General features: G+C 35.1%; 4 protein-coding genes and 1 pseudogene across 12 annotated transcripts; 1 reads left to right on the top strand and 4 right to left on the bottom strand.

The window, feature by feature from the left end:
• The window catches only part of LOC100240961 (cell division cycle 20.2, cofactor of APC complex-like), a 6,641-nt pseudogene extending 5,978 nt beyond the window's left edge, over positions 1–663 (bottom strand).
• A 13,956-nt stretch (positions 664–14,619) lies between these two features.
• On the top strand, positions 14,620–17,902 carry LOC100256179 (uncharacterized). 3 transcript variants are annotated; one of them, XM_002278446.5, is made up of 3 exons: positions 14,620–14,730; positions 16,728–17,011; positions 17,609–17,902. In XM_002278446.5, the coding sequence occupies exons 2-3, from the start codon at positions 16,759–16,761 to the stop codon at positions 17,641–17,643; spliced, it is 288 nt and encodes a 95-aa protein (XP_002278482.1). In that variant the 5' UTR covers positions 14,620–14,730; positions 16,728–16,758; the 3' UTR covers positions 17,644–17,902. The 3 variants fall into 3 exon arrangements, with proteins under 3 accessions (XP_002278482.1, XP_010662152.1, XP_019081401.1); XM_010663850.3 differs by having other exon boundaries at positions 14,645–14,735; XM_019225856.2 differs by having other exon boundaries at positions 14,672–14,916.
• A 3,003-nt stretch (positions 17,903–20,905) lies between these two features.
• On the bottom strand, positions 20,906–39,914 carry LOC100263222 (5'-3' exoribonuclease 3). Of its 2 annotated transcripts, none has more exons than XM_059733835.1 (23): positions 39,570–39,914; positions 38,520–38,622; positions 36,146–36,222; positions 35,808–35,999; positions 35,600–35,719; positions 35,447–35,509; positions 35,185–35,325; positions 33,926–34,090; positions 33,310–33,387; positions 32,168–32,245; positions 31,673–31,831; positions 31,485–31,553; positions 31,292–31,387; positions 30,842–30,912; positions 30,438–30,566; positions 30,225–30,301; positions 30,096–30,136; positions 26,416–26,490; positions 26,149–26,306; positions 23,222–23,326; positions 23,039–23,114; positions 22,189–22,271; positions 20,906–21,651 (listed from the first exon to the last, which is right to left on the bottom strand). In XM_059733835.1, the coding sequence occupies exons 1-23, from the start codon at positions 39,771–39,773 to the stop codon at positions 21,297–21,299; spliced, it is 2,715 nt and encodes a 904-aa protein (XP_059589818.1). In that variant the 5' UTR covers positions 39,774–39,914; the 3' UTR covers positions 20,906–21,296. The 2 variants fall into 2 exon arrangements, with proteins under 2 accessions (XP_059589818.1, XP_002275560.2); XM_002275524.5 differs by having other exon boundaries at positions 20,906–21,441; positions 39,570–39,913.
• A 734-nt stretch (positions 39,915–40,648) lies between these two features.
• Positions 40,649–69,282, bottom strand: LOC100258083 (SWR1 complex subunit 2). 6 transcript variants are annotated; one of them, XR_009464507.1, is made up of 13 exons: positions 69,125–69,282; positions 67,780–67,961; positions 67,543–67,612; positions 67,124–67,195; positions 66,858–66,901; positions 66,526–66,778; positions 56,442–56,517; positions 56,207–56,326; positions 55,977–56,045; positions 52,815–52,857; positions 50,001–50,066; positions 41,251–41,376; positions 40,649–41,149 (listed from the first exon to the last, which is right to left on the bottom strand). XR_009464507.1 is itself a non-coding variant. In XM_059733837.1 (13 exons), the coding sequence occupies exons 2-12, from the start codon at positions 67,845–67,847 to the stop codon at positions 42,861–42,863; spliced, it is 1,071 nt and encodes a 356-aa protein (XP_059589820.1). In that variant the 5' UTR covers positions 67,848–67,961; positions 69,125–69,282; the 3' UTR covers positions 41,262–41,376; positions 42,853–42,860. The 6 variants fall into 6 exon arrangements, 4 of the variants coding, with proteins under 4 accessions (XP_059589821.1, XP_059589820.1, XP_059589819.1 ...); XM_059733837.1 differs by lacking the exon at positions 40,649–41,149 and adding an exon at positions 42,853–43,050 and having other exon boundaries at positions 41,262–41,376; XR_009464508.1 differs by lacking the exons at positions 40,649–41,149; positions 41,251–41,376 and adding exons at positions 42,934–43,050; positions 49,745–49,841.
• A 12,095-nt stretch (positions 69,283–81,377) lies between these two features.
• On the bottom strand, positions 81,378–102,974 carry LOC100247606 (uncharacterized). Its single transcript, XM_002278668.5, has 4 exons — positions 102,488–102,974; positions 91,716–91,769; positions 83,753–83,878; positions 81,378–81,776 (listed from the first exon to the last, which is right to left on the bottom strand). Exons 1-4 carry the CDS (start codon positions 102,863–102,865, stop codon positions 81,600–81,602), a joined length of 735 nt encoding a protein of 244 aa, XP_002278704.1. The 5' UTR covers positions 102,866–102,974; the 3' UTR covers positions 81,378–81,599.
• Positions 102,975–105,368: the final 2,394 nt, after the last annotated feature.

Consider the following 105,368-nt stretch of genomic DNA (forward strand, 5'->3'; position numbering starts at 1 on the left):
AATTTTAACAGCAATCTTTTGTAGATGTGAACCTTCGTCACCATAGTTGTTCCACCATTCAACTATAATAAAGAAAATGCATACTTATTAATCACTATGATATATTTTTTAAAAAAATGATGATAATTTCTTATTTTTAATAGACTTATGTATTGAGTACCTGGAAGAGATTGATTTATTGCTTTCTTTGTAAGTGCACTTCCAAATTCTCCTTAGTCGTCAACAAATAATTTCACCTACATCATTAACATTTTATTTTTATTTTTATTTTTTTGTTAATGCAAATTACATATACAAAATGTATTATATAAAGGTCACAAACTATTATTATACCTCGTTAATAGTTTTTCCTTGTCTATCCAAATTTGACTCTAATATCTTGATAACCTTCTTTAATCCAATTTTAATTTCCAAATGGTTGGAGAAATACTTTGAATATTAGAACATTGGATTTTAAAAAATATGCTACCATAAGTTAAATAATGATCAGTTTATAATAATTTGTACTTGAAAAAAATAATAAAAAAATATATATAAAAAAAAATTATTACCTACGGCATGCAAATGGCTGTGCAATTGACTTTCCCACCTTCTATCAATGACTTCCCAATACTTTTCCCATTGCTTGACCGATGCCTTGATAGCCAATTTAGCTCTATCCATTGCTTCATAAATGATTAATAGTGTGGCCTTTTTATCTTGACCAACCAATTTCAATACTTTGACGAAAGGTTCCATGATGGTTTGAACTTCCCCTGTCTTCTTCCAAAATCGATCAGTTAAGATAAGGCTGGATACCTTATCTCTTAGACTTTTTTTACTCCTATCTTTATTGAATTCACGCCACTCATTTGTTGTGCACATTCTCTTCAAATCAACCTCATAACGTATAAGACTCTCAAGTGAAATGAATTTAATGGCAAAACGGGTTATTCTTGGCCTTAACAGATCTCTATCCTTGGTGAACACTTTCATCAAATTCACTACTTTCAAGCTATTATAAATAAATCATGTGATCATCTTAGCTTGATCTAATATCTCTTTAATCTGCTTCATGCTTGCAATATCTTCAAGCATTAAATCAATACAGTGGGCTACACAAGGAGACCAAAACAAATGTTTTCGCTTCTCCATCAACAACATACCGGCTGCTTTAAAACTTGCCTCATTATTAGTTACTACTTGAACAACATTTTCCTCCCCAACGTCCTCTACAACTTTATCCATAAGGGAAAAGATGTAGTTTGTTGTCTTAGGTATGTTGATAGTGTCAACTGAAGAATGGTATATCATACTTCTATCACAATAATTCATGAAATTGATGATAGGCTTTCTAGTCCTAGAACTCCAACCATCACACATGCTTGTGCACCCATATATAAGCCATTTAGCCTTCAATGTCGATATATATAGCTCAACCTCTTGCACTTCCTCTTCCAAATATGTATTTCCAATTTGGTATCTCGTGGGACCCTTAATGCATGGACCTGCTTCTACTATGGTATCAATCATTGATTGATAGTAAGGCCTACTGTCAACTACATTAAAGAGTATTACATTAAAGAGAAAGAATTTTAGAAATAGCTTTACCCACTTTCTTCACACCTTTAGTAGAAAACAAACTTTTTATTGATTTCCGCTTTAATGGGAACATGTAGGGATCAATTCCTTTTGGAGGTATGCTAGCTCCTTCTCTTACATTGAAGCTATGTGTCAGTTCGCATTTAATCCTAGCATTAGAAGGTTGTGAGGAACTAGCACCCTTCTGATGCTCTTGTCCACCTTCTTCAAATATTTGATGACTTTCTCTCATTGCTTGTTTCATTTGTCTTCTTTCAAAATCAGCCATAGCAACTTCCTCAATTTCATCATCAGAATCACCCTCATCAATTTCATATAAATTTTCTTTATTTAAGGAACTCAAAAGTCGTTCATTTTTTTTCTTTAACTGTATTTTTTCTTTTGAAGTATCAAACATATGTTGTCTAACACTATGTGACACTTCTACTGGTACACGTGGACATCCTTCCACATGTCCGGATATATGTGCGATGTGTTGCTTTAATCTTGTTATACTGTCATATATAACCTTCCCATAATATTTACACTTCCTGGTTTTTCTACTACCACCAAGTTATGCATGCTCCCAACCAATATCATGTTTTGAAGCCATTTTGAAATTTTAACCTAACCATGTATAAAAGGAAAACAACTTACTTTTCAAATTAAATATATCTAAACACATTTATATAAGAATTATAATAGACAATTTTCCACTCACTTATATGTTTCATATTGTTACCATATAAAAATAAATTCTACTAAAAAAACAATAAACACGATCTCACCTAAGTTCACCATCTTTTATTTTCCACTTATTTTTATGTTTTTTTAATTAAAATAAATAATAGTTAAATAAATGAATATTTTTATATTTAAAAAAAACTTCTAAAAATGTTTGTTTTGATAATTATTGATTTCTTGTCATTTAATTGTAGAATATTATAAAATAAAAATTCTACATGATATAATGAAATAAAATTGATTCAAATATAAATATAATTTCTCTATACCATGTAAATGCATACCCTTCAATCCGTACTATTAAATCATTACTTTTATAGTTATGATTATTTGAAAAAAAAATTGTTTTAAATAATTATTAATTTTCTAATGTAATTTAATTTTGAAATATTATAAGATAAAAACATAAATTAAAAATACAATATATCTATATATATATATATATATATCATATAAAGTTTACCATATTAAGAAATATATTGCATTTTATATTAAGAAATATAATTTCTATACCATACAAAAATAATTTAGTGAACCAATTTATTGTTTTGATAATTATTGATTTCCTATTGTAATTCAATTGTAGAATATTATAAAATAAAAAATCTACATGATATAATGAAGTAAAATTGATTCAAATATAAATATAATTTCTCTATACCATGTAAATGCATACCCTTCAATCCGTATTATTAAATCATTACTTTTATAGTTATGATTATTTGAAAAAAAAATTGTTTTAAATAATTATTAATTTTCTAATGTAATTTAATTTTATAATATTATAAGATAAAAACATAAATTAAAAATACAATGTATATATATATATATATATATATATATCATATAAAGTTTATCATATAAATGTATTTTATATTAAGGAATATAATTCCTATACCACACAAAAATAATTTAGTGAACCAATTTATTGTTTTGATTATTATTGATTTCCTATTGTGATTTAATTGTAGAATATTATAAAATAAAAAATCTACATGATACAATGAAGTAAAATTTATTCAAATATAAATGTAATTTCTCTATACCATGTAAATTCATATCATTCAATCTGTATTATTAAATCATTACTTTTATAGTTATGATTATTTGAAAAAAAAATTGTTTTAAATAATTATTAATTTTCTAATGTAATTTAATTTTGCAATATTATAAGATAAAACATAAATTAAAAATACAATATCTATATCATATAAAGTTTGCCATATAAATGTATTTTATATTAAGAAATATAATTCCTATACCATACAAAAATAATTTAGTGAACCAATTTATTGTTTTGATAATTATTGATTTCCTATTGTAATTTAATTGTAGAATATTATAAAATAAAAAATGTACATGATATAATGAAGTAAAATTGATTCAAATATAAATGTAATTTCTTTATACCATATAAATGCATACCCTGTAATTCGTATTATTAAATCATTACTTTTATGGTTATGATTATTTGAAAAAAAAAATTGTTTTAAATAATTATTTATTTTCTAATGTAATTTAATTTTGCAATATTATAAGATAAAAATACAATATCTATACCATATAAAGTTTACCATATAAATGTATTTTATATTAAGAAATATAATTTCTATACCATACAAAATAATTTAATGAACTAATTTAATATTATAAGATAAAAAAATCACATAATTTAATAAATTTAAAATATAATCTCTATATAAAATAAAAGCATTACATATAAATATATTTAATATCATCATAATATTATCATTATGAATTCTCCAATTTCATATAAACATTACTTTCCAATTCTTCAATTTCATAACATTACATTTAAACATTACTTTACACTGCATACATGAATTTCCTAATTTTATCAATTTAAATACATGTAAATCAATTTAATATTATAAAATAAAAAAATTACATAATTTAATAAATTAAAAATATAATCTCAACATAATAAGGTAAATCAAATTTTAAATATATTTTTAATTGATTCAAATTATGTAATTTTTTTAATCTAATCTCAAATTATGAATCAAATTAGCCAACAAAATATAATTTGATTCAATAAATTAAAAATATAATATGGTGTGACTATGGTGGTGTAGGTGTGTTGATCTAAATAAGGTAAATCAAATTTTACCTTTATTTGTTAACTTGTCTTCCCCAAGAACCCAACACACCATGATTTGTCCATTATCTTCCCCAACACATCACGACGACCACGTTCTACAGACTGTCGAACCTTCCCCAACACTTTGATTGCTACCACACAACCACAATCGGAGGGAAGAGGGTTTCCTTGCCAGCATCCAATCAGCGTTGCGACATTGGCAACGCACCAAAGATGAAATATCTACACTCCGACAATGGTAGATTTAGGGTCAAGTAAATCTTCAATTGTGTCTCATCCTTTGTTGATTTTTCTCCTTTTAAAGGCTTTTGAAAGGGTCGTGAGTTTGTTTCAAACTTGTTTCTTTTCTTATTCTCGTTTGATGTTGTGGTTGAAAGATTGGGTTTGTGAATCACAGATTCACAGGTGTTTTCTTTTGCAAAGGAATCTCTTATTTCTCTGAAAATTTTGATTTTTGTTGTGATGGGAAAGGAGAGGGAATCTCTCAATTGGGTTTTTTTTTTATTGAGTCAATTGAGTTAACTCGGAATATCAGTCAAGTCATCCAAGTCCAACCGATTCAAGGTCAAGTCTGGGTATAAATCTATATTTGGTATCGGACTTATCGCGGTTGACGTCGAGGTGGATACAACTCGGTCGATTTTTTGAACCCTGGTTTAGACAGGCTACTATGGTTCAAAGAATTCAGAGACCCTACATCCATAACGATAAAAGAAAAGCGAAAAAACGCAAGAATGAAAAAACAAAGAAAAACCCTGCAAAAAACAGAGAATTGTCTAACTGCAAAAAACTAAGTTAACAAACAAATCAACGGAAAATCAAAGAAAATTCTAAACAAAGAAATTGCAGATATAGAGAGGGCTTTGGATCCGAACGCCTTGTAAGAACACAAGATGAGAATGCAAGAATGCAGGGATTTTGTGGAACTCTCTGAATGATAATAAATGGTCCAATTTTGAAACTATCTACTAAATAATAATGATAAACGGTCAAATTTCGAAACTCTTTACTAAATAATAATAGTAATATCCAATTTAAATAATAATAATAATAATAATAATACAAAATAATAAAAAATAAATAAAGATAATAAAAAAAAAGCCTGCAAAAAATCAAGAATTATTTGACTACAAAAAAACTAAATTTAAACAAGACTTCCATCAACAAAACATATTTTTGCATATCCAAATATTATTAGACAACTTTGACAAAAGAATGTTGACAGGACATTGAGAAGATCTAGAAGAACAAGGAAACTTGCAATTCCTTCTATTATGCTAGTTTTAAGGGTAACCTATTATGTTTTCTTGGGTCATGAGTGGAAATAAATCCACATTATAATACAATGCTATGAAGGATAACATGGATTCTATGACTAATAACCAAGGGATATTATTGAATTGCCTAAGGGAGCAACTACCATTGGTTGTAAATGGGTCTTTAAAACTAAAATAGATTCATCATGTAACGACCTACACCCAACCATGTAGATATTGTCCGTTTTGGGCCCAAGGGGGCCCTCACAGCTTTAAAACACGTCTACTTGGTTAAGATGAGCCTCTACATATATAGCGTCAGGAATTTTCTCCCCTATCCGATGTGGGATGTCACAAACACCCCCCATGCAGACACAACGTCCTCATTGTGTCCCACAAGATTGTGGGACCAAACAGACAAACACCCTTTACAAGGCCAAACAAACCCCCATACCGGGGGTCAGGGATCGGCTTTGATACTATTTGTAACGACCCGCTCCCAACTGTATAGATATTGTCCGCTTTGAACCTAAAGGGGTTTTCATGGCTTCAAAATGCGTCTACAGAGTTAAGAGGAGTTCATACTTATATAACTTCATAAACTTCCCCTTTATCCAATGTGGGATGTCACAAACACCCTTCCATGCAAACACAACGTCCTCATTATTTCCCACCGGATTGTGGGGCCAAACAGACAAATACCCTTATGGGGTCAAACATGTTGTGCCAGCGGAAGCTTTGATGCCAACGATGTTAGTTCAAGAACACAAAGATAAAACAATCACACATACGATACACGAGGTTTTAACGTGGTTCGGCCAACCATGCCTACGTCCACGGATGAGAGAGAATAATTCCACTATACAATAGAGAATATTACAGAGGATAGAACCACATACAATTATTGGGTTCCCGAAACATCCCATGTTTCCCCACTCCTTGTATCCATACCTTACTACGAGCCCTCTCGCTCCACCAGGTACCTCCCGTTCTTCCTCACATCTCCATCCACCTCGTATAGTCTCTATAGGCCCATCTCCATCTCATAACTTTTTTCCCCTCATGACCTAAAATATTTATAGAGATATTTCTAATAATCTTCCTTATTCTATAAGGAAGTCTAATATTACAATAATATATCAACCTAGAAATATTCTATACAATATTCTTTACAAAAAAGGAATATTTACTAATTAGGAATTTGGGACAATTCCCAAAGCTTTCACTGGCACTACAATTGGTATCAGAGCTTGGGTTGAAGATTTCTGGAAGAGTAAAAAATCACAAAGCACACAAGATGAAAACAAAAGGAATTTTCACTGAAGGTGGAGTCAATTGCTCTTTCGTGGTGATATGATACAAAAAGGTTTGTGTCATGGAGAGATTGAAGATTAACTTCATGTAATTTGGTCCAAGGTGGAGATTGTTGGGAATTGTCCCAAATTCCTAATTAGTAAATATTCTTTTTTGTAAAGAATATTGTATAGAATATTTCTAGGTTGATATATTATTGTAATATTAGACTTCCTTATAGAATAAGGAAGGTTGTTGGAAATATCTCTATAAATATTCTAGGTCATGAGGGGAAAAAGTTATGAGATGGAGATGGGCCTATAGAGACTATACGAGGTGGATAGAGATGTGAGGAAGAACGAGAGGTACCTGGTGGAGCGAGAAGGCTCGTAGTAAGGTATGGATACAAGGAGTGGGGAAACATGGGATGTTTCGGGAACCCAATAGTTGTATCTGGTTCTATCCTCTGTAATATTCTCTATTGTATAGTGGAATTATTCTCTCTCATCCGTGGACGTAGGCATGGTTGGCCGAACCACGTTAAAACCTCGTGTACCGTATGTGTGATTGTTTTATCTTTGTGTTCTTGAACTAACATTGTTGGCATCAAAGCTTCCGCTGGCACAACAACTGGTATCAGAGCTTGGGTTGAAGATTTCTGGAAGAGTAAAAGATCACAAAGCACACAAGATGAAAACAAAAGGAATTTTCACTGAAGGTGGAGTCGATTGCTCTTTTGGGGTGATATGATACAAAAAGGTTTGTGTCATGGAGAGATTGAAGATTAACTTCATGTAATTTGGTCCAAGGTGGAGATTGTTGGGAATTGTCCCAAATTCCTAATTAGTAAATATTCCTTGTATTCATACCTTACTACGAGCCTTCTCGCTCCACCAGGTACCTCTCGTTCTTCCTCACATCTCTATCCACCTCGTATAGTCTCTATAGGCCCATCTCCATCTCATAACTTTTTCCCCTCATGACCTAGAATATTTATAGAGATATTTCCAACAACCTTCCTTATTCTATAAGGAAGTCTAATATTACAATAATATATCAACCTAGAAATATTCTATACAATATTCTTTACAAAAAGGAATATTTACTAATTAGGAATTTGGGACAATTCCCAACAAAACAAACCCCACACCGAGGTCGGGGATCAGCTCTGATACCATTTGTAACGACCCGCTCCCAACCATGTAGATATTGTTTGCTTTGGACCCAAAGAGGTCCTCACGGCTTTAAAACGCATCTACAGAATTAAGAAGAGTTCGTACTAATATAGTTTTGAGGAACTTTCCCCCCTATCCGATGTGGGATGTCACAAACACCTCCCTATGCAGACACAACGTCCTCGTTGTGTCCCACGAGATTGTGGGGCCAAACAAACAAATACCCTTATGGGGCCAAACAAACCTCACACCGAGGTTAAGGATCGGCTTTGATACCTTTTCTAACAACCTGCTCCCAATCATGTAGATATTGTCCGCTTTGGGCCTAAGGGGGCCCTCACGATTTTAAAACGCATCTACAAGGTTACGAGGAGTCCATACTTATATAGTGTCAGAAACTTTCCCCGCTATTCGATGTGGAATGTCACAAACACCCCCCTTCCCCTCCCCCCTCCTCATGTAGACACAATGTCATCGTTGTGTCCCATGGGATTGCGGGGTCAAACAGACAAACACCCCTTATGGGATTAAACAAACCCCCACACCAAGGTCGAGGATCGACTCTGATACCATTTGTAATGACCCGTTCCCAACTGTGTAGATATTGCCCTCTTTGAACCTAAAGGGGTCCTCACGGCTTTAAAACGCGTCTATAGAGTTAGGAAGAGTCCATACTTATATAGCTTCAGGAACTTTCCCCCATATCCGATGTGGGATGTGACAAACACCCCCTCCCTCCCCCATGCAGACATAATGTCCTCATTGTGTCTCACGGGATTGCAGGGCCAAACAAACCTCACACCGAGGTCAGGGATCGGCTTTGATACCATTTGTAATGACCTATTTCCAACCGTGTAGATATTGTTCGCTTTGGACCCAAATGGGTCTTCACGGCTTTAAAACGCGTCTACAAGGTTGAGAGGAGTTCATACTTATATAGTGTCAGGAACTTTTCCCCCTATCCGATGTGGGATGTCACACATTAAGATGTCAAAAGATATAACGCAAGAATTGTAGCTAAAAGATTCAATTAAAAAGAAAGAATGGATTATCAATTGATATTTTCTCTCTAGTTTCTAAGAGGGATTCACTTTGAATAAGCCTTCAGTGCTAATTTTGAAATGGAATTATATCAAGTGAATGTGAGAAGGACCTTCCTCACGGGAGATAAAGGAAGAGATAAAATAAATCTATATATGAGTTAAAATAAATCTCCCTCGAATGGTATTTAAAGTTCCATAATTTGATTACTTCATTTAGATTTATAGAGAATATTACGAATCATGAAATGAAATAATTTCTCTCAAAGTATTTTGCTATTAAAGATATTGGTAAAACATCTTATGTCATTGGCATAAAGATTTTGAAAGACAATCTTAAGAGATGTTAGAATTGTCTCAAGAAACCTTTATCAATTATGTTCTTGAGAGATTCCATATGAAATATTATTTATCCAAGTACTTTTTTTTTCTCTAAAATCTTAATGAAATTGAATTTGACTTAAATCTAAATAAAGCTTTTATATCAATAAGTGCTTAGGCTATTTATTTCTTTTATTAATGTTTGAATTTTGTTACATATTAAGTTGTTTGCTTCTCGAATGTTGAAGTGTGCTTAAATGTTAAATCTATTTGTTTTTAGATGTTAAAAATATTTATAAAATTAATTATTATATTTCTTATTATTTAAATTTTAAAAAAAAAAAGTAATTTAACATATAAAAAATATCCTAAAATATCATAATTTATTATTACAATAAAAATTTTGTAATGATTGATTATATAGTCAATAGAAAATTAGTTATTGAATAATAATTAGGATTTTTAATGGGCTTGACTACTAAAAAAGTGTTACAAATTTTCAAAGTTAACATTTATTTTCTGTGGTATATCTTTGAATTAATGGATTTGTGATCAAAATATGTGTTCCATTCTTGATGTTAATGCATTAATTTTTAGATTTTTAATTTGGGAAAAATTATCAAATTCTAACTTTTTATTTTTCAAAATTAATTGGAATTGTTAATTCTAGTGGACATTTAGGTGAACATACATAATTATATCTTGGAGCTTAAATTAAAAAAATTTTAAATTTTAAAAAATTAAAGAAAAAAAAAAAAAAAAGATCATTGAAATCGATGGTAAGAAGTTGAATTTTGAACATTTGTAATAAATTCATTTCTATTCTAAATTTTATGATTTTTCATATTATTTATTTTATTTTTTAATGAGGAATAAAAAAATTATAGAATTTAATTTCATTGAAAATTAAATGAATTATGAGATAAAAATAGTAGTTGTATGTGGTAAAATTTTGGTTTTGATATAAGAATTTTGTATTATTTTCTCATCCAAATTAAGTGAATTTTGTATTGTTGGTTCGTATTTAAGTAACAATTCATGCAAAAAAAAATTAGATTTAAATTTTGTTGAGAAACAAGAGAAAAAAAAATAGACTAGAATAATATTTTAGTCGTACTTGATTTTTTTTTCTAGATGAAATTTTTTTCTAATTTAAAATGAATTTATTTTTTATTCAAATTGTATAAAATAAGGAAGTTTAATTAGGTTTTATTAAAAATGGATTTGGTTTTATTTTGTGTGAAAAATTGGATTTGAGTAGTGTAACAAAGTTAAAGTTTGAAAAGAGAAAAGGGGAAGAGTGAATTTTTCTATTAAAATAAAAAGTAAAAAATTCACTTTCCTATGAAAGTGCGTTTGGTAGTGATTTTAGGAAGTATTTCTAACATTTTTTATACTTGAAAGATAAAAAATTTGAAGTGTTAAAAAGACTAAAAACTTTTTCTAAGATCACTATCAAACGCACTCTAAGACAAAAATGACTGAAACTAAAAAGCTAAAAAACAAACGACTCTAAAAATGACTTAAGTCTTAAAACAATTTGCTTTAAGACTTAAACAAATAACACCTTGTGTGGCTCCCATTGTTAAAAATGACTAAGAATGTTTTTGGTAATGATTTTAGAAAGCACTTTTAACATTTTTAATGCTTAAAAAAAATTATTTTTCAAGTATTAAAAATACTAGAAATACTTCTAAGAATCACTGTCAAACACACTCTAAGTCTATTTGAAGCAAACCTAAGAAAATACCTTGATATGGAACAAATAAAGAACATTTCGTACTTTTCTACTATTTATAGTTTAATTTATACTCATCAAGTCAGTATAAAGTAAACATTTTAAACATAGTGGAAACGTTAGGTAGATACCATACAAACTTAGGTTTAGAACACAAGAGAGATGCAAAAAAGGCAATACGATATCTCAAAGGAACCAAGGACTACATGCTTACATACAACAATCTTATCAATTCAAGTTGATGGATATTTTGCACTAGCATTAGGAAGTCGACATCAAGATGTCTTCATATTGACTAGAGGAGAAGTGCAAAACATACATAAAATGGTAGATCAACTATGAATGTGAGAGTTTGTTTCTTGTTTTGAAGCAATATAATCACAAGCTATTTAGCTAAGAAGATTTCTTTCGAGATTTGGAATATTTTATTCTATTTCCAAGTAATTGAATATATATTTTGATAATTATACTGCACTCTTTTGGATAAAAACAACAAGAGTAGGACTCAATCGAAGTAAACACATCAACATAATGTATTTAGCCATTAGAAACCACGTTAAGTCAAATAAGGTGACTATCAAACAAAACACTGAGTCGGTGTTTGGTAAAATTTTATACTTACTGTTTAATGACTCAAGTTAACTTTAAGTTAAACTATTCTTAAGTTGTCAACTTAAAACTTATTACTTATTTTATACTTCAAGTATTAAGGTCTTATTAATAAAGTTAACTTAAAATTTATTATAAATCATGAAATTAACACATTTACCCTAATTAATTTTAATTATTATTTATCTTCATTGATTTTAACTTATATTTGTTTTCATTAATTTTAAGTAATAATTTTATTTATAAAACATCTATATTTAAAGTATTGTAAATACTTAAGATAACCATAAAATATTTATTATAAAAAATAAATCATCAATGTAGAATCATAATTCTCAAATATAAAAAAGGGTATTTGGTAAAAATTAATACTTAATAACTTAAGTTCACTTTATGTTAAATTATTCTTAAGTTGTTAATTTAAAACTTATTACTTATTCTTTAATTTAAATATTATAGTTGTTTGATATAGTCAACTTAAAATTTGTTTTATATTATCAAATTTACATATTTACCTTCATTGATTTTAATTAATATTTATTTTCATTAATCTTAAATAATAAATTTGTTTGTTAAACATCCATATTTAAAATATTATAAATACATAAAATAACTACAAAATTTTTACAATAAAAATAAATCATGAATATGGAATCATAGTTGTAAAATATACTCTTACTAATGTGAATAAATGTGTTAAAAAATATTTGAGATTAAGAATAAGTTAATTGTTTTGACTTAATACTTAAAGTTATTTTTAACTTTAACTTGTAAATTAAGTTATTTTATCAAATATAATTAATCTATTTAATAACTTAAATTAAATTATTACGTCATTACATTGGTCTATTAAACACCTTCTAAGTTGATGATCGCAGATCCTATGGCTAAAGATTAGTCACCTAATTATACAAAGAACATTTTAAGCAAGCTATTTTATTAAATATACTTAATCTATTGAATGACTTAAATTAAGTTATTAAGTCATTAAGTTGATTTATTAAACACCTTCTAAGTTGATGATTGCAAATCATATGGCTAAGGGTTTGCCACCTAATTGTACAAAGAACATGTTAAGCATATGAGACTTTGTTCTGTTACGTAAATTCTTTGTAATCGTTTCAAATTTTATCTTCTCATATTTGTTTGTAGATATGAAGTTTAGATAATGGCACTATGAACATTTGAATGAATTGAAGCCCCAAAATAAGCATTTGAAAGTTCATTTGTAATGTAATATGTCACATATGACGCTATAGATTACATTGTAATACATGAAAACAATACTCGATTTAAATAGATTATACTCTAATAAATGAAAGTAATACTTGATTTAAACGACTTATTACCATGATTCATGTTTTGACTCTGAAAAATCACTTATAGTGTTTTATGGAGAAACACTTATAAGCGCTTCTCTTAAAAACACTTTTAGAAAAAAGACTTCTATCAAAAACATTTTATGTAGAAACATTATTAAAGACACTTTAAGAGTGCACTTGATAGTGTTTTTACTCGAAGTATTTTTAGTGGAAGTATATGACACCTATAAAGTGTTTCTCCAAGAAACATTACAAGTGATTTTCTAATACCACGAGTAATTTTTTAGATTTTTAAAAGTGTTTCCTAATTATTTTTTGCCAAATACCTACTTTTTTTTTCTTCTTTTTTTTTGTAGAAACATTTTTTAAGTTAAAAACGCTTCTTAAAATCACTATCAAACAAGTTCTAAATCTAATAGTTGCAACTCAAGGTAAGTTTCATAAGGCCTTGTTTGGTAACTGTTTTTTAAAATAGTTCTAAAAAATAGTTTTTGAAAACTGTTCTCTAATGTTTAGTAAAACAAAAGTCTGTTTAACAACCTAAAATATTTTTAACCTATTTTTAGTATTTTTTTAAATATATTTTAAAAATAATTTTATGTCTATAGCTTTATTTTTAATCATTATATATGTTTGTATAATTATTTTTTTAAATGACTCTAAAAAAACAACTGAAAACAACTAAATAATATTATCTAAAAACACCATATTTTCTGTTTTCCAATAACAGAAAATAGAAAATAGTTTTTGGTTGCCAAATGTGTTTTCTAATTTTTTTGTTCTAGAAAACATAAAATTGTTTTTGAAAACAGTTTCCAAACAATCCCTAAGATTTCATTTTTCTATGGAAATATACTAAGGCTATATTTGGTTCTTGAAAATTTTGAGGAAAAATATACCGGAAAGAAAATAAAGAGAACAAGTAGAAGGAAATAAAAACCAAAAAAAAAAAATATAAAAAAAAATAAAGTTAATAAATTATTTTTATATTTTACTTTAAATTTATTTCATTTATTTTTATCTTCATATATAAAGATTAAATCATTTGAAAACTATAATTTTCTAACCAATTTTAATTATATTTAATTTTATTTTCATTTTTTTATAATAGAACCGTATGAGAAAATCATTTTTCTTACATTTTTTTTTTCTTTTCTTGATATTTTTCAAGAAACAGAAGAAAGGGTAGCGTAAAGTTTTCATGTGATAAGAATTGTTAGAATATTAAACAAAATTGAATTTGATGAGTAAGAGTTGTGTTGAAATATATTTGGATTTGACCAATTTAAAACCATATTATTTAAATATTTATGTTAATTGTGATAATATTAGACAAGAAATTATAATTATAATATAATGAAAAGAGAAAAATTAAAGGGTCTGAGTTTATTGGGCCTGGAATTTGGGCCTAGCCTACAATCGGCCCACACAATATGGCCCGGCTCAGAACAGGAATAATTCAAAGTTCATGAAACAAGGTTCATGAAAATTCACTCAAAACGGCGACCAGGACGGCGGCGACGGCATAGGTGGCGATCTCTACTGGCAATGTAAGGTCTCTAACCTTTATACTTGCGGTGTTCTTTTTGAGTATCTTTTCGAGATTTTTCTTTGCTTGCTGCGTTTGGCCGCCGAGAAAATGTAGGAAAATGAAGGAAAATTTTACATTTGATTCTTTGATTTGGGACACCCGGGAAAGTTTTGAGTCTTCTGTTCAATTATATGGCTTTCTTCAGGTGGGTTTGTGATTTCTCGTTAGATTGAAAGTCCCATTCGGTTTCTTTTCTTCTTTTTTTCTTTTAATTTTTTTTCCCCTCTTTTTCTCGGCAACCAAACGGAGGTTTAGTGAAATATGTTCGCTAATCATGAAATATGTTTGGCTAATCAGTTATTTAGTTCCCTAGGCTTTTCGGAGTGTTTTCGATTTCACTGTCTGTTTGGTTGCAGAAAAAAAAATGAGAAAAAGAAATTGGGTTTTGGGTATTCTCCTTTGTTGCGTGCTCTCTAAGAAAATACAAACTTCAATTCAGCTCAACCAAGAAATTAAATAAATTTATTTTATTTTATTTTAGTTTTTGGTTGGTTGTCTTTTTCCTTTTTGTTCTTCCTTAGCCTCTAGTTTTTCTGTAATTAATCTATGTACAAGCTTTTAAGGGCTTTAACTATTGAATTGTTTGGAATAGAAAGTAACAGAGTGAGATTGACAGCAACTCAAATCTTCGGTTTTCATACTGACTAGTTTTGCTTCTTGCAAAGATGGGTGGTTTTAATTATAGTGATGAGAGTGAAAACCGTGCATCGATGTTGGCTTAGTCTTCTAGTAGAGCATTATCATCCATGTTTCAGGATATCAATAGACGAGTTGAGTTCTCTGTGACCATATGTTTACTATAATTAGATTCCTTGCTTCAGCATTAGTTAGTAAGAAGGGTTACCCAAATGGCATCAGAGTGGTCTAACTGATTTTTATGGGTTGAAAGAACGTGAGTTGTCTTCACCACAAGGGTTGCATGTATGTATGTATGTATGTACATGTATATGTTTGTTTGTTTGTTTGTTTGTGTTGTTGGGTGAAGGTAATCTTGAAATTTCTTCTCTCAATACCAAGCTTCCCTTTTGGAGTCTTGTTGGAGGTTATTTAGCCACCTATCATCAGCCTATTTTCACCATAGTAATCCCCACCCATATTATATCATTAGATCTGATTGAGAGGCCAAAAGAGTAGGGGCACGACTCCTCTTCATCACACCTTTTCTTATTGAGTGTCCTGTCATGTCAAAGCAATTGAGATCCACGGTTAACATAAATCCCCTGATCCGAGAATCAATGATTCCTCACTTGATTTTCTATGTAGTTTGTGCAAGTAGTTGTAGGTGGAGCTTATGGTTCTCTCTTTCTTTGTCTTGGTGCACCTTATTACCTCCTGTGTTAGGGTTGTGCTTCTTTTTGTTAGGTGCCTTTTAATACATATTATTTCCTTCCCATTAAAAGAAATGCAACCCATCCTCTTTAATAACAACCATGGATTTTAGAATTGTCTTGTAGTGCATGAATCTAAGACCCTGTGTAGGACATTGAGGGAAAGGGTGTAATAGACAAGAGCTAAACCCAAAGATGGATGGTATAGCTGGATAAATATAGAGCAGTTGTTGAATTGGACTGTGAAATAAGCAGGCTAGTGAGTTGCGTTCAACCATGTGTCTGACTCTAACCCAATTGCAAGTGGATGTAGTACTGAATGCTTTGCAACCCAATTGTAATGGTTTAAAGTCATGAGTGTGGTTGACTTTTATACTTAATTCAAACCAGATTAAGTAATGAAATAATGAAAAAATTTGTTGCGCTTTTTCCAGTTACAAGTTTGCATTTGGCCCCGCCTTTGGAAACTGACACTGATGCTAGCCTTTAGAATTAATTGAGGCTACTTATAGAATAAGTTTGGGTTTTGCCTCACTATCAAGATTTGTGGTTCAGCTTTTCTGTTTAAGTAAAGCTTCTTGAATTATGATGGCAATTAATAGCTCTTTCTTTCCCGCTCTTTTTTCAGAGCGAGCATTAAAGCAATATAACAATCGGTCATGGGGACTGAAGAGCCAAAAAAGTCATTGAAAGGGATGGAGTGGATTGCTATGGATGATTCTGTACAAAAAGAGGCCAGTGGTAAACCAGTTATCAAGAAGCGGCTTCCCAAAAGGGTAAGGCAAATTCCAGAATTCTATTTTCTTCCTCGAAGATCCTTACCCGCTAACATTGCCCTCTATGGGTCAATTATTGCTGCTGGAGTTGGTGCTGGGATGTTGGTGGAGATATGGATAAAGAAGAAAATTGCGGGTATGCCCTTCTTATCCTAGAATTCTTTTCTTGGCAGAAGGCAGCATCACTTTGCTCCACAGTAGTCATAAGTTGCTTTCTTGCTAAGAAAATGGTTGTTCTCTGCATTGCTAAAGCTAGATGTTAGAATGTTGAGCATTTGTAAGATGGCTCTCACTACTAGTATTTCAGCTCCGAAATTGCTCATACACAACATAATAACTATAGAAAAGAAATTATTGGATATTCCGATGCATTTTTGTTTCAGGACAGTTCGCAGATTGACAATACTGATATTTAGCAATGAATGGCAGACAAAGCCTGTCTTATAAGGCCTTCGATGGTCAACTATTAATTATAATATTATTGGGATGCATATCACCAGTCATATGTAGAGAAATGGCATTCAACAATTTGTTATGATGAGGCCCAACCAAAAACCGTTTCTTGTAACAAGTATCAATTTACTTGTGCTCCTAAGTAATAAAATATCGTAAATATTCTAGAACCATCCTCTGAGCATAATTTTCTGCACTAGAGACCACCTTCTGTCCTTCTTTACTTGTGCATTTATGAGATAGAGTATATTGCTAACATATATATTTGCTTTGGATGCAGAGGATGGAGATACTGTCCTTTGGGAGTTGAAATAAAGCAGCATTGTGAGGTCCTCCTGCCGTTTGTTTTTCCTTTTTCTTTTCCCTTTCTATTTTTGATGGGCCTTTGGTTGTTAGGAAATCCTAAAGGCTTTAAATGCTGATGTCAGGTTTGTTCTTGGGGGCAGAATTCCTTGCTAGCAAAATAAGCAATCAAGGGATCCCATTAGTTAATTTGAAAGGCACACTTATATTTTCTTTCCTTTTACTTTAGTAAAATAGTGCATGAGTGATGTTTTGCTCAATGCTTTTGTTACTAGCCTTCCTCACTACTCTTTTAAATTTCTACTGAAATTTGAAGAACTTGGGTATAGGTTGTCTCTATTGTTCCAAGTGGTTGTTGGACTGTTTGTGCATGAATCGAAAAGCGAATATATGCTGACTCTCTCAGTCTTCTCCCTACCAGAAAAGGGATTAGGCATCTCAGCCTTTCGTTGGTTTGGGAACTGCCTCAAATTTGGATGCCTTCATCCTCTCCAGGGCCAAACTGTTATTACAATTTACATATTTTTCTGTTTCTTCTCATGGGTAAAAGTAAAACCCCATTGTTTGAGTTCTGCCATTTATGCCATCTCTGTGAGAAGACGCTATTCCCCATAGGTTTTTGCCTTTTGTTTTCTGCAACACCACCCTCTTTGTCTACCCTTCTGGGCCAATTTCTTCTTCTCCTTAGAACAACACCATGTTCTGTGTTGCTTTTCCCAGGAACTTTCTCTGCTTTTTCTGCTGTATAGAAGACCACCCTTGAGGGGGGCCTCCTCCATCTTCCCTCTCTTCTTCTATGATGACCTTCTGCAATTGCTCTGTTGTGATTATCACTTTCTTCCATAACCCGACTGTATTTCTTTCTCTTCCAGTTTTCCTTTTCTCCAATGCATCTTTCTCTTTCTATGACCTTTATTTATTTTTTTGAGTTTATTCTGCAATAGCCTGTGGGTAAAACCTGTATTTTCATTCAACAAATATGGATTGAGGGGTAATTACTTTGGCACCCATTTGTGTTTCTTTCAAGCGTATTTAGCTATGAAAATGTTCATTGAAAATCTACTAAAAATCAAGCAAATTTTGATGAAGTTATTCATGTTTTCGCATATTTAGAGCCTATTTGAGAGTGACTCTCGTAAAAGCACTTTTATCATAAACATTTTTATGGAGAATCAATTAGAGCCCGTTTAATAGTGCTTTTAGTAGAAGTGTTTTTATTAGAAGTGTTTAGAAATTGTAGTACTTCTATGAAAAACATTTTTATTATATTTCTTTATAAAATAAAATAAAAAAATATTAGGAATATCTCTATAAATATTTTAGGTCAAGAAGGGAAAAGGCTATAAAATAAAGATGAATTTATAAAAACTATACAAGGTAGATAAAGATATGGAAAATAACGAAAACGAATGAAGATTTTCTATGATATAATATAATGATTCTCTCATTCGTAAATATTCGTAAATATATATATATATATATATGTTTGGCCAAATCATGATAAAATCTCATGTACTTTTGTGTGAATAATTTGTCTTTGTACATTCAAACTAACATTATATATTTAAAAACTAATAATATTTATGTATACGGCAAAAATTTAATTTTTGATGCCTACAATTTACTTAATAACTAGTTAGGAAATTGATGATTAGGTAGTAAGTGGAGTTTCTAATTATGTTTGGTTGCTAAGAATTTTAGAAATTGTTTAGGTTAAGCTTTATTGATTAGTCACTAATTTATTTGTGGTGTATCTTTGGATGTTCAAATGTATGTTTAATTGTTAAAATTAATTATTCATTAATTTTTAGATTTTTAATTTGGAAAATTATGAAAATCAAATCCTACCTTCTTCTTTTTTAAAATAATTAAAATTAACATCTACTCTATTTGAATTAACATTTAAAAAAAATTGATCAAATTCATTTCCAATTGTTTTTATTTTTGAATGAGAAATCTATAAAAATCTATAGGTTGTGTTTGGTTTTGAAAAGTACTAAGAAAAAAAAAATGCTAAGAAAAATTATTTTCTCATATTTAATTTCACTATAAAAAAATACAAAAGAAAATAAAATATAATTAAAAATTATCAAAAATTTATATATTTTAAAATTATTTAATCTTTATATGATGTAAAATGAGTTTAAAGAAGCATATAAAAATAATTTATTAAGTTTAAATTTATTTTTTTATTTTCCTTCACTTTTTTTTTCCTTCTACTTTTCCTCTCTCTTTTCTTTCCTTCACATTTTCCCTCGGATTTTTTGGAACCAAACATAACCATAAAGTTCAACTTTAATGAGAATTTGATAAGTTATGATAAAAAGCAATACTTTAATGGAAAATTTGTAAGTGATAAAATGTCTATTTCAGTTTTGGAAAATTTGTAGATTTATTTTATATTAGTTTCGTATTCAGATTTATCACTTCTTATGTTATTGGTTCCATTTTTGTGCAAGGTGTGGACCCTCCTCCATGCAATGGAACTACCCACTCTTTACTTTATTTTTGCTCATGTGAAAATAATTATTTATTTGGAAAATTAATTTTTATTTATTTACTTTGGAATTATAATTTTTTTTTTTAGTTTTTTAAGAGAAAAGGTAAAATAAGAAATAAAATCCTATGATTATGTTTGGTTCTCAAAAAGCATTAAGCTATGTTAGGTTCTATAAAATATGAGAGAAAATAAAACAATAAAAATAATAGGAAAAAAAATGAAGGAAAAAAAAATTAATCAACAAATTATTTTGTATGCTACTTTAAACTCATTTCACTTATTTTTACTCTTCTATATAAAGATTAAACAATTTAAAAGAAGAAAACGAATGACTAAGGACGTTTGTTAAAACATAATACTTATTAGTTAGGGACTTAAATTGACTTTTAAGTAAAAATTATATACTTATTACTTAAATATTTAAATTAAATTATATTTAAAGAGTTGACTTAATTTTTATTTAAAATATTAAGATTATTTAATAAAATTAATTTAAAATTTATTCTAAATCATCAAATTAACATATTTATACTCATAACTAAAATAAAGCAAGTCCAGCAACAGCATAAGAAATAATAGAGAACTAATACATATGAAGATAAAAAGGAAAATAAAGATATAGAGTTAAAAATAAATTAATTATTTTTATTTATTATTTAAAATTATTTTTAAATCATATCCTTAAATTATTTTACCAAACATAATTAATGTACTTAAAGGCTTAAATTAAATTATTAAGTCACTTTAAATTAAGTTGATGTACCAAACACCCCCTAACAGAAATTCTTTCTTCCTTGTTTTCGTATAAATTACAACTCAGTTTTACAAATAAAAAGTACATCAGTCGAGAGGAAAATTGAGATAAAAGCTCATTTAAAACAAAGCTAATATTACAGTGTTGCCTGGATAACCTACAAAATTCCCAGGTTAGAGTCTGAACTATTGAACAAATAAAGAACTAGGGGCATCTCTTAGGAAATCTCTACCTCTTCTACTTTTCTGGGTTTTGTCGTCAAGGGAACTCTTCTTCAGGGGCACTCTGCAAGGTTTGCTGCACTTCTTGTCAATGCCGATCCTCTATCCTGAATTTGCTATCTGGGACAGCAAAATAATGCTTGAAACCGCCATGCTGGTTGGAAAACCTGTATAGACAGAAGTATGGGGCTCAAGGAAATCTAGCTCTTCCATTTCTGGGTTCTGTGACCTTTCTCCGTTTTCCTTTTCTGAGTCGGCCATTACCCCGGTGGTTCTGGTTCTTGAACTTGTCATGTGGCCCATCCTTGTGACTGCTCCGCTTTCTTTTTCTAGATCTGCCATCAACACAGCTTTCGTTATATCCATCTATTCCTCTTGCATTACCTGTTTCTTTAGAGGGCGACTGGCGCAAAGTATCAGGACCTATGTGGTCACTGAGCTCTCCACGCCCCAAGGTCTCTTGCCTCTTTGCAAGACAGTATTCAAACACAAGTCGATGAGCCAATTTTGCCAGACAAGGGCCTGAGACAGAATTGGGTATGGGCCTGGGAAAGGTGTACAGGATAGAGCGAAGAACAAGAGAACCAATTCAAAGGTTTATTCCTTTAATCAGGAGAACAAAGACACAGACCCAGTATAATTAACAGTGACCCAAGTTGTATGGATCCTTTACCGCAACAGTGTGGAAGGGTCAAGTTCAGAGTGCCAAACATGAGCCATCCCATTAGGCCCCACTTTCTGGGACCTTATGGGATCAGACCGAAAAAATCAGGGGAGGTGAACATGAATATTTTCTTTTGCTCCTGAAACTATGGTAAAGAAAACCTGCGCTTCAATGAGCATGAGCTGCAAGCCATTGGATTAGCATTTGACTATGCTTCAATGCAAGAGGAAATGGAGAACTTAAATTCTATGAGTTCGTTCTTATATGTTATTAATGAACTATTCGTATTTCTAATCAATTGTCATATAGGTCTTAAAACTGTATTAACAAATGCACTTAATACTAGACAGCAGCTTCTGAAATGTGTGGGTTTTTCCCTGAAAAAAGTGAAAGAACAAAGTTGGATGGAAATGCTCACCTTTCGGAAAATTTGCGACCGCAGACTGCTGATGTCTCATGCCACAAAACAGGCGGACGCAACAAATGCGGCTTTATGACAGTCTGATAGAACAAACATATTATGAGACATCCAAGAAGAAACCAAAAAGCTCAGTTCAGTTGATCTCTCCACAGAATGAGAATTAATAATTAGGATAATGCAATAAGCATAAATTTGGTTTAACTGGACTCCCTAAGTTCATCCTAACTAAACTAATTCATCTACAATGATAACCAGTAGAATTAATGGAAGAAATGCTGGGTAATTTGACCTACAAACTTCTCGAAATATCTTGATCTACTGATCATGATTTTGAAAAATCATTCGCTCAGCTAGGCTGACAGGCCAAGCAACCCACCTATTTTAGGGGGAACTTACTCTATATGTTTGGTAACTGTTATCAAGAACAGTTTTCTGTTCTTGAGAACAAAAAAACATGAAAACACGTTTTAGGGTGTCAATCATTCCCAAAACAGATTTCTGATTATTCTTCTTAAAAAAGGATATTTTCTGATGACATATTTTCATTGTTTTCAAAGGACTTTTAAAAAATATTTGTACTAAGAGAATAATTGAAAATAAAACATTATAAATAAAAGTTATTTTTAAAAGTTATTTGGAAGCGTAGAAAATAGGTTGAGAATATTCCAAATTCCCAAACAAACTTTTGTTTTACAAATTATCAAAGAATTGTTTTTAAAAACTATTCTCAAACACTGTTTTTCAAGGACTGTTTTCAAAAATGTTCCCAAACAGACAGTGAGCTTTTCAAACATTCATTGACAGTTGAATTTGGAGGCAAATAAGAAAGAAGTAAATGATTGCATACTTTTCCAGGCAGAATCACGCCCTCTAGTGGCCTTGGGATGTGGGGATGAAAAGAAGGGCATTTATAAAAGATAGATCTACAATAAACAAGAGGGAAAACTGTAAGTGGACACAAGGATATCATAAATTTAACACTTGATTCAATCTCAAGTTTGAACAGAACATAACTGTACAGAAAACATACATGACTTTGTTTTGAGCTATCATCTCCATGTCCTCAATTGGTGAATAGAATTCTGCTGGCCAGACAGGTCTATCGGAAATATACATGTACCCATTCATTCCACCACTGCATGTGAAACCTTCCACTTAGCAACAAAACAGGGTAAAAAAGAATCCAACTACAAAGTGATAAAATAATTTATCTCTATCTGATAAAGAGGCGAACACTTGAGTGACTGTAGTTGAAACATCAGTCACAAAATGAAATAACCAAAGGGGGGGTTCAACCTGATTTGATAATGGAGAGTTACCAAAATGGACACCTAACCTAACCACCATTATGATTGTAAAACATACACAACAAAAAAGGGGGAAAAAGAATGGAATGAAATTGTTTAATCTTGCTATTTTTTCTAATTTAAGCAATCACCTAAAGATGTCCTTTTTTTATTCAAATACCTGCAACCTACTTTCCTCATTCTACAACTCCTCATCAAAGAGCTAGTAAGTTCACAGTTGTCTCATGTTCATACTCCTTGCCCTCAGCTAGTTCAGCATCTTCAGTCTGTTTTATCATTTTTTAACCTCAGTGGCAGTTTCAATCTAAAATTGAAACTCTTTTGCAATACACAAATGTAGTTGGAACTAAAGAGGAAACACATACTCCACCTGGCATAGCAGTAGGAGTCTTCAAATCCAGCCCTGGCTACCACAACCTACACCTAATTCATGCTCTCATGTGTTACATTGAAGACATGTTTCTATGGTACTTGTCATATATTGGATTTTGAGGACATAAATTAAGGGCCTCTTTGGTAACTGTTTTTTAAAATAGTCTTTTGTTCTTTAGGGCCTGTTTGGCTAGTGTTTTCAGGAACTGTTTTTTGTTCTTAAAAACGAAAAACACAAAAAAAAAAAAAAACACACACGCTTGGGAAGTGGGTATGCTGTTAGTTCCCATTGTTCTCCGTGCTTTCAAATCCCTCTTTTCAGAGAACAATAAAATGTTGTTTCCCTTGTTTTTCCAACTGTTCAAAGAACAAAAAAAAAAGGGTCATCTCTCCATGTTTTCAATCTGGTATTCTCATGCTTTCTCTGTGATTTTTCCTCCAGCCTGTCTTCAACCTCCGGCACGTCTACAACAAGTCTTTCCATCAATGAGGTCAGTTCTATCTCCACCAACACATCTCCAATTTCCATTATTTCCAAATATTTTGAAGTTTTTTTTTGCTAAATCTTGATAATTTTGGTAGATCGGAAAAATTACTTGGGAAAAAGTTATATCAGAGATTATTCAATAATTTTTATGAATTATTGCTCCTTGTGGGTCTGTTCTGCTCTGTTTTTAGAACATAATCCAATTATATTTTGGATTTTGTAGCCAGTTTTTTATTTTCTATATATCTATGCTTTTTATGAATTTCAACCATATTTTTTTGTTTCAAATTTGAGGAGAAAAACATGAAGCAGTTCAAGATTTGGCAGCTTACAAATGGTAGGTTGTGACTTGAACCATCTAAGCCCTCCAACGTCTGCTTGGGTTCGCTGAACCTGAGGCACATATGCATATCTACCTGCAGTGATAGAAGACAAGTTCGCTAACCCAGATCCTTAACTAAAAGTGTTAAAACGTTAGACCCTAGTTGTTAGAGAATATAAAAGGTATAGATTCCTTCCATATAAGGTAAGTGATAACCCTAATTCTCTATCCTTTTTGTCTCGCTCTTCTTTCCTCCTGTAATGACTTGGCTATCAGAGAGGTCATGCCAGTGCCACAATGTGTTTCTTGCAGGTATTTGCTGGATTCATGCCATTCAACTGTCTGCTGAGCTCAGGTTGCAGGTCCAGTCCCAACAGTTTGTGTGTGTGACCCTTTGCTTATTCTGACACACCAGCAGATACTTTACTCAGCTCATTGGAACTTATCAAAGGCAGTGCATAAGGTAGCTTGCTGGTTGTGACAGTCAGGTTCTGCAGTGCTTGAGTTTGTGGTGTTAATCTAGCATAGTTTTAGTTTGTTTTTAGGTTGGAATCATTTTGAGTGACCAATCCTTTTAATTTTTATTTTTGACAGATTTGTTTTAATCTCTCGTAAGGAGAGGACATAGAATTGTGTCTTCAAAATAGTTTTTGTCGGCAACCCTGTCGAAGGTTAAGCTGTAACTTGACTCTCTGTACTCATTGCATCCAATCCATCTATTTGAGCATGAAGAGGTTATAGTCTTTGGGCAATACAGGTGCCTTGGAATTCTTGCCCATACTGTGGTTTGGGTGTTTTTTCATGAGAAGTGATTGTTTCAATGAACTCCAATTCAAGAAAACTTCACACAAGAAACATTAGTCATGACAAAGTGGATTTACAATCAGGATGAGTAAAGATTCACAAAGATAAGAGTTGCGAACAGTAGATTTGGGTCAAATGCAACTAAAATACGTCAGTGATCCTGTACTCCTACTTCTCAAATAAAAGATAGCTTTCAGTCAGGTGTCTTACCATGGTTTCTCCCTTAAATAATTTTTTAGTGTCCATGTAAATACTATGTATTCTCTCTTGTTTACTTTTCAGCAAGTTTTGATTGCCTGAATTGTATGGTTTTTAACAGGGATGAACCCAGTCTGGATATGAACCCTAAAAGAAAAGACCTGTTGAACCGATCACAGGAAAACCAATTACAGTACCTATCAGCTAAAGACGAATCCTTCCAGCAGAAAGAAAAAGTGAATAGATGTATGAATCTGGTGTTCCATTCTCTTCATGGAATGTAACCCCAAATTAGGTTGGATAGCTAAATTGAATTTTCTTCCCCTCTATGATGCGTGGGATACAGTTAATTTGAATATGCATAGAATATAAACCATGGAATCATATGAAACTCAATAATAACAAATAACAAAAAGCAATCTTTAGCTTCTGATAAAATCTTTCCAGGGATGGTTTCAAGTACATACCTGAATTTTGGGTCAATTTTTCTCTTGACTTTAGCCATGGGCAACTTTGGATGATCTTTCTTTCGCTTATAAAAGGAAAATATCTTCACTGCTAAAGGATCAGAGATGTGAATAAATAGTGCATCCATACCCAACCTGTTTCTCAACTTCTCCTTATCCTAAACCAAGCCAAAGTTCAGTTGGAAAATTTTTAAGAAAAATGAGACCAGAAATTAAGAGATTATACATCAAAATTTTTCTATTGTATCAAAAGTATTACACTATTACCGTCAATGTGCTTTCCACTTTTGCAATCTCTGCAAGAAGACGAGACTCCTTAATAAACGGCAATTTACAGATGGCCTGCCAATCCAAAGAAATAAAATAATGACATGCATGAAGTACGTATCTTCAAACGAATGTATGTGTGGCCAACCAAGACAGTTGTGGCAAGGGATCAACAACAATACATAACAACATGATAACAACAGATGCATATGCTAATCCAAAAAAAAGGATAAGAAAGAGAAAAAAAAACAACCAAACAAACAAAAAACTGCAAAGAAGAACAGAAAATGAAAAATACTAGATTAGAAAAACAAAGTGTTAACTGAACATATTATAAAGAGTTATGTAAGATTATTGGTTGAAATTGAACATTTGACCTATGGTTTGTTCTAGGAAAATTTGACAGAAAATGTGAAAGAAAGAAAATAAAGAGAAAAAATAGAAGAAAAGGAAAAGTGAAAGAAAATACACGAGATTTAAAGTTACTAAATTATATGTACAAGCTTCTTCAAACTCATTTCACTTATTTTTCTCTTTCATATAAAGATTAAATACTGTGAAACTGTATAATTTCTAAACAAATTTAATTATATTGGATTTTCTTTCATATTTTCCATGGTAAACCAAATATGAGATAATCATTTGCTTTGCATTTTTTCCCCTTCCTTGATACTTTCCTGGAACCTAATATAGCATTAATGTAATATATATCATACACCACTACATATTTACAATCCTTGAAGCAAAAAAAAAAAAAGAAATTGAACTGAAAGAGCCAAGCATATAAATAAATAAAGTAGCACCATAAATCAAGAGACTGTTGTATTAAGCCAAAATTGCTAGTGTTTTAAAGCAGGTTTCCCCCCACTTCAGTCATACACAGAAGGAAAAATATTCAAGCCCCAAATGACAATATACAGTTAATCCACAGGAGAATGAAAATAACCATACCATCAAGGAGGCTTTTCTCTTCTTTGTTTTTTTTTTTTTTTAATCAAAAACACATTTTCTTTTTAAATGAAGGTACAAAAGAAGGATGAAAAATCCTTCCCTATAATACATTTCCATCAAGAACCCTTGACATGCCCAGCAGAAAAAAGAACATACCGGACTTGGAGTCATACTTGCATAAAAAATTTCAAGCATGGCCACCAAAATCAGGGGGATGGTGGCTCATGGGCATGGGTATTACCCCAGGGAGAAATGCAGCTTGTATTCAACAATGTATTAATGGAAACTTCACACATTTTGAAAGATTCATTTCAAAAAGGAACAAATTACAACTTCATATACACCTATACACCCACCTCCAAACCGGCCAAAAAAGTAAAAAAAAAAAGCACCCAGCTGGGTCAAAAAACAACCTTAGCAAAAGCCCAACCAATCAATAAAACTGACTAAAGTTAGAGGCAATCAGCTATAAACAACTTGGCCTCTGACCAAAGGGAAAAAACAAAAAGATATTTGAGTCTCTGGATTGATAGCACATCATCATTGAAGGCTAATCTATTTCTCGCCTTCCAAACCGTCCAAAATATGTAAAGAGGAGCTGCTCTCCGCACCTTCTTGCACTTTTTGCCCACAAATGAACCATGCCAACTAAGGAGAGTCTCTCTAACTGAGGAAGGTAGCACACATGACACCCCAAACAAAGTAAAGAGCAAATCCCATAAGACCCTTGTTTTTGTACAATGAAAAAGAAGATGGTCTATGTAAACCCTTGATATATATGTATATATATCAAGAATGAAAGAGAAAACTTGTTTTTTGGCATATAATGTTTTAGCAAACTGCAATACATAGTTTGCAAAAGCAAAAGGTTTGGTCACACTAGTGCATATAATTTGGGCACAACAAAGATATAAATGTATCATAGCAAGATATGATTGGAAAGCCATTTTATAATAGTAACCCACATACAGTCTAGAAGTACTACAGGAGTGACATACAAACAACAGCTTTTTCAGGGTGTGTGAACTCACCAGCCTCATACTCCCTCACTGCCTTTAGCAAAATAGCAAGGACAAACATCCACACAGGTTGAGCTATCATACTAGCCCGAGAGAAATCAAGGCAGGGAGTTTCACCCAGCTGTTTGTTTTGACATAGAACTAAGCCCTAATACTAATATCAAGACTTAAAGGAAATAACTCATCTGGAAAGGAGTCCCAACTTGTGAAGTACTATCCCAAAAACCTGGCACCCAGAGCAAGAGCAATAGTAACAGTACTACCACAAGATAGTTTCATTAAATGGATCAAAAAGTGCAAGAGATGCATGTCACAGCATAACAGAACGAACCCCTTTAGAAAGTTGTCTTCTCTAAATAAGGCCCTTCTCGGGAAGCGGTGTTTGAGATTTGCTTTTGAGAATGAGCCCCTTTGGAAATAGGTGATTATAGGGAAGTACGAAGAGGAAGAGGGGGAATGGTGTTCTAGAGCTTTGAGGGAAGACAATGGGGTGGGCCTTTGGAAGGCAATTCGGAGTGGGTGGAAGGGGTTCAACAACAGGGTTGGTTTTAGGGTGGGAAATGGTAGGAGGGTAAGGTTTTGGCAGAAGAGGTGGTGTGGGGAGGAGCAGCTGGCTGTGGCTTTTCCAAAGTTGTTTTCAATAGCCACAAATAAAGAAGCCTGGGCAGACCAGATGTGGGAATAGGTTGGGGAAGTGAATTGTTGTAATCCAGTGTTCACAAGATAGATAAATGATTGGGAATTGGGAGAGGTGGAAGAGCTACTTAGAAGGTTACAAGGGCAAGTGATAAGAGGAGGCATTGAGGATGTTCTGGTTTGGCGGTTTTCAAAGGGAGGGGCACCTTTACAATTAAATCCTTTTACTCCTCCTATGCAGGTTGCTTCTTGAAAGGATTCCCCACAAGCATTGTGTGGAACACCTGGGTGCCAGTGAGAATCAACTTTTTTGCTTGGGAAGCAATTTGGGAAAAAATCTCTAACTCTAGATTAGCTAAAACAGAGGGGTTGGTGTCTTCCAAGCAAATGTTACTTGTGTAAGGATGAAGGAGTACTTATCCAAAAAGGATGAAGGAGTACTTATCAAAAAAGGATGAAGAGGAGTCAACAGACCATATCCTCCTTCACTTCCCCAAGGCAATCATGTTGTGGCATCTTATTATTGTTCTTTTTGATGTATCAAGGATGCCCTCATTAGTTAGCGTGGTGTCTTTGCTGGGAAGAAAAGAGGGAAGGCTTGAAAAATAGCTCCTTTGTGTTTATTTTGGATCTTATGGAAGGGGAGAAAAAGAAGAGTCTTTAAAGATTCTGAATTGAAGAACCATGCTATTTTACACTCCTTTATGTACATGTTTTTGGAGTGGGTCAGGGTACATTTAGGGTCTAGCTCTTTGTCTATATTTGACTTTATAGATTGGTTGGGCTATAAGTGAAGAGAGAGTGTTGTTTTTTGTGTATCCCTCCCTTTTTTGGCCTTGTATACATCATGTGTGTTCTAGGCGCTTGTAATACAATTGCTTCACTTATAAAAAAAATTAAAAAAAAGTACATGTTACACCCCAAAAACCTATGCCCACAACTAGCCTACTAATCTCTCATATGACCCCTTTGCCATCAATGAAAATCAAGAGAAAATGTAAAAGTTGGAAAGAGAAAACTGTATTACAAAAATGTTTTGAAAGCCACACATCAAAGCACAGAATCAACCAGTACCTGCCAAGGATAACGTTTTCCATTCATATCAAGCTCAAAATCTGCCAGAAAATTTCATTAGTTTGATCTAATAAAAGGAATATGATTAAGTGTTCTCTTACAAATCTAAAATTACTTAAAAAGAAATACCAGCAGGATAGAAATCCAGAATAGGAGATGTCTCATCCATCATCAATTTCCTGTAGTACAAAGGAAGTGCATGTGCACTATATGTGCACCTATTGGGTCAGATCATTATCACATAAACAACTAGTAAAACACAGTGAATGGAGGGCATCACGACTTAATTCTCTTTGCCCCAAAAAACCTTAGTAAAAGAATAAAATGAATTCAGTTAGAAACCTTGCAGCAGGCAACACACCCATCAACTGATCAAATGGCTTGAAGGGTTTCCCAAGTGTGAATTGAATGTCCAACTGATCAAGACCATAAATATCCGAAGCAAATGGAGCATAATGATAAGGATAAAACCTGCCAATTAATATATTGAAATCTTAATCAAGTTTTAGAAATGCTCAAGAAGTTGGTCAAATATGTTCCTTAGTCTTAAATTTTGGAACCAATCTTCATTAAGCCAAAAAATTGAAACATATATGTGCACAAGTGTGTGCATGCTTCTGTATGTGTAAACATATGGGGTAGCAAAATTACAATCCACTCCTAGATAGCAACGCTAAGTAACCTGTAGGGGAACTGGAAGAGTGATACAAGCAAGCTGAAAATAAAAGAAGAGAAAAAACACATACCATTGCCAGGAGCATACTCCTTGATAATAATAATGCATGACCCAACAAATCCCTTCTATATATTTCAAGACCTACATTAAGTGCAACATAGTGACTATAGGAAACACCAACAAGGACAAAAATGGAGGAAACAAAACAACAAATAAGAAAGGGAGGAGGTGCCCATCAGATTTTCAAAAGGCAGTGAAAATAAGGGAAAAGAAAATTGCAACATCAGAAGCTTGTAGTTAATGTTCTTCCATGTGATTAGAAGTAAAAGATTTAATCATAAAAGTGCCTCTCTCATTGAATAACCATAAGGAAGACAAGACATGTTGTCAAAGTCATGCTGCCTCCATGAGTACAGTTGAGGTCAGTACTGTTAATGATAAAAAAGAGGAGCAAGCAAAGGGTGGAGCATTTTCAAGCCATATAGCAGGCAGAACATAAATGAAAAGAAAGTTTTTGTACCGCATGCCTTCGAACTCTCTCACGGTCATCTTCAGTTTTCGCCTCAAATTTTTCAACATAGAACCTTTCCTTCCAGCCGTCTTCCCCCAGTTTTATCTGTCAAAGAAAAGCATGGATTCAAGAAAGCAAAAACAGGAAAATTCCACAAACCAAATTAAAGTACGAGCAAAAATTCAATAAATTGGATAAGAACCTTATCAACTAGAGAATTTGCACCAGTGGATATACAGTTGGTTGAGCACTGAATCTCCTTAACTGTAGACTAGTTCAACAATAAAAACAGGGTACATAAAATCAAGACAACTAGAATTATTTTCATGACTCATGAATCTCTTATCACAACCAGAAATGCTAGTTTCTGAAAAATAATGGAAAACTCACATTTTTTGAATCTTGACAGAATGGTGTTTTTCTGGGCTCTAAAGAAGATCCAGAACTCCCAGTCATCCCCTGTGGCTCAACACACGGAGTTGTTGAATAATCAGAGACAGTCTTTTTATTTGAAGATCCTTGAAAACGGACCCCTCGTTTCTTTTGTACCTGAATGGTAAGCATTATTTTACAACTAAGAAATATATCATATCTCATTTTCTGTACACTGACTAAAATAGTGCTTCATTTCATTAGTGGTGTACTCTAGTTCTATGAATTCTTATAAAGGTTTGTGGTTTGATGGTTCTTTTAGCAGTTCAAAATAATAGTAGGTGGAATTACTCCATGAATCCAGAATATCTGAAAAAGAACCCATTAGACAAACATGAGGACCACCACTTAGAAGTTTGGAACAACTTTTACAACAAATATGGGAACCAATTAATAGAATATATAAGTTTGAAGTTTGTGCTGAATCGAAAGCATAGAGTTACAATCAAAAACCTGGCTGCGTTTCCTAAATATTGCATTCTCATGAGATCCCACAACTTGCATAAAGCGCTCCACACGTTCCAAATACACCTAAAAGTTAAACAAACAACAAAGGACCAGAAGAAAACTGAATAGTCAAAAACTGAATAGTCCTTAAAGCAGTATGCAAGGATAACTCATCTTTCTTCTGCATATCTTTGTGCAATTCAATGAAATGCATTGTTTGATTTTGAAAGATTAAAAAGGAAAAAATAAAAAATAACAAAAAAAAAACAATATAGCCAATAAAAAGAACAGTGATTTTACATGCATAAAGATAAGCTGTTCCTCCCTCCAATCTCACACAAAAATAGATAACTAAATCAATAAATACAAATGTATTTTTTCATCAGATAAATAAATACAAATGTATTTCTATTCCAGTTTCCATCAAGAGTACATTACTTAGTTTTATTACTTCGTACCTACTAAGTTGAGCAATTTCATGGCACAAAGTGTTCATTGGCTCCAAAACATATGCATAAAAAAATTAAGATTCTTACATGAGTGAGAAGTAAGCAAGGACTGAACGGAAAATGAATGCTTTATTGGCAAATATAGCAATGATGTGGGGACAAAAAGGCAACTTTAATGTGCAAAATAGAGTAACTACCAAATCAAGAAACAGATAGATTTTCCTTTACTTTCATTTTCTTTTCCCTTGCTATGAGGTGCAATAGACACAAAGAGGAGACCAACAATATAGATGGGTTAAGTTAGTGACAAAATGCAATGAAGCTTTTTTTCATCAGAAAACTATTAACCCAACAAAGTGGAATACAGAATAGAATTAATAACTTTACCCTAGGTTGGGGTCAGGCCTTGTTAAGAAGCAAATTAAGCTTAGAAATGTGAGATAACATCAGTGCATCACTGTTATAAATTAATGAAGTAACTTACCGGCTGAAACAGATTCATATCATTGAAATAATGATTGATAGCTCTAGGTGTGTAATATGAACAAACATGAAATATCAGGTTTAAGATGCTAAACTGCTTGTGTGCTTTCAAAAAGACAAACAGTTTGCATTCATGGTCTATAAGAACATGCATGAGAACTGAGTTATCAGATACTGATGGAACAGCATGAGATATAAAAGAAATTAATAATGGACCTCAGATGAATTGGTGAGGTAACCGCCAATTTGAACAAATTCCTTTTTGTAGACTGTCATAAGAAGATCAATGGCTCCCTGTCAGAGAATTAGCACCAAGTAAAAATTCAGTCATAAAACTGATAAACAAGAATATATCATATTATCTAGATGCAACGTAAGTTCTGGGATATTCAACTGCTAGCAAAATTAACCTATTAAATAAAACTAACAGATCATCAGCGAGAGATTATTTTCAGTAGTAGCTATAATATGTGGATACAGCCTGGCATATCAGATGTGGAAATTGCTCAATATCTAGAAAAAAGACAAGCCCATATATGAATTTGTACATTTACTAACATTAAATATTTAGATAAACAATACAGTTCAAAAGAGATAACTTAAGATAGATTCAATAGTAAAAATCAGATTTCGATTCTTCTTAGAATTTGAAGTAAATAAAGATACAACACTTTCGTAAATATCCAAACAGGTATCGTGTCAAGAAAGTCACAGTGCCTAACACACCAATAGTTGGTAAGGATAAGCATATTATCATAGGAAATAACCAAACTTAACCAACATTTTCAAACTATAGATTGATCGCTGAAATAAGAATCTCAAAAATCCTAACCTCAGATATTTCCAATGATGGCATGTGAGGTAAAAAGTCATTTCCGACAAACAAACACATGAAGACAAAATCATCAATCAGACGCTCAAGGTCAGTCTTCAAACTTCGATCTGGGATACTCATATCATGTGCTAAATAGTCCCTGAGCGTCCATATGTTAAGAAACTGTAACAGAAAAACAAGGGAAAATAAATATTGACTACATGCAATTTCAAATTCCGTCAAATTATGCAACATTGATTATCAACTTCATGCAGAAATTAAAGGAATTCAATATTTAGCTAACAATAAACAGGAAAGACTTTTTTTTTTAACCAGAAATAAACATCTTCATTTATCTTAAAGAGATAAATACAAGGACGAGCAATCCTTCAAGGAAGTACAAAAAGGTTATAAAGTAACCAATGAGGAAGAAAGACTCGCTACTAATCAAAAAAAAGAAAGAAAGACTCGCTCAGCAAAAATTGCAGAATCTTAAGAGTTTAACTTTTGGGAGCAAATTATACTTGGATAGTCAGCCAATGAGGAAACTAATTCATTTGCCAGAATAGGAGCTTTCTCCATGGTGCACCATGGGGATCATTTTGACCCATCTTAAAGTGTGGTTTGTATTTTCTTGATTTTATTTTTATTTCTATAGCTTTGTGCAAAAAGATTTTCAGTCCATTCTCTTTGTCCTTTTTCAATAAGTGATTTTTCTTTTCTACCAAGAAGTAAAGAACAGATAGACACTATTTCCAATAAACATGGTACTTATTTTTTAGATCTGTTTGTGAGGGAAAATACAAAATCCTTCATTCTTTATTTCGAGCTATCAACCATATAATTAAGATTTCAATTTGATTCCAATTTCAAATATTTCAGTTCAATACAGTAGTCTATGATGTTACTGTTATAAATTTCACTTATTTTATTCATCCATTCTGTTAGTATATTGTGTTGTTATTACAAATTTAACCACTTATGAGAAACCATATCCAGAAAGAATTAAAAAATAATCACATAGAACAAGGATGCTGTCTTTCATAAAATCAAAAGGAATACAAAATCCATTACCTTTTATCCACTTAAAATTGAACTTGTAAGAGAAGCGAAATCAGAAACAAGTGTCAAAGAATTCACTTAAAAATCAGAAATATGCCTACTACCATTGCTTCAACATTACATTTGGTTGGACTTTGAGTTCATCTGAAGACACAGTGTAATTGGTACAATGGATAACAATTAAAAAGGAAAAAATAGAAGAAAAGAATACCAACCTGAAATTTCTGCCTTGAGATGAAGTCTTCTATATCCTCACCACCCACTTCCCCTTGTTTTGACTTCCCTCTCTTGTTTACCAATAAAGAATCCTTCCTAGGTTTGTTATTTTTATCCTTTCGGTATGCCTTATGAACATCCTAAGAGAAAGAATGAAATTCAGTAAGTAGGGTTTTTCTTTCAAAAGTATTGCAAATTTATTTGACGCAACTACTAAAATTTCAACAAGAAAAGCCCACTTCAAGCCATAAACATACAAACCTCTCTCAAAATAGAGAAATGGATTTCATGGGTAGCCAATGCAAGCATGATAAGGTCTGCATCCTGAAACAACAAAATGAAAAACTAGAACACATTTTACAAAACCGAATACAATCAATATTAGAACTTTCATTTATAGCCAAACAAATTTACCAATCCATACAAACAATGTCGTGTGTTTGGATCAAACCCTGGCAGATTTCTTTGCAGGCGGATGTAAGACATTATCTTATGCTCCCCTTCTCCAGGCACATTGGCATCAGAAAGAATGACCTAGAAGAACACTCATGTATGCACATGCAAGTCAGAGCTAACCCTAGGGGAGACAGATTAGAGCCATTCTCAAAAGTTCAAAGTTTACCTTGATTCCCCGCCATCCGGGATCCAAATTCATCCTCAAATGTATGTAATATTTAAGAGCTGATGACAATAACGCCATGAATTCAGTACCAGGTGTGATAACATTTGAGTCCAGCTTTTTAGTTTGGTCCAAAAGAGCTAACATTTCCATTTCTGATTCAAACACAGTTTTCAGCCTCTCCGTCCCAGAGGCCTGAGAGTAATCAAATTTCAATTTCATTTTGTTCTTAACAGGAAAAAGGGTCCCAATAATAACACTAATAAAATTTGAAAAAAAAAAAAATTATTATCAACCAATGATTTGAAACATCTTCCATTTGTGGAAGTCATAAAACTCACATCATCAGCCGCCTCTTTAGCAGCTCTAAAACGCCTTGCTCGCTGTTGATTCATCTTAGCTCGTGGTGCAACACCATCTATTTGCAAACAAAAAAAAATTGAATTAACAGAATTGCATATAAAGCACACATTGCTACCAAGGATAATATTTCCAGGAAGTTGCTAAGCATCCAAGACCCCTAGGTAACCTGATGCGCCATGCTTAATTCTCAGAGTGAGTACCACTTTCCAAAAGGCTCTTAGACAGAGTTACCAGGAATGGGGACTGACAAGCTACATGCTAATGGAAACCTTTTTTCAAAGGACTATGAAAACAATAAAAGAAAACTAATAAAAAAACTCTTCAAAACAGAGTAAAGAAACGCTCTCATAGGTGTTTGGGAAAGGTATAACCCTGAAACCCTATTAAAAATCTCTAATTATAGGTCATGACTAGTAATAACTGATAAGGCAAAATGCTTCCTTTTTATTCTTTGATTCCACAATTCATTAAATAGGCTACCATCTCCTATTCTACTGATATTATGTTACTCTGTCCCACCAAAACAAAGTGACCTAAATGTGAAGAAATTTCCATAACTTCAGAAAGCCATTGGGACATATATGCCTGCAAAGTTTCAAAGCCATTTACCACATAGCAAAAAGATTATGGACATAAATTTCTCCACAGTTTCAAAACCATTTACCATGGCAAAAACATTATGTTTCACAATATTAGAAGTCATTTCCCTAGAAATTGTTTCCCACTAAATTCAGAAGTGGTTTTCCCCAGAATTCCTTTTGCATCATTTGTTCTGATGGAAATAATTTCCTTAACTACTTCTGTTGGAGAATCAATGCAGTAATAGATTATACAACTTGTATAGGCTGGAATTTAATTTTAATTTATTTCTTTTTCTTTACAGATGACTTGATTTATTTCCTGTAATTAGGGACTGATTTAGTAGCTGATTTATTTCCTATAATTAGTGGCTGATTTAGTGGATTAATTCTAAGCTGAGAATGGAGTAATTTCCTTTTCTTATTCTCATTATAAACATTATAAATATATTGTAAATATATCCAATAAATATGCAAATATTATTCAGAAACCATTCTCTACTTTCAACTTCAAAAATAAAAATAGAAAAAATTACCAATGGGCTTCAAACAGAAACAACTAGTGTGTGTGCAAGAGTGTGTGTGTCCATACTGCCCTTCAAACAGGATAATGAGGATCAAAGCAACTCCCATACAATTTCTGAGGAAGTGTTGTCCCATATGGCTATGGAAAAGATGGGACAAAAAACAACCAAAGAAATAGAAATTCATAAGTAAAAGAAAACTTATCAAAGAATGCCAAAAAGAAGGAAGTGCAATCCTGGTACATGAAAAGGAAGGGCACACCAAAGGCAATTCTCAAACTATCAACAACATCATTTTTCCCCTTTTTTTTTTTTTTTTGGTTTTTTTGGTTGGCAAACTATCAAAAAAATCTAAAAATGTTACCCTCCTTGCCTCCAGAGGATTCTTAGACTACACAAACGTTAAGAAAGTTTTTTTTTATATTCAATTCTGAATGACTGCCCCACACCTTAAACTCTATTCTTCTCCTTCATTATACACAAAATAAACAGAAAGTGATTGACTTCCACACTTTTCTTTCAATCTTTCCAAAAAAAAAAATTCATTCCAGATAGTGTATCCTTTATTAACTCAAAAAAGCACCTAAGAGATATCAGAGGTGGAGAATAAAAAGTTGTAAAGCCAATAAATTTGCTTTAGTTTTGGTTTAGAGGTTGATTAGTGAGATGGTTTAGGCCATTTTCAGAGGTTTGATGCTTTAGTCTCAGTCAGTTTAAGCAAAATTATAATTCACTAAATTAGGTCAGTTGACAGTTACAAGTACATATTATATTTTATGCTAGTCGTTTTATGGATGATTCAAATAATTAACAACAATCATGATTATCTCTTTAATGTCAATGATAGTACTTTTTATTGATTTATGAAAATCTATTTTACTACTTTAGTTTTACTGATGGGATGATGATGAATAAGTCAGTAAATTGTCCTTGAAGCTTATGGTTTTTACTTGAAGTTTATAATGGTTAAACAAAATGCACCTTTACCTTTCCTTTTTCTCTGGAAAACCCAACATGGGTAATTCATTTCAATTTTCTCAAATGACAAACAAGATAATGAAATGAAATGAAATTCCTGTGGTTCCAGACACAGTATTAAGACCAGCTTTTAATGAGGAAAACAAATAAGACTTGAAGTACCCTGCAAGGAAATGAATTCCTCTAAAACAAACTGCACCTTTAAAAAAAAAAAGGTAAATAACACAAAAAGAAGTCTTTAAAGAATTCCCATCAAATAGTAATTCACTCACCAATTGCCATGTATAGAAGTTTCCGAGGCCTGACCAATGAGAAGATTCTATCAATGTACTTGAAAACTGCTTTAAAAACATCTGTATATGTCTTCGGAGCAGGCTGCACAGAGATCATGTTATAAAATAAACAAAATATAATAAGAAAAATTATTTAAGCCATTATTGCTCCATTTGATACCTAAAAAAGTGTAGGAAGTAAAAAAGAAAATTAGGATTTTTTTTTTTTTTTCACAAAAGCAGCCCTTCGTTTTTTTTTTTATTGATTTTTTGCCTGAAAAATGTAATGTACAAGTTAAATGTAAAGAAATAAAGTTTGATCATGCATCTATTTAATTTTTTATACCCAAGATAGAAGAAAGTTTCTCAACTAAGATTAATACATTATTCATCTAAGTTGATGTGGACAGACCATTTTTCCTGAAATCAATGTTCCTCTCGTTTTCCATTTTCTGTCTTGCCAAACAAATGGAGGGTAATGCACTAAAAGGAAGTAATATGATGAACAAAGGTAAAGCAAAATTAAAGAAAGAAATGCTCCATTTGGTTCATCAGCAATGAAACAGAGTGTTCATATCAAAATCACTAGCATCAACCTAAAATGGAATTACTAAAAAACTTTGTAAGAAAAATTAGAAGTAAAGCCATTTTCTGTTCTACTTTCTTTTCAGTTTCTGTTTTTTCTCAGCAACCAAAAGGAGTTTTCATATCAAACCACGGCCCTAAATGCACAACTTTCCATTCTACTTTCTTTTCCTTTCCTTGTCTTTTCTCAGCAACCAAACAGAGTATTTGAGACTCCAGCAACCACATAAAAATTTTAAAATATATATATTCTGTTCCACTTTCTTTTCTTTTCCCGCATTTCCTCAGCAACCAAAAGGAGCATCCGAATCAAAATGAAACCCATTACCGCATTAATTTCCAAAATGTCAATCCCACTTCAATCTATTAAAAAGATTAATTCTTATTCTATTTTCTTTTATTTTCCCGTATTATATCGCCGACCAAACAGACTACAAAAACTTAAAACACAGATACGAAAATTACCAGGCCCTCAGGATGAAAACAAGGATGAATGATTCCGTTCATGTCAAGATACAGATTATCAAACTCATTCCCATTAGGGTTAGGCCTGGTGGTGTCAACGGCGACTGAGACGCCGTTAACGACGGCCGGACGGTCTTCCACAGCGTTCACTACCGCAAGTGGGTATCGATCCGCTAGCCATCTGTAGAACGCTGGTATTCCCATTTTCGCAGGGTCTCGTCAGGGCTAGGGTTCTGGCTAAACGACGCCGTTGTAGGGAAGACTGGTATTGAACTCTGTAACCGTGTAGTAGGGTTTTGCGAGAGAAACAGTGGACTTAGGGTTTTGTGATGGAGTTGGATAAACGACGTCATTTTCGCCTTTTTAGTATTCTATTTATCACTTTTGGCCTTGATAAAATTATAACAATTAATTTACTCATTTATTTAAAAATATATATATATAGTAAAAATTAAATTAGCATGCAATGGCATTAGTGGGTCGAATTTCAGAACAAATTTTAATTCAACCAACATAACCGATTTATATGAAATAGTGAACAAAACCAACCAAATTGATACATCTTCCTCGATATAATTAAGTTACAAATTAGTAGAGCAGATTTACAATTGAAACTTGAAAGATGATGAGTGTGTTTGACAGTAATTTTAAGAAGCGTTTCTTGCATCTTTAATATATAAAAGATAAAAAATTGTAAGTGTTAGAAAAATTAAAAATATTTCATAAAATAACTACCAAACGCACTCGAAATTTACTGTGTTAAATATATACGAAGGTCAATTCAATTTGGTGTCATCACCTCAATGTTTTGAAACAAACAATTAAAACAATTTAATCGATTTTGATCTTTCCCTAACTAAGCCAGACATTTTTATAAGTGAAAACATGTACTTGTTAAAGGATGATAACTTTCATAGAAGTCAAAATAATGGCATCATTATTAATCAAAATCAAGATAATGAGTTGATTAATTTCTTTGGTATCCTAACCGATGTTATTGAGTTATAATATGGTACGGATAATAGAGAAGCTTTGTTCAAATGTGAGTGGTTTGATCTCAACAATAAGAAACACATGCATACCAAGAGATGACAATTTCCCAAGCATTGATTTAAGTGGCAAATGGTATAAAAATGGCCCTTTACATCTTTGGCAATTCAAGCAATACAACTTGTACAAGCCTTACATATTGATAGTCACCTTTCTTGATGAACCAAACAACAAAGAATACAAGGTTCCAGTGTTCTTTTCTTCAGATTTCTCGACAGCAATCAATGAGAAAGTGATACTTTACCAAGGCCTTAGAATCGAGATTTATGTCAGATATTTGCAACTGAACCGGTGCTGGCATGGCTAATGTTCGATGGCAATGGCATCAGTTGGTACTTGATTCTCTTCTCTGAAGTCTCCTCAAGGTTCAGTAATTAGGTTTAGATTTAACAGAGACAGACATTGTTGATAGAACAAGCATGGTCTGATAGAGGTTATATTAAATCCCAAAGCCTGTCTGAAGGTGGGGAGAGGGCTTGGGTTAATTCAAATTTAACTTGCAGCCCTGATCACAACACCAATGTCATAGCCTGCAATGGATATTTTTTGGGTCGTATTAGTATGTCAACTTGGCTTTACATTTTAAAAAACCCCCAACACGAGAAGACTAGGAGAACTATAACTTCCTTACAGGTGAAGATGACTAACTCCCCCATCTTCGACCAATTCAAATTCTGATTTACATGCCATCCTTGTAGAGGTTTATCATGCTTCCACCCGATGAGTGTATGAAATCATGCCCTTGTCGACACGGCTTCTGATGACAGAAAAGGGTCTCGTCATAATCAAAACATTTCAACAATCTAACTTCTTCATAAGAGAAGAAAAAAGGGAATTTCATTAACAAGAAAAATTCCAGCCGAACAGATCCATGGTGCACTCTTAATGACAAATAAACTGCAGAGTCAGACAACAAATGAAAATGAAATGTTTCTAACCCAGCTTGAATAGCATTTGTACACTTAATATCTGTCCATCTGAAAGGGATCATGATGAAGGTTACCTAAAAACATACTGCTATCGAAACGAGTTACTTTCCTGTGTACTGTTATTGAGACACTTGGTTGTATCCGATAAACATTTGTTTTTTTTTATAGACATATCCTATAAACATTTTGAAGAACCAGTATGTCTAATTTAGAGAATTTTTTTTTTTTTAGATAAATGCGCATATATATAAAACGAGGCAAAAAGCCACAAAGCATACAGGAAGTATACATAGTAGCCTAACGAGAATCAACACTCACCACCCCTTAGGGAATGGCAAGCCATTCCAAAAAACCTAAAAGCGAAGAGGACTCCTCTCCCATATACACCCTAGCCCAACTCCACAAGTTACAAACAAACGAATTCTTTAGCTTCTGAATAGCTAGAGAGCCCCCCCTGAAAGCTAATCTATTTCTCTCCTTCCATACCGTCCAAAAAATACACAACGGAATAGAAGTCCAAATCCTTTTCCTCTTTCTCCCCACAAAAGGGCCCCTCCAGCTAACTAACATCTCTTTGACTTTCTCTGGGAACACCCAATTAGCCCCAAACAAGGCCAATACAATTTCCCAAAGAGGCCTTACAACTGTACAATGTAAAAGAATATGATTTACATTTTCCTCTTCACAACCACACAAAAAACACCGGTTTGGAAGCTGCCAGCCCCGCCTTTGAAGCTTGTCCAAAGTTAGAACCTTCTACATTATGTCTAATTTAGAGAATTAAGCAACAACATGGTTCACAACACATGATTTTTCTACATTGTAGACCGCCGCTCAGGCTTACACCTAGGGTATATTTGGTTCTTGGAAAGTATTAAGAAAAGAAAAAAATACCAAGGATTTTCTTATGTTTGGTTTCTTTATGGAAAATATAAAAGAAAAATCAAATATAATTGAAATTAGTTAGAAATTGATATATTTTTAGATTATTTAATCTTTACATAGAAGAGGATATGTGAAACGAGTCTGAAGTAGTATATAAAAATAATTTATTAATTTTAAATCTATTTTTTATTTTCCTTCACGTTCCCTCAAATTTTCCAAGTACCAAACATAACCTTAAGGTTTTCACAAATTCAAACACACCATTACAACAGCCAATCTATATATGAAAGCTCCAAAATCCCTAAGTTTGTATTAAACATGAAAAAAAATTATGTTCACTGAAATTTCAAACCAAGTATGAAGGCATTCCAAGCATGACTATAGAAACTCCAGAATAGACAAGAGAAACCTAGCATTACCATGGCAGCTAATCTGAATCTTCAATTTCGAGAACTGGAATTGTGCGGAAACGTGCCAAATATCTGAAATATGATGTTTCATTTTTCTTTGAAGTTAATGATCTCTTTCGCCTACCAGAAAAACCTTGTGCTGAAATTGAATCAAATAGAACACCCATGTCCATTTTCTTTGGTCCTCTATTATTTTCCTCTGAAAAACTGCAAAACCACCACCAAACAAAATGTTGAAATAATGCCAAAGTTAGGACTTTAATTTAGGAATAAAAAAGGAGAGATCATTTAGGATATTTCCTTATGATTTAGTTTCCTAATTTTAGGAGAGAATTAAGCTAGATTGATTGTTTCTTATTCAGTCATTTGTGTATATATATGTGTATGGTGTGTACCGATTCATTATCAATAAAGGAGTTCAGAAATTCTTCATGGTATCAGAGCCAGTTTTCTGAAACCCTAATCCCTTCTGGCCACCTCTTATTCAGGCCATCACTCATTCCGGCCAAATCTTTCTGGCCATATCTCAATCCGATCATCTCTCTCTCTCTCTCTCTCATTCCGGCCATCAGTCCCTGTTCTCAGAGCCAAGGGAGAAAACACTTTCCAGTCAGTCGAATAGTCGTCAGAAAACACTCACCGCCGGCAACTTTTCCGGCGAACTTTTCTGGCGAACTTTCCGGCGACGGTTTTTTTCTACACCGCAAGGAGCGCCTGGAGGAGATCTCCAATTTGTCCCAAAGCACCGGAACCAGAAACCCATCCACGCGCCGCCCACGCGCGTTTTTCCGGCCGGCGACTGCATCTCACGCGCCGGCGCGTGAGGGCGCGTGAGCCACTTTCCGGCGACGCGCTTCCTCCTCCAGGCTCGCCTGACGCCGACCAGCCACCCTTCCTACCTGTTTGTGCAATCCGAGCCCTGCACGTGCCTCTTTTGGGGTTCTTTTGCTTCCGCGGGCCCTCTGATCAGATTTTCCGGCGTCCTTCGGCTATTTTTTCTCAACTCCAGTCCCTGCACGTGCCTTGAAAAGTGTTCTTCTACCTTTCCGGTCCATGACAAAATACGGAATGGCATCATCACAAGTATCCAGCGTCACGTCACCAGAATCAGGGGGCAGATCTGAAATTCCAAACCTTGGTGGCAATGATTCCTCTCCTATTCTCATCACAGGACACAAATTAAATGGCCATAACTATTTACAGTGGTCACAATCTGTGTTGCAGTTCATTTACGGTAAAGGAAAGGATGAGTACCTCACTGGAGAAGCAGTCATGCCAGAAACTACAGAACCGGGTTTCAGGAAGTGGAAGATTGAAAACAGCATGATCATGTCATGGCTTATCAATTCCATGAACAATGACATAGGCGAAAATTTTTTGCTGTTTGGGACTGCAAAGGACATATGGGATGCAGCCAAAGAAACTTACTCAAGTTCTGAAAATACTTCAGAACTGTTTCAGGTTGAATCAGCTCTACATGACTTCCGCCAAGGAGAGCAGTCAGTTACTCAGTATTACAACACACTCACAAGGTATTGGCAGCAACTTGACTTATTTGAGACTCACTCATGGAAATGTTCGGATGATGCAGCAACATACAGGCAAATTGTGGAACAAAAGAGACTGTTCAAGTTCTTCCTAGGACTAAACAGGGAATTGGATGATGTTAGAGGCCGAATCATGGGCATTAAACCCCTGCCAAGTCTCAGGGAGGCTTTTTCAGAGGTTAGACGTGAAGAAAGTAGAAAGAAAGTGATGATGGGATCAAAAGAGCAACCTGCCCCAACATTGGATGCCTCTGCCCTTGCGGCTCGGTCATTTAATAGTAGTGGTGGAGATCGTCAGAAACGGGATAGGCCTTGGTGTGATTATTGTAAGAAACCAGGCCATTATAAGGAGACTTGCTGGAAGCTTCATGGCAAACCTGCTGATTGGAAACCAAAGCCACGGTTTGACAGAGATGGCAGAGCACACGTGGCTGCCAACTCTGAGAGCACCTCTGTTCCCGAGCCAAGTCCATTCAACAAAGAGCAGATGGAGATGCTACAGAAATTATTAAGCCAAGTTGGCAGTGGCAGTACTACCGGTGTAGCCTTCACTGCTAATCGAGGAGGAATGAGGCCGTGGATAGTAGACACAGGTGCTTCTGATCACATGACAGGAGATGCTGCCATTCTTCAAAATTACAAGCCAAGTAATGGTCATTCATCCATCCATATTGCTGATGGTTCAAAGTCAAAAATTGCCGGGACAGGTTCTATAAAACTTACTAAAGACTTATATCTTGACTCTGTCCTCCATGTTCCAAACTTGGATTGCAATCTTTTGTCCATTAGCAAATTGGCTCATGATCTCCAATGTGTTACTAAATTCTATCCAAACTTGTGTGTTTTTCAGGACTTGAAATCGGGGAAGATGATTGGCAGTGCTGAACTGTGTTCCGGGCTCTACCTCCTTTCATGTGGCCAATTCTCCAACCAAGTCTCTCAAGCAAGTTGCGTACAGTCTCAGAGTATGTCAGAGTCTTTCAATTCTGTGTCAAATTCTAAGGTCAATAAAGATAGTGAGATTATAATGTTACACTATCGCCTTGGTCATCCTAGCTTTGTTTACCTTGCAAAATTGTTTCCCAGATTATTTATCAATAAAAATCCAGCATCTTATCACTGTGAAATTTGTCAGTTTGCAAAGCATACTCGAACAGTATATCCTCAAATCCCATACAAACCTTCGACTGTTTTCTCTCTAGTACATAGTGATGTGTGGGGTCCCTCCCGGATAAAAAATATTTCTGGCACTCGATGGTTTGTGACATTCGTTGATGATCATACTCGGGTAACATGGGTTTTCCTTATGAAAGAAAAGTCAGAGGTCGGGCACATTTTTCAAACCTTCAATCGTATGGTTCAAAATCAATTCAATTCCAAAATACAAGTCTTCAAGTCAGATAATGCAAAGGAATACTTTACTAGTAGTCTCAGTACTTATCTTCAAAATCATGGCATTATCCACATAAGTTCTTGCGTTGACACCCCACAACAAAATGGGGTGGCCGAACGCAAGAATAGACATCTCTTGGAGGTTGCCCGGTGCCTTATGTTTTCCTCTAATGTTCCAAACTATTTCTGGGGGGAAGCTATTCTCACAGCTACCTATTTGATTAACCGTATGCCATCCAGAGTGCTTACCTTTCAATCCCCACGTCAACTTTTCTTAAAACAGTTTCCTCACACCCATGCCGCCTCTTCTGATTTACCACTCAAAGTATTTGGTTGTACGGCATTCGTTCATGTGTATCCTCAAAATCGTAGCAAATTTGCTCCTCGAGCAAATAAGTGCATTTTTCTAGGGTATTCTCCAACCCAAAAAGGGTACAAATGCTATTCTCCAACCAACAAAAGATTTTACACCACCATGGACGTCTCTTTCTTTGAACATGTCTTCTTCTATCCCAAATCTCATGTTCAGGGGGAGAGCATGAATGAACATCAAGTTTGGGAGTCTTTTCTTGATGGTGTACCTTCTTTTCACTCAGAGTCACCAAATCCTTCCCAATTCGCGCCCACTGAGTTGTCCACACCCACGCCGCCATCAGTTCAGCCAGCCCAGCACACAAATGTTCCTTCTCCCGTGACCATCCAGTCTCCCATGCCTATTCAACCTATAGCCCCACAACTTGCTAATGAGAACTTACAAGTTTACATCAGGAGGAGGAAAAGACAGGAATTAGAGCACGGATCACAGTCAACATGTGGCCAATATATTGACTCCAATTCAAGTCTTCCTGAAGAGAACATAGGTGAGGATAGGGCTGGAGAGGTGTTAATTCCCAGCATTGATGATTCTACTTTGCCAATTGCATTGAGGAAGGGTGTTAGGAGATGTACAGATCATCCAATTGGGAATTATGTTACGTATGAAGGGTTATCACCATCTTACAGAGCATTTGCTACTTCTCTTGATGATACTCAGGTTCCCAACACAATACAAGAGGCATTAAAAATTTCAGAATGGAAGAAGGCAGTACAAGATGAGATTGATGCACTTGAGAAGAATGGGACGTGGACTATCACAGATTTGCCGGTTGGGAAGAGGCCTGTGGGGTGCAAGTGGATTTTCACCATAAAATACAAAGCAGATGGATCAGTCGAAAGATTCAAGGCTCGTTTGGTAGCTAGAGGGTTTACACAATCCTATGGGATAGACTATCAGGAGACTTTTGCTCCTGTTGCAAAACTGAACACTATCAGGATCCTTCTCTCATTGGCTGTCAATCAAGATTGGTGCTTGCAACAACTGGACATAAAAAATGCGTTTCTAAATGGGGACCTAGAAGAGGAAGTCTACATGGAAATACCACCTGGTTTCGAAGAAAGTATGGCAAAGAATCAGGTTTGCAAACTCCAAAAATCATTGTACGGCCTTAAACAATCTCCTCGAGCCTGGTTTGATAGATTCACAAAAGCAGTCCTGAAGCTGGGCTACAAACAAGGTCAGGCTGATCATACTCTATTTGTCAAGAAATCTCATGCCGGGAAATTGGCCATATTGATAGTCTATGTCGATGATATTATTCTATCTGGAAATGATATGGGGGAGTTACAGAATTTGAAGAAGTATTTGTCAGAAGAGTTTGAAGTTAAAGACCTTGGAAATTTGAAATATTTCCTTGGTATGGAAGTGGCTAGATCAAGGAAAGGAATCGTAGTCTCTCAAAGAAAATACATACTCGATCTTCTTAAGGAGACCGGTATGCTTGGATGCAAACCAATTGATACTCCTATGGATAGTCAGAAGAAACTTGGTATCGAGAAAGAAAGTACACCGGTAGACAGGGGGAGATATCAGCGGCTTGTCGGGCGCTTGATTTATCTCTCACACACTCGGCCAGATATTGGCTTTGCAGTGAGTGCTGTAAGTCAATTCATGCACAGCCCCACTGAGGAACACATGGAAGCAGTCTACAGGATTCTTAGATATTTAAAAATGACACCAGGGAAAGGCCTATTCTTCAGAAAGACAGAGAACCGTGACACTAAAGTATACTCAGATGCGGATTGGGCAGGAAACATCATTGACAGGCGGTCCACTTCCGGATATTGTTCTTTTGTCTGGGAAAATCTTGTTACCTGGAGGAGTAAGAAGCAATCAGTTGTAGCCAGAAGTAGTGCAGAAGCTGAGTACAGAGCTCTTGCACAGGGAATCTGTGAAGGGATTTGGATAAAAAGGGTTCTTAGTGAACTGGGACAAACGAGTTCATCTCCAATTCTGATGATGTGTGATAATCAGGCAGCTATAAGCATAGCAAAGAACCCCGTGCATCATGACAGGACCAAGCATGTTGAGATTGACAGACACTTTATCACAGAGAAGGTGACTAGTGAGACGGTCAAATTAAACTATGTTCCTACCAAGCACCAAACCGCAGACATCCTCACCAAAGCTTTACCTAGGCCTAACTTCGAAGACTTAACTTGCAAGCTGGGATTATATGATATATATTCTCCAGCTTGAGGGGGAGTGTTGAAATAATGCCAAAGTTAGGACTTTAATTTAGGAATAAAAAAGGAGAGATCATTTAGGATATTTCCTTATGATTTAGTTTCCTAATTTTAGGAGAGAATTAAGCTAGATTGATTGTTTCTTATTCAGTCATTTGTGTATATATATGTGTATGGTGTGTACCGATTCATTATCAATAAAGGAGTTCAGAAATTCTTCACAAAATTTCAAGGAAGATAGTAGGAGGCATTATTTTTTCATTTTTTTATTTTTTATTTATCAGAAACAAACAAATGTATTAATTGATAATAAAAACATGAGAAGGATGAAAAGTCCTCCCCATGATGTACAAAGCTGATCAAAAGAAACTAAGTAAACCTCCACAAAATAAGGATGGCTATACAATAAGGACAAAAGGCCTATACAAGTATAACAACACCAGCCCCTATAACCCTAATGTGTACAACTTGAGAGCTAACTAAGCTGAATAACACTCAAAGGGTAGGGTTTATATATTCCAATAGTAGGAGGCATTATATACTCCAATTATTTAGCATGTGGAAATAAAAAACGAAATCATATATAAATTATATTTGTGACATTTTGAGTATAGGTTCTATAATGTAGCATGTTAGTGTGTGAATTTTAACACACTGCAATTCTTTCCCAAACTATCCTGTGTAATGAGTCATGCGTATGGTAAGGAATAAACCCCTTAGGTGACCAATAATCTATGTAGCTGATACTTGCACATTGAAAATGAGTATAATGGGTAAGGCAACACAGAAAATCCTAAAGTAGGGCATTTATACAGTGAGGATGTGAGTACATCTACCCATGCTGCTAAATTTCATTAATTACTGGCTATGGGAAATGGGTATAATGGGTAAGCCAACACAGAAATCCTAAAAAAGTAGGACATTTACACAGAGAAGACATGAGTACACCTATACACACACCCCTAGATTTTATTAATTGTTTCTTCACTTCTATTATCTTTAATGCGAAATTTGCAACTTGAAGAGTTGATTTGAATAAGGTACATTGCAGTTTTGGGCATTTTAGAAATAGAAGCAACAATAAAAATAAGTTTACCTTCTAGACTCTGGTTGTAGCTTTTTGTATAAAATAATATAGCATTTGACTTTATCTTTCTAGCCAATGTTTCATATATATTTATTTTCAAACTATATTAGTGCTACTATATTTCATGTACCATTACTGCATAAAAGAACTGCACATAAGATTTTCCTTATTTGCATTTTAAAGCAATTTTCAGTATTTAAGAAATATAGGAATAAAAAAGGTGGTCATTCAACTGCTTTCTTTGCTTGGCACCCTTTAATACAATTCCCATTTGCCTATCAAGAAGAAGAAGAAAAAAGAGAGAGGTGCCTACACTCATCATCTCATATTAAGTCGTTGACAATTCCAAGCCAAAATAGAACTCCATTGAACACTGCCCTACAAACTACCCTTTTTCTTTTATCCGAATCCTACAAATTACAATTACATTTATCATCAGCTACATACATATTATTCTGAGAGATATGAAATAGAAAAGGGGATGACCATAAATTTAAAGCAAAAGCATTAGTTAAAAGTCAAAATTCAAAATATCATAGAAGCTATTAAGAAGGCAACTGAAGCATTACCGCTCACGAATAATTCTAAAAGCTTCTTTGGTTGCATAAGGTAGCCCAGTCTTTGGATCACGGTACCTGTAACATCAGATGAGAATTCAAGTAATGGTTAATAAAAAGAAAGAAATATAATTTACCACAGGATATTCATCAAAACAAATTCCTTTCTTCAGAATTTTTAATGACAGTGAAATTCTGGTATGTCTTCCTTTCTTCATATCACCAATGATTTTTTTTTTTTTTTTATAGGTAAATAGATTTCATTAAGAGCCAAAGGCTAGAGAAAGGCATACACGGAGTATACCAAAGACAATATAGCAAAAAAACAAAGGGACAAAACAAACATGACCCTTACTTGGTGGCTAGCCAGTCAACAAAATCTATCAAAGACAAAGTGTGTTCCTCTATATACACCCTAGCCCAATTCACAAAAGTGTACAAAAAAATGGATTTAATGTCTTGATCATTCCTCTCCATATCATCAAATGCTCTCCTATTTCTTTCTCTCCAAATGGTCCACATCAAGCAGAGGGGGGCAGCTCTCCAAGCTTTCTTCCTTTTCTTGCCCACAAAAGAACCATGCCAACCTAGGAGGTGTTTTTTCACAGTGGAGTGCATCACCCATTGCACCCCAAACAGGGAGAAAATTAGGAGCCATAACATTCTGGCTTTCTCACAAAACAGCAGAAGGTGATCTGTGGTTTCCTCCTTATGTTTACACAAAAAGCATCTATTGGGGATGCTCCAACCAATTCTCTTCAGGCGGTCTGTGGTGAGCAATCTATTCCAAGCCGCCTCCCAACCAAAGAAACTAGCCCTAATTGGAACCCAAGGCGTCCAAATAGTTCTAGCCAGGAAGGGGGGTTTGGAATCCCTTGAGAATGAGCTATAAAAGGACTTGACAGAAAAGGTTCCATTCTTGTTCTCTTTCCACCGGAACAAGTCCTCCACACCTCTTCTAATGGTCAATGGATGAAGCTTACTTAATAAGCTTTCGACTTCTCCCACCTCCCAATCATTAAGGTGTCTGTTAAAACGAAGCCCCCAGCTACCTCCTCCTTCATCTTCCTCCCAAGCCTCAGCAACCCATCCTTCTTTGTTGACAGAGAGGTTAAACAAGATGGGGAAAGCTTCCTTCAGAGATTGATTTCCACACCACAAATCCTTCCAAAACTTCACTCTGGTGCCGTCCCCAATGATGAAGCGGGAATGAGAACGAAAATTCTCCCAACCTTTTCTGATGGCCTTCCAGACCCCCACCCCATACCGGTTTCTTGCATCTTTGGAGCACCATCCTCCCTCTTGAAGATCATACTTACTAAGGATAATATGCTTCCATAGGGGCTCATTCTCATTAGCGAATCTCCACAACCATTTCCCCAGAAGGGCCTTGTTAAAAGTAGCTAGACTACGAATGCCCAAGCCACCTTTCTTTTTATCGGCACAAACAGCCTTCCAACTCACCAAGTGAGGTTTTTTCTCTAAGGCACCACCGCCCCATAAGAAATCCCTTTGGATCTTTTCAAGCCTTGCGCACACTCTCTTGGGGATCACAAAAAGAGAGAGAAAGTAGTCAGAGTTGACCTTTAAAAAAATGGTCTCTTAGCAACTCTTATTTTCAATTCAAATTAAAAAAGAGAATACCTCTTGGCTCCAAGCAGCAAAGTGGTACAGATGGCTGAATTTCCAGCTAATCTTAAGGCTTTGGCATTGGTTGTCAACTCACAACAAAGAATTAATGACTTGCTTTGATCTGGGATATCTGGGAAGTCTTTTATGTCAGATATTTGCTTCTTGGGCAAGAGGAGTAATGAAACTACTGTCCACACATTTTGCATTCTCCAGTCTCTGGTCAATGTGGAAAAGAATCTTACTTTGGTGAGTTTTGAGATTAGTTCTTCCAGAAAACATCACCTCTATGACAGGTATTGGGTATGGTAAAGGAGATCTAAGCAAGGGACTTTGATCTTGTCCTTTCTTGGCAATAAGTTGGGGTCATTCAGATGGAGACAAATAATGCAACCTTTGAGAATGAATAGATCTCATTTGAGAAACAAATGCTTCTTTCTTTCTTTTGTCCTTGGTCTCAAAAATTTTCAAATGGTGTTACTGTTTTGTATCATGGGGAATCAGTGTGTAGTTTGTTATTCCTTACAAATTGCTTTCCTATTGCTATTTGGTATGCATGTAAAGTGGGTTAGGCCAGTTTGAGGGCACCCCTGAGGCCCAAGGTCTGAGACCAGGCCCCACCCTAGGCCCAAAGCAACTTCGCCTTGGTCCTTTTTTTCTTTTTTTTTTTGTGAAAGATAAGCTTGTTGGGCGCTGAGACAAACCACACATCCGAATAGGAAGTGGAGAAAGGGGAGACTAGAGAGCATATTTGTCAAAAACTACACAATGTGATGCACCTTTATTTTTATTTTTATTTTTATTTTTAATGTAAAGCCATACATATCATCAAGAGGCATCTTAACTTTATCTTACGATACATATACAATACGTGATACTACAATGCAAGCACTTTTAACTGCTTTAAATCGCATTTTTAGAAAAATAAAATATGAAAAAATATTTAAAAATAAATAAATATCAAAAGACACCTTGTCCTTCTATATTTACCCTAAATAAGGCATTTCTTATCTCAAGGAGAAAAAATAACCGAAAACCAAATGCTCCAATAAACTAAGCCCTGTTTGCCAGTAATCAATTATAGGTGCCTAAAAACGTCAACGAGATTACAAACCACGCATCTATAAGTTGTTTGGGACAGAAATTTTCTAAAACAAGAGACAATGACTGAGCATCATTATAGGAATAAACTCTTACTTGGCAGGCAATCCGGTAACAGCACACACAGCCTTCTCTGGATCTGAAAAAGTAAATAAGCAAATAATAATTCCATTATTACAATTTCAGGAATATACCAAACTGCATGAAAGAAATATTTCATTTAAATGTGTTTTCAAATGCCAAATTCCTTTATGATTTGTAGTTCTTTGTCTCCAGACCCCAAAAATTTTTTGAGCTTTGAGCCTGGGGGTTGACATCTTCATATGGATCACACTTAAAATGGATGGACAGGAGTAGTTTCCAGACACAAATTCCAAGACAGTAAAGCAGGTTAAAATTCCAACTTTGAAAGAAGTTTCTCTTTCTGAAGTCCAAATACTTGGTGGCACAACCAGGTAGGAAGGGAAAATAACCATAGGCAAATGGTTTAAGAGAGCTGCTCCAAGCTCTCCCTAGGCACCAGGATCACAGCAGGTAACGACTCCAACAGCAGCAAGCTACAAAAGAATTACTTCTTGAAAACTGGAAAGCAGGTGAAGGGCATCTTTATTTATTTTTCTAAAGGATACCTGCTGCATCTGGAACCATGAACAAATGATGGATTGTGTTTTTACTCATCTTATGTGGGTTTTAAATCCATAAAAGAGTAGGCTATTAAAGATAACAGGAGACATCATTGCAAGTGAAGCAAAAAATTGAAGTTGCTTAACACTAGATATCCTAAATCTCATCAAGTATATGATACCCATTTTTTGCAACAGCTCCATCCCAAATGATTTATATCACCTAGAAGCACCCTCAGTTATTCACATCATCACCCCCTAGCTTAGGAAAGATAACAGCACACTCAAACAGACGAATCATTAAGAGTGGGTGTCAAAGATCATTTGCATACTAGGAAGTAGGATAGGGAAGCACACTTGCAATAGCCATTATTTTCTTTTCTTTCTCTTTTATGATTTTCTCCTCTTTGTTGCTGATTCTTCTCTTTTTTAAATTTTAATTGGTTCAGATGGTTCATCATGTAAAGGAAACTAGCAGCACATTTTAGCTTCAATTTGTTAGAACATCTAAAAATGATACATAAAATTAAGAATAAGGTCCCATCTAACAACGATACATAAGCTACAACCTAGTGTTTTACAGCAAGGTCCCTTGTGTTCATGTTAGCAATCTCCAGAGTGTTGTATAATCTTCTGTAAGGTTGAGAGTGTTGTGTGGCACCTAAAGTGAACACCTCGGTCAAACTAGGAGGTTATGTGCTCAAGAACCGTTGAAATTTGTGAAATCTTGAAGATCCAAAGGGGAAGCCTTGAGTGGTTTACTCAAGCAATTAAAGCCCTGGTTGTAGGCCAAAGCTGTTCTCTGGTGTGCCTCACCTTTTATATAAGGTGGTATAGCTGTTAGGGGTTCTTATGAGGAGCTTTTCATTTTTGCCCTGCATATTTTGTGCTGCTGGTGGACAGTGGTTCTGCAAGTCAACTGGTTGGCATACCTGTCCCTTTTTTGAGTAGGAAGGTTCAGTCTCCAGTGGATGAGGCTGCTTCAGACTTCAGTATTGAGTTCAGGTTGACCAGTCTCTCGTGAGAGGACTGACCAGGCTTCTATTAGTGCATAATGCACTATCAACTAGCCATTTAGCTAATGATGTTTCATTTAAATTAGCAAAACGTGGAGCCAAGCACATGGTTTCTTTTGTAGGGGATTCTTTACCCCTTGAGTTGTAATCTGTTCCAATATTTCGTATATGTTCTTGGTTCATCATTGACTTATATAGTTATCTTATTGCTTTTGTCAGGTATCACTCTCTTCTATTCTTTTTTTTTTTTTGATAGATAAAAAGGAAGTATATTAAACGAAAAGAGGAAGCACCAAAAAATAGTGCCCTCCAAGTATACGGGGAGTATACAAACAAGCCCAAAGACACACCCCTAAGGGGAAAGGAAAGCAACACACCACCTTCCCTTAGAGCCTAACCAGTCTAAAAAACTTACAAGAGAAGAAGGGCTCAAAACTAAAGAAACCTTGACCCAAGACTAAAGATTGCATACAAAAGAATATTTCAATCTTTGAAGCGAAAGCTCCCCATTCGCAAAAGCTAAAAAATTTCTTTCCTTCCAGACTGACCAAAAAATACACAAGGATTTGGTGCTAAAAAATCACTCCCTTCTATTCTTGATCATCTTTTGTGTTTTTGGAAGGATTTCTCATCTTGCTCTTATACATAAAAATTCATGTAATGAATGGTTTGTTCTTGAGAAACAAAAAAGAAAATGCTGAGTGATTAGATTAGGGGTTTCTAACTCTTTAAGGTACATTTGGTGCACGAATGATTATTCCTCATGTAAAAGAAATAACTATTCCAAGGAACCAAAGATGTTGGAAGAAAAAAACTCAATTTGGTTATGACAAATGATTAAACTCAATTTTTAGTCTCCATTGAGGTTTTCTTTTTTAATTTGTTTGAAGATTTATCAGCCTAGGAAATTTTTTTAAAAAAATTGTTTATTTAAAGTCCAATGAAGCTTGCTCAAAGAACCTCATTTAGAGTCAATTAAAGCCTCCATAGAGTTTTTCCATTCTTTTTAGTTTTTTTAGCTTTTTAATTTTAAATTTTAAATTTTATTTTTTGTTTCTCTATATTTTTCTATTATGTGTGTGTTTGTGAGTGTTATATGCGTGACCCATTAATGTCTGAATCAGCAAATACTCACAAGATCCAAAGCCCATGGGATTCTGTACAGGACTAAAAGTTCTTCTTCTAATGAATGAATGCATGCATACATTAGACACAACTTTAGGTGCTTTTAATATATTTTCTCATTTGCCTATCCAAAAAAAAGGTACTTGAAAAAGTAGTATAATTTGCATCACTCTGAAATAAAAATCATATTTGTGATCAAATTTTATTTTACCCCTTCAAAACTATGTTTATAAATCTTTCATTAATTCATTGTTAACAAGGTTATCATCCAATGATTTTAAATATAAAAATTAATCAACATGGATTATTTTTTTTTCTTACTACCGTCAAGATTCCATGCACCCATGAACCACCCATCCACCTCTGTTCTTTGGCATATCATTAACAAAAATCCAGTACAACCAAAGGGATTGACTTACATTTTGACAAAAGTTAAACTACCATCAGCATTTTCACCAACATAGTGATGCACAAATAAACTTGTAGATACTTACATGGAACAGATGTTGCAGAAAGCTCTGACTGAAATGACAGTCCTTTACTAAACTCTAAATAAGAACAACCTGCAAGACATATTTAGCCCAAAGAATCAAATTTCAAAGCAATTAGCAGCATTTCAAAAGCAACACTGAATCAAATATTAGAACTTTTTGATAGCCCAAAAATCCACTAGCCTGTGGGAGGCTATCAATGGTCCAGAAAACTAATATGGGGGAAAGCTTGCCATTTTTTGAAGAATATCGTATCTGTGGACCACTATAGACTGATTTATGCACAATTGCTCTTTTCTTGACTTCTTCCTCCCTTGCTAACACACGTTCTAAATTCCTCAAGTTAATGATTTCTGCAATATTACATTTCACAAATGCAAAATGTGCATCCCAAAATAAACAAATGAGCACAACTTCAAAAAGGACACTTTCCTGCAATTTATAAACATTAAATGTTATAGCCCACACCTGTCTGAGCTGCTTCTAAAAGCATCTCTTCTTGTGTCATCTTCTTCTCCTCACCTTCTTTTTTCCTTTTTATTGGCTGGAAAAAGAAAAAGTAGCAGTTCATTTGAATATATGAGCATACAAAAACACAACTAGAGTTGGACAACAGATAATCAGTTTTTTTTTTTAATTTATAAAGGTGGGATTCATGTAAGATTGCCATAAGTAAAAATATATTTATGAAAAGTTTAATGCCAAATGAAGTAGACAAGATTGGAAAGGGAAAAAAATTCAGTAACAAAATGTGAGTTAACTCAGGCATGGGAATGTTTTAGAAGCCACCTCAAATATAAAAGCAAAGGGGAAGTTTCTATCCAAAATCCAAGAATATAACATCTCATGCCTTTTTGGTCTAACACTATTTAAGAAACTTGAACAATTCAAATTAGACAGATTCAAATAGGATAGATCATATACATATGTCCTTAACCTAGGTTTTTATCCTTTCAAAAAAGATGTAATAAAGACAGTTGATATTAGCCATTATTTCTTCCAGCATTACTTTATTCTTTTTGTTCAGGTTTATTTTAATCTGACATAGCTTTCTCAATTTTTTGGATAAGGTCTATGCAAAAACTTCTATAGCACTTTTCGTTTTTTTTTTAATAGGCAAAGATAGAATATATTGAAGTTTCTAACAAAAGGCGAGCAAATGTATACACGGTATATACAAAGGAGCCAAAATGGCCAAATAATGCTAAGGAAAAACAAAAAACAACTCCCCTATCTTACTTAGAACTTAGCTAAGCACTATAGTCCAACATGGACACGGAGATATCACCTATGTACATTCTAACCCACTCCCAAAAAATATGCATGAAAGTTTGCTTGATTGCTTAATCCCCTCTTTCAATGTTTTTAAAAGCTCTCCTATTTCTTTCCTTCCAGATTGTTCAAAATAAACATAAGGGGGCAGCTCTCCAAGCCTTCATCCTCTTCTTCCTGACACAAGAACCATTCCAACTTGAAAGGGCGTATCTCACAATAAAGTAAATAAATAATGAATAAAATAAAAACCCCAACAACTTTGGCTTAAAGAAAATTAAAAGACTTTTAAAGACATACATTAATGAATCATGATGCCAGATCTGAGAACGGAAAAAAAAAATCTATAAATTAAATATAAAACTCTTTCTTTTGAATCTTTTTCCAAAGGATGCCTATTGACACGGTTGAGGGCTATTTCGTCTTTTGAGGTCAGGCTCCTCCATGTCACTCTCCTGCATCTCGCTTTCTCTCTCTTTCACACAGACAAACGAGAATTTAAATTGGAAAAAAAAATGAAAAAACAGAAAAGGGGAAGCCCATAAACAGCTAAGCATCCTTGTAGATATTTACGGGGATATTGCCATTGTAAGAAAGACAGTGGTGGTACATAGGAACACCAACTACCTATCTCTGTTTTCCTTATCCCTTTCACACTTCCTCTTCCAACCGTTACTATCCTCTCAACGCCAACTACCAGTATCTATTTCCATTACCTTCTCTCAGTACTCTTTCTCTTCAACGGTTACTAAGCTCTTTTAACGGCTATTTTTCATGAATTTGGGGTCATCTACGTGGTAGTGAAAGGACCAAAAGAAAGGGCGTATCTCACAATAAAGTGCATCACCCATTTTATCCCAAAAAGAGCATAAATAAGATACCTCAACATGACTACTTTCAAACAATAAAGGAGGATATGATCAACCGTTTCTTCATCATCTTTTCACAAATAGTATCTATTTGGAATTGTCCATCCCCTCCTTTTAAGCTAGTCCAATGTCCAAAAATCCTCACCCAAAGAGCTTCCCATGCAAACAAACTCACTCTCACCTAGACCCAAGGATTAAAAATTCTTCCTCCTCCAAAAAATGAATCTCTAAATGTCCTAATCTTCTATATCCAAATTTTCAAAAATCAATCCACTGATATTTGGTCTCTATCTCTCAATTCAAAACACATTGAAAAGCATTAGCCACCCCCTCCCGACTATCTGCTTCCTCTAACAACATAACACCATTTACCCTAACTTTATCCAAATAATTCCTTCTTCTATGAGCATTGGTTGGAAAAACTTTATGTTCTAATCTCCCCCTTTAAGCTATAATTCTTTAGATTCTTGTCTCCATGAAACTTCTTCCATTTCTGCCCACTAGTAGTACCCCTCCATTGCCTTCCTTCTAACCTCATTTTCTTCAAAAGAAGGAATGGCTTCCCTTTCCTTTACATCCCCAAAACCAATTTGATTCAGGGTTGTAGCTTTTAGGGCTTTGAACTTGATTGCCAAGATATCACTATACAAACCTTCAACTGATTAACTTGTTCACCAATTTCTAAGTAAGCCTTCGAACCATTCCTATTTCTTTTTTTTTTTTATAAGCAAGAGCAAAATATATATAGAAGAAGGCCGAAAGGCCGCACCGCATACAAGAAGTATACAAAGCAGCCACAAGACCAAAAAAGCAAAAACAGGAACACCTCACCAGCCCTTAGGGGACCGCTACCCACTCCAAGAAGCCTAAAAGTGAAGAGGACTCCTCTCCCCTATACAACTTAGCCCAACTCCACAGACTACATACAAAAGAATTCTTAAGAGTTTGAATAGCCAAAGAACCCCTCTAAAAGCTAACCCATTTCTTTCCTTCCACACCGTCCAAAAAATACATAACGGAATGGACTTCCATATCTTCTTCCTTTTTTTACCCACAAAAGGGCCCCGCCAACATAATAACGCCTCTTTGACCTTCTCTGGAAACACCCACTGAACCCCAAATAAGGCAAAGGCGATTTCCCATAGGGCCCTAACCACTGTACAGTGTAAAAGAATGTGATTTACATTTTCCTCTTTACAACCACACAAAAAACAACGATTAGGAAGCTGTCACCCACGCTTTTGCAGCCTATCCAACGTGAGGATTTTTTCCCAAGTAGCCTCCCACGCAAAAAAAAACAACTTTGGTTGGGACCTTGTCCACCCAAATATTTTTTCCCGGAAAGACGAGAGGGTTAGGGGCTTCCAGCAGATTGTAGGCCACCCGAATCCGAAAACTATCACAATCCCCTCCTTTCCATAACACTGAGTCCTCCTCTGGGGTTACCCTGATGTTCCTTAGCAAGAAGAGCAAGTCTTCTATTAACACCAGCTCCCAATCGTTAGAATCTCTAGCCAATCTGAGATTCCACCCTCCTTGGCCAAGCCTTGGGTCCCACACCTCATTCACCGATTCGTTACTACACACTGCCAAGGCAAAAATCTGGGGAAACGCTTGGGACAGCGCTACGTTACCGCACCAATGATCAGTCCAGAACATAATCTTTTTTTTTTTTTTTTGATAAATAAGCACATAGTATATTAGAAGAGGCAAAGAAGCCAAGAAGCATACAGGGGGTATACAAGGCAACAAGGCCTCACAACAAAAACAAAAAAGAGCAAGGAAACCCTTACCACCCCTTACCTAGTAGCTAACCACTCCAAGAAGCCTAGGATGGAAAGCGGCTCCCCACCAATATACATTCTAGCCCAGCACCATAAATTACATATAAAGGAGTTTTTAAGCTTTTGGATAGCTAACACACCCCCTCTAAAGGCTAGCCTATTTCTCTCCTTCCAAACTGTCCAAAAAATGTACAACGGAATAGACTTCCAAATCTTTTTCCTTTTCTTCCCCACAAAAGGGCCCCTCCAGCTCAGTAAGACCTTCTTTACAGTTTCTGGAAAAACCCAATGGACACCAAACAAAGCTAGGACAAGATCCCACAGCACCCTGACCACTATACAGTGTATTAGCAAATGATCTACAGATTCCTCTTCGCTACCGCACAAAAAACAGCAATTAGGGAGCTGCCACCCTCTTCTCTGAAGCCTATCAAGAGTGAGCACCTTCCCCCAAGTGGCCTCCCAAGCAAAAAAAGCTAATTTAGTTGGAACACTTTCCACCCAAATACTGTTTTTTGGGAAACCGGATGCCAAAGGATTGGCCAAAAGGCTGTACACTGCCTTGGCTCTAAACTGACCGTTTCTTCCTCCCTTCCAAAGAACAGAATCTTCCTCCAAAGAAGGTTTGCTGCCCCTTAAATCATGCAGCAAATTACCTAGCATATCCAATTCCCAATCATTAAAATCCCTGATAAACCTTAGATTCCATCCCCCTTGGCCACAATTCTGGTCCCACATCTCCTCCACCGTAGCATTCCTCTGGACAGCCATGGCATAGAGGTGGGGGAATCTTTGGGACAGCACCGGACAGCCACACCACTGATCAGACCAGAATCTGATTTTATTGCCCTTTCCAGCTAAGAACGTCATGTTCTCCCAGCACCAAGAACTTTCCTTCAGGATCTCCTTCCAAACCCCTACTCCGAACACCCCATAACTCTTCTTTGTCCTCCACCCAAGGCCCTCTTGCCCATATTTAGCCAAAAGCACCTGCTTCCAAAGATTTTCCTTGTCACAAGCAAATCTCCATATCCATTTACCAAGGAGGACTTTATTCAAGATGGCTAGCTTCCTTACGCCTAGCCCCCCTTTCTCCTTATCAGCACAAACCACCTCCCACTTCACTAAGTGGACTTTCCTTTCCTGATTTCCCCCTCCCCAAAGAAAGTCCAGAACATAATCTTAGTTCCCCTTCCCACCCTGAACTTCATGTTATCCCAACACCAGCTCATCTCCTTCAAGATCTCCTTCCAAACTCCCACTCCAAAGGGCCCACGAACTTCCTTAGATTTCCAACCACAACCCTCTAACCCGTGCTTCACCCCGATCACCTTCTTCCACAAGACGTCCTTTTCAAAGGCAAATCTCCAAATCCACTTGCCCAATAAGGCCTTGTTCAATAACCCCATCCTCCTAATACCAAGACCCCCCTTCTTTTTTTAAGTACACACCGCCTTCCAATTAATTAAATGGATTTTCCTACCCGTGCTTCCCCCTCCTCAAAGAAAATCTCTTTGCAATTTCTCAAGCCTTTTAATCACTGACTTAGGCATTCTAAAGATGGACATTTGATAGATGGGAATGCTGGCCAAGGTACTCTTAATAAGGGTGATTCTCCCATCCTTAGACAAATATTGTCTTTTCCAAAGGGCAAGTCTTCTCCTCATTCTTTCCTCCACCCCATCCCACGTGGACAAGGCCTTGTGCCGGGCCCCAAGGGGCAGCCCCAAATATTTAACCGGAAAGCTTCCAATTCTGCAGCCTAATTCCACCGTCATTTCCTCAATATTATCAATCTCCCCAACTGGAATAAGCTCACTCTTGGCCAGATTAATCCTAAGCCCTGAAGCCGCCTCAAACCACGCCAAAATCCATCCAAGATGAGTTAATTGGTCCTTACTAGCCTCGCAGAAGATAATAGTGTCATCTGCGAAGAGCAGATGAGACACCATAATCTCCGCATCCCCTCTACCTCTTAGCCTACACCCAGAGATGAAATTCCCCTGCACTGCCCGCCTAATGAGCGCACTCAGCACTTCCATGCCCAAGATAAAAAGATAAGGAGAAATTAGGTCTCCTTGAAGCAGACCCTTAGAGCTGGAGAAGAAGCCTTCTGGTACCCCGTTAATAAGGACAGAAAATTTTGCCGTTGAAAAACACCACCACATTCATTCCATCCAATGCGACCCAAAGCCCATCTTTTTCAAGACCTTCATAAGGAAGCTCCAGCTGATGCTGTCATAGGCTTTCTCGATATCCAATTTACACACCAGTCCCTTCTCTTTCCGCTTCTGCCAATAGTCAACCACCTCATTAGCTATAAGAGAGGCGTCTAGAATTTGTCTCCCCCTCACAAACGCGTTCTGATCAGCCGAAACCACCTTATCTAAAACCATTTTCAGCCTATTGGCCAGCACTTTGACTATAAGCTTGTACAGCCCCCCTAATAGGCTGATGGGCCGAAACTCCCCTAGATCCTCCGCCCCACCTTTTTTTGGAATGATGACCAAGAATGTAGAATTCAGGCTTTTGGAAAAAGACTTCTGATCATAAAATTCCTTTTCGAACCATTCCTATTTCAACCACATATTTTCAATCCTGAAGGGTGTCTTCCCCCTCCTTATCCCTCCTCCATCCAATAAAATGACAGTGTGATTGGAGATGGGTCTTGGCAAAAGATGTTAGATACTAAATTGATTTTCCCACTCTTCAATACCCACAAAGCAATCTAGCCTAGAAGAAGATTGCTTATTCAACCCACCACACCAAGTAAGGGGAGGTCCCTTAAGTGAAGCTCCTCAATGAAGGCTGAGAAACACCATTGCTATTGAACTTCTTAGGCAGTTTCTTCTTCCCTCAAGGAAACGAACTAAGTTGAAACGGACCAAGTTGAAATCGCCATTAATACACCACAGGTTATTCCAAAGCCCTCTAATAGCACATAGTGTTGCCCAAAAATACTCCCTTTCACCATTTTGAATTGGCTCATATACCCCTGAAAACATCCAAATAAAATAGTCTTCAGTGTTTGTTAATTGACCACACATAAAGTAATCCCCCAATTCCATATCGATTAACTCCATCACTTTGTTATCCCAGAAAACCAGGATCCCCCCTGCTTGAGTTCTAGCATCCACAACACCCTAACTCAAAAAATCTAACCGCTCTTAAACTCTTCACCACGTGAATATACATTTGTTAGACCTTTGTTTCTTAAAGGCACACGAGGTCCACCCTTCGACACCTAATGGTAACTGTCTGCTTATCCCTCTCATGTATTTCCCTAACATTCCAAGAAAGTATGTAAAGCTTCATCAACAAAACTTGGATAACTCCTAACTGCCGCAAGGGATTTGACCTAAACTCTTATTCCCCAAGCATATAGTGAGGATGGCTCTAAGCTTAAGACTCCGCACTTAGTTCAAGGCATACATGTCTACAAAGATAATCTCAAGAAAGAGCAAAGAGAATGGGGGATAAGAGAGGTTATAGTCTTGCAAGTGGTGTATTAGTTCTTGACAACAATCAATCTTCCTTTAGGGCGAAATTCCTCTATTTTTCTTCCATATGCGTTATGTCATCAGCCAAAGAAGGATTAGTCAAATAGGTCTTTGAAGTCTTCTGATGCAAGGATATGGGAATTCGGGGAAAGCCAACAGAAAGTTTCAATTCTGACTTCATAGAGTCGATGCTATTGTTGCTTGCACATAGGGTAATCCCCCACTCTTGTCCCAAGGCACTAAGGGACTTGCATACGAATCCATTTTCTGAAAGATCCTCGCTTCCTACCTCCTTCACTATCTGGACCTGCTAACTACTTGACTGGCTATCTAATCCGTTATCAGTCTTTCTTTGAATGTCATAACCAACAACAGGGTTGTCATTTTTTTCAAGGTAATCAAAATCATTTTAGACAATGGGTTCGTCATGAGAGTCCTTAGAGAGAATTTTTAACCTGAACACATCACAAAGGTCTTCCTTCTTGGTTAGCAGTCCTCACTCCCACTCTCCTTCCTTTGCCAAAGTAAATGAATAATTGTTGGAGCATTCCAGCTTACACGGTTCTCTCAAATCTAGACCCAGCACCTGGCTTTTCTTTTTCTTTTTTTAATTCCTGAATTGAAGGCGTTGCCTCTTATTCTTTGTTCCATTCTCTTCATGAGAGCCAGAATTTCATCCTCAAAACCATCAACCGACATCCCAAGGAACCTAATAAAAGTCGCAAGCTTGCTGGGTAGCTCTTAAGTGAGCTAGAATCTTGCTCTAAATCACAGGGGACAATTCTATGCCACTAGCAACTCCAACCACCAAACACAACTCCTTCCTCACCAACACCCTTAGTGATAGTAACAGGGAGCACTACTGAAGAGCCATCCTTCATAATCATGCATAGAGGCCAAGATGCCACATTGCCAAGAACAATAGAAAGAGAGTCCTGATTTAAAAGGTGATTTAAGCCACATGTTTCCAAATCTAGAAGGTGATTTCTTCTATAGCACATCTTGTTGGCGGCCTTCATTAATATACCTTATTTTTTTATTAGAAACAACAAATTCATTGACTCATGAACCAAAAGTGCAAAGAGGATGAGATGCTCAAAAAAAGTGACAACATACTTTAATTCAACATGTATTAGCTTTTTAAAAAACTTTCATGATTGGGAGCTGGAGAGTGTGGAGTTATATCTTAAAAGGACTCAAAAGGTGGTCGATCTTAGGAACTATGAAAATAGGTTGGTTGTGCTAAAGGGCAATTTTTTTATTCAATCTTTAAAAGGTTCCTTAGAGCTAATCACTGAGGGCCCTTTCCTACCAAATAGGTTTACAGCTCTCAGACACACACAAAATTAGACTTCTTTTGGTTGGGAGACTGTAAAAGGAAAGAGGCAGTGTTGCTTGTGCAAGAGCAATCAAGAATCAGCAAACCACATTATGCTCTATTATGGTTAAACTTAAATTTGGTGGCCTCTCTCACTATCAATGTCTGGCCTCTCTTGGGTGCACATCGGACTGTGAGGAGGTCTCACTGGGATGGGATTAAGCTTTGTCAGTAAGAAGCACAAGATGGTTATGAGGACAACCTCACCTTGCTTGTTCTAGACCATTTGGAAAGAAGAGAATCATGAAATGCTTTTGAAGATTTGAACCATTCATATCAATCGATAAAGGAGTGTTTTATCAGTTCTCTTTATCTTTGTGCCAGAAAGTGCTTGAGCGGTGTGGCTATGTGTTTACTGGAGTTTATTAATTGTTTGAGCTCTCTGTAGTTTTCTTGCCTCGTGGCAAGAAGTGAGCCAGATGCATTAGAAGGTAATTACAATCCACCAAGAGAAAAAGAAAGAAAGCAACTGCAATTCCAAAACTGAGAAAAAGAACCACAAATTATTAACATGCAACCAAAAAAATGAGTCAGCAGCTATTTGGATGGATGAACAACAATCACAACAAAACCACAACTTGAAAGTGTCTAAAACATAGTGCTCTGCTCCTTTCAGCCTATTCAAATGCATTTATTACTTCCCTATAATGTGGGTGCAAGGATATAATTGACAGCAGTCATTGTAACAAGAAGATCCAGTACAGCATAAAAAATGCAAATGTATTTTAAAGGTTGTATAGGGGCAAAAATCTTAGAAGCAATAGGTATATGTGAACTAGATTCATACACTGATTGTATAAGAAATATGTATGATCATCTATTCATCATTAACCCAGTAAAGCATTCAAAAGTAAAAAGGCATAAGCCATGTTCACTTAATAACTCATATAGTATTTGATTTTTATAACAATCTGATAAATGTATGGATTAAAAGCGACAATAAAAATTAAGCATTTGCCTCATAAACCAAAAGGGCAAAAAATGTATTGTTAAATAAAGAATGTATACAGAACATATCCATATGTTATTTGAGCCACTTAAGGATCACCCTCTTGCACAATAGTGCTACAGCCTGCAACTTATATACATGCAGATCAAATAAAATTGATCCATGCAAGTTTTTACAAGGTAAATACACTTATAGCATTAGACAGATATGCAAAGGAGATGGATATCTTGTTATAACATTCTTGTTAGTTTTTCTTTTTTTACAAAACTCTCAAATTTTAGAGTTCCAATTTTTTCAAATTCTTAATTAGAACAACTCAGATGGTTGTAAAACCACTTCCTATTCCCCCCATTTTATTTATTGTTGCTATTTCTATATTGTTACCACCTTAAATGTCAGTAAAATTACTGTCAGTTTTTATGGACCAATGTCACAAAAATTGTTGATTGAACAAGCCAGAAATCCATGAAACTAGTAATGCAAATTCAGTAATCCAAATAACAAAGCTTCAACAACAAGATGATTGCAAGCTTGGAACACTGATGATCATCATTATAGTGGGATAATGATTGCAATGGGCTTCAAATAAAACCTATCACATATATCCTTTCTGGGTTTGATCAACTCACTTCTCGTTAAAGAGTCATAAACACCACAATTCATTGCCATTTTCCACTGACATAAATGTGTTTTTCATCAAAGTCCATCAACTCACTTCAGCAAGTACAAAGTCTCCAATAAAATGACCATGTGCAACTAAAAAGGTTAAAAGAAGGAATATTCTGGAATTCAGAACTGACCTTCATCGTTGCTTGCAAAGCTGCACGTATAGCATCTCTTTCAGCTTGCCTGACAATGACTGAAGTTCTGGTGGATTTCCTTACTATTCTTTCTACTTCTAGATCATCAGGGACTTCATTATTTTCAGGGACTGTGGACTCCGGGGAAGTTTTTTCATCCTTGGTAACCCTTTCTAAATTTGAAAGGACTTTTTTCTTTTTCTTCTTTGCCAATGTCTTTCCGGGATAACTTAGCCGCTTCTTTGTCCGTGGTCTACAAGGAAACTCAACATTTAAGAAACCCATCCAAATCAGATTTCAAATATCATTGCTCCAGCACTAAGAAGCCAAACCTGTCATCAGCATCATTTTCTACCTCTTCATCAGGCTCAGGTTCCTGGTACCGCCATTCGTGAGTTAGATTAAGAGAATGAAAAATGAAATGATAATGCCACAAATATGAAAACAGTAGTGTGCAATATGTTAAGAGTATGATAAACATTGTGGCTCAATTTTCCTAAAAGTGGACCTACAATGTACATCATGCTCTAACAGAAGAAATGTCCAGTTACTTTAAGTTGACAAAATGGAGATCATAAGACAACCATGAAATGCTCACATCTTCATCAAAGTCACTATCAAACTCATCTGCAACCTCTGCTTCTTCTTCATAATTCACATCATTTTCTTCCTGCAAATGAATTAAAACTTGTGAATACAATGGGAATGTTTTCAAAATGGCACTAGCATTATGCTTTAACAGTCTTGAACCCATTGCCAGGGCTTATTAGTTAGAATCAGATCAGAAAATCAGTGCACAATGGAAGTTAAGAAAATTATTTTTATAAGCATAAAAGTTTTACTATGGTGCCATTACCATCAACATTAACCAAACGAAAACTTGTTCTCCTTTTACAAACCAGGAACAAAAGAATAGCATACAAATATTACATGTTTTATAGTGTCCAAAACAGTTCAATGTATGTCAGCTGTACGATAAATAACCAAAACAAGGTGCTAACTGCTTATAGTAACTACCTCTTTAAGAGCATCCTGATTCCAGAAATAATCATCCTGTTCAACCTCCTCATCAAGCAACTTGTTCATCCTAAAAAAGGCATCAATTTGGTGTTAAAAGTTTTTTATATCTGAAATGAAATTAATTATTTTGCAAAAGAATAACCTGTGCTCACACGAGCATGCATTTTTATGTATGCACAATAAATAGCTAAATATGCAGTACTTAAATAATCGATTAGTTTTTCAAGTTCTTACCGTTTCCCTCTTGTTATTCGAGAAGCACGATCCAAAACAACAGGCTCCTCTGCTTTAGAGGTTTCCATGATGGCTAATTGTCTTTGCCCCTGATATGTATGCAACTAGGACTCTGCTTGTGCTATAATTAAAGACTAAAACACTGATGACTTCCTGCAACTTCTTGTGACCCGCAGCTTTCTCTTCAAGAAAAGGAAACAAATCTTTGTTATATTAGTGTAAGAAAAAAAAAATCGCAGTTGATTCCCACTAACATCAAGCAAGTTAAAATTCATGTGTTAGGCTTAATTAATTCATAAAGCCCATGGAAACACCCTGGGGTTCAAAGTATCGGCCAAGTCTGGTACAACTCAATCAAGTCCAACTCAGCACTTTCTGTGATGAATCTGATATCAGGTATACTCCTATGCATAGACTTGACCTTGAATCGATCATACTCGGTTGACTCGATTGAATTGTCCATGTTACCAAAATATTCCCTAGATAAATCTAAAGGTCATCTTTTGCTTCAAATCTATATCTATAATATATAAATATAAAAGCACTAAGAATGTGTTGACTTTTTTCTTCCGAGGATACCCCTATTCTATCACTCATTTCCGGTTATATTTTATATCTTTATTATTTAACTATAACAATCATTAATAAATTCACCTTAAAGATCATAACAAGTTCACCTTTCTATTATTTATCAATAAAATTAAATTCATTTTAAGAAAAAGGACCTCAGCACTGTGGATTTTAAGTAAAGTGGCATGTTTCTGTATTCCCCAATCATCATGGATGAAAATTTTACGATTCAAAAAAAATAATTAATTACTTTTTTCATGTTTCTTTAGCTAAACTAAATCTATTTTTTTACTAAAAAAAATTTAAAAAAAAATAGCAAAGGCCATTAACCTAACAAAAATTTCCAGTCTGAGCTCTAACCCAAACTGGCAATAGTTCCACGAAGAGAAACCCTAGAATTGAAAACTTCCAGCAATAGCATATCCAACTTATAAAGCACTCAGAGTGAAATACAAAACTGTTTGGTTATCAAGAAAATAAAGAAAAAATAAAAGAAAACCACATTCTGATAACTATGTTATCTCTCTTACTTTGTTTGCTGCCAAAAATCCAAAACCAAAAAATATATATATAAACAAAAATGAAAAACTCGGATCAACTAAACCAAAAAGTCTCATGAGTTTTAGGTAAAGTGCAATTTTCTGCATTCACGAAACCCAGATGGTGAAAATTTTACGATTTTCTTTCATTTTCTCATTATTTTCTCAGCATCCAAACGATCGTATCTAGCGTAGAAGTCGATTGATTGAATTGGGAATACAGATTGGAACAGTACCTTGAACTCAGAGATCGACCGAAACGCAGCGTTTTGAGAAGGGATGATTGAATGCTTTGCGGTATGGAGAGTGTGAATGCTTCTGGGTTTCACCTTCAACTCACAGATGCAACGAAACGCAACGTTAGAGAAGGGATGCTTCAGATAATAATGGGCTGAGCATGGGCCGGCCCAATGTTCGAACTATTGGGTTATTATTGGGCTGAGTTTTAGTCGATGTCATAAATCTTTTTATCAAATATTTTCACGTCATAATGGGTTGATCATGGGCCGGCCCAATTTTCGAACTATTAGGCTACTAGTGGGCCGAGTTGTAATCTAATTACTCTATAGTTTTGTCTGAATGAAAGCTAACTCAAGTTCAATTTAACTTTAATCCACTTTTAAGGTTTTCCAACCGTGATCAATTTACAAAGTTTCAAAATTTTGATAAATAATTTTTTTTTTTTTACATTTATATTAGGTGGTTTTCGTTTTTTCTTTTTCTTTTTTTTCTTTTTACTTAAATCTAAATAAAACTTAATTTAACTCAAGTCTAAATACAACTTAATAGTATTAAGTACAAAGTTATTTATTTTTTATTATTTTATTATGTTAAATATTAAATATTAGAATGAGGGTCATGTTGAAATTACGTTTCGATTGTTTTAACAAGTTATTTTTAGCATTAAAAATAAAATATTTTGATTTTTTCTATTCAATAAAAAAAATTAAAATAAGTAATAAGTAAAAAAAAAATTAAAAATAAACACTCAACCTTAACTTAAAAAAAAAAAAAACAAGCATTACTTGAGTCTATATGCATTAATATATTAATTTTATAATTAATTAATGAAATTTACAATTTAAATTAATACTATATCAAATTTATATTACTTTTTTTAAAATGTCAATGCTTTCATTTTAGCATTTGTAATGACTTGCATTCAACTATGTATATATTATCCGCTTTGAAAGCAAAGGGATTCTCACGGCTATAAAACGTGTTTACAAGATTAAAAAAAATTCGTACTTATATAATGTCAACAATTTCTCTTCTATTATATAGATACAACGTCTTCGTTGTATCTCATAAAATTATGGAATCAAACAGATAAATACCCCCTACATGATCAAACAAACTCTCATACTAAGGTCAGATAACTTGACTCTGATACCATTTATAATAACTCGTACTCAACCATATAGATATTATCCGTTTTATGATTCAAAAGAGTTCATACGACTTTAAAATACATTTACAAAATTAGAGATAAGTCTATACTTATATAACGTTAAAAACTCTCTCTCATATTCAATGTGGGGCATCATAACCTCTTTATATTTTATATGTTTGCATATAAAATATTTTTTTATAACATTACACTTATATTCTAGAAGATTTAATTTTCTTTTTATTATTCTTATCATCTTAATTCTAAATTAATTTTGTAATAGTAAATATATCATTTTTTTTAAATATTCCAATAGTCAAGTCTTTTAATACTTCATAACCAAAGGGCGTTAGGTAAATCATCACTATGATATAATGATTTAATTCAAATTTTTAAGAGGATGTTTAGTAAATTAATTTAATAACTTAATATAATTTAATTATTTAATTTAAATTACTAAGTAGATTAAAAATATTTCATAAAAATATTTAATTATAATTTTAATAAATCAACTTAATAATTTAATAACCTAAACATAATTTAACTTAGTGTTACTTCAAGTCGTTAAGCATTAAGTTTTATCAAACATTCTTTCGATACATGTCCTAGAATGGTAATAACACCTACTCCTAAAATGTTTTTATTATCTATTTTTATAAATTCAAATTTTTAGAAAGTGATAATGGGTAACAATATTTATTTAAAATAAATTATAAAAATAACAAAAATCCATTTCTTTTGCTAAATATTAAATAAATTAGGTTTTTGGTTACACCGTGTAAATTTACTACCCAATTGTTAATATGGAATTGAAGATAAATTTGTTCTACGAAATTCTAGTATTAATTGATTTGATTTTTAAGTTTCAATTTATTTTTAAAATTTACTAGGAAATCAAATATTAAATCTCATTTGATTTGAAGTTTGTTTGTATGGTGAGAAATTTCCAAAAAAATTATAGTATTGACTTGTGAGTAGGAGAAATCAAGACATAATCATATTAACCATTTTTTAAGCTAGGAAAGTTTAGTATTATTAGCTCAATTTTTTAGTTTCCAATTATTTTAAAAATTATCTGACTTGTTAATAAATCTAATCTAATAAATCTCATTTGGTTTGGAATCATTTTCTTGGGGAAAAAAAATTCAAAAATTGCATTATTATTATTATTATTATTAAATCTAAAAAGAGGGAAACATTTATGTGAAAGAAACTAGTTGTGATTGATGTTAATAATATGATAAGTAAAATGACATTTTAGAAAATAATTAAATGACTCATTAAAAAGTGCATGTATTTTAAATCATTTATAAATAAATGATGATAATATTGATTTAAAATTTTTGGGGTTTATTCTTTTACATATATTTTCATATTATGGAATCAAAATCCACTTTTTTCATATGTATAAATAAATTTCTTCATTGTGATTTTCCGCCAAAAAAAAAAAAAGTAGACCCAAATTTCTTAAACTCTGAATTTCTTGACCCTTTCTCCATTGCATTAGTGACTTGATCCTTAAGTTTCAAATATTTAGAGTTTATTTTAATCTAGGGAATTTTGAATATTAATGCCAACAAATCAAATTTTAAAATTCCTAAAATCATTAAGAAAAAATCAATGTATCAATTCTTACTTGATTTGAAATATACTAGCCAAGTGAAAAATTTTGAAAAAATTTTAGTTTAAATGTTACGCTTCTTTTTATAGTTTATGTGCATTTAAATGTACCATGTGTGCATTTACTCTTACTCAAAATATCTTAGGAAAAAATGTGTTTTCATTTGCTCATTTTAAAGTATATGTAAAATAGAAACTCATTTTTTCATATTTCAAATTATGTCATGTGATCCAAAATCAATGTTTTGAAAAATAGATCGGATCGATCGATTTGATTATAGATCAGATTGGCTTATTTGACCATCGATCGGTGGCCTCTTCGGTCCGATTCAATGAATTGGAACGTTCAATTGGATTGTCATCGAACTAGATAGACCGTTCAACTCCATATGAATCCATCAACTATTGTTTGACCAAAAGCATGTTGGGATTCACCATGTTGTTGGTCTAAGCTCCTTCGTTGGAAGCCCACCATGCCATTTGCAACATAAAAAAAAGAGATGTGTTGCATGGGGTGTGTTAGTTTTGATTGGGATAGATTTTGGATAGTATATTAAAAACGAACTTTGCATTGTAGGGATTTCAACTAGGACCCATGGTTATCAAAATAGGCAAATGATCATTTGGCGTAACATGGTAAATATCTATATATATCCTTGTTTTATCCTATAAAACATTTAAATAAATATAGATATTTATATCTATATTTATTTTTATAATAATGATTAATTATAAATATGAAAATAATAAAAATTAATCAATATAATAATTATAAAAATTTTAAAATAACAGAATACATAGATATGTAATTAAATTAAATATTATAATTTTATTTTCATCTTCATATTTAAATATTAAATTTATTATATTTAATAAAATTTAATATATTAATACATTTACATTTAACTTTATCATTTAATTTGATATATCAAATATAAAAAAATGAAATATTATTTAAAAAATTATATATATATATTATCATTATTTTTAATTTTAATAAAATTTAAATTATATATTTATAATATCGTTGATTCGACCAAGGTTCAATCATCGATTCGACCGAAGTTCAACTACTAGTTCGACCAATAAACCCTAAACCGATAACTTTTACAATTCAATGTTCAATTCAATTCTAGAAACATCGTTCAAAATACATTTATTGTAGGGATAACTCCAATTAACTTTTACTAATGTAGACACTAATTTAACTTAAATAAGTATTATCTTTAGATAAGAAAGTCATGAAATTTTATCTATTTTTATGTTTTTTTTTCAATCTTTTTAAAGTCTACCAAAACATTATTTAATACCAAAATTTCTCCCACAAAAAATAGTCATGGATGACTAAGTTGATTTCTCCTAGGTCAAGAACTATTAGTTTCCAAATTTCATGTATTTCTTTAACAAGTTTAATAATTTTTCAAAATAATTTGAAAATTAAAAATCAAACTAATTAATACAAAAATCCTATGAGCAAAATGTAGTAAAACTTTATGTCATGAAAGAACTTTATTTGTTTATAGATTTAGAAAAACTAATTATTATGAATCCTCATCATTTGCTTAAATATTATTTTTCATTTTTAATAATAAAAAATTATTTATAATCTTATTAAAGTATCGATATCCATCCATTGGACCAAAGGGTTTTTTAATCGAGTTTTGATAACCAACAAAATAAGGTTTAATTTCGTAATGATTGAATCAAGTTAATTGTTTTAAGGGTAAATATGTTCTCAAATAATTTGAGGCCTTTATAAGACTTACCAAAACAGCCTTTATGCTTCTTTTCACTTCTAGCTACCCTATGTTATAATTTTTCTCTTTCTTTTTTTATAAAAGGGTTTCTAGAAAATAAATAAAAACAACTAAAATAATTAAAATATGTTTTACAAAAAACATAGATAATTCTCAAAAACGAAAAACAAAAACTGTTCCTAAAGAATAAATCCCAAACATAACCTAAAATTTCTTCCCAAAAGACCGAAAACCCTACTCATATTAACTTTGGTATCATTGTAGACCATGTCATGTCCACACACAGGACTCACCATAACATTAGTACCACAATGATTTGTACTACATTAGTATATATGTACTGAATATACGTTGTTGATTCAAATTCTAACAGCTTAAACTTTTAGGAAATTGGTAACTACAGGCGATATCAGAACTTTGGTAGAACAGAAGTCTCGGGTGGGTTCCTCCCACTTCTAGGGAAATTGATAATGATATGTTTTAGGAGTTCAAATGACTCTAGTAAAAAATTGGTAACTCAATAATAGGTTTCAGAAGTTGAACTGAACCTAGTCCATGTATCAATGGGTGCACTAGCACACTACTTCATACATTTTTCATGGTAGGTAATGCATAGTTATAGGACAAAAGCTAGAGTACATCAACCTAAGATAACCATCTCATGAATTTCAGGAGTTCAATATCATTAGATGATGTGAAGCTGGTTAATAGGGGGTGAACCACATGCTTTGGCATATCTGAATTGGATGGAACTTTGTGATGCATACCATCATAGGTACTCGTGGTAGTGATTCATGGACAGACAAGGAGAAGGTCGAGAACGTAGATAATGAACAGGTAAAAAGGGACACGTGGAGGGAAGCCCCCTACACCAAGTACGATGGCAACAGCCGCCTGTGCTGAAGCGCAAGGTACTAAGAGGTGTTAGAAGTGGAGGAGGCAGGAGACTTGCAGACAGTGAGGAAAGACCTCTAGGACATGGAGAGGAGAATCCGGCCATCATATTGGATACAGAGACATGTTTAAGATGTGTATGCATTTGTCCTGACATTGACACATTGCTTTACCAGCCCTTTTAGGGGCCAAGAAAGCTAAGGAATAGGGAAAGCTAAAAGAGTATTCCAAACACACAGGTTATGTCACAAGTTGCAACAGCAGTTCATAGATAAAATCTAAATGCAGTCTCTATACTCCAAACTCGATGCAATAGAAAAGTCATCTGAAACCAAACCTTTTTGACTCTGAATCTGATGGATCTGGTGAAGCATTAGCTGGTGCAGCAAATGGCACTGAAGTCACCAATTTTTACTGAAATTGTGGATTCCAATGGAGTACAATTTGCCCAATAGCAAAATACAAGGTTTAAGAACAGGTAGTATGTCATGTGCTAACACTCTCCAATGCATTAAATTGTTCACTGGTCATATGCATCTCGTTTATCCCAATCTTGATTCATCTGCAAGTGGCCATATTTGCACGCATAAATAGAATTATCTGGGAATAAACGATGGATGAAGATTGACAACAGTAGCTTAAAAGAGGAAAGGAAAAAAAATATGAGTAAATCTAGGAAGGTTGTGCATGCTAAATTGCTCTTACCAATACAAAGCAGTGCACGTTACCAACTTACCATTGAGAATTGAATTGAGAACAACGTTTTCTTCTAGTAATTCTTTAGGTTATTGTTAAGCGTCGCTTCAGCCTCGAGATGTACTTTTGATACAGCTAGTGTTCTTACATGAAAAGAATGTGTGTGTAATGCTCTAAACCCAATTTAGGGGTAACAATCGTAATTTAGAAATTAATAATTAATTAAAGTAATTTAATAAGGATAAAAAAGTATTTTCGTATTTAAAATCCCTAGGTATAAATTAGATTTTTCATATTTTCTTTATTCATAAAACTCTTTTACATAAAGATCTGAAATATTAGAATACATAGAACTGAAGATTTGGAAGTTTCGGGTTTGAAGATCAATTTTTTAGGTAAGATTTTTAATCCTTAAGTTAATATTTTATATGTTAATTAGTTTTGAACACTTTAAATATTCTTTAAAAGATCTCAATCTAGATTAGAATTTGTTAAATTAATTTTTAGATAAAAAGAAAATATTAATGAGAAGAAACATCGAGACTTACTATTATTATAATAATAAATAATGAGAAGAAACATCAAGGCTTACTATTTTATTCTTGGGCGGCTTTATGCCTATAATGAAGATAGGAGGGTAATGGGTTTGTTATGTATTGAATTTGAAAATTAATAAAAATAATAATATTTAGTTTTAAGCTAACAAAGGACATATTAGTAATAATGATCCTTTAATGCAATAAATAGAAAAACAATATATTTTTGAGAAATTTAGTTTAAAAATAATAACAATAAATTAACAAAATTTGGAGAATAAATTTTGGAAAGAACCCAATGTTTTAGAAGAATTTAAAAAGTCACATGTTAAATTATTATTGATTAAGAAGTTAAAAATAATAGTTGACATAATATAAAAAATTATTAGGGTTCTCAAACCTATACATTTAGATAAATAGTTAATAGTAATAGTTGTGTCTTTTTTTGTTAGGTTTGAAATAGGTTCTTTGGGGCGAAATTTTTCGGGATTAAATACTTAAGGTTTTTGAGTGTTTTTTCTAGGCAAGGAAAATTAATATATGTTTTGTAAAAGGAAATAATTTCTTTTTATATTGTATTTTGAAATGTGCAAAAATAATATTTTTATTTTTATGTATGGATCAAATATATGTTTTGCATGGAAAATATGTTTGAGCATTTTCTTTGTTTATGAAAAATGAAATTATGGAGATATGATATTTTGTTTTGTAAGTTTGAATTAATGAAATGAAGCGTTTGACTTTGATTTCTATGGTCCTAGTCAACGAGTATAATTATTAACATTTCTATGGTCTTAATCAACGGATTATAATTGTTGACATATCCTGCCCTAATCAATGGGTTATAATTGTTGATATTATATGACCCTAGTCAACGGGTTATAATAGTTGATCTTATGACCTTAGTCAACAGGTTATAATTGTTGACCTTTAGTTTTGTTCACCTTTAATGGAACAAATTTGAAACTAACCACTCATTTGTAAAATCTCACTGAACTAGACACCATTTGTTATTTGATAATCAAAGTAAAGATATTTTGAATGTATTTGATTTAGTTTTGATGATAAATTTTTTTGAAATGGATATGAAAAAGTTTTGTTAAAGAGTTTGATTGTAATAGCATTTTGAACTCAAAAGTTTTTATGAAAATAATTATATGATATATCTCCTGTTTGTAATTATAATTGAAAATATTTTATTCATGAAACTGTATTAATGTTTCTTATTGAGCTTGAAGTTCATGCCCCTTCGTTGATAATTTTTCAGTCTCAATTCGGATGAGGAGTGATGGCTAGGTTGGGAAATTTTTCTTTGTTAGGATTTGATTCAAACTTTATTTTGGACATTGTTTAAATGATAAAATTTAATTCTCATTTGAATTATTTGAGTTTTGAATTATTTGAACAATAACACTTGGGCTGCTACGTTAGTTTTTAAAGTTAACAATCGAAGATTATAGAATTTATTTATTTTACTACTTTGAACAAAAATTTAGTAATTAAAAATTTTCAATTACAAAATGAATGTTTGTATTGTTTTCACTTTAAGCCTTCAGACTTAAGGTGTAAAATGATCATCATGCCCTTGGTGCGGGTTTTGGGGCATGACAATGTGAATATCTATAATGAGAGTATTATTTTTCTGAAAGCCTAGCATGTGGCTTCCACTTTTAGAATGTTTACACTTCAGTATAAGAGAATGATGGAGCTTTATTTTGGAAACCAACACAGCACCTTCTACTTGGGGTAACTTCTATCATCACTTCCTTTCTGAGTTCAATGATGAATTTGGATCCTATAATTTCTTCCAAAAACGTGAATAATAGCATTCCTATAAATGAGCTTTCCTTTTCAAGAAACTTTCTATTTTCCTTAGATTAGTATTTCCACTACGGTTTGTTGGGTATCTGGGATCACTCAATACCGGTGATGCTGTACTCTAGCTCCCCATTTTCTTGTGTTTCTGCCCTAAACGTATCATTCCAAACAGCAGTAAGCTTTTCCACTCAAAAAAGGTACACTTCACATAATTAATTCTTTCTGCTTTTTGTTTGTCTCTTACCCTTTATATTTAGTACTTTCTATTTTTTTTTTCTTTTTTTTTTATAGGTATATTTAGTACTTTCTCTTAAGATTTACATAACAAGTACATCTTCATTTTAGCTGTTGCAGCAATTGTTTTGAAACTAAACAAGCCACAGGGAAAACTCTACTAAGTCTTTAGATCAATCCAATATTCATTTGAATCCAAAAGTTCTATATATATTTTTTTTTGTTTCCATTTTTTTTGTACTTCACTCTGTTCATTTTTGTACTTACAATACTGCTGGTTTTCCTGGTAACTAAGTTAACAGTACAGGTATAACTAATTAGTAATGGTACCAATGATGCAATAAGTCACCAAGATTTATATAATAAAATTATGAAGGGTGGTTTTGCTTTTGAATGACAATCTATAGAAATGCAAGGGTCATATTTCTCAAATAATATGATAGATATAATGCAGATCTTTTCATGCTTGCATTCACAGGTAGAAGTGTACATAGCCAGAAAGTTAAATGGAGGAACTACCAGGAGCAACACAATCTAGGAGAGTCTCTTTCAAAACTCATCATGAATCAGCAAGTCATACAGTGAGTTTGTATATAAATTACCTTTTATAATAGTATTTTGCAGAGATCTGAGACTTTTTACCTCTTTTGCCTCTTCTGGAATTGTGTTAGAATGGGAACTTGGAGAACCAAAGAAGGATGAGAGATCATGAGCACTTGAGAATGAAGGAGAAATCTTCTTGTTCTTCTCATTACCGATCCTTGGAGATTCCAAAGGGCCCAATCCATGCTATGCAGTTCTTATGTCGTTCATGGAGCCCATCTGCCTCCCATTTCCTGCAAATATTCCCACCAAGTGTAAGAAAACACATCAGGCTTTGCATGCATACATTGTAACATAAATTAGCATGGCAGGCATACCAAAGGACAACTAAAATCCAGGAAGCATGTGTGCCACACTGGTGCAGATGGCATATCTCATGTGCCTGAGCGGCACACATGCACTGGAGGATGGGCCACCGTCATGCTAATGTCCTTTTCTCATCACACCATATGGTTTAAGCTATAACCAACCCTTGCCCTTAAAGGTAATCAGGATTGAGCTTTACAGATTGAAAAATGTAGCACGCTTTACGCAACAGGGCTTCAAGCATTGATATGGCATGGTTGCTTCTCTAATGAGGGTATAATTTATTTTGTTTGTTTGTTTCCCCCTCAGAGCCTGTTATTACCCCTAAATGACAATAATAGGATGGAGAATCAAGAAGAAAAACAGGAAGTTGGGGGAAAAGTTGAGGACATAGCTCAAAGCAACAGAAATACTCTCAACATAATCAAGAATATATCGGTAAAACATAGCATAGACATTTCAATGGCATGTATAATAATAGTTAATTTATGAAACCGATTTCTCTGAAATTAGTGTTCTTAGCATTTACTTGATTTTATATCTAATTTGTTAACTTGGAACAATATGCAGGGATGGTTAAGAGGCAAAACAATGACTAGCTTGGTTAATGGGCATAGAGCACAGAAAAAGGATGAAGTCCGACTTCATACAGCTCAAGTACATGCTGCTCTTTCAGTTGCACAGTTGGCTGCAGCCATCGCAGGTTTTGCCGCCAACAGTAGCACAGAAGCAGCACAAGATATCAACATCCATGCAACCAATGGAGGTATAGTAACAAGGGACAAGGACATGAGTGCTGTTGCTTCAGCTGCAGCTTTGGTGGCCACAGTGTGTGCTGAGGCGGCAGAGTCTGTGGGTGCACGAAGAGCCCACATCACCTCTGCCGTCAGCTCTGGCCTGGCAAGTCGAACTTCAGTTGACATGATGGCACTAACAGCTACAGCTGCAACATGTAATGCTTTTCACATTTTCCGTAGTTTCCAGACCATCATATCTAAGGACATCTCAGAAAATGGGAAACCATAAACTAAATGAATTTATGATGCCTAGCTATGTGTTACCAGGTTTAAGAGGAGCTACAAGACTTAAATCACGAGCCACAGTTGATACATACTCTCTGAGAAACCAAAAGATGCTTAAAGTAGGGGTTCAATTATCAGTAATCATGCCTTCTGGTAAGTTGAATAAGCCATGACTGAATTTCCAGCATATGCACATGAATAGCCTGATGCAAAACATATATCCATATATGCAGACATGTCTATCGTTTTGTAGGTATATAGGTATCAGTAATGAATTAATGATCAAAACATTTCATGATGCATGCAGGGCATAAAGAACATCAATGGGTCTCCATCTATCTAAAGCACAAACACCTTATATTGAGGTTGAGAAAAAAGTACTTGAAGGGATTGCTACCAACATCAAAGGAATGTATGATCCCTCTCTTTAAGGATTCTATACTTAGAACACTATACAGATGCATTTCATTTATGATAGTTACAGACTACATTCCCAATGGAAAACATCGCCTTTACCTCATGGATTCTCTGACAGAGACAATGTTATATCGAATTTATGCATTGTGCCTTTTGAGTAAGTCCATTAAAGGATCTTGTTCACTTTAATCTTTCCCCATAAACATCTGGTTACCTGAGAAGAAAAATGCAGAAAACTTGGAACCTTAAACCCTAGATTTGATTAACATCATAGGCTCAAAGAAATGGAGCAGTAGAGCTCTCAGCATTATTCAAACAGAATCACTCAACTAATCACATAATTTTAGTAAGAATTCATTGTTCTTGATTCTGATGCACTTACCATGTCAGATAAGATTATCAATGCGACAGACAAGGCTGAGGAGGTGCAAGGCTACTGCTCACTCAACTTAAAAATTAACGATGGCGATATCAAGTTGTTGTTTGCAGACAGGAAGCAATCAAGTGTCTGGATATCAACCATTTCTAATCTGTTACAACTGCACAAGACATGCTAAGACAGAATAAACAGAAAGCTGTAACTATTATATCAATCATGTTCTCTGGTCTGTAACATAGAATAAAGTTTAGTCAATCATATAATTGTCAAAATTTCCTGAAGGACACAAGTAATCACATGATCCAAAACATTTCAACAAGTATAAACAAATATCAAGATACTAGAAAATTCATATTGCTTAGTATATAAGATAAAGTTATGGCAAAACCAAGTGCTGCAAGTTCAGCAGCAATTGAAGGCCTGTCATGATACAAAGCTGCAAATTTGGCATAGCTTCATCCTTAGTTGCTCAAGTAAGAAGATTCAAAACAAAAGCACATTACCCTGTAGCTAGTTGCCATGTCAAAGGACATACAAATCCTCTTGGGAGGAGATCCTAGAACTTGTATCTAAAAGCAACTTAAGCTCATTATCAAATTTTCCCTTTGACACATCTATGTACATGCACCTTTTCATTTCTTTCAGAGAACAAAGCTGAATTCCTTTTTCTTTTTCAGTAAATAATCTTTTACTTATTGCTACAGCACTAAGATCATGTACAAATTTCTCTGATTATATGTAATTGAACAGAGTGTATAACTTTTTCAACTACTATGAACTGATTGAAAAGATTTTTCTATCATGGACAAAAGGCTAATTTTCCTGCTGGAAAGAGAGATATCATACAAATTCACTATTGAAGTAATTCCTACAAACACTATTGAAATACAAGGGAAGTAATCAACACCGAAGGAAAAATTATTATAAGAACAAATATAAAATCAAGTAGAACTTTCAGATCTTCTGCATTCTCTTTTCTTTTCATATGCCATTGAAAGCACATGGAGTGAGCACATCACCACCAGTAGAGGATCTCTCTTCATTTCTCCTCAAACTCAACATCAATAATCTCAGATTGGGAACTTGAGGGAGGAGTGCCTCTGCTACCTCTTGAGACATCCCCTTTAGGCTGCCACACAATGTTTCCACAGCCTGCACAGCGAACAATTTGATTCTTGTAACCGATGAACTGCCTCCTACAAGCTGGGCAATTCCCCTGTTTCAATTTATTAAAACAAGACACATCAACCACTTATCTAGTCAATCACATGGAACCACCAAAATAGGTTTGGATAGAAGGTGATGCCATTAAGGTTACAGCAAAGCCATTAGGGATACATCTTATAAAGGCTACCAGCCAACTGTAAGTTTAACAAATCCATCAAACTAAGCAATCCAATTAGGAAGAGTTTCTAAAGTATTTAGGGCTTCACTTTACCTTCTGTGACAGCATATTAACAAATTCAAGCTCAAACTTTTATGCTATTGAATCACCAAGAGGGAGAAAATATCAAGGAATAATTCAGTGAAACCCAAAGAATGAATTACAGTGAGAAAAGCAATACATATGAAGAAACAAAGAGCAAGAGACTTGAATAATTTTTTTGATCAGACTAATGACTTAAATAACGTTCCAAGCAATTAAAGAAATGTGCAAAAGACTCTGGAAGTACTCCTAAATTCAGGATATTAATAAATAATAAAGGTTTTCAAATATGGAGGAAAGTTTGCATTCTTCTTTTTTTTTATCAATAAGTATAAGATTGTATTGCAAAGAGGCGCTAAAGAAGCGACCCACCAAATTACAGTATAAAGGGACTTACCCCCTTACAAAAGGGCCCAAACATCAAAGGACAAGGCAAAACAAAAAAAAACCTCTCCCTTAACGCATATACACCCAGTCTATAAAATCTATTAAGGTCGAAGGACCATCTTTTATCCACAATTTGGATTCCGACCACAAAAAATACACAAAAGATGCTTTCAGCCTTTGAATGGACAGCTCACAATCCTCAAATGCAATTGAATTTCTAGCCTTCCAAATAACCCAAAACAAGCATAACGGTCCCAATTGCCACGCCACCTTCCTTTTCTTTCCCACAAAAGACCCCCTCCACCCTAAAAGGGTTTCCTTGACTGAACGGGGGAAAACCCACGAAACACCAAAAAAGGAAAGGAACACCATCCATACTTCCCTCGTTTTTTCACAATGGATAAGAAGGTGATCAATTGTCTCCTCACTCTTATGGCAAAGAAAACATCTATTTGCCATAACCCAACCTCTCTTTTGCAAGTGATCCAAAGTTAGAACTCTCCCCCAAGAAGCCTCCCACGCAAAAAAGCTCAATTTGGGCTGTACACAAGAGTTCCATATAATTTTTGAAGGGAAAAAAGGAGGAAAGTTTACATTCTTGTGTGCATCATGAAACACTAGGAAGGATTGGGAGCCTATGTGTAATTCATGGATCTTCATATTGCACTTGACAGATCATCCAGGAGTTTTAGGTCAAACCATATTTCACTAACAGTGCCAAACATGTGAGAGAGAGAATGCATATTCATATTCCACTGCCTCCCTATTTGAGAATTAAATATGTAACGTGATTGAATATCAGACTAGAGGTGACAGGAATAGTTAGAAGGATCTGCAACTAAAATTCTCCAATCCACAGGTTTTAAATCAAACCTTATGGTGCAGGACAAGAAAAGGAAAAAAAGAATGAGGGATGGATGACCAGTATCAGACTAGTTGAACTCTAGGAAACACTCGGAAAAACATTAGGCTTCCCATCACATAACAAGAAAAACATTGAAGGCTGGCAAGTTGTGTTTTAATTGACTTTTCAGAAGAAAGTCTGACCAAATTTAACTACTCACAATAATAATAAAGCTTGGGAACCAGTACAACTTGCACTCTTATGGCTTACTAATATGAAATATGAAAGTTCTGATTTTGGTTTTTTTTTTTTTTTTTTTTTTGAGGAATAAACTTATTTTGTCCATGTAGTTGCAACAATTATTGTTCTTATTAAAATGATAATCACATAGAATCTAGTGTATTTTCACCAGAATGAACCTTGTGTCAGAACTATGCTAGATAAATGTTATTCTTACTCATAGATTTAATGAACAAATACAGAAAAGTAATGATTTAAATAGTACAATCTTTCTTGTCAAGGTGACTGTTCATACCTTTATAACAAAATTATTAGCAAAAGTCCCGATGAGAAGAGGACCAGCAAATGGCAGTACCCATGTAGCAAATATCAAGAACCGAAACAGCCATCCAGATAATGCAAACCAGAGGAAGAAGATTGTCTACAAAATGGTATAAATAAATAATAATAAGGTGGCATATCAAAATTTTCATAACTACACATGAAAACAGAAACAATATTTTGAAAAACTTGCAATAAGCATTTCAAGGAGTAAAATAGGAAGCATGAGATGGTACAAAATCAGCCAGAAAATTTTTCCAGAAGGTGAACTTATTAGTTTTGTAAAAAAATAAAAAATTATGACAGAAATGTTGGATTATGCCCAATTTGAATCCATCCACATGAGGGTTGGCCACTTTGTTTATGCTCTCCAAACTCACCCAGAAAATGAGCAGTTGCTGTTGTTAGGTTGGGTACGACTTGCAAAGACAAGGAGTTATCTTTGCTGGCTGCAGAATAAGAGAGCAGTAGAAAGAGAAGTTTGGAAGAATGAATGGCAGTGAGGTCATAAAGGGACCATTAGGACTTGTATCTCAGCTTCAAAACAGGAGGTTTCTTTGCGAAGTTGTGTTTGGTGAAATCCACTCACTAGTGCTATTTATTGTAAGCTGAGAATAAGGTGGTTGTTGTCCTTTCCTATCTCTGTATGTTACAAATCTGTGCAAAAGACAGTTAAAAACATTTTATTCCCATTTCATAAGTGGATGCTTTTTTTTTTTTTGATAGGAAACGACAAAGGGATATATTGATAGAAAAAATAAGTACAAGAGAAGAATGAGGAATCCTCCCACCAAAGAAAACTAAACTACAAGAATACAAAAAAAAGAAGATACACAGTAAAAACATACATAAGTGGATGCTTATTTCTCTGTAGGTTTTTACTTCCCACTTTGAGAGGTTCTTCCGTTGCTGCTCTATATGTTCAATGATATGTTTCTTTGTTGTAATACCCTTTTATGATTCACTTCTAGGTTGAAAGAAAACACATATAATTGCCCCTGGCTAAAAATCTTGCTTCAGATTGCTGTGTTGGTTGCTTCTACTCTTGTTTGAGGCAATTTCTGCCAAACTCAACTGAGGATTGAATTCATTTATGTTGTTACTTAACTCGAAACAGAGTTAAGAGTGTTCTGCTTGAGTTTTCCACCAACCCTACTAAGGGGTCAGGTTGAGTTATATGGCAACTTGACAGAGGTCAAGCTTGGATGTTTGGCTTAGTTATATTTTTTTTTAATAGGCAAACACACAACAAAAATGTATTAGAAAAGGGTGCCTTGAGGCTGACCCAAGCATACAGGATGTATACAAGAGGCGCCAGTAGGCACAAAAAGAAAAAGAGATACAATACCAGCCCTCAACTAGTGCCTAGCCAATCAAAAAAATTGATCAAAGGAATAGGACCATCATTTACAACCGATTTAGTCCACAGCCAAAGATTACAAACAAAAGAATTCTTCAACCTATGAATTGATAACTCTTCATTATCAAAAGCTATCTTGTTTCTTTCCTTCCAAACCGCCCAAAAAATGCACAACGGGGCTGCGTTCCACACCTTCCTACGCTTCTTGCCCAACTTAAAGCCACTCCAACCACTAAGAGTATCTCTAACCGAAGAAGGGAGGACCCAAGTAACACCAAACAGAGCAAACAGTAACTCCCATAACCCTCTTGCCTTAGAGCACTGAATAAGAATATGATCAATTGACTCTTCTTCCATACCGCAAAGGAAGCATCTGTTAGCTAGAGACCGGCCCCTCTTTTTAAGTTGATCCAAGGTTAGCACCTTACCCCAATAAGCTTCCCAAGCAAAGAAGCTCACTTTGGTAGGCACACAAGTACTCCAAATATTACTATAAGGGAATTGAACATCTCTTCTTGAAGCTAGCGAACTATAAAGGGACTTAACTGAGAAAATCCCATCTTTAGTCTCTTTCCACAGCATTCTATCTTCCAAAAGAGGATTAAGCCTCCTACCCCGGATTGTCAGAAGTAATCTCTCCACCTCCTCCACCTCCCAGTCATTAAAGGACCTAGAGAAGCTAGGATTCCAAACCCCTTCATCTCCCGAATGATCCCATAACTCCACTAGCCAAGCCTCTTTAAATGAAGCAAAGGCATACAAAGAGGGAAACAAATTACTGAGAGAGAAATTCCCACACCAATTATCATTCCAAAATTTCACCCTTCTACCATTCCCCACAGAAAAGACAACTTTGTTTTGCAAGAGAGCTCCTTCCTTCCTTATTTCCTTCCACAAGCCTACTCCAAACCCCTCCCTAACTTCTCTAGAATACCAGCCCCCTTGTTCCTCCCCGAACTTCCTACCAATGACTTGCCTCCAAAGAGCCTCCCTTTCATTCGCAAACCGTCAGTTCCACTTGCATAAAAGGGCTCTATTGAGAGTAGTCAAACGTCTAACTCCCAAACCACCCTTCCTTATGTCCGAGCACACGGAATCCCAATTTACTAGATGAGGCTTCCTCTCCAAAGCTCCACCCCCCCACAAAAAATCCCTTTGAATTTTTTCCAATCTTAAACTAACCACTCTTGGCATTCGAAGTAAAGACATCAAGTATATGGGCATACTTGACAAAGTACTACGAATTAGGGTAATTCTACCGCCTTTGGAGATATAATTCCTTTTCCACAAGGCAAGCCTTCTCCGAAATCTCTCTTCCACCCCATCCCAAACCGCCACGGACTTGTGATTCGCCCCCAAAGGGATCCCCAAGTAAGAATTTGGCAGCCTTCCCACTTTACAACCAACCTCAAGAGCCAAAGCCTCCAAATTCTCTACTCTCCCAACCGGCAAAATCTCACTCTTATCCAAATTAATCCTCAAACCTGATATGGCTTCAAACCACATCAACAACCAGCTTAAATGAGCCATCTGATCTTGGGAAGCTTCACAAAAAACTAAAGTATCATCGGCGAACAGCAAATGAGTTACCACAGCCCCGTCTCCACTTCTTCCTTTTATCCTGCAGCCCGAAAGAAAACCCCCCCTCACTGCTCTAAAGATGAGCCTACTAAAAGCCTCCATCCCGATAACAAATAGGTAGGGAGAGAGAGGATCCCCCTGACGCAAACCCCTTGAACTATTGAAAAAACCGGCTGGAGAGCCATTGATCAAAACTGAAAACGTCGCTGTGGAGATACACCAGGAGATCCAGCCAGTCCACTTCTCCCCAAACCCCATTCTTTGCAATACCAATAGTAGAAAATCCTAATTCAAGTGATCGTACGCCTTCTCTATATCTAGCTTACACAACACCCCACTCTCATTTCTCTTCAGCAACGAGTCTATTGCCTCATTGGCAATTAGGGCAGCATCCAAAATTTGTCTTCCTTCAACAAAGGCGTTTTGAGCTGAAGACACCACCTTTCCCACCACCTTCTTGATCCTGTTTGCTAGCACTTTTGCCAACAGTTTATACAATCCACCTATTAAGCTAATCGGTCTGAAATCTTTAAGGTCCTCCGCATCCGGTATTTTAGGGATAAGGACCAGGAAAGTTGAATTCAGGCTCCTCACAAATCTGCCATGCTCGTGGAACTCCTTCATAAAGCCCATAACCTCATATTTCACAAAATCCCAGCTGAACTGCCAAAAGCTGAGAGAAAAGCCGTCTGGACCGGGAGCCTTGTCACCGTTCAGATCTGAGAGGGCGGAGAAGACCTCTGCCTCTGTAAAAACCCCTTCCAGACGAGCTGCATCCTCACCAGCAATCCTATTAAAATCCAAACCTTCCATTGATGGATGCCAATCCCCAGGATCTGTTAGCAGGTTCTCGAAAGCTCCAACCACACCCCCCTTGATATCCTGCTCTTCTGTTAACCAGTTACCATTAATCTTAATCTTAGACAAACAACTTCTCCTTCTATGGGAATTGGCCATCTTATGAAAGAAGCCGGTATTTCTGTCACCCTCCCTCAGCCACACCTCTCTTGATTTTTGTCTCCAAGAAATCTCCTCCATAAGAGCTCATTTCTCAAAGTCCCCCTTAGCTTCCTTCCTGGCTTCCAGCTCCTCCAAAGATAATGTACGCATCTTCTCCTGAGAATCCCAGAAATCCACTTTGTCCAAAGCCAATCTCTTATTCACTCCCACCTTCCCAAAAACTAGCTTATTCCATGACTTTAAGATTGCCTTTAAAGCCTTCAATTTCTCTGCAAGGATGAAGCTAAAAGACCCGCTGAATCTTAGACCTTGCCACCACCCCTTCAACAAATCCTTAAAACCCTCCTCCTTAAGCCACATGTTTTCAAAACGGAAAGGGACAGGCCCCCTCCTCACCCCTCCCCCATCCAAAAGAATGGGAAAGTGATCTGACACTGGCCTAGGAAGAGTACTCTGTACAACTCCATTAAAATGGCTCTCCCAGTCCTCCGACACCAGGAATCGATCAAGTCTTGACATGGTTTGATTGTTCAACCCTCCACTCCATGTAAAAGGACCCCCTTGAAGGGGCAGATCCCTCAAATCCAAGTCATCAATCACCTCCGAGAATCTTCGCATTGAAGGAGACAGTCTCCCTCCTCTTCTCCGCTCATTCGGAAATCTGATCATATTGAAATCTCCACCAATACACCAGGGGTCATTCCAAAGCCCTCGGATGTTCCCTAACTCTTCCCATAAAAGCTCTCTATTTCTTTTCATTGTAGGACCGTACACTCCTGAAAAAATCCATCTGAACCCATCTTCACAGTTCTTGAAACGACAAGAGATGGAAAAAAGGCCCACCTCCATCCCCAATAACTCCAACACTCTACTGTCCCAATAAACTACCACCCCTCCCGCAGCCCCCCTGGCATTCAGGGCTCCCCACTCCAGAAATCTCCCCACACCTAAACTTCGCACTACCCCTAAAGACATCTCAGTCATTTTAGTCTCCTGCAGACAAACTAAATCCACTTTATGGGAACTAATTAAGGCTTTAATTAGCTTCCTCTTATTACTATCATTTAACCCTCTAACATTCCAAGATAGAATCTTAATCTTCATTTAAAACACAATGATCTGTCCCCCCCTCTTCTGTCCGAACCTTTCTTTCTGGTCTTTCCATCGTAATTAACCGACCATTCTAACTTTTTAACTTCCCGATCAAACCTAAACAATCCTAGCAATCCCTTTTTCTTGCCTTGATCCCTTCTGGTCTTCAGTCTTAGCAATAATTTTAGGATTTCCCCTTCCACGCCTTCTGTCGCGAACCCCAGTGCCTTACTGAACTTCAACAGGTTACTTTCATCCCACATACTACTAGGATCCTCCCTATCTTGCATTTCCTCATCAGCCTCCGGCTTATCCACAATAGACTTTTCCCCCTCTGAGTCCATCACCCACAGATTTCCATCAGACAACACTGCGCGTAATGGAGCTTGGTTACTAGCGCCTTCAGCGGCGACATCCAAACCGGAAACATCCCCCACCACTAAGGCTCGGTCACACCCAGAAGAAGGAGAAGAAGAGATGAAGTCCCGTTCCCCCCCAAAGACCGCGGAATAGGGCTCGTACCTAGATGCCTCAGCTCTCAGCACTTCGTCAATTAACGGCGCTCTCGCACTCGTCGGAAAAGCCTCAGAAGCCCTCCGGTCCCCTCCAGGAAAGCAGACGACCCCCGCATCCTCACCTCTCGACATCTCCTCTGCTTCCCCCATCTCCGCGACCTCAGAAAGGGATCGAGCCCTAACTCCTTTAAATCCCTCCAACTTGGACCCAAAGCCCAAATCGGGTAAGCCCTCACAGCCCGTAAAAGAGCCCTTAATGTAAAAGGGCCTCTCTTCACAGCCCATCAGCCACCCTTTTAACATAACGGGCCTTGACAACGGCCCAACCTTCTGGGCTTCCTCAATGGCTGACTTAATACTCTCCTCCCCAAGCCCACTTCTAAACTGGGCCTCCCCAAGAACAGGCCCACCATTAAGATCTTCAGACCCATTAAAGAAACCACCCCTTTTGACTGCAGTACCAGTGGCATGACCCCTACTCCCTATGCTGTCTGCTCCATCAATCGCCTCCAAACCAAACCCCTTTCAGCAGAATCAGAGGAGAACCCTGTAGCGTCTTTTGATGAGCTTCCACAGGGCGGCTCAAACTGTACTCCCACCTGCTCCTTGGACTGAGCCTCCTTCTCCAACACTCTTCCTCTGCACCCTCCACGTGAGCCACTCCCTGCATCTTCCTCCTCCCCTGTGACGCCCTTCCCGTTGACACATCCCGCCGGCACCACCTGAGAGAACCAAGGTGGGGTTTCCCACCACAACTGGACTGAGAAGCACCCCGACCCAACCACGATCTGGACAGATGTAGGAAAGCCTCTACCTACCACCTTCACCAATAATCTAGCCCATTGCATTTCTGCCATGATATCCGTTTTATCATCCACTACAATGAAGCCACCACAGCCATCACCTATCAATTTAAAAACCTCGCGGCTCCATAGATGAAGAGGGAGACCTACTACTCTCACCCAAGCCTCCTTTGCACTGACTTTATTACAAAAACACCCCACCTCCGGGTGCCATTTCTCCAAAAATAAGGCATTGTCTTTCACCCTTCTCATCCCTCTTACAAGAACACGCTCAGCTTCACTTAACAGTTCAAACTCAAAAAGCAAAAGACCTCTTCCCAACACAGATATGTTTAGTTTACCTCTGAGAAGCCAGACTTGACCAGCCCAATTTTTCAGAAAATCCAGCTCAGGGGGAGGGATCGCTCCATTTTCCCATCTACCTACTAAACAGTGATCCAATTGCTCTAGTCTTTCAGGCTTCACCCTCTGTCCCAACTCCAACCAAACCTTATCTCCTAACCTTCCCGTTTTTGAGTTTGCTACCTCCGCATAAATCCTTGGTTTTGGTTCCTTTTCCTTCTTCAGCGCCTCAAAAGACACAGGATTTTTTGAGCCTCCAGTGGGAACTACCCCAACCTCTCTCAACTTCTCTGCCAAAATATTCCACCCCCCAGTCAGCCCCTTCCCTTCTGGAAAGACTAAGCAAAAACGTTTTGCCTCTAAATCTCGCACAGAACAGAGCAGAAATCTTCCTGCCCCATTTGAACGACGCTCCAAATTGTACTTCCTTCCCTTCTCCTCCCAGACGATGGACCAACCTCTATCCTCTCTACCCCTGCAGCAAAACTCAATTCCTTCCAATAACCTACAGAGACTAAAATCTCCAAATCTAATCCAAGAGGTTATTCCTTTGCTTCTCTCCCAAATGCACCCTCTCAGCTTACCTCCTACTTCATCAATCAAAATTTCAAAATATTTTGACTCCACAGCAAACCACCTTCTTCCACCCCTTAAATTCACCATATTCACCCTTCATCAGCCTGCAAGCTCTACCTCAACACTTCCAGAATCATATCATAGCAACATCTTCCATCAGGTTTCACCTGTGCTTCCTAAAGAACAACCATCAAAGTTAAGACTAAAAAAGCAATCCATATCTCTCTTCAGGGACCACAATATGGGTTTTTGGATCTAAAGACACTGTTTTTTGGCTTAGTTATATAGCTACTAGACTTGCAATCTAGTTCAATATTTCAGCAACCTGACTGAGATGTCTAGTTAGACAACCAGGGGTCAGATTCACTAGGAATTGGTAATCTTCTCCTTAAAAAGAAATAAAGTGTCTATTAAAAGGAAAGTTTATACATACTTCTCCCTATCATGTATAATCCTTAAGCACTAGGTTTCCACTTGGAAAAAATATTTACATTGAGCACATAAACTGACGAAAAATAATGAAAGATCTCCAGAAAATCTTGTGAAAGGATCTCTTGAAATATTTCATGCAGTTCACTACATATGACGATTAGAATCATGAATAGCTAGGATTGTCAAGCAAAAAGATTCACGATAGAGGCCTCATCAATAGCATGGTCCGTAACAACATGTGCATAGAATCAAGCATAAAATATGAGGGATACTCACAGCAAAACTCCTTCCTAAAGGAGTATCTAGAAAATCATTGAGCTGCTTCCTGTACTGCAAGAGTAATAAGAAGGGAAAAGATTATAAGTAATCATACAAACATTGAAGAAACAATAATGCCAACAACCATTCTTCAATAAAACAAATGAAAGAACACATCAAATTTTATTGTGCCAAATAGGAAGTTGCCAAACAAATTTCCCAAATCTCAAAGCTTTAGCACATTACTAACAATCACTCACTAAGTAAAGAAATCATACTATCTTCTCTTGAAAATATAACAATGTATCACATGCCAATGTTAAAGATTAATATTCCTCTAAAAGTGCACTTGTAATGATTAAATACAAGAAAGTTGACATCACTATCACATCCCCCCCCTCTTTCTTTCTCTTTCAACGTGCATCACCACTTAGCATAAACTTTTTGGGTTATTTTCTTCTTGTGGTTGAATATCATATTCTTCCTTCTATTGGTTCCCTTGTTTCAATAACGGTTTTTCCCCCCTTCAATACAAACACCATTAATTATGACCAACCAAATGATCCACCATTCTAGAACATGTCCAAGCATCACACTTGGATAGATAAAGGGGATCTTTTTCGGTGTTATCACAAAATGTTTGTAATTGAATAAAACATGCTACTAACCTTTAAAACTTATATGTTCTATATCAAGTAGATGGGACTTCTTTGGCAACATTTTCGAATACAATTGTCAGAAAAACAGATTTGAGAACCATTCTTAAAAACAGTTCTCAATTGGTTCAGGGTGACAGGAACAAAATTCTATTTAGAAACTCAAATATGAGAAATAGTTTTCTTGGCTTATTTTCCATGAAAGTTGTTCAAGTCCACGATATACATTGTGGGCCCAAATCCTACAAGCTAACTTTCAAGAAACTTGGATGTCTAACATGGTATCAAAGTCTCATTTGACAGGAGGTCAAGCGTTCCACCTCACCACATGTTTAGTTCTCCACTCTATTAAACCCACATGTAAACCCAAGAAGAGGCCACCAATGAGGGAAGATGTTAGAGTGCATGATATACATTGTGGACTCAAATCCCACTAGCTTAAACTTCTAGGAAAATAGGTTGTCTAACAAAGATGCTATGCACTATGTATAATGTAAAAGTGATCAAAATATTTTTTATATTTTCAATTGTTTTTCAAAATACTTTACAAAAAATACTTGATAACACCTCAAATTTATCCTAAAAAATAATAAGTATTCAAAACCTTTTGATTTGAACCTCTACTTGCATGGTCGACAACCCAAGAAAGTTCCATGGCATAAGAAATATTCATAAAAATGGAATAACTCAAATAAACCAAAGGTATATTCAACAAGCAATTTGCAATGGATTCAAAGATGGAAGAAGTGAAGAAAGGGGGTAAGAGCTGGTTTGAAGGGGATTTGAAGTCCCTTGAAGTTGTTGTTGAGGTGGTATCAGGAGTTTTGCTAAGTAGAATTATGAAAAGAGGAAAGGGCATATCTAATTGAATTAGATTTGGTCAAATCTTGTTGGAGGGAAGTGGGTGAGAAGAAATTTTGCAAGGTTTGGAATGAAGGTGGGAGATTCTCGAGGTTGGAATGTTGGTATGATGAAGCAAAACAATTCATTCAATGTTCCGTGGAATCCATTGAAGCTAAGAGATTCACACTAATTTTTCCAAGTGACTCCCTCCATCCAAAACCCAATGTGTGTGCCAATGACCATGAGCATGCTAGAGGATGCAACAAGTTGGTGTTGTCAAAGGGAAGGTCCTTTGTTAAGAAGTTCAAGGCTCCTTATGGTGGGGAGGGTGAGGTGATTATGTGCAGTTTAGGGAGGACCTTTTGAAGCATTGTTTAGTGGGATGATGAGGGGAGCATTTTGATTCCATTCCAAACTTGCCCTCTTTGAAGAGGTGGGCAACAAGGACTTAGAACTTGAATGGTGGGGTGAAGTTATCTCTTCTTAAGGGGCCCTAATTCTCTTTGACTTTGTAGAGGCTTCTAATGTGGAGTCAGTGCTAGACTCGGGATCAAGGAGGTATGAGAACAAGTTTCTACATTTGGATAGATGGGTTCCAAAGGTTAGGTGCTTTCAAAGTGGAGTGCAAGCAAAGGAAGTTTGGATTAGAATTATGGGACTTACTCTGCATTTGTGGTGCTAAGAGGTGTTCAAAACGCTTGGGGATCACTATGGTGGATTTGTAGCTATGGATGAAAACACAACTCAGTGTAGCACTTTGCAGTGGGCAAGAGTGTTGGTGAAGTCTGATGAGACGAAGATGCCTAAGGTTCTTCAATTAGTGATGGGTCTTTTGTGTTTCGCAGTTCTTCAGTTGTGGTGGGAAATCCCTCCATGACTGTCTTAGATGGCTCCTAGGCAAGGTTGTAGTGGGCAAAAGGTTAGAGAAAAAGAGGATGGAGAGGCACATGTTGCCTTGAGTATGGGAGTCCAAGGTTTGACAATGAAAGCTGGCATAGGGACATGTCCTCCTTGGATACAAGAAGAGACGGTGGAGTGGTCTCTATTAAACTCTATAAAAAGGGTGTTAGAGATCGGGTTGGAGGGGGCATTTTTGGTAGGGTTAGACCTAAAAAAGTTGCTTAAGATGTAAGTTTGAGCAAAAAGGTCCTATTTAAGGCCTAAAGAGAGCCCATTTGAGGCCCAAAGTAAGAAGCAGGCAGCTTGAACTAGGCATATTATTCTTAGTGACACTAGAGGCAAGATAAAAGGAGCAGGTTATGGTGTTGGGATGGTAGCAGAAGGTGAAAAAGGAAAGGGATGTGTAGTGGTTGGGCTAAGAAAGACCCTTTATTTAATTTAGGTAGTGGATGTTCTTTGGTGCATAAGGTTTGTGGGCTAAGCTGGATACCAAAAGCTACCTTTAATGGTGACTAGGGGCTACAAGCTCAAATGGACCAATCATTTTACGCCTAAATGACACCGGGGCTTCTTTTAACCTACAGCTTTCCTTCTTAGAGGGTTGTCGTTGTGTAGAAAGGAGATCGTCATTGAGGAAGAGGCCATGTTGCCTCATCGATGAAGTTTCACCATCCAATTGCCAACGAGTCCCTCTCAGTAGAAGCAAACAAATATCCAACCTTTTTTCCCCTCTTTGTCTCTTCTTTGGGAACTAGGGTTGTTTCTCCTTCTTTCTCTGAGGGTGAGTTAGTCCTTGAGGGGAGCTAGGCGAGGTTGGATGCGATTTCTCAAGGGGAGGGTTGTGGCTCGTGGTGTATGATTTTGATGGATGGTACCTAAGTGGAGTATACAGATCTTGCAATGAAGGTGAATGATGTTTGGGTGGAAAAAAAGGTTAGAAAAGGAGGAGTAACCATTAGGGTGGCTTCAAGAGAGGAGTTCCCTATTGAGGATTGGTTTTCTAGTAGTTTGTTATGCTCAATAAGTGTCTAGGCATGCCAATAGAGGGCTATGAAGCTAAGATCTTAGGTCTTCTTAGAAAAATAAAGGCTAGAAAGGAGGCAAAGGGTTAAGAGGTTAGAGAGAGGAGGAAAAAAATCTCTTCAAAATTCAAAAGAGAATTAGAAAGTTAGAGTGCAAGATGAACTATTTGAGGCAATAACTAGTGGGAGGGAAGTTGGCAGAGAAGGATGGGTCATCATGCCGATTAGTAAATGACGATAAAAATCATCTCTTAGAATGTTGGGGGAGTGAATGACAGTGACAAGAGGAAAATCATCAAGTCCCTGATTCGATTGTAGAAAGCCGACTTAGTCTACTTGTAAGAGACAAAATCCAAATGATTTCGAGCGAATTAATAAGGAGCTTAGGGGTGTGGGTAAATTTATAGAATGGGGTTTATAGCCTATGAATTCTAGGCAAGCTAATGGTAGGTTGTTTGTTTTCTAGGATTTTAAAACTTTGGAGCTGGTGGTTATGGAAGTGCGAGAACATTTTGTTTTAAAAATTGTGAGGTCCAATTCATCTAGGTATATACTAGGGTGTATATGCCCACTTTGGAGAGGGAAAGGAAAGGCTTTTAGATTTAAGGGTCATTAAGGGTTTGTAGGCTAATCCATGGTGTGTTCTAGTGATTTCAACATTATTAGATTCCTGTGGGAGTGTAATAGAGGCATTAAGTTGTCTTTAACTATGAGAAGATCTACAGAAATCATTGTGGAGCTGGAGCTATGTGACCTTCCTCTGTTAGGGGCTCCTTTATTTGGAGTGAGAGGTTGAACAATCAATCCTTGTCAAGATTAGACCAATTTTTGGTGTCTGAAGGTTGGGAAAGTCATGTTTGGTGGTGTGTTTCAGTGTATTTTGCACAAACCCGTGTAAAATCATTCTCCAATTTTGTTACATGAGAGGGATGGGTAATGGCGTTACCCCTTTTAGATTTGAAAAGATGCTACTGAGGGAGGAGTGTTTCAAATACCTCTTTAATGGGTGGGGGATGGGATACAATTTTAGAGGCTCTTATAGCTTCATCTTGGCCATGAAACTGAAGGCATTGAAATCTTATTTGAAAATTTGGAATAAAGAGGTGTTTCGTAATGTTTCAATAAATCTCTTTGAGAGGAGTTTAAAGGCTACTTTTTTAGTATTGGTGCCTATGAAAGGGGGGGCTAAAGACCTAAAGAACTTTAGACCTATTAGCTTGGCAAGGGGTTTATACAAGCTTCTGGCTAAGGTTCTAAATAACTTAAAAGGGTGGTGGGTACCTTGGTCTCAAATTTTCAACATGCTTTTGGGGGGGGGGGGTGGATTTTGAATGTTGTATTGATAGCAAATGAGGTCATTGATTCCAAACTTGAAGAAAAATTGAGAGGAATCTTATGCAAGCTAGATATTGAAAAGGCTTATGGCCACATAAATTGGAGCTTTGTCCTTGCACTTATGGGGAAAATGAGGTTTGGCTCCAAGTGGTTAGGTTGGATGAGATGGTGTATCTCTACAACATGCTTCTTCATCTTGGTAGATGACACTCCTTAAGGTTTTTTCAGAAGTTCTAGAGGGTTGAGATAAGGAGACCCTTTGTCTCCTTATTTGTTAATCTTAGTGATTGAGACCCTCTCCCACTTGCTTTCTATGGCAAAGGAAGGCAGTTTTATTGAGGGATTCCTAGTCAAAGGAAGGTATGATGTGGGAGTGGAGGTCTCCCATTTGTTCTTTGTAGATGATACTCTCATATTTTGTGATACTAGTAAGGAAAATCTTGAGCACTTGAGTTGGGTCTTCATGTGGTTTGAGGCGTGCTCAGAGCTAAAAATTAATATGGAGAAAACTGAATTGATTCCAATTGGGGATGTCCCATATTTAGAGGAGTTTGTCGAGGCTTTAGGCCGCAAGGTGGGTAATCTACCAACCACCTACTTACGTCTCCCTTTGGGTGCTCCTCACAAGTTTATTAGGGTTTGAAAGGGATGGAAGAGGGTTCCAAAAAAGTCTTGCTTTATGGAAGAGGCAATATCTTTCAAATGGTGAAAGACAGACTTTGATTAAGAGTACTTTATCAAGCTTACCCATTTACTGCATATCCCTCTTTGTCATCCCTAAAAGAGTGGCGACTAGATTGGAAAAAAAGGGAGAAGGTGCTTTGGTTAACATGCCAAATTTGATAAAAGCCTTTCAATTCTCAACAAGGCTCTTTTGGGGAAATGGTCTTGGAGATTTGCGAGGAAAAGGAAACCTCTTTGGAAACGGCTAATTGTTGGTAATTATGGGCTAGAAGAGGGGGGTTGGTGCACAAAAGAGGTGAGAGAGAGGAATATAGTGGGGGTTTGGAAGGCAATCAAAAATGGATGGGAAGCTTTCAAAGATAAAACTAGTCTTCAGGTTGGCTCAAGGAACCGGGTGAAGTTTTGGAAGGATAGGTGGTGAGGAAATTTGTCTTTGAGGGATTCCTACCCGAACCTTTATTCCATAACCTCTTCTAAAGATGCTTGGGTGGTCAATGTTTCGGATAGGGGTAGTTAGGGTCTGAGATTTATTAAACAATTCAATGACTAGGAGTTGGAAGAAGCAGATTCCTTTTTTGAGAGGTTGCATAATCACTTCATCTCTTTGGATACTAATGATGTTATGGTTTGGTTGGAGACAAAAAACGATGATTTTTCAGTTAAGTCCTTCTACTCCTCCTTAACAAGTAGGAGAGCGAAGCATTTCTTTCATAGTATAATTGGAACTCTTAGGCTCTTGTAAGAGCTAGCTTTTTAGCTTGAGAAGAAACTTGGGATAAGATATTGACTCGGGATCAACTCTGAAATAGGGGATTGAGGATGCCTAACAAATGCAATATGTACAAAGCAAAAGAAGAAACGAATGATCATATTCTCCTGCACTGTCTGAAAGCTCGCATGTTGTGGCAACTGATTTTTGCTCTATTTGATGTATAGTGGGTGATGCAAGCTTCTGTGAGAGGGGTGCTCTTGAGTTGGGGCAGCTCCTTAGTTGGCAAAAAAAGGAAAAAGGCTTGGAAAGTTGCGAGAAAAATATAGGAGCCTTTGAGAATTGTGAAAGTTCGGACCAAACAATTAAAAGTTTTTTTTTTTTTTTTGTATCTATTTTGGAATTGAATTAGATTGTACATTGAGAATGGTTTTATGTCACTGTTAGATTCTGTGGATTGGTTAGGTTCCCCGTAGGATGCAGTTGGATTTTAAAATTTTAGGGGGGCAAGATGGAAAACGTTTGGATCAAACTTTGAAGAGTACTTTTCTTAGAAATTTGTCTTTGTGGGTGAAGATGTACATATATTCAATGCTTATCTATCAAAAATAAATAAATGTAGGTTCTATGTCTTTAAATGATTTTGTAGATTGGTTGGGGTTCTTGCAAAGAGGAGCTGGTTTTTGTGTTCTCTCTTTTTGCTTGCATCTTTTGGCACTCATTGTATACCTTCTATGTACTATGATGTACTATCTCTTTGGCGTTTGTTAATAAAATTGTATTATTTGCTTGAAACAAAATATTCAAAAAATTGTATTAAATAAAAAAAAATTCCAACTTGTTTTTTTTTTTTTTTGATAAGTGCGCACAAATATATTAAAATAGGCAAAAAGCCACAAGGCATACAGGACGTATACACAGTAGCCAAACCAACAACCACCACTCACCACCCCTTAAGGCGCGGCGAGCCATTCCAAAAAACCTATAAGTGAAGAGGACTCCTCTCCCATATACACCCTAGCCCAACTCCACAAGTTACAAACAAAAGAATTCTTTAGCTTCTGAATAGCTAGAGAGCCCCCCCTAAAAGCTAATCTATTTCTCTCCTTCCAAACCGTCCAAAAAATACACAACGGAATGGAAGTCCAAATCCTTTTCCTCTTTCTCCCCACAAAAGGGCCCCTCCAACTGACTAACATATCTTTGACTCTCTCTGGGAACACCCAATTGGCCCCAAACAAGGCCAAGACAATCTCCCAGAGAGCCCTTACAACTATACAGTGTAAAAGTATATGATTTACACTTTCCTCTTCACAACCACATAAGAAACACCTGTTAGGAAACTGCCATCCCCTTCTTTGAAGCTTGTCCAAAGTGAGAACTTTCTCCCAAGACGCCTCCCAAGCGAAAAAGGCAACTTTGGTTGGAACCTTATCCACCCAAATGCCCTTTTTCGGGAAGCTAATGACATTAGACCCTGCCAAAAGCTTGTAGGCATCTCTAATCCGAAAGAGGCCGTGACTCTCTCCTTTCCAAATCACTGCATCCTCTTCAAGAGAAGTCCTCAAATCCCTCAACACCTGCATCAACTCTCCAAAAGCGTCCAACTCCCAATCATTAAGGTTTCTGGAGAGTCTTATATTCCAACCTCCTTGGCCGAGGCTAGAATCCCACATCTCATTTACCGAGGCGTTCCTTTGGACTGCCAAATCAAACAACTGGGGAAAGGTTTGAGCCAACACCTCATTACCACACCAATGGTCAATCCAGAAACACACCTTAGTCCCCTTTCCCACTTTGAAATCAATATTATCCCAACACCAAGACGACTCCTTCAAGATATCCCTCCAAACCCCCACCCCAAACGTTCCGCGGGCCTCCTAAGTTCTCCAACCAAAACCCAACCGACCATACTTCACCTCAACCACCTTTCTCCAGAATAAATCTTCCTCAATGGCGAACCGCCAAATCCATTTCCCCAACAGAGCCTTATTCAAAAGATCAATTTTCCGAATACCTAGGCCCCCATTTTCCTTTTGGGAACACACCACCGCCCAGTTGATAAGATGCATCTTTCTTTCCAAACTTCCCCCTCCCCAAAGAAAATCCCTTTGAAGCTTTTCAAGCCTTTTAACAATCAGCTTCGGCATGCGAAAAAGAGACAATTGGTAGATCGGCATGCTGGCCAAAGTGCTTTTGATGAGGGTAATCCTCCCACCCTTTGACAAATATTGTCTTTTCCATAGAGCAAGCCTTCTTCTCATTCTTGCTTCAACCCCATCCCACATAGCCATGGCTTTGTGCTTGGCTCCCAAAGGCAGCCCCAAATAAACCGAAGGGAGGGTCCCCACTTTACACCCTATCTCCACCGCCAACTTGTTTTTTGAGTTAGAAGATTGGTTTTTTTTCTAAGGAGAAGAAAATCGTTTTCAAGAACAAGTTCCCAACTACCAAACATCTGTATCTGGTACCTATTCTATCTCACAAGTATTATAATTGCCCATGTAAACAACTTATCCTCATTATTCTTCAAAGCAAGAAAACCACTCCTTGTAAGGACACATGTGATAAGTGGATTTAATATCTAAAATCCATTCTTCAAAGTTACAAGCCAAGGATAAGCCAACCAAAGCAAAGTCTGACCTATTATCTCCAAACTTAGCCACACAAGCATCAGAGACTATCTTGTCTTTATTCCTCTTTTGTAGCTTAGGACAATCCTTCTTCCAATGGCCTTTTCCATGACCAAAGGCACATTCATCTTTTGCAAGTCTGCCTATAGATTGAGAATTGTCTCCTTTTCTAAGTTTCCAACTTTGAGATCAACTCACTATTAAAGCTTCTACTAACATATCTCCATGATTATTTTAGTCCTTCTTCCTATATTCAGAGCTTAGCAAAGCGGAATGGACAACATCAAAAGCTACCTTATCCTTACCATGAAGGTGGCGGTGAGATGTTCATACATATCAAAAAGTGAATTCAATAACAAGAAAGCCTCATTCTCATCTTTAATGTTCTCATCTAAATTCAACAAAATTTGTTATGATCCTATCAAATGCATGCATATGATCATTCATAGACATACCCAGTTGATACTAGAAGTGAAAAAGTTTTTTCTTCAAATAGAATCAATTTTCTAAACTCTTTGTCATATACTTGTCCTCCAATGTCTTCCACAAAATTTTTGCAGATGCCTCCTTCATAATGGAATACTTCTAAGCTTTAACAAGACATGAGCAAATGGAACTACAAGCCTCACAATTGATCCTTGCCCATTCTTTATCATCTATGTCATCAAGTTTTTCTTCCAAAGCAACATCCAAATCCTATTGATGCTCGCATTGCCACATTCTAAAATCATTAGTCCTATCAAATATCTCTACTGCAAATTTTACATTAGTAACCATAGTTTTAACTGATAAAGTCTTTGTCATTTTCTTTTAGCTAGCACGATAACAAATAGCCTTGAACTAACCCTAAATGGAACAACTACTTTGATACCACTTATTGTACCAAAAGAAGCTCTAATACCAAATTGTTGTGCTTTGGCCTAATCCCATAAGACTTCCAAAATCACCAAATAAAATACAAACTAAACTAGCCCATAATATAAAGAGAAATAGCAAGAGGAATATAGATAAAAGAAGAAACACAATATTTATGAGGTTTGGTAAGGATGTTTTACCTACATCCTCCAAAATTATATCAATCCACTAATTTTCAAATCAAATTGGGAGAGCTTTCTCCGCACAAATTGGCTAAAGCCACAAAGATTAACTAAAACCACCCAAACAACTCAACCTAAAGTCATTCTCCCCCTATGACCAAAGGACCAAAGGACTTGGACTTATTTATAGGACCTAAATCAGTTCCTAAGCCTTGACAAAACTAAATCATAATCCTTATGGGACAATGACTCTTAACATATAATAAATTATCAAATCATAATCCTTGTGTAACAAAGATTCCTAAAATATATCAAACTCTTAGTTGAGCCTACAACCAATAAATCTCCACCTTGGCTAAATTACTCATCTTCTTCCAACTTCCAAAATTCAAAACATTATCTGATAAGTGAACTAACCATCATCATCTCCAAAGCAAACTCTTAATTGAGCAAAAACCAACAACAAGGAAACCCCGCTTGAGCATGGTCAATCAACAGGAAGGAATATGTTATGCCCCGCAGTTGACACACGCATACAAAAAAAAAAGGGGGGGGCTTTTGAACCAGGAAAGGAAAATGCAGAAAATTACTAAAAAATTTGTTCATTCTACAGTATTTTCATCGTCTTCCTCTCATCAACCTTCTCTCCACAATCTAAATAGGATCTAAGAGTCTCACTGGAGTATAATTATTGTGGTACCAGAATTACTATGGCAATAAAAAATATTTTTAAAAAAATTGCAAACCCTAACAAGACCATTTCATTGTTATTAATGTCAATTCAATGCTATGCGCCTATGCCTCGAAATGGATAAAATAAGGCCCTGGTTGAGTCTCGGAGAGGAAAATGCAAAGAATTGTCCGAAATAGATTAATTTTCCACACTATTACCAGCATTTTCCTTTCCTTTCTCTTAACCCAAACACAACCTAAGACTCTTCACACCACAACAGAGTAGAAAGAGCACAAACCCTCGGCCAATTCCTGCCGAAATCAAGAGTCACAGTCCGCCACCGCCGCCCAATCTCGAACTCCCGGTCCACCTCCCGCGCCCAATCGCCAGCCGACCCGACCGCCTCCGAGAACCGGCGAGAGACGGCGTACTGCCGGTTGATGCGCTCGGCCGTCTTCTTCGCCTCGAATATGAGCAGCTCGAAGCCGTCGTTGGCGCTCCGCCAGGCGTCCCTCCAGGCGTCCCCGGAGGCCATGCGCTTCGCGAAACCGTCAAAGTCACTTCGCCGGAAGGCACGAACGGGCATCGGCAAACGGTGGCGCACAGGGGCGGCGAAGCGCCGGAGAGTCTGGGGTTTGGAAGAGAACAACGGATGCCATGGAAGGCTGGTGGTCATGACCGCCACAGAAATGTGTGATCGTTTGGTTGCCAGAGGCAATGGAGAAAAAGGGTTTTGAGTAACCCGACGAGTAGTTTGGTTTTGAGAGAAGTGATTCCTCCGATAATAAAATAAATATTAAAAATATTATTAATACATTACTAAAACATTTTTTTATTAAAAATGTTATTGATAAATATTTTTTATTTAGGCTACTTGGTAACTATTTTTCTTAATAATTTTCTTTAAAAAAAACATAAAAAATACGTTTAACCATAAAAAACTGTTTTATGAATTTTTATTTTAAAATAACATAAAATATGATATTTTTAAAATTTTTTAACTTTCTCATAATGGTTCATAAAATATTTTAAAATAAAACATTAGATATAAAATTTATTTTAAAAATATATTAAACACATTTTGCCGGTCAGGATTTCTTAAACTTGTTTTTAAAAAATATTTTTAAGTTAAATGAAAAAAAACAGTTTTTAAAAACAAATTTTGGAAAATATGATCAAACAAATCCATGTTTTCATTTTATTTTAAAATATGAGTGAAAATAATTCCTACTTATTATCTAAAAATTGTTCTCTATTTTATTTTATTTTTTTAAATTGTTTTCAAATAATAACAACCAAATAATATTATAAATTTTTAAAAACAAAACTATTTTTAAATCATACTGCTAAACATACTACTTACTCATTTCCAAACAAATTTTTGTTTTACAAAAATTATAAAATAATTTTCAAAAATTATTCTCAAAAACTATTTCTCATAATTGTTTTCAAAAATAGTTATCAAAATGCCAATAATTTTGAATTTTTTTAATATTTATTATTTATAGTAAATATTTTTAATATAAACATTAGTAAAAACATTTTTTTTTATTTAGTGATTTTGAGAAAATAATTCAATATTTACTATTTATAGTAAACTAAAAAAAACACTTGCGATACACTTATTTAGAATTCTAAATCGAGAAATTCGCTTATAGACAGTTTCAAAATTTTATTGAATCTGAATAGAAAAATTATTATAATCCTCTTGAATTACTTATAAACAAGTTCTAAGTGATGCGTAATTCAATTTTATATTTAAAAAACATATTTTATAATATTATATAATTTATTATTAAATATTCAAACTCATTTTTTGTTTTTATAAAAATAAAAATAGCAATAAATTATCGTTGTAAATTTATCTTATGTCTTCAAAAAATACTTTTTAAATTTGAAATGGTAAAAAATAAATTAGATGTATCAACTTTTGTAACAATTTTTAATAGTTATTATTTTTTAAAATTACTATTGTTTTCTATTTAATTTCGAATATAATTTATTATCATTAGATATTTCATTTTGAAGATTGGGATTTTTTTGCTTTTAAGATATCGCATTTTGAAGATAGGCATTCAAACCAAGGAAAGAATTTCTAAACGAATGAGAATGTCATATGAGAATAAGGAAATGTTTGGAGTGATTTTGAAAACTTGGACGACAAAAAGGAGGAATGTTTTAAAGTATGTTTGGTTCTAAAAGAAACGAGGAGGAAAAATAGAGGGAAAATCTATAAAACTTTTGTTTTGTTTGGTTCTCTATACAAAAATTGAGGGGAAAATTTTAAACAATTATGCTATATAAAAGAAATATGAAAAAATTATTTTGTCTCATTTTATTTAAAGAAAATTCAACATTATTAAATTAACTAAAAATTATATATTTTAAAATTATTTAAGGGTTGTGTCGATCATATGATTTAAAAACAATTTATTATTTTTTAAAATTTATAACATTATTTGACCTTTTTTTAAAATAATTTTTAAAAATAAAGTGAGATAAAAAACAATTTTTAAAAAATAAGTAGAAATTATTTTCAGTAATTTTAAAAAACAAAAGGAAAATATAGATCTATTTTATCATATTTTTTAAAACTTGTTTTTAAAAATTAATTTTAAGTTATAAAATAAAAAAACAGTTTTTAAAACACAAATTTTAAAAAACACGATTTTAAAGTAATATAAAAATATAATTTATTACCATAAATTTTTTTTAAACCAAACATACCTTCAAAAAATGCATTCCCTCCGACCTGTCTCACATTTATCTAAATAAAACAAGAAAAACATTTTTTAATACCTTTTTCTTCTTTGGTATTTATTTATTTTTTTTTATTTTTTTTCATGACATCCAAAAGAAGAAAATTATTTTTGAAACTTTTTTCTTAGTACTTTCTTAAAACCAAATATGGTCTTAATTTTCACATTATGTTTATATCATCTTCTAGTTTAATAATTTGAAATGATTTTTCAACAAAGACTGGCCAAATAATTCATTCAAAAAATCGATTTTCTGTTATATCACCCGTTTACCAAAAACATTATTAAAGACACTTTTTGATTTTACACCCAAACATTTGATTCTCTGTGAAAATGTTTCTGATTGAACTGCTATAGTCAGATACGTTACTAAAAATGCTTTTACCATAATTACTCCCAAACGGGTCCTTATCCCCTATC

The sequence above is a fragment of the Vitis vinifera genome, chromosome 16, assembly GCF_030704535.1.
Source record: "Vitis vinifera cultivar Pinot Noir 40024 chromosome 16, ASM3070453v1".
In the NCBI taxonomy this organism is placed as follows: Eukaryota; Viridiplantae; Streptophyta; class Magnoliopsida; order Vitales; family Vitaceae; genus Vitis; species Vitis vinifera.

Bases quoted from the DNA above. Each gene is read 5' to 3' on its own strand.
- LOC100256179 (XM_002278446.5), top strand. From the start codon at position 16,759: ATGGGGACTGAAGAGCCAAAAAAGTCATTGAAAGGGATGGAGTGGATT. The intron at 17,012-17,608 runs GTATGCCCTTCT...CTTTGGATGCAG, and splicing joins GATAAAGAAGAAAATTGCGG to AGGATGGAGATACTGTCCTT.
- LOC100263222 (XM_059733835.1), bottom strand. From the start codon at position 39,773: ATGGGAATACCAGCGTTCTACAGATGGCTAGCGGATCGATACCCACTT. The intron at 38,623-39,569 runs GTAATTTTCGTA...ATCTCTGTGCAG, and splicing joins GTTTTCATCCTGAGGGCCTG to CCTGCTCCGAAGACATATAC. The intron at 26,491-30,095 runs GTACTGGTTGAT...TTGGATTGGCAG, and splicing joins GAAAACGTTATCCTTGGCAG to GCCATCTGTAAATTGCCGTT.
- LOC100258083 (XM_059733837.1), bottom strand. From the start codon at position 67,847: ATGGAAACCTCTAAAGCAGAGGAGCCTGTTGTTTTGGATCGTGCTTCT. The intron at 66,902-67,123 runs GTGAGCATTTCA...TGGCGGTACCAG, and splicing joins ATAGTGACTTTGATGAAGAT to GAACCTGAGCCTGATGAAGA. The intron at 66,779-66,857 runs GTTTGGCTTCTT...GTTTCCTTGTAG, and splicing joins GAAAATGATGCTGATGACAG to ACCACGGACAAAGAAGCGGC.
- LOC100247606 (XM_002278668.5), bottom strand. From the start codon at position 102,865: ATGACCACCAGCCTTCCATGGCATCCGTTGTTCTCTTCCAAACCCCAG. The intron at 83,879-91,715 runs GTGAGTATCCCT...ACCATTTTGTAG, and splicing joins CTTTAGGAAGGAGTTTTGCT to ACAATCTTCTTCCTCTGGTT. The intron at 81,777-83,752 runs GTATGAACAGTC...AAATTGAAACAG, and splicing joins CTAATAATTTTGTTATAAAG to GGGAATTGCCCAGCTTGTAG.